Source organism: Cryptomeria japonica, chromosome 5 (genome assembly GCF_030272615.1).
Source record: "Cryptomeria japonica chromosome 5, Sugi_1.0, whole genome shotgun sequence".
In the NCBI taxonomy this organism is placed as follows: Eukaryota; Viridiplantae; Streptophyta; class Pinopsida; order Cupressales; family Cupressaceae; genus Cryptomeria; species Cryptomeria japonica.
Genome location: NC_081409.1, coordinates 328,327,516 through 328,449,411, shown reverse-complemented (window position 1 = coordinate 328,449,411; position 121,896 = coordinate 328,327,516). Strand labels below are relative to the sequence as shown.

General features: G+C 37.1%; 1 protein-coding gene across 2 annotated transcripts; it reads left to right on the top strand.

Moving 5' to 3' along the window:
- Nucleotides 1–6,099: 6,099 nt before the first annotated feature.
- LOC131062249 (uncharacterized) lies at nt 6,100–86,327 on the top strand. Of its 2 annotated transcripts, none has more exons than XM_057995888.2 (10): nt 6,100–6,959; nt 31,846–31,923; nt 79,899–79,940; nt 80,040–80,145; nt 80,357–80,421; nt 80,513–80,557; nt 80,661–80,768; nt 85,188–85,275; nt 85,514–85,560; nt 85,643–86,327. In XM_057995888.2, exons 1-10 carry the CDS (start codon nt 6,246–6,248, stop codon nt 85,832–85,834), a joined length of 1,485 nt encoding a protein of 494 aa, XP_057851871.2. In that variant the 5' UTR covers nt 6,100–6,245; the 3' UTR covers nt 85,835–86,327. The 2 variants fall into 2 exon arrangements, with proteins under 2 accessions (XP_057851871.2, XP_057851872.2); XM_057995889.2 differs by having other exon boundaries at nt 6,104–6,959; nt 85,695–86,216.
- The last annotated feature ends 35,569 nt before the right edge of the window (nt 86,328–121,896 follow it).

Sequence of the window (121,896 nt, the reverse complement as noted above, 5' to 3'; positions counted from 1 at the left end):
TTAGAAGGGACTGCTTGCATAGCATGAATCCATAGTCTACCTAGAAGAAGATTATGTGGGTAGAATCATAGGACCTACTTTAATAGGCAATGTGATTGTACCTAATGAATGTCTACCAACATTGTCAAAGCCACAAATAGAGAGCGTATTAGGTTGAATTAAAGGTATCCATTTTGAGTTGGTGTAACAAGTTAATGCTACAAGCATTAAGACCTGATCTCTTATCAACTAGGATATGTCTTAACCCAATTTTGTTGACGAGCACAATAATCACGATGGGATCAATGTTGATTTTGAACTTTCAAAGGTAGTAACTCATGTTGTGAGAACACAATATCCATCGTTGTTTCTTGCACACTATCAAATAAGGCTACTACATCATTTGGTCTGGTAGAAGGTGAGACAATTACCTTTTGTAAGGTTCCTTAGAGCATCCTGTGGTATTTATGTGAAGTTTAAATCAAATCCCAAGGGGAGATCTTAAAGCTGGAGTAGCATGAAGCTGCTCAACAAGATCATACTCCTTACCAACATGTTTTAAAAGGTTGAGAAATAGGAAGAACATTTGAATCTTGTTTATTGTTTCAAGTGGTATATGTGTGAGCAACTTCATAATAATGAACCTTGTTGTGACACTTGTTGGTTCATCCTATTTCTTTGAGTGAGTTGTTTTGTAAAGTTTAAATAATAATTGGGAGCTCTAGTTGGATTCTTAACACCTTTAACAAAAATCACATGTTTATTTTGAGGTTGAGGGGCTTCATGACAAAGAGATAATAATTTGAGGTTTCACATGACCAGAAACATGAATTGAATTGACTCAACTTCAATTGGGCTCTTTATTCTCCAAGGATTCATCTCTAGAATGAAGAGCATCAATAAAAGTGCTAATGATATCATCCTCTTGCTCCAAGGTATCCTCGTGAGTAGGAAAAAAATTGGGAGAGGGAAAGCTTCATATCTAGAAGAGATGGCATTTAGGTGCATGGAAGGTAAAAGTGACATTAAGGAGAGTGTTTATAATATCATCCCCTTGCATTAAAATATCCTCATAAGTAAGGTCAACTTTGGAAGAGGGACAAACATGGTTAATCAATGCTTCATCTTTAGAAGGGAGAGATTAATTGAGAAAGGTGATAGTGTTATCACCCGCTTGCTCCAAAAATGTCCTTATGGATAGGAGAATCTTTAGGAGAGAGATAGAGTGATATAAGGTAGGCTAGGTCACTATCACATATATGTAATGTCTTCATCATAGAACCAACTAATTGACAACACAATGCCATATTCAATGAAATATAATTGCTTTGTAAACAATAACACATGCCATATTAATGAGACATCAATGATGTAAGCTATAACAATATGCAATATTGTGATTAAATAACCAATGCAAGTATACAAACAATTTATTTTAGAAATGAATGCCTCTAAATCTAAAAATTTCATGCAAAAAATCAAATCTACAATTGAAAATGTAAGTAATGCATGCATAAAATAAGTCAAGCTCATGAAAATGTAATATTAAAAATAGGAGCCTTAGCCCAGGAATGCAAAATGATTGTGTTGTATAGGGGCTTGCCTAAGTCAAACCTCGTGTTGGTGTTCCCACCTCCACAACAACAATGACGATGTAAAGAGAGCTTACCCTTACTAGGGCAGATACTAAACTATAATAAAATGCTAAATTGACAAGCTTATACCTTATAGTTGATAGTGGTGGTGATGCAACGCTCTTTAGACAAGTCCCCCAAGTGTTGATATGATAACATGATAAATTATAGAAAAATCCATCATGAAATCATACTTTAAGCTAGGTTGTAGTAGCTTGTTGCTCTTTGTACTCAATTTTACTCTTGAATGAAGGAATTATGAATGCTTGAATTAGGATTCGTGAATGACAAATGATTGCCTTATATAGGGTTCTTAATGTAATTTTCAATTTAGGCCAACTTCTAATGGTAAAATGAAAATATCAAAATCAAATCATAAATGGCGAGGACCAACACTTGCACATTCAAATTTGGTCCCTTTTTGGAGGGACTCGGGTGGTAGGTGCCATAGTCCAATTAAAAAAAGGACAAAAACGGGCAATGATAAAGTATCAGGATCGAGGACGTAGGATCTAGTCTCAATTTTGACATATGACAGTAGTAGGATATGATGAGGCCCAAATAGGGTTGAAATGATCTCAGTGAGGACACACTAAAACAAGGGCCCAAATATAGTGTAAAATTGTAAGGGAATACAATTTACGACACTATATGTGTGTGTGTGTGTATGCATATTTGCGTATGTATATATATGTATGTATAAATGTATGTATATGTATGTATGTATGTACATATATATGTGTGTATATATACATACATACATACACATGTATATATATATGTATGTGTGTGTACACATACACATACACATACACATGTGTACACATATAGAAGATTGGTAAAGAATAATCCAGGGAAGTATTAAGTATGCACTGAAAAAATTGTGCTACAAAGAATACTTACTAATAGCTAGAGGGAAGCTAATAAAAGAGATTTTATAGAGCCCGAGAAATGATTCGTACACCATTATATACCACATTAGTTTTAGAAAACAAATCTTCTTTCGTTATGTTCCCTATTTTATTTTGCACAAAAGCTTTTAAACAACCCTATACGTGAAACATATCCTAGCTAAATAAATAAGAGACTTTTTTTTTCCTTTAATGCGTAGTCTTTTTTCCCTTCTCAGAATTGTATTCCTCTCCTAATAACATTCCCCTTTTTTAATTTCTTTTATTCTCCTCTTCTTCTACATCAAAATGACACATGCCATTATTTCCCTCTCATACTTCCGGTTCAGTGAAATTATGACTACACTAGAATTTTAGTTCCTTTGCCTCTTTGCTAGACATTGATATGGAGTGGTGGTGAATCAAAACGCATTGCAATACATATTCAATTAATAATATTGGTTACTTAAAATTGATATTTTTATGCATGTGTTTTTTTATATTTACATTGTCTCATTTATATTATTTTTATAATATCCAAACTTAATTGAGTTTTTTTTTTCATTTAAATAAAAGCCTAGACAAAAGAATGATCTCTCCTTAGAAGCTAAAAATGATTAAAATAATAGCAGTAGTGGAAAGAAACTTGTTACTTTGGTACAAATCAATAAATTCCCAATGAACCAAATCTCCCACGAGATTGAGATTAGTAGTCATGAAAAGTGTCATGTCATTTCTTGTCTAAATGATGGTGCTCTTCTTTGTCAACAATTGCATAAGAGTGGAGATAATGGTGTTTTTGGTGTGAACAAATGTGCACGAGTGAGCTTTTACTTTCTAATGCCTATAAGAGAGTGGAGACAATGATGTTTGCATTTTTCAATGCTTATGCTTGAGGGTATAATCATTGTCAACTATACAATGCCCTAGACAAGAGCTTCACTATCACATAACTTGTTGATTATGTTTATGATTAACAATGCCATTTTTTTTTGATTGGTAATAATAATTTAATTTATTATATTAAAATAAAAAATTACATAACAATTTTACAAAAAGCTTAGTAAGATTAGGCATCATCAACCAACACCCCCTTACATCTGACAAGACTTCAATATAGACTCACTAATACTTTGGCATTCTTTCAAAATTTGCCATGATTATAGTATTCGAGCAAAATATGAAAAAAAAGGAACCCCAAACATCCATTACATACCAGAAACCCATAAACCCCAAACCCCTCAAAACCGCCCCTACGGAAGACATCTTTACTTACACCTCTTACATATAACAACAAATTCACAAAAAACTATAGAGATTCAGGACTATACACATATACAAAAAACCATCAAAAAGGAAAACCACTAGAGTCGTCAACCACCACCTCGCCTTGCAGACCAGAACTAGGGCACATTTAGGGCAAAGCTGCTTGGCCCTTCACCATCATTTCGACAACCTCCACCACCCATCTCTGCACCATCACCCACACCTTCCATCTTGCCCAACTTGACCCTCCTCTTCCCCAAAAACTTCCGCTTGCCCTTCCCTTTCACTTTCAGCTTTGGAACACCACCCCTTGCAGAAGTACTCACCACAGGGCATCAAACATCTAGCTCCTTCTCTCTCAGAAAAAAGCTTGAGAGAATCCTAGGCAATAGTCGTCTCTGCCCTCTACTCATCTCTGTCCAAACCAAAAGGCCAACAAATGTAGAGGACCAATTCACGCAATTCGTGAATACCATCAACGTCCAACCCTTCCCCACCATCGAAACCAACACTCGACATTGCCATCTCCAAGAGTTCCATCAAACCACCAAGCTAATCATCCTCCACACACTGCCTCACGACTTGAACTAGAACATACTTCATCTCTCGCAATTCCAGACCCATGCCAGGACCATGGTCACCACATCGGCATTAGTCCTAGTGTACTTGTGCATGGTCTTGAGGAAACTCTCCCCCAACAACATCATCAATATCTGAATAAAAGCATCATCCCCATGTTTGAAGATACATTTCATCCACTTGTCTGAGATATCACCAACAAATACCAACTGTTGTCGAGATGTGTATAGGGCAAAGGTGGCCTCCATACTTGTCACCACCTCACAAAAACCTGCATCCAATACTGCCAAAGATGGGCCCAAGACCCTATAAATAAATGCCCATCCCATCCCCACATTCCTTCCTTACCACCAAATGAGCAGGTTTAATGATAGCCTTGTACATCTTTTGCCACATCAGCCTCTTGCAAATTTCGAAAATCTTCCGAGTGGGTTTCAAACACAACTTCAAATGATGTTGCTCATTTGGACAACACATCCGCCACTTCATTGCTAGTCCTTCTCACACGTGTGATCTTGTAATTCCTGAAATTTTTTAAATCCTTTATGATTTTAGAGATATATTTATTTAAAAACCAGGCATTTGTTTCACCTTTGATGATCGCATTAATGACGATTTGTGAATCCCCTTAAAGGTGCAAATTTTGAACTCCAATTTCAATCCCCACTGAATGGCCAATAAGGCTGCTTGGGCTTCCGCTTCATTATTTGTACCCCTCTCAAGTCTTTGAGCTCCCAACATCACAATATTCCCATGCCAATCTCTAATGACAACCCTTGCACCCGAGACACCTCGATTGCCTTTAGAGGCTCCATTGAAGTTTGCCTTATACCACCTTGTCTGCGATAATTCCCATTTATCTTTGAGTGAAGGGGAAAAATTCAGATCAACCCGAGAAGGCCCATGAACGAGCCATTAACAATGCCATATTTATTGGCATGATGGTGAACACTACTAGACTCTAAAATGAAATTAAAACACGACTTAAAGTGTTATATAAAATGGCATTATAAACACATGTAAAAGTTATTAAATTTTTTGTTGCCATGCCACAAACAAGTGTTGTTATGTTTGAATATATAGAAGTAGATTCATAACAATAATTAGAGGACGAGTCAAAATTCTATTGGTATTTGTAATGCATGACTACTGGGACCTTTTCTACAAAAATTTTGATTACCACTTTTAAATGGCCATTTAAGAATCTATGTGCTATCTAACAATTATCATTACTACCTACAAATCAAAATAACAACTTTTAACTCATATACAAAGACATATCATTTTAAAACTTTGTATGCACAAAGTTAGGATGTGTAGTTACAAGGTCCTCTCGTTTCCTCACAACGGAATATCTTGACTCCGTATCTCCTTGTGACCAATTAAGTGTGTTTTTTGCTTAAATTTGAGAAACTAGAATGTTTCTATGCAAATTTTTAATTATGAAAAAATGATAATTTGAAATCTTTTCTTATTTGCGTGGAACAACTATTATTTAGCAATTGAAAATGATAAAAAAAAAAAAGAATAAACATATTATCATGGCTCCATATATTTCTTTCCCTCCTTTTTTAACATTTATTTCTAATTTCAATTACACAAATAATTATTATTATTAATATTAATACAAATTTAAACCAAAAAAATAAAATTAATACTCATAAGACTATAGTTCCACAAATAACACCCTCCTAAAGAGTAAACTAAACAAGCACACGAGACCTTACCCTAAGCAGCTGCCTCCTTCCTGCTGTTATGTTTAATTTTGTTTCGATTTCTTTTTAAGCCTCCGACAGCTTGAGCTCCAAAATAAAACTCAAGGCTCAAAACTGCGAAATTTGTCTTTTCCATCCTTAAACCCCCCATACAAAAACCCGAGCATAGCACATCCATCTCAATGGCAAGCCTAGAGAGACTATTCCGCCAAGCAGGCAGGGCCTGCACAAAACTGCATTTGGGGACTCGAACACCGTACCTCTTTCAACACTTTCCATATTGTTCCTCATCATCTTCGTCTTTCCCCGAAGAAGATGCATCACCATCCAGTGATCCTTCATCCATTAGAGTGGTATCATACGCTCCAAAACCGAAGAATCCAAATGCAGAAAATACAAATGCAGAGGACCCAAATACCAATCAGTCCAGAACAACAGCAGCAGCAAACATAGATTTCACACCTCCCGGGCAGAGAGGAGATTCGATTTCCCGACCTTGGAGTCGTGAAGATAGCAGGTACTTGAAGGATTCCCCTTCTATTCCTATCGTTTCTTATGGGCTTAAAGTGGCTCCATTGCCCGAAGATAAGGGTGCCGTGCGGGAACAAGAAAATGTTGAAGGGGTAAAGGAGATGGGAGAAGTGATAGAGGGTACTGTGCAGGAGGAGGAAAGCAATATTGAAGAGGTAAAGGAGAAGGGAGAAGTGATAAAGGAAGCGGTTCGGGATTTGGGAGGAGGGCAAAAGGGGCAATTGGAAAGGGAGGGGAGCAGATTGCGGCAACACATGTTTGCCATGAGGCAGGAGGTTAATATTCCTTATCCTAAGCTTTTGCCTCCGGAGAAGAAGAAGCCTAAAGTTCTGTATGATTTGAATGAAGCCATAAAACAGGTCAAGGTATGCTTTTTAAGTTAAAGCACTTTATGCTTCCATGTCCATGCAGTTTTGAAGATATTGCTGTGTAGAATGAAATTATAATCGATGATTTGTGTCTCCATTGAGGTTTTTTAAAGTGGTTTTGTATTCTCCTTTATTGGGTTTGTAATGTCTGCTTTTGGTGTTAAATTAACAAACAATCACACACCCTATAAATAAATGCTCTTCTCCAGTGGGTAATTGCTTATACCCTATGCAGGTAGTTCTGGAATTTTTTAAACTGTAATTATTTTGGTACATTCCTAGTGTAAATATTTTCCTTAAACTTTTAAAATCCTATTTATTTTGGTATATTTCATTTGTGATGCCCTCTTTTTATCTCCAAATGGGAAGTGCTAGCACTAGTGCTCCTTGGGGATGCATCCCTACCCAAAATGACCCCATCCCCTATAAGGGATGCTTTGGGGACAAGGGACGGGTAGGAAATGTTCGCCACCTTGTCCCCTTTTTTGGTCAAAATTTAGGAAATATCCCAGGGATGTCAAAACAGTTGTAGAGTACGTTAGAGGACAATTAAATGTCCCTAGGACAGCCGGGGGACGTCTAGACACCCCCCATCTGTCTCGAGGACAGTTAGCTGTCCCATATCATACTGAAGGACATTTTAGTTACTTTTTAAAACACACTTACAACCTTTCAATGCTTGTTTAGTTTATGACATGTCCACCTCTTGACCTTGCCTTTTATCATGATATGGAACACACTAGAGGCACCGCCCCTCGACTCCGTTGGGGGTGTTGCCTCCAAACCCCCATCAGACTATAAGTTTAACCAAGTAATAGAGCAATGATGAATCATGATCACAAAATCTATAAAATACATAGCCCTTGTTGCAAATCTTCACAGCTTCATAATCAAAGCCACAATTAGGGATTTTGATTATCTTATTTCATACATTAGACTACTTGGTTAGTATACAAGGATTGCCATAGACAAAGTTGGCTTGCTGCAGTCATTTTATTGTTGAATACAAGTTAAGTTGTGTTTGAAACAAAGATCGGAAAATCGCCTCGGACTCGCCAAACTCGGCGAGTCCAAGTACGAGACATGCCCCCTGAGTCTGGCGAGCTTGGACTCAAACTCATCCAAGTCTAGAGGGTGAACTCGCTAGACTCGCCGAGTTGGCGAGTTTGGCACAAACTCGGCGAGTCTTGTGCTTGGGACTCGGCCGGCGGCAAGGCCCAAAAAAGGCCAAAAAAAATGCATTTTTTAAAGTTTTTTAAAAATGAATAATCTCGTCTTTGTTCACTACAACCTCCGCTTGAGAATGAGAAAAATTAGGGTTACAACATGTCAACCAATAGAAAAATAACACCTGATGCCTTTACTAATTAATAAAAGTCTTTTTGGCCTCGCGGGGTGTTGCCCCTCGACCCCGCCTTGTCAGGGAGCGCGCAAGAGGCGATGCCCCTTGACCCCACCTTGGGGGCGCTGCCCCCAAACCCCCATTGAAAAATATGGGGAGAAATTGCGTCGATAGAAGTAGGGAAAATTTAACCTCCGAGTTTGACACTGATTGGATCGACCAGGTAGATATAGAGGTTGAGGCTGTAGCCATGGCAGAGGAGGAGTAGAGAGCACGAGAAAAGACAGGAGATACTGATAGTGACATAGATGTTCCTGATGTTGGTGAGCATGGCATGGTGTCACGGGGAGCGACTATGGCTGCCGAATCATCCAAGACCTACCTTAAACGCCTTCGCAGGGGGCCAGGGTGAGAGGGTGCATGCTCCTCTGAGCCATAGGCTTGTAGTTGTATTTACCTTTGGTATTTGTGTGGAACATTTGATGATGATCATATGATGACATGGATTTTTTATTCCATGAGTTTTGTAATATTGTATACATTTGACAATATTTATATATTTATGTTTGTTATTTCCTTCAGCTACAATTTGCGTTTATGCTAATGTGATTGATGTATACTTGTGTATGTAATCAAATGAGCCGAGTTTGATGATGTTATTGTGTCTTTAAGGTGTATTCAATAAAGGGTGCATGAAACAAGTTTTAAATCTTTAAAAATCTCTAAGTTTTTCACTTTCCCGAGTTCAGCTGAGTTTGACTCCGAGTCCCGAGTTCGAGTCCGATTCGGCCTTGCCGAGACCGAGCCGAGTCCGAGTCTCGTTTCTTTGGAACTTTGAAATATACATGTTCAATACCAAAGATTGTGAAGATAAATCTCTATCCAATAAAGCAATCATAGGATGAGATACAAAGCTTGGACAACTACAACATGAAAATCTAAAACTTAAATGCAAATCTGAAAATTTAGTTGCCTTAATGTGGAAAACCATGTTTAGATCCTTCTTTTTAATGATGCCAAAAATCAGCCTACGTATCATGCTTAATAACTTATCTTATGTGAACTTATAACAACAATAAATAAAGAATATCATCATCATAAGATAGCGGCAACAAGGCACAAATCAGCAACATAAAAACACCACCTAACATAGGATTCATGTGGAGAAACCCTTGCAGGGAAAAGCTCCACCAAGAAGAGAGGTCAAGTATGTGTAATCAACAATAAATGTGACTGCAATACATTCACTTCCATTCTTCTCTTTGCCTCCAACATGACAACACCTGTGTACTTGTGAACAAATCTCCTTATGCTTCCCACCTATCCTTGTTCCTATTTGTAACTCTACATTCAACTGTTCTTCTTACTTTCTTTATCCAAAGAGCTGAATTTATAGAATGACAAAAGTTCCAAAACCACCAAACAAAGTGTCCAAATAAGACTCTTCATTCCAAACGACCATAGCCCTTGGATTGCCTCCACGAAAGTTGAAAGGACACTGGTTTTGGCTCCAATACATTCCCTCCAACCTGGGCACCCAATCTTGCAAGATAAACATTACATTAAATGCAATAAATGATGGAATATCTAGAGACACCTATTGCCTCTTCCAAGCTCCACTTGGAGAAGCCCAAAGGTTACTCATCTGTCCATTTTCTAAGTCATTAATTATCCCATTCTAGGCATCCACATGTGGGGAAAACAATATAAAATAATTGTGTTCACAACCCTCCTTTATCGCTGCTAGTGGAACCTGTCACCCCCTATGAATGTATTACAAACAATAGTGAGAATAAATATTACAAATATATTTTCCGAGTACACCCTAAGTGCCTCAAGATACTTTCCAAGGATGTTGGAACCATGTCATAAGATTTATAAGCTAGATGGTACCTCAATCCTAACAAGTTGTGGTTGGTATGAAATGCCATTTTCATAATACAAAAATGTATCAGTCAGCCTACATAGACAACTCATAGAACAATCCCATCAATTAGTATCCTTGCTAGGGTCAAATTGGAACTTAACCAATTATCTTTTCACTTAACCGTTCCTCTTTGTTAACGAGTTTGACAACAAAACATGCAGTCTTTTTAAAGGCTTCAGAAAAATTTAATAATAAATCGCTCTCTTGAATATATACACTAGTTAGGCATGTCTTTATTAACTCATGATCACTCTCTCTCTCTCTCATACACACACACACATACTTATAAAGAACAACATAATTCCTCTTCAATCACCCATGCTCACAAAGGTTCTATAATGTCTATGATGAGTGCTTTATAAATGTTATCAAATAAATATTTGAAATTTCTTTACATTTTAAATATTTACTTATTTTTAAATAGCCATCCCTTGCTGTCCCCTAAAAATTGGCCAAAAAAATCCTCGTACTGGATACACTTACAGCTGCCCCTATCCCGGAAACGTGGGGGAGCATAGGCTCACATCCAAAGAGTAAACTCTGACAGCTAATGAGTCAATGCTCATATCCAATGTGTGTATTTTCAAATTGAAATATTTTCTTAATTATTGTGATCACAATGACTTCTTTTGATCTCTAAATTGATAAACATTCACATCCAACCAATAAATGTTCACACTCATACAAGGGGCAAATGCTAAAATGAATGCATCTATTTTCATTATTTAAAATTGAATTTATTCTGGTCTATTGGGTTTGCAGTGACTTCCGATAAGTAAACTGCTAAACATTCACACTAGATAGGTAAACACTTCCATCCAATGGGCGAACACTTAAAAATTCAATGCAGGTGCTTTTTAATTTTTTTTTAGTTAGAAATTATTCTGGTCTATTGGGTTTGCAATGGCTTCTTTTGACCCCAAATTTGCCAATGGGTAGAGGGTTACACCCAATTTGATGTTTTCTTTTGATCAATCAGTTTCTAAAGATTCACACTCAATGAGGTGGATGGTTTCTCATCATCTTAAATTGATGAACGTTGGCTCTGCTTTTGATTAAGAAATTGGTATACATATACACACAATGATCAAACTGTGACATTGTTCTTTTGATTGATCGATTGGTAAACACACACACTCGATTGGATGGGTGTGTTTTTCTTTAATTTTTGATTGGTGATCTCTCACACCCAAGTGTGAGGTTGTATTTTTTGATTATTAAGTTGATGAACACACGTCCAATGGAGAATGCACTAGTCAGCTAAGGTTTCCCTTGACATCAATATCAAATGTGGAACACACTAGTAATCTTTTGGTAGCCTCTTGCTAAGAAGTCCCTTGGTATATTGATAAACGCTAACACAAAACATAGAATGCAGTATTCAAGTTAGGGTAACCTTGGGCTAAGAAACTACTAGTAAACATGTAACTGCAATGGGGAATACATCGTTAAGTTTAGGATACTCTCTGGTTAAGAAGCACTATTATAAATCAGTAAACAAGTAGCACTTGGCAAGCTTAGGATACCCTTCGATTACCCTTTTCTTAGAAAGCCCTTTGATAAATTGGTGAGCACTTATACCTAACGGGGGATTCAGAATCAAGCTTAGGGTACGCTCCTGCTAAGAAGCCACTTATTAAATTGGTAAACATATTTCATTGCAGTATCAAATTGGTAAATGTTTACATCCAATGGGTGGTGCACTATCAAGCTTAGAGTATGCTTTGGGTAAGAAGCCTTTAAATTTCACTAAAATTCATTTGAAGACTTACACAAAGGCTTGTCTGGGTCTTGGACAGCAAATGTGACCTTTCCTCAATTAGTGTCATCTCTCTTGCCACCCCCACTAGATTGTGTTCCGCTAGACTTTATTGGCTAGACATGTTCGTGGTTTGCAAATTTGCAATCAAACACGTTAATGCTAAGTGGTACTTACAAGCTTCAAAATATCCTTTGTCAAAAAAGATCCTTGAGCATCAATACTGTCAAACTTAGCCTGAGACATACACCAATGTAGACCTTTTTAGTTTATTCTCAGCTGGCTTTGAACTTGGCTCATTAACATATAATATCTTTTTCTTGGCACTAGACCATGGCCCATTAGACTTGGCTTGGAAAGTAGCTGTAGACTCTATAGTGTAATAAATATTGTTTTTTATATCTTGATTTTGAGTTTGTTTTGTTCTTCTTGCTGGATATAAGTACGAAATTCTATATTTATGTTGATTGAGAATCAAGTGCTCATGATAAAATTTTCGTGGAACCAATAACAATGGTAATAGTTTGAACCAAGTGCGTTTCACTTGATTGATCAATTTCTAGACATTTACAAAACATTGTGGGCTGCTTTGTTTTAATGATAAACTTGTGAATAGTAGTCTTCATTTGATAAATAAATTGGTAATCACTTAAGCATAATATTCAATGGTCGCAACCAATTGACTATTTTCTTTATTCCTTAGTTACCGGGAGACATTTATTGGTATTGGTATGGGAGATGGGGATGACTATTGGTATGCCATTTTTAAAAAAGGTCATAGATGGGTACTTGGAGAGGGCTATATATAGATTAAAATACTAAAATGCTATATATACCAAACAATGGATAGCTTTAAAGAATGTTAAATGCTAAATTGCTTAAAAGTAAAAATAAAGCTAACATTTTAAAGTATTGAAATAAATTTGTTATATTGATATTTGATAATTATAATTATGATAGAGAAAAAAAATTAAAACCATAATCACATGGAGATGACAGAGAAATTAGGAGGTTAATGTCACGATTTTTTAAAAGCATGGTATGGGGAAGTTTGTGTTGTGAAATATGGATCGAAGAATAATGACAGCGATTCTGGAAGACTGATTGCCGTGAGTTATTGATTGTCTCCATCATTGAATCCGGTTTAAATACAAGAGGAAAGGTTGCCTACGTAGGGACATGTCCATACGTGGCAGTTGCCATGTATGGACATGTCCCTACGGAGGCAACCGTTCATAACAATTAGTTTGTTTATATTTAATTTCCAAACTGTATGCTTTGTTAATATATCACTCTCCAGATAATAACCGATTTACCATCAGTTAGATTCACGAGGGCTATATCTTAACACTCCCTCTTAGTAGGAGTGGATCTAAGTAATTTTCTTGGGAGCATATTCTGTCATGACTTCCGACACAATTCAGGACAACATTTAATATAGTCTTGTCATGACAATAAACTCAATATCATGATATCCGGCTCAGTCTGGGACTATCACTTAACAAGTCAATCATGAGATGATCACATACTTTAGGATCAAGATATCCGGCACAGTCCGGGACAACAACTTAATGTAGTCAATCTTGACACTTGGTCAACTATTGTCAAGATCGTCACCTTGAAATAGTAACCTTAAACATAAGAAGATCGTCATCTTCTTGAACATAGTTAGAATATTGCAATATACATTTTATTTATTTATTCATGAACAAATTACACATGGTAGGAATTTCATCCTAATAATCTCAATTATAATCTAGTCATACCAAGTTTACTTCTGAAGTATTCTATCTTCAATCTTGCAAGTGGCTTGGTGAAGATATCAGCATTTTGTTCTTCAGTACTGATGTACACTAGTTTTATGACGTTTCGATCTACCATATCTCTTATGTAGTGATAAGGGATCTCAATATGTTTGGATCGATTGTGAAAAACTGGATTTACTGAGAGCTTGATACAACTCTGATTATCATAGTGAATTATTGTTGAATTCAAAGTTTTTCCAAATAATCCAAATAATAACTTTCTTAGCCATACCGCTTCACGAGCTCCCATGGAGGCTGCCATATATTTTGCTTCGGTGGAGCTTTGTGCAACTGCTGATTGTTTTCTGCTGAACCAAGATATCATAGCAGAACCAAGACTGAAGCAACACCCTGTAGTACTTTTCCGGTCAGTGGTACTTCCGGCCCAATCAGAATCAGAATATCCTTCAAGTTGAATCTCAACATTTTCATACTTTAAGCCAAGTCCGATTGTGCCTTGTAAATATCTTAGAATGTGTTTAGCAGCCATTAGATGTATCTTTTTAGGTTCACACATGAAGTGGCTTAATACATTTGTAGCATAGCAGATATCAGGACGAGTATTTACCAAATACATGAGTGAACCGACGATTTGTCTGTAGAGTGTGGGATCTGTAGGTTCTGAATCTTCTGCTTCAATTTTCAGCTTGTGCAAATTAGTTTCCATTGGTGTAGCTAATGGCTTACACTCCATCATCCCAAATCTAGTTAGAATATCTGTGGTGTACTTTCCTTGATTTAGGAAGATGTAGTTTTTCTTCTGCCATACTTCTAATCCCAGAAAATAATGTAGAAGCCCTAGATCCTTCATATCGAATTCTGCTGCCAGATCTTGCTTACATTTCTCAATGAGATTATCCTCTCCTGTTATCAAAAGATCATCCACGTAAAGGACCAATATAATCATATTGCCATTTGAAGCCTTGAAGTAGATGTTGGGATCTGCTAGGTTCTTGGAGTACCCTAGTTTGGAGAGATAGTTGTCTATCCTTGCATACCAGGCCCTAGGTGCTTGTTTTAACCCATAGAGAGCTTTCTTTAGTTTACAAACATAGCAATTTTTATCACGTATGGTGAATCCTTCTAGTTGTTCTATATATATTTCTTCTTCAATTGAACCATTTAGGAAGGCAGTCTTTACGCCCATTTGGTGAATTTTCCATCCTTTGGATGCTGCAATTGCAATTATTGTTCTTACTGATGTATACTGGGCAACTGGGGCAAATGTCTCTTCATAATCAATTCTTGCTTTTTGAGAGAATCCCCTGGCCACAAAGCGAGCTTTATGTTTTTCAATGCTGCCATCAGATGCATATTTGATCTTGAATAACCACTTGGATGAGACAACTGATTTGTCTTTTGGTCTAGGCACTATATCCCAAACATCATTCTTTAGTATAGATTGATATTCTTCAACCATAGCATTTTTCCAAGCCTGTTTTGATAAGGCTTCTCTGACATTTGTTGGTTCAGAATTTGTGAGTTCGGTTAGAAGTGCAGCATAACATTTTAGAGTTCTTGTTCTCTTATTTTCTTTGGAAATTTCATTTGGTTCTACATTATTCTCTTCAATCATTTTCCTTGCCCATAGAGGTCTTTTCTTGTTATTGAGTGTTTCAATATTTTCATCAACAAGAGGTTCAGAAGCTCTTATGATGTCCTCCCTCTCAGTGTCTGAAGGTTTGGAATTTTCTATGATATTCTCTCTCTCAATCTCAGTTATGTGATCTTCTTCTTCTTTAGTAATGTTATCATCATCAGGTTCTTTGAGTGTAGTGTTTTCTTCAAACTTTACATCTCTACTTATCTCAACAGATTTTTTCCCTGGAATGTAAATGCGATATCCTTTAGTATTTTCACTATAGCCAATGAAGAGACCTCTTTTTCCGGATGTTTCTAGTTTTGTCCTCTTTTCTTTAGGAACATGTATATATACGGGACAGCCAAATATCCTTAAATGACTTAAGTCTGGTTTGTTCCCTGTAAAAGCTTCTTCAGGAGTTATGTTTTCTAGAACTGAGTGCGGACATCTGTTTTGAATGTAGACTGCTGTATTTGAAGCTTCTGCCCAGAATGAAGTGTGTAAGTTTTGGTCATGCATCATGGCTTTTGCTGCTTCAATTATGGTTTTGTTCTTTCTTTCTGCTACTCCATTCTGTTGTGGATTATATGGTACAGTATACTCCCTCTTAATCCCAACAGAATTACAAAAGTCTTTGAAGTTGTCAGATGTATATTCTCCCCCATTGTCGGATCTTAACACCTTAATTTTCTTCCCTGACTGGTTTTCTACTAGTGCCTTGAATTCTTTGAACTTAGATAGTACTTCATTTGAGTCTTTGCACTTTAGAAAATATATCCATGTTTTTCGAGAGTAGTAGTCAACAAAGATTATGTAGTATAAGGATCCAGTTAGGGATGGTGTTGACATGGGACCGCATAGGTCTGAGTGAATTAGTTCTAAAATAACTTTTGATTTGTGCTCACTTGAGGGAAAAGAAACTTTCACATTCTTTCCCAAGGCACATCCTTTGCAAATGCCTGTGTGTTCAGATTTTAGTTGGGGCAGTCCTGAAGTAATCTTCTTTATGTTGGATAGAGCACTATATCTTAGGTGTCCTAATCTTTTGTGCCATAATTCATTATTATTTGAAACTTCAAGATTTAGTGCTTCCTTTTGATCACTGCATAGTTTGTATAGGCTACCATCTCTTGAACCTACTGTTATGGCATTTTTGATATTTGTATTTTTAGGCCAGAGTAGAACTTTATCTTCATTGAAGGTAACCCGATATCCTTGATCAGCTAGGCCTGAGATTGAGACTAGATTTCTTTTTATTCCAGGTACAAACAGAACATCCTTTAATTGTAGAGATACTCCATTTCTTAGTTTGATAGTACAGGTCCCAATTCCTTTCACAGGATATGTGGAGTTATCTCCAATAGTAACCTCTTCACTTGAGTGCCCGTTAAGTGTTTCAAACTGATTTCTGAATCCAGTTATATGCCTTGATGCTCCACTGTCTACGATCCAAGTGTTTTTATTTGTATTTATTTCGCTTGATAGGGCTAAGAAGAAAAGTGAGTTTTCTCCTTTGACTTCGGCTAGAGTAGCTTGTGTTTTCTTCCTTTCTGGACAATTCTTGTGAGTGTGCCCATATTTGTCGCATTTGTAACACTGAATTTTAGACATATCTCTTTTCTGATGTTTTTTATTTCCTCTCTTCTGTTTGGAGAACTTTTTATTTTTGTTGAAGGTATTTGTATTAAGTGCCTGGATTTCTCCTTCTTTATTTATCCCTAATCCTCTTGAGATTAGTTGAGATTCCTCTTGAATGCACTCATTCTTAAGTTGTTCAAATTTGGGTAAGGGGGGTGTTCTGCTAATACATTGAATGTAGGATTCCCATGAAATTGGTAATCCTCTTAGGGCTATGAGAGAGATTTCTTGATCATCTACCTCATTTCCAATAGTTTGTAATTGGTCTTTAACTTCAGATATCCTTGAAAAGTATGTAGATATTGTATCATCTTTATTCATCTTTATGTTTAAAAGTTGTTTCAAGGTTAACATTCTGCTCGCATTGTTAATTTCATATGTATTTTTAATGGTTTTAAATACTTCATATGCTTTAGGCAGTCTGGCTATAGATGGAAGAATATGATCTTTGACTGAGTCAATAATTATTTTCTTTGCTTTATTATTACTCCTTTTCCAGGTAGATTTCTCTGGTTCATCATTTGGCATGTCTAGATTTTCTTCTATGTAAGACTCTAATTCTAGTTCTTCAAGAATGGCAATGATTCGTATCTTCCTGGAAACGAAGTTGGAGGCTCCTTCGAGTCTATCTTCCACTCTCATATTACTTGACATTTTGAATATTTTCTTAGTCGGATATATCCTCTGCGTATATAGCCTCTGCGTTGATTTGTTATTTACTTTCGATAAATGCTTATGAGTAATATGGCTGTCTAATTTATTCTCTTAATATGCTGGCTCTGATACCATGTTGTGAAATATGGATCGAAGAATAATGACAGCGATTCTGGAAGACTGATTGCCGTGAGTTATTGATTGTCTCCATCATTGAATCCGGTTTAAATACAAGAGGAAAGGTTGCCTACATAGGGACATGTCCCTACGGAGGCAACCGTTCATAACAATTAGTTTGTTTATGTTTAATTTCCAAACTGTATGCTCTGTTAATATATCACTCTCCAGATAATAACCGATTTACCATCAGTTAGATTCACGAGGGCTATATCTTAACAGTTTGGAGGTGACTATTTTCAATCGATTGATAAAAATTCAATGCCTATAACCATCTTAACTCTTATTATTGTTTTGCTTCATATTCTTACCTCTTTGCAATTTAATAAGGAATTTTTCTGCCACATTTGTTTTTGTAAAATTTTATGAAAAAAAAATTTACAAGTCTATTAGTGTATTTGGTTCTTTTAGTTTTTGTCAACCACATAACATCATTTATTAGAAAATCTAATCTAATTTATGTGATATATTCGAAGTTTCTTCATTTACAAGGGATGCTTGTAGGAGATGTATAGGAGACGCAAAGAAATTTCATTGGAAGCCTCCTAATGTCTAGAGATATCTCCATACAGGTCTTTGAGATAGGGATGTGGTTCTAGTATGGGTGACGAGTACTAGGGCTTAGGGTACGAGTCTTCTAGTAACTATGCTTTTTATCAATGAATTAATTGGTAAATGCTCATAGTCAAGGAGGTGGGTGTGTTTTCTTTTGATAAATGAATTGGTAAACACTTAAGAGTCAATGAGCTGGTGTGTTTTTTTAAATCATAAATAGGTGGAAAATCAAACATTCCCAAAACAGATTCAACTTGTTGGTCAAGGAGCATTTGAGGTTTTAGTTTTGAATCCAAAAATAATGGGACTGTGTTTGGCTGTCCTACAAGTGACAAGTGAGGAAGCACACCTCATTGGGGTTGACTATATCAATATGACATCCAATCCATATCGATGGTAAATAGAATAGATCAAATTATACTTTATTGGCTCAAAGGTGGCAACAATCTCCTTGATAGTCCTATGTGGCATTTGATTTGGATGCATTTTCTCTTCTTTGGTAAGTATATAACCAAAATCCCAAAGTGCTATCAAGTATCAATCACCAAATCCCATACTAATAAACCATCTCCTAACACAAAAGACACTATAAGGATTTCATGGGTCTTTCTTTGAAAGGCAGTTGCGATCATTCTCCACAACTTAGGGATAGACACTCTGTTTCGCCCCAATGGCCTCTGCATCAACATATGCACTCCTCAATGCATATTATCTTGCCTTTTTCCATTGTGGGGGCTGCATATCCCAAAATCACGTGTGGAAAATCGAAGGAATGTTATCATCATCATGAGCAAATTGAGAAAAGGAAGACAAACATGATGAATGAGCAACCATCCTAGTAGCAATGGTTTCTCCAGTCTGCAAGTCCCTAATGTATATTGAATTAGGAGGAACTCAACTATTTTACCTTGTCCACTATGTGCAATTTGATAGACAAAAAGGAGATTAGATGACAAGTATGGAACCCAAAGTACATCATTAAAAGTGGCTTCTCCTATGTCAATAGAACTTTTTCCACACTCCTTCATATGTGTGTTGTTACCCATCAAAATATTAGGTGAATTACAAGGCTCAAAAGAAGAGAACATTTTCTTAGAAGATGCCATATGATGAGATGCTTTTGAATTAAGAAGCCATCTACCAATTATGGGAATTGTAGAGGCCAAGAGTGCTTTACCATTCATTTTGCCTATCCCATTTGCAACTCTTGCAGTCTTTGACTGTGTTGATGAAGCTGCTGCGGATTGAGATGCTGGAGAATAAGAAGAATAAGACACTGATAAGGGCAGCAAAATGTGATGCTTTTGAAGAAGATTGGTTAGTTCATCAATCTTCTTATCATAACACCCATGCTCATCATCTGTTGGCTTTTGGCAATATGCACATTTCAACTTCTTCCTTTTAGATGACTCCTCATTAGAAGACAGAGTGGACCAGGGGTGCTCTGCAAAGGTGAATCCTTAGCTTTGTCATTAGACTTGGAGTCCTTGTTGTTTTGCTTCTTACCTTTGTCACTTGAAGCCTTTGGATCTACTGCAAGAAGAGCATATGATTTGAAAGATTTCAATGTGCCCATGTGTGCCAACTTGGCTTGTGACCTTACAAGTTGAGTTGCAAACCCATCAAGAGAAGGCACTTTGTGTGCATTGCCTAGGGCATCCATAGTAGCATAAAATGTAGAAACAAAAATTGAATAATCAAGACTTAGCTTAGCAAGAATAGAAAATATCAATTGTTCATCCTCTTTGGTGACCCGACAATCAGACTATTGTAGTCTAAGAGAATCGAGCTTGGTCAAGAAGTCCAAAATATTATCAAAATCTAAAGGATTAAGAGTCTAAGACTCATTAGTTCATCTTCCAACTTAAATTTCCTCACCTTATTAGGCTTACCAAAGAGACTCTCTAAGGTAGTCCAAATTTCATTAAGATGTGTACAAGATGAAACATGATCTAAGATTTAGGAGAATTGGACAAAATTAGGGTGCCAATAGCTTCATCCCTTCTACCAAACCATTTTTTTTTTCTGTAGCACCTTGGGTTCTGAATTTGTGCCAAGTGTGATTCTTTGCAACTTCAATTATAACAATAAAATCCTATTTGTGATTTCCACTCATGATATTTATATGGAGATAGGAGTACAAATTTTGGCAAATCCATGATAAAATCAGAAATTACAATCCATGATAAAATCAGAAATTACAATAGAGGAACAAGAAATTACCTCTCACAATTCAAGCAATTAATCCCTTTTGGTCAAGGAAAAATGCCACTTTTTTGCAAATTTAAAACAAGATATACCAAAATATCAAACTGGTTTCAAACTGAATTTGTGGTAGCAAGTCTTTAAAAAGTGCATGAGTAAAATTAAAGTGTTCTTGAACACCTTTCTAGTGCAAATCGGGAAAAATGGAGTCTGGAGCAAATATTTGTGAGCTTGGAGGCTGAAAACCTTGACTTGATTTCAAGTTGGAAAATAGACATTAAACAACAATTTTTTTGGAAACAACCCACACCATTGGAAAATACATAGAGACAACTTTTTGGCCATATTTCATTTTCAAGAAAACCTCTGTCAGCCCAAGTTATACCAAAAAGAAAAAAAAAAGCCTATTAGGGTGTATAGGGCAAAAAATAGCTCCCGCCTTGCCCCGAGACTTGGTGTTTGACCTCTAGGTGATTGCCCATTGTTGAGTCAAGTGCCTCCGGTTAAAGGGGTGGCAAAATGGCAGTGAGTTGGCAGTGACTTAGCGTGCGTTGCTTCCGTCCACACTTGTGCTAAGTTCCCTCCCTATGCAAATAGGATCACACGAGTTTTCTCTATAGAACTAACTGCCAAACTAAACAATTGATTGACCAAAAAATTGAAATTGAAATTTTTTATAAAAAATGTTTTTTTTTTGTAAATGATTTTTCATATCACTCATAAGACAAGATGACGTGATATCGTACCACGTGCAAAGGAGGAGGCGAGTCGGTGCACGCTATGGAATATACTCCCAATGTAACTTTGTTGAATCTTGACCATTGCAAATTGTGACAATGTATGATAGAGTATGGTTCCTAGGCTCCATATTGAATAGATGCCGTTCAATTGTTCAAACATATTTTGCCAAGATTCTTGCAAACCCTAAAAAATGGCCTGAAAATTGATGTTCTCAAAGTAATTTTTTAGTGTTTCTATAAAGGTCATTCAGTTAGGATCTTTACCTTTCGTAGTTAGTTTCTTTTTAGTATGTTTCTAGTCTTGATCGTTTCCCTTGTGGAAAGATCATCTTGTAAACTCTTTATAAGGAGCCTTTTGTCTCCTTTTGTAATTAATGGAATATCAATTCTCATTTCATGGTGTTAGAGCTTAGGTTCTTTTTTGGCGAGTTTTTTAGTAAAAGAATTTCTGGGTTCATTGATTTTTTTCCACAAAAAATCATGGAAGGGTTTTGGTTGATTTTTTCCACAAAATTTAGGGAGTTTTATTTCTATTTTCTACTTGTGATGGCCACAAGCAAAGTTTTTGAACAGACTGGGGGGTTTGGTATAATTTTCTCCTAAAAAATCATGGATGGGTTTTCTCAAATTTTTCCACAAAAAATCATGGAAGAGTTTTGCTTTATTTTTTCCACAAAAATTAGGGAGTTTTATTTTTGTTTACTACTCGTGATTGTTGTTTGTAACTAGGTAAGATGGGTTCGGATTGCCTTAAGGAAACATCCGAACCCATATAGGACTGGGTCCTATCCTAAAGGGGTAACGTGCCCCAAGTTAAGCTCAGCCCCATACCTTCACGCCACCCTAAAATACAACACGCCTCAATAAATAAATTGGCGCCAAAAGGAGGAAGGCCGACTTGGATTTAATAAAGGTCAAAGACTCATACAAATAAAGTCAACTTGCAAATACAATTTGGTCATCCATGAAATCAGCAAATTAGCTCTGCAAACAAGAGGTGTGAAATCACTAAAGAAGGTTGTGCGAACTTATCCAAGGATTGTGCGAACTTGTCCAAGGATTGGGCGAACTTATTCAAGAGGATATAGGGCATTTTGGTGCAGTCTTGAAGCATGCAAAAAGGGTAGATCTGATATATAAAGATCAGATTCAGAAAAGCAAGCTTAGTATTGTATTTGTGCAATAAGAGTGAATACATAATCTGACCTGTGGGTCTTTAATGCTGGGTTTTTCCTCCTTGGAGGTTTTCCCAGGGTATTTGTGTTTGTCTCTTGATTCCTTGTTTCATTCTTGAGTTTACTTGATTATAGTTTACTAAATTACAAATCTGATTAATAAACTAGGGCATAATAAAATGTTACAAATCTGATTACTGATCTAGGGCATGAATTTAACATGGTATCAGAGATAAGGTGTCACTAATTTCAGATTTTAGTAAATCATTTATTGCATATAGTTGTTGTTTGTTTTCAGATTAAAATGTCAGGTTTGAGGGCTGAAGATAGACTTGATGGAGCCCTTGATTTTGCTACTTGGAAAGTCCGTATTCTATTGATCCTTGAAGAGGATGATCCGCTCAAGTTCGTAGAAGAAGAAAGGTTGTCCCCTCTAGAAGATGTTGAAGAGCTGAAGCAGTTCAAGAAAGACTCCCTCAAGGCTAGGAAGATTATAATTGAATCCGTCAAGAATAATCTTGTCACTGTCATATCAAAATTTGCATCTGCCAAGGAAATAATCAAACACTTGGAAGGGATGTATGAAGTCAACAACCTCAGTAGGGCTCTTGCTCTAAGGCAGTAGCTTCTTCATATGAAAATGAAAGAAGAAGACTCAATCATAGCCTACTTCATGAAGATCAATGAACTAAAGGACAAGCTAAGTACTCTTGATTGCCAAATTTCAGATAAAGATCTTGTTATGATTGCATTAAATGGTCTACCTGATGAATGGGAACCATTCATTCGTAGCATTGGTGGAAGAGCCGATCGTCCCAACTTTGAGCGTCTTCAATCTGATTGCATTGAAGAGGAATCTCGAATCGAGGTAAGAGGAAAACTCAAGAACTCTCACAAAGATAATCATGTTCTCTTAGCTAAATCTAGGAAAGGTGGACATTGGAAGAAAGAAAAGAGAAAAAAATATTTTAGATCCTCCTCCTATGATCCAAGGAAGAAGTCAAGAGATTCCTCTCACATTCGTTGCTTCAGATGCGATAAGTATGGTCACTATGCCAGAGATTGTCAGAATGATCCCAAAGAAAGGGAAGTCAATTTAAATGAAGTTGTCAAACAAAGTGAGGATTATCTTCTTATCTCTGCTCTATCCAGTAATGTCCCTATGGACAGTAATACGTGGATACTTGACAGTGGTGTATCCAGACACATCTCAGGTTTTTGTGAGCATCTTTCAGATCTGATTGAAAAAGACACCAACCTTCATGTGGTAATCGGTGATGATGCTCGATACTCGTAAAAGCATCTGGTACTACCTCTTTAAAACTAGATTCTGGTATTTCCTTACAACTCTGTGATATTTTTTTTGTACCTGGTATTAAAAGAAATCTTATTTTCATTTCTACCTTAGAAGATAAGGGTTTGCAAATAGCATTTTCTGAAGGGAAAGTACTCGCTTGGTCTAAGAAATCTAATTACAAAATTGCTCGTGTTATTGGAAATAGATGTGATAGTTTATATAAGTTTGCAGCTAATCCAATTCAAGCTCTCATCCATGAGGCCCCTGAATCATGCCAGCTATGGCATAGAAGACTTGGACATCTACACTTTCAAGCTCTTCCCACTCTCGATAAAATGGTTAAAGGTATGCCTAAACTTATTTTATCTCATGATGATGCTTGTAAAGGTTGTGCAATGGGTAAGAATGTTAAGAATCCTTTTCATAAAAATGATAGTAGGGCTAAAGAAAAGTTAGAACTTATTCATTCAGATTTATGTGGTCCTATGTCTGTAGCATCTCCTAGCGGTTTCCTGTATTATGTTATCTTGATAGATGATTTCTCTAGGAAAACATGGATTTACTTTCTTAAATCTAAAGAGTTTGAAGAAGTCCTAAATAGATTTAAAGAATTCAAAGCCTTAGTTGAAAACACTACAAGAAATTGAATTAAATGTTTAAGGTCTGACAATGGAGGTGAATACACCTCAGGTAGTTTCTATGACTTTTGTGTTAAGGCAGGAATTAAGAGGGAGTTCTATGTTCCCTACAATCCTCAGCAAAATGGAGTTGCTGAAAGAAAGAACAGGACCATTGTTGAAGCTGCAAGAGCCATGATCCATGATCAAGACCTGCAACCTTTTCTATGGGTGGAAGCATCCAAAACAACAGTGTACATTCCGAATAGATGTCTTCATCGTGCTCTAAAGGATATAACTCCTGAAGAAGCCTTTACAGGAATCAAACCTGACATCAGCCACCTAAGGATTTTCGGGAGCCCGGTGTATGTTCATGTGCCTAAAGAAAAACGAACTAAGTTGGATCCCTCTGGAAAGAAAGGCATCTTAGTGGGATACAACGAATCTTCCAAAGCCTTCAGGATCTACATTTCAGGTCAAAGGTATTTTGAGGTAAGTAGAGATTTAACTTTTGAAGAAGATATTGCTTTCAAAAGATCTAAAGGTTCATTATCTGACAATAATGGTATGGTGATTGAAAATCAAGATTCAATATTTGAGGCTAGGTATGGTGATTGAAAATCAAGATTCAATATTTGAGGCTAGGTATGGTGATTGAAAATCAAGATTCAATATTTGAGGCTAGCCCTGAGATACAGGAGGAGTACACTGACCTTCAGGATCAGGAAGTTCAGAATGACCCAACAGAACCCATGGACTCTACCGATATACCTCAGGATATTGTGGTCTGCAAGAAGAGACCACTTTGGGTTAGAAACACGATTCAAGATGCTGAAGGATTTGCTGCTCCCAGAGGAACCTTTAGAGATAGCAAGAGATCCAAAATCTTGCCAACTACATTTCTGTGATGTGTAATATCATTGAGTCTGAACCTCACAGTGTTGAAGAAGCTATGTCCCATCATGCTTGGAAATCAGCCATGGATGAAGAGTATGGGTCTATTATCAAGAATGATGTCTAGGACATTGTACCCAAACCCAAAGGTAAGTTTGTTGTTTCTTCTAAATGGTTGTTTAAAACTAAGCATAATGCTGATGGTAGTATTGAAAAATACAAAGCTAGGTTTGTAGCTCGTGGTTTTTCTCAAAAGGAAGGAATAGATTATGAAGAAACTTTTGCTCGTGTTGCTAAATATACTACTATTAGATCTATAATAGCTATTGCTGCAGCCAAAGGTTGGAAACTGCATCAAATGGATGTTAAGACAACCTTCCTCAATGGTGTTATTGAGGAGGAAGTCTATATTGAGCAACCAGAAGGTTATGTAATAAAAAAAAGAGATTCTCATGTTTGCAGGTTGAAGAAAGCCTTATATGGGCTCAAACAGGTTCCTCGTGCTTGGTATGAAAGAATTGACAAGTACTTACTAAGCTTAGGATTTCATAAGAACGATGCTGATGCTAACATTTACTTAAAGATTTATAATGATGATATGCTTATTTTGGTTCTGTATGTGGATGATTTATTTCTCACTGGTGAAAATAAACTAATCATAAGATGTAAGAAAGAATTAGTCTCAGAATTTGAAATGAAGGATTTATGACTAATGCATTACTTCCTAGGGTTAGAAGTATGGCAAAAATCCAATGAGATTTTTCTAAGTCAAGGAAAATATACTATTGATATTCTGAAAAGATTTAGAATGATGGATTGTAAACCCATGCATACTCCTATGGAATCTAACTTAAAGAAATTCAGTGTTTCTACAGCTAACTTTGATTTTGCAGATCCATCTGAGTACAAGCAGCTGATTGGATCATTGATGTATCCAATCAATACAAGGTCAGATATCTGTTATGTTGTGAATGCTCTTAGTCAGTTCATGAGCTTGCCTAAACTTGTTCACCTGGTGGCTGCCAAGCACATTCTAAGATACCTGCGTGGCACTATTGGTTATGGGATGAAGTATTCACTTAATACTTCAATCCTCTTGGAAGGCTATTCAGATTCAGATTAGGCAGGAAGTGTCAAGGATAGGAAAAGCACTTCGGGTATCTGCTTCAACTTGGGCTCTGCAGTGATCTCTTGGGCATGTAGAAAGCAATCTTCTGTAGCATTGAGCACTACAGAAGCTGAGTAGATTGTTGCATTTGTTGCATCCAGAGAAGCAGTATGGCTTCGCAAACTCCTTGTTGGATTATTTGGTCAAGCTAGTGGTCCTACCACCATTCATTGTGATAATCAAAGCTGTATAAAGATGTCAATAAATCCTGTTTTCCATGATCGATCCAAACATGTGGAAACGCACTATCACTTCATTCGGGATATGATGCAAAGAGGCGCCATTCGACTAAAGTATATTAACACAGATGAACAGGTTGTGGACATCCTAACCAAACCCTTATCTAGACTGAAGTTTGAATACTTCAGAGACAGACTTGGTATTGTGGGAAACGGAACCCTGATTGAGAGGGAGCTCCAATCTCAGTGACTCTATTTGCAACACTTTGATCATTCTTTGCTTGTGTGCAAGAATGAATTGTGTCCAATCTATGCTTGTGTGCTAGATGGAAAATTGTAATTATGTAAAGACCCACTTGTGTATTACACTTTCTATGCTTGTGTGCTAGAATCATCCTATGCTTGTGTGCTAGGTGGAAGATGTAATTCTATTTTTGTGTGCTAGATCCATTCTATGCTTGTGTGCTAGATGGAACTCTAAAGGCCCAGATTATGTATTCTCTCCTTCCCTAGTTAAGAGGGAGTGTTGTTTGTAACCAGGTAAGATGGGTTCGGATTGCCTTAAGGAAACATCCGAACCCATATAGGACTAGGTCCTATCCTAAAGGGGTAACGTGCCCCAAGTTAAGCTCAGCCCCATACCTTCATGCCACCCTAAAATACAACACGCCTCAATAAATAAATTGGCGCCAAAAGGAGGAAGGCCAACTTGGATTTAATAAAGGTCAAAGACTCATACAAATAAAGTCAACTTGCAAATACAATTTAGTCATCCATGAAATCATCGAATTAGCTCTGCAAACAAGAGGTGTGAAATCACTAAAGAAGGTTGTGCGAACTTATCCAAGGATTGTGCGAACTTGTCCAAGGATTGGGCGAACTTATTCAAGAGGATATAGGGCATTTTGGTGCAGTCTTGAAGCATGCAAAAAGGGTAGATCTGATATATTAAGATCAGATTCAGAAAAGCAAGCTAAGTATTGTATTTGTGCAATAAGAGTGAATACATAATCTGACTTGTGGGTCTTTAATGCTGGGTTTTTCCTCCTTGGAGGTTTTCCCAGGGTATTTGTGTTTGTCTCTTGATTCCTTGTTTCATTCTTGAGTTTACTTGATTATAGTTTACTAAATTACAAATCTGATTAATAAACTAGGGCATAATTAAATGTTACAAATCTGATTACTGATCTAGGGCACAAATTTAACAGTGATGGCCGCAAGTAAAGGATTTGAACAAAATGGAGGTTTTGAACGATTTTCTCCTCAAAAATCGTGGATGGGTTTCTTGATTTTTCTCCCCAAAAGATTATGGAGGGTTTTGCACGATTTTCTCTTCAAAAATCGTGGTTTCCTTGTTCGTTTTTTGCACGATGTTTTCACACAAAAATCGTGGGTTCTTTTTCTGCTGGAGGGTTTTTTGATTTTCTTCACAAAAAATCATGAAGGGTGTTGTTTTCTAGGTTTTCTGATTTTTCTCCAAAAAAAATCATGATGGGTTTTTTGTGTGAGGTTTGAGAAGCTGATCTCGGTGTCTTTGGATAAATAGAGGGATGCCTTTGTTACGCAACATCATGTTGGAAGGATTGTGGTAGATTGATTTTGGTAAACTTGGTCATATCTAGAAGTTCTATAGAACCAGGTAGGGTCTCAGCAATAGGGTCATGTTGCAGAGCATTCTGAGGAGAAGGGGGCAGCCTTCTATGCATTTTTGGCCAAATGACCTACAGATTATGTCAATTTTTTTGTAGGGTAGTTAGTAGAATGACCATCAAGGGAGGGTATTAAAGTAATTTTGTAGTGTTTCTATAATGGTCATTTAGTTAGGATCTTTCCCTTTTGTAGTTAGTTTCTTTTTAGTATGTTTCCTTTCGTGTTTCTATTGTCGATCATCTCCCTTATGGAATGATCGTCTTGTAAACTCTTTATAAGGATCCATTTGTAATTAATGGAATACCAATTATCATTTCAGATGTTGTCCAAAATCAAAGTATTTTATATGAAAATAGGGATTTTTTTGGTCTTTTGGACTCAACTGTGAGGTTAGTTTTGCCCCAAACTGCACCCAGCAAAAGCTCATACCCAATTCATTGGAGCTTGCAGCACTGGAGCTCTGATACCATGTAGGAGTTAATGGTGAATGTAATGTCCCCTTTTTAAATAGGATTTAATAATAAATAATATTAGTAAATTAAAACATAAACTAACAGAAATATAAGATAACATAATTAAAATGTAATTAAGTTAATGAAAGGTCAAAAGGCATTGATTGAAGAGTTATGACTCTCTCAAACAATGAGATATAAAAAGGAGAAAAGATCATTTGAAAAGAAAAAAGGAGGGAAGAAATGAATGGAAGTGTGTGAACCAAGGAAGGATTAATGGAAGAAGAAAGAAATGGGAAGTAGAAAGGTTGTGTTGCTTTCAAAGGGCAAAAATTGAAGGGTTTTACTATTTCGAAGGGTGGAAATTGTGAAAGGTTGTGTCTCTTGCCAAAGGGCAGGCGTGATGAAGAGATGTGACCTCTCCCTCACATGGGAAGATATAAAGGGAAGAAGGTTCATTTGAGGAAGAGATGGAAGGGAGATCAATTTGGAGAATAATGTAATATTCTCAAAGGTAGCAATGAAGGGTGGTGACTCAATTTTAGTGAAGGGTGGTGACTCAAGTCTTATGAAAGGTGGTGACCCCTTCACCAATGAAGTATAAAGGAGATCATTCCAATCATTCAAATCAAGCAAACAATCAATCAGCAAATCATTCTATCAAATCAACAATCACTTAATCATCACTCACCAATAATTCAAATCATCAAATCAAAGGAATTTATTCCTTCAATCAATCGATCATTGAATAAGATCAGAGTTGGCAATTATAAGAGATTGAACATACATCAGTTCAATTCTATAGTTTGGTTGTGATATGAGTTCCCCATAGCATAATGAATACTATTAATATCTGCATACTACTGACTGATAACATATTGCTGTTATGATTATTTAATATAGCATAATGCATGTTATTTATCTGTTCATTGCTGATTCATATTATGTTATTGCTTATGACTGTTTAATATAGGATATGTGACATAATATAGGATGCTCTCTCTCTCTCTCTCTATATATATATATATATATATATATATATATATATCTATTCTGTCTGATTGTTATAACCAGCTATGGTAGGGGAAATGAGGGATTACAAGGAAGGGAATGGCAATGGGGTACTCTTCTAAGTACGCCACCTCATGGTGGTGACTGAATTGTCTGTCGAGACCGAGGGGTACAAGGGGTACTGCCTTTGGGCTTAGAAGATGGGCTTCCGAGGCACCCTATTGTGAATATGCCTCATCCCTTTATCATGGTGAATTAAAACACCAAGAAGTCTAATCATAGGAAGTGAGAGATGAATGCCAAGATGAAGAGGGAACGGTTATAGGACACCTTACTAGGCACACCACCTCATATGGATGGTGCATGCAACATGAGGCCAAGAGGGAGGGTATATCTGCTCTTGGGCCTAGGGTAGAGGATCTCTAGGACACCCTATCGAGACACCTTATCCTAGCTCTCCTATGGTTGAGCTTCCTCAAACATATTTAAGATATCTTATGATTAAGTTGATATTTCTGCTATATGCTTCAATGATTCTTAACTAAAAGATCTGCTTTATGAATTACTGTTGTAAATGGTTTTCTAATCTGTTTTGTGGGGCCTCAACCAGGTGAAAGATATCCCTAAGCATGCTCTTGCTCACTTGGGAATTGTGATTTAGGGCTAAATTAGGGCTTTCACAAATAGGGGACATTATAGTGAACTCTCAACACCCCAAGAACATCTGCAAGACCAAAATATCTTCCACAAGAGAGAAACTGACAAGAATAGCTTGCTTGATTATGGGTGCTAGAAATATTAAAATGTACATGAGAGGCCTTGCTTATAAAGGCAAGCTGAGGAATAGAATTAGATAGGATGTTGACATGTGTCTTAATCCTATTCAATGAGACAACTAAAGTGTCAATTGCTAAATGACCTAGGTAACTAAAGTTAAATAAAAGTAAAAAAGATAAGATATGATAAGGTCTTATCTAGACAACTAAGACTTTTAGAAAGACACCTAGGACCTAAGTAAACTTTACATGTGAATAAGTTCCCACTAATGAACTAGCAAGGTACAAGAACTTATTACACCAACAAGAAACATCTTGTTTCCTCCCTGGTGGTGGTGGTGGGGTGGCACCAGGGGTACGTCCCCACAACATCTCGGGGATGTCATGATTTTGGGAGTGGACATTGACAACAACAAACTTTTAAAGACATTATCTTGGTCTCCTCAGTAGTAGCATCACGATAAAGATGCAATCAATTGCCTTGTAATCCATTTGTAATTTCACTTGACTTGTAGACCAAAATGCTTGCCTTTCCATAAAGTCATAAAGGTTCAGATCAATAATCGTAGCATAAATTCAGTAAAGGCACGTTTAATCATGATCATTTGATATTTGTTGAGATCAGGTTTGTCCTTTGGGTTTTAAATTGGATACATTATATGTTGAGACCCAAAGTCATGCCATGTCAGAAGATCACTGCATCAAAGTTATTTGAAATGGGACCTGCTAGAGGACCTGACTCCCTGAGAGATACTTGAGCAGGAACACATTAAATTTTTTAATCTTTATATTTTTGTCTTGTGTATTTTGTCAAATTCTGTGAAGTCACATCTCCCTTTCAAAAGCTGCTTTCTATGCTTCTAATACGTTGGTGAAATGCTAACTATTCAAAATTATGTATTGTTTATCCTTATACAAATGATCAAATTTATTACACATAACAAATGATTGATCTTTTTTATGTACATATTCAGTAAAGCATGTTGAAATTCAATAAGTACGCATTCGACCATCTTGAAACTGAAGTCGGTTGTATTGCATTGGTTCAAATTCTGGGCATGACTACTTGAATACAAATAGGCCTTTATTTAATCTAGCGAAGGCAAATTCTCTTAAACACACGTGAACCATGATATTGTTTTTCATTTGCTTTATTAAGTTGGCCTTAAGATAAATTAATTGCGAAATTATCATAGAAATCATGATGGAAAAGTTATTTGTTTAACAAGTGTTCTTAGTTCTTGTTGATTGAGTTTGACAATTGTTGACTTCTTTTGCAGGCTAATGTCAAATGTAAGTTTGATGAGACTGTTGAAGCGCATGTTCTTTTGTCTGTAAATGCAAAAAGAAGTGATCAGGTTCAGCACTTTTTTCTTTATCTGTTGTATTACTTTCCTGTTCAACGTAGATTGGTGTTCAAATTTTATAATTTCAAGAGTAGAGTGCCATCCCATTGAAAGGGAAAATAATTTACATTGGTTTCTTGTTAGGACGTTGTGTGTAAAGAATGTTGTTATAGTATCAAAAATAAAAAAATCCTAATTTATCCTCATTTAATATCATGAATGGGATCTTCAATATAGCAAAGAGATTAGGCCTCATATGAGAAGTAAAATAGGAGGAGCCTTCCATGTGTCTGTTGAGAGCAATTTTAAATCCAATTGTTGAAAAAACAGAGGAATCCAGGCTTGTGGTTGAAGACCAATTGGTTTGTGTGCTCCATTACACAGGGAGTCCTAAGTTCAATTCCCAAGTCCAACTCTTGGGATTCAATTTCATAAATTTGGACCGAGATTTCTTAGAAATTTCATTTTTTTTGAGAAGAGAGGTCTCCTTAAATGTGAGCCCATTTAAATCCCACAATAGAATTGCAAATCTTTGAGATAAAGTGGTCAAGTTACTTTCGAGAGACTTTAAAACACCTAAGGTTGCAGTGTCAATCTTTCTGCAAGAACATTGACTTCCTGTATTTGCAAGTTCATCAGGGGCAGATTCATGTTTCAACTTACACCAAAATATTTAGATTCTTTGCTTGATTTTTCTAATAAGTGATGGTTGTGACCTTATTTTGACTCTATATTTATTTTTGATGTCGAAATTTTGATTGTTGCACTCTATGGTTTGTTATTAACTAAAATATTTATTATTGAGTACTTTATCTAACCAATCCTATTTGGGACATTTAATGTTGAACACATTTAATGGATGACTTAGGAGCTAACCAATCCCACTTAGGATGGTTGATTATACGAAGCCAACTAATCCCAGTTAGGCTGATTGATGATGCCTACATTCAGTATATAATTAATGAGCTGAGCGTACTTGTCAATTGATTTGTTATGCAACTGGAAAGACAATTTCAAGATGAATCAGTGATGAGGAGTTGAACACAAAACCTTACATACTTACCACAGAAAATAAACATTTGGAGAAATGTTGGGCTCAAGGCCAAGTTTAAATAAAATGACGTTCCAAACAAGGATATTATTATTTGAAAGAAATACTTCGAGTGAAGCATTTGAGGATTGATGTTCACTTCAAGCAAAGGAGAATCCAAAAAAATGAGAGATCCAAATTTGTTTGTTAAGAATGATAGGTCCGTTCATATAGATTGTGGCAATAAATATGGGTGAATTAATTTAAAACTGAAACAATTTAAGCTTTAAAATAAAATTGGTTTGGACATTTGATGATAGATCTCGGCCATTTAAAATAAATTTTGGAGACTGAAGCATGACAAATGAAAGGCAGCATTTTTAGATGTAAGTTCTATGGCACAAGTTACTTGTACTGCCCCAAGCCACACGCCTTGGACATTAGCCAAGTGAACATTTTTTTTAAATGACACAAGAATGGCATCATCATTCATGATATGACATTGACATGTCGCCTACATGCTAGTGCACATACAAGTGTCCACAAGGACACTAACACTAATGACCTCACGACTACTTCAAAAAAGGTGACACAAATGGAAGACTTACCAATTGTGGAACGAAACTACCATGAGGAACCTATGAGAGAATGGGATGACACCACAACAATGATCTAGTCCTAACTCACAATCATGTTCTCTCACAAAGATTACATAAGTGTCGGATGAGGGAACCATCTATACTCTTAATCCAACCTACAACGCCAAGGAAAATCTAAGCAAGAGGCGGAGTCAATAGCAGTTACCATACCTTGACTAGTTGGAACAACCATTATTTCCCTAGAGTCCTAGACACAAGGCACACTTACCAAAGCAAAAGAGGAAAATTCCCAAGGACACCAAATACATAGGCCAAACCTTCACAAGAGGTTACACCATTAGGAGGTACAAGCCCTCCAATAAATGGAACAACAATGAGTCACTTTTGTGCAAGACACACTTCCCAATGCAAAATTTGACATTATTTCCAGATTATACCACTTATTGTTGAAGTGACAACATGGAAAGACACACAAGGCCAAGGGGAATAATTTTTGTATGCAATATTTCCTTGAAAAATGCCTAGAAATACTTGCTATCTGATGAAACAAAGGACTAAAGTGTGCCAAAAAGAACACTAGCATGCTAGGAGGACATGAGCACCCAGAAAGGACACTAATGTGCTCATATTCAGGAGGCTTGAAAAAGCACTAGAGTCTAGAAATTGCATTGGAGTCCAAAAATTGTTCTAGAGTCAAAAACTATGATGTAGTCCTAGCCAAAGATTGAAAGGAGAATCCTTTTTAGGTCTCATACCCAATACTCACAAAAACAAGATTACAACATCAAATGGACTCAAACGATGACAACAACTAGGAGACCAAGGCAAACAACCACACCCTATCGCCAACAAAAGAAAATGAAGGAGATGCTTTCCGAGGACTGGGATTGGGAGGGCTGCAAGGGACTCCAAAACAAGTCCAAGGACATGAGGGATGAAGTGGAATGTTCCCAACACATTCCACTTGCTTTCCAACAACAAGGAGAACCAAAAAGACAGCTCATTGAGGTGGTTCTTAGACTTGAACGCAAGACTAGAAAAATGAATATAACTAGAATTTAATGCTACTATAATTTAATGTTTTTCCATCACATTACATTCATTTAAAGCCTAAATTCAAATATGCTCTATGTTTATATTAGCCAACATAGCAATAATGATGAAAAGCATGTAAAATGTCATGTGCCTTGACACCAATGTTGAAACATGGTAAATCAATAATCACAAATTCACAATGACATGAGAGGACTCAAATGTGTAGATTTATACATTTACAACATAATACAATAATGAGAAAATTAAAGGCAAGGAATAGAAGAATATAATGTCCTCTTTTGGAATTGCCCTAAATCTTGCTCTAAAATGACAAATTTCATTCAAATAAGAAATGTAATATAGTTAGAGGTATAACTTTACCATTTAAAATGCCTTTTAATAAGATAAACTCTGATTTAAGTCTGGCAACCATATTAAACTCTCTCTCTCTCCCTCTCTTTCTCTCTCTCTATATATATTATATATATATAATTTCCATTAGGGTTAGTAATCACTTATATAACATATAATAATCATAATTCATTAGTTAGGTCTAATCACAATAGAGTTTGAATGAAGGAGCATGATAAGATTGGCTTGAAGCAATCTTCACACTAAGCCCAAGAGTAAACACTCACCCTCTTTGCTCCAAGTGGTAGGCACATTGGACATCCAACATGGAGTGATCTACTATATATATATATATATCAAATACAAGTGTTTCACTAGGTAGACCACTCCATGTTGGATGTTCGGGTTAATGATCTCCGAGACTTAAAAGGGTCCTACATATCGTGGTTCTAGTTTGGAAGACATTCCAAATTTTATGGTACTCTTGTTAGGTCTTACCCGTAGAAGCACTTTCTGTTGGTGTTGGAAATAAGCCACACTCGGACCGACGATGGACTGGTCCAAGAGGGGCCAGTAGCTCAGTGGTAGAGCACTCCAGCAGCGTATGGAAGGTCCTAGGTTCGAGTCCTAGCTGGTCCATGTCTCAACATGGTATCATAGCCAGGTCCAGGCTAGGAGCCCCAAGCACACGAGAGGTGTGGCTGAAGGGGGGGTGTTGGTGTTGGAAATAAGCCACACCCGTACCGACGATGGATTGGTCCAAGAGGGGCCAGTAGCTCAGTGGTAGAGCACTCCAGCAGCGTATGGAAGGTCCTAGGTTCAAGTCCTAGCTGGTCCATGTCTCAACATGGTATCAGAGCCAGGTCCAGGCTAGGAGCCCCAAGCACACGAGAGGTGTGGCTTAAGGGGGGGTGTTGGTGTTGGAAATAAGCCACACTTGGACCGACGATGGACTGGCCCAAGAGGGGCCAGTAGCTCAATGGTAGAGCACTCTAGCAGCGTATGGAAGGTCCTAGGTTCGAGTCCTAGCTGGTCCATGTCTCCCACCACAAACTGTCTGGGAGTACGCTTTGCATCTGCATAGCTTTTCTGCCGATCGTTAGCTTTTGCTAACCTTTTTCTGATCAGCCTTACTTGCTTCTCCTTTTCTAAGAGCATTTCTGGACCGAGGGTTATCCTATCTTCTAGCTTATCCTAGTTGATAGGAGTTCTACACCTCCTTCCATATAGTGCTTTGAAGGGTGCCATCTTAATGGATGATTGGTAGGAAATGTTGTAGGCAAATTCAACCAAGGGAAGATAATTCTTCCCATTTGTACAGTTGATCCATGTAGTACATTCTTAAAAGGTCCTCTAAAACCTGATTGACTCTTTCTGTCTAGTCATCTGTTTCAGGGTGATATGCAGAGCTAATGTTCAACTGAGTTTCGAAGGTTGCAAATAGAGTTTGCCAAAATTTGGATGTCATTCTGGCATCCTTATCTGAGATTATTTTCTTTGGTACTCCATGTAATTGAAATATTTCTTGCACAAATTTATAGGCTATGATAGGTGCTCCATCCGTTAGATTGCCTGGGATAAAGTGAGCTACTTTGGTTAATCTGTCAACCACTACCAGAATGGCATTATGCTTGTTCTTGGACATAAGCAATCTTTGGACAAAGTCCATGGTGATTATTTGCCATTTCCATTCAGGTATTGCATTGGGTTGTAACAACCCTGCTGGGTGTTGATGTTCAACCTTAACTTGTTGACATTCAAAACAACTGACCATAAACCTTACGACATCCTTTTTCATCCCTTTCTAGAAATATAAAGGTTTGACGTCAGCTAGAAGTTTAGTAACTCTCGAATATCCAAAGTAGGGTGTAGAGTGTACTTTCCACACTAAATTTCTTAATTTGGTTGACTCAGGTATATACATCCTACCTTGGTATCTTAGAAGTCCACCAGTTTCAATCCGGAAACCTTCATACCTTGGTTCGTGGGTATCAAGTCGTAGGGCTTCTTTTACCTACTGGTAATATCTATCGCCTCCTAACAACTGTAGGACATGGTTTTTGAAGGCAGTATGTACTGCAGTAATGGCACTGATATGGTGCTGACGACTCAATGCGTTTGCCACTCGGTTTTCTTACCCTTTATTTCAAATTAAGTGCCTAGTTATTCTCTTATCTAAGAGTCACTATCATAACCAGTGGTAGGTTCTTCCTGATCATCGAACCAGAAGGATTGAAATAGTATCCCCAAGTGCGAAGTTGAAGGTTTTTCTGACCGTCTGTCTCTTTTCTTCCTTGTTCACTTAGTTGAGGTTTTGGTTGACTTGATTAAGGTGTGCTTCCAACTGTTTTCTAGTTGATGGGACCATCTGCGCCTCTCTTCTGAAGTCATCGGTTAGCTACTACTAGGGTCTCAGTATCAAGTGGAAAAGAATAAAAGTAATCATACATGGTTCTAATCGTCCATAGTCAATTGATAGTCAGTTCATAGCCCCCCTTTTAAAGATTTGATTTCTTATCCAAGATTCTCAAAGTGCTTGGTTTCACAAATTCTATTCTTAGAAGAAAATAGATTACGATCTGCATTAATATAAAACTTGAGCATTTTGAATAAAACATAACTACTTCAATCGAAGTTGCAATCTGATCTACTACTCTTCAGCCTATTAGGAATCTAGCTGATTCATCTGAAGGGAAGTTAATTCTTTATGATCAATGCATGGAACATATAGCATTTTTGCTAATTACTATATATTAAAAAATTCAAGTGGAAACTTCCATTTTCAAGAAACAGTAAAGGTTTAGAGATTTAAAATCATCAAGCTTCCCAATTGGAGATTTTCTGTATCAAGCCTCGACATAGTCTAAAAGAGGAAGAGCTTTATCAAGGCTTTTCCTTCTTGCCTTAGACTTGGCAGTCTCCTGTGCCCCCTTCCTACTAGAAGTGGTCTAACTTTGCACGAGGGTGCAAACTGGGGATGAGACTTAGTCGCCATCATTGTCATCTGAGCCTGGTGTTTAGGACTTACACAAACTAGTCGGTCATGCACTATGGGTACCTCCCAACTAGTATAACCTAAGTTGCCGGTTCGGGTTCAGGCACTGGTTCGGGTTCGAAGAATCGGTACGCCGATACGGCAAAATTTTGAAAAGGGGTTTGGGTTCGTTAGTACAAAAACAATAGAAAAATTATATATTATATAATATATAATAATATAATATAATATATATTATATATATATTATTATATATATATATATTATATATATATTATTATATATATAATAATATAATATAATATATATTTTATATATATTATATTATATTATATAACATATTATATATATTATTATATATATTATATTATATTATATAACATATATTATATAATATATTATAATATATTATATTATATTATATAACATATTATATATATTGTTATATATATTATATTATATTATATAACATATTATATAATATAATATAATATATATAATAATATATATATATATATATAATATGTTATATAATATAATATATTATAATATGTTTATATAATATAATATAATATAATATATTATTACAATATGTTATATAATATAATATAATATATTATATAATATAATATAATATATTATAATATTTATTATTATATAATATAATATATTATAATATATTATATAATAACATATATTATTAATATGTCTATAAATAAATACGAAAGCCAAACGAAACCCAAACGAAATTGCATAGAAACAAAATAATATATACGCAGGATCCTTATTAATATGTGTATAAATAAATTGAAAGCCAAAGAATTATAAAAGGCTCACTGTTTGTAGCCCTTCCTTCAACAATTGATGCATGTATCCCTCCCTTCATGGAAGACAACTGTATCCCTCCCTCCATCGACATCAATTGCAAATGGGTGTTTTCATCGACGACAACCTGCAAACAAGTGTTTTCATCGACAGTAATTGCAATGGGTGTTTTGACTTTACTGATTGGTGTTCGAATCGAACTAGACGCGAACCGAACTCGAACCAGGACCTAAGTCGAACCAGGACCAGTATTTGGGGCTTTGAATGCCGAACCTGGTAACTTAGAGTATAACCCTTCTGACTAGTGGTGTATTTGGTTCTAGTGATCTGACGATCGCTTGCATTATGTAGCACCACCTTGGCCAAGGTTTTAACATTGTAAGCACATTAAACACGCTGTCAATAATCACCACCCTTGTTCAACTTGTACATATTGGAGTTTAACTGACTCACACAACATTTGGATATAGTTGACCTACTGGCCCTTATTCCATTTAATTATAAATTTTCTTATGTCTACTGACATTAGCAGTCAGCCTACTGTTGTCTACTAATTCTTAACAAACTCAACTACCTCAAGGTTACCATTAGCTAAGTTATTCATTACACTTTAATTTGTTGATTGAGAAAATACAATCCCAATTGTAAGAAGGTTGATTTAGTTTTCTATCTCAAAGTGTCCGGTGGCGAGCTTGAGGTTCAGTGTCGAACCTGATGCTCTGATACCATATGTAACATGCAACAACATATGCAAATTTGAAATAACAACTTTTACATCTTTGTAGTAGAAAAGAAGGGAAAAACTTGCAACTTTTTTCTTTTTGTTAATAACATTGAACTAAACTTGAATTTAAAATTGAAAACTTGAATTGTTCACAGATCTACGCTATGCGCAATATTAGAAGATACAACTGAAAACTTAACATTTCAAAGTAAAGAGAGGTTTAGAAGATACATTTGTCTAGATGCCAATAATCTGAACTCTCATAACTTTACCATCAGACCAGTGAGGAGGGACGGACTTACTAGTCCCCCGTGCCATATCCGATTGGATTGGCCCGACCCTTGTTTTGGAAGGAGAAAAATACGATAGTATACACAATGCTCCTCCTTTTCCTTTTGCAGACCAAACCCCCATCGGTAACCAAGAAGAATATCCCCCAAAATAATACCTATAAACTCCACGAAAGGAATGGTTTTCTCCCCATTTTGCCCTCCTTTCCTTTGCATTTCCCCCAAGCCTATTTCATTTCTAGGTATTCATGCCAAAAGACTCTTGTGTCCACACAAAAATCACGTGAAATTCATTCCCCACTCATCACGCCCATTTTGTGCCTATTTCTTCACGGAGAAGCTTGATTGGTCATGCCAAAAACCTTGGGTTTTCTTTTTGCTTCTAGAAGAATCGATTTTCTTTTTATTTTGCATTTCGACTTCTTGACTAGTTCAATTGCTCGATAGTTTTCATGAAAAGCTAATAATATGAGGCGATAAAATATTTTACATAACGTTTAAAAGTTATAGAGTTTATATTATAACCAAGCCATTCGATTCATGGCTTGAACTTATATTATAACCAAGCCATTCGATACATAGCTTAATGCCAAAATAAGATTAAGTGGGCCCCATGGATGATTAAAATAATCCATTACAAATATCAAAGCCCCTCCTCAACTTAGCTTTTATATCAAAGCTATAATAATATCATCGGCTTAGGAATTAAAATAAATAAACCTTCATTGCTAACAATTAGCATTAAAACACGTGAATATATTAATATGAATTTATATATACCATGTATACATATTGATGCGAGCACGTATACGGATGTATTCATCTTGATCTTGTTTACGTACATATACGTGTTCACATACGATATATATAGACAAGAGGGTGCCAATTGCAAAATTATTTTTTAATTATTATATATTATAGAGAGGAAGTAAAATAATGATTATAATAATAATATTAATAAGTGAATTAATAATAGCTTAGCTTGAAAAACCTATTTCAAGACTTAAGATGCAAAACCCTAGATGCCTATTCAGACCAAAATAGGGTTACCTGTTACAACAGGTTGACGAAAACATGGTCAAAGAAAGGCAGCTTGACTCAACTTACGGTCAAGGTTTTTCAGATGGCATAAGTTCTCTTTCATTACCTCCAACCTGATGATACTTCCCCTCCCTTCTCAGAAGATGACGAACTCCTGCACACACTTGGCCAGTTCAAACAATTGGCTTGAAATCTTGGTCATAACTCTGACATTTCAAAATAATTATCAACAGAAGTAAACATCTTAAATATCTTCATGCTAAATATCAAAACATCATTTTAATAGTTGTAAGTCATCATTTCACTGTACTGAACACAAATACCATTTGGGGCATCATCACTCAGTTATAACATCAACATATAAGGCATCATCACTCAATTATAACATGAAACACCTAGGGCACGATTAACAACGCATAAATATCACAATAAACAATTAGGGTACAAACAACATGGTGTAAAGTAGCACAAAAACAACTAGGGCATAAATGGGATGTAACATGCATTGTAGTATAATTCCATAAAGAGGGTCCTCTATTAACTTCAAATTTTTGGTTTTGAGTCTTGTAACCCCACCCACTGAACTTGAACTTGGTGCCATTTTGATATTTTTACTATTATAAGAAATTAAACATTTTAAAATTAGAAAAAAATATAAAAATGCATGATTACACAATACAAAAAAGCTAATGAAAGTATGAAAAAGCTTTATAAAAAAGAGTAGAACTTGTTTATCTTTTTCCATGAAAAAAAACAAAACTTGAAAAAATTCATTAAAAGACCAAAGAATAGGGTTAAATACTTACTTTAGATTCTTGAATCTCCTTTGTGCAAGCTCTCCTTCCTCAAGCACTCCAAGAATGATCTTCAAAAATAATCACATGCCCTTCAAAATACCAAAATTGAAAACAAGAGAGAATGAACGAGCAAACGAGCATATTTTTGGTTGAAATGATGTTATATGTTAAGTTTTAGTGATCAGATTAAGTAGAGATAATTCAAACACAAATGCACAGAATTTACCCTGGGAAAACCTTCCTCTTGAAGGTGAAAAACCCAGCAAAGAAGTTCCTTTATATATTTATTGATATACATGATGTCTTTACAATGAATCTGCTCCACTCGTTGAAGCTATATGATGGTATAGATTTGTCCTAGACTGCTGTATACAATTCGCACTGCTGTAGGAATGCTGTAAGATGATCTATCTAGATCAATCTGATTTCTATATCAATTTATATGTCTTGAAGATGAGAACACGCTGCTGAACAAGGAGTCGATCTGTTAGAGGAAGAACATGAACTGCTGAAAGAGAGATATTGATCTGCTGAAGGATGATAATACGATCTGCTGCTTGTGTGTATGATTCGATGTCTTGGAAATGAGAAGGGAACCAAACTATATACCCATATCAAGCAACACGACTTATCCAAAGTCAGCTCTTCTCAATTATCACGTCTTTCCAAGGATTAACTCAATGCTAACTAACACGTGTTATCATCAAGGTGGCAAGTTAGGTAATTAGTTATGCTTTATCAATAAACTGCTTCATGAAATCGCCATTGTAAATTAAGGGTCCGCAATATAGGAATCGAACTATATTAAATGTGTAAGGCCGATAGGCCATTCACACATTTGATGGCTAAGTCGGCCCTGTAGAATCCACTTGAAGCTATACATCAACACTCCCTCTTAGCTAGGGAGGAATCCTTCTTGATATCTGAGTCATATAGTGACATCCACCATGGCTACTCCCAAAGGGTGGGTCCATCATGGCTACTCCCATGTATGGAAATGTAAGTGAACACAAGTGCTCATCACGGAGTCACTCAACGTGATGTCGTCATCTCAACATGACGTTCACCATGGCTACTTCCAGAGTTTGAATAAACACAAGTGCCCAGTCATGGAGTCTCTCACATGACGTCCACCATACCTACTCGCAGAGGGTGGATCCACCATGCCTACTCGCAGAGGGTGGGACAAGGGCTTACACCTCAAACTTCTCTCACAGAGAAGAATGCATTAACAAGGGCTTGCACCTCAAACTTCTCTCTCACAGAGAAGAATGCATTATAACACATATCAAGTAATCAATGATGCTGAGACTCCCTCTCAGCAAGGGCTTCATTCTCCACAACTCCAAGCTTGTCTCGAAAATGCACAAACTTCGCTTTGGCAAGAGGCTTGGTGAGAATGTTAGCCGTTTGCTCCTCAGTACAAATGTATCTCAATTGAACAACATTCCTCTGTACCATATCTCTAATATAGTGGTATTGAATCTCAACATGCTTTGTTCTGTCATGGAACACTGGATTGACTGAAAGCTTCACACAACTTTGGTTATCACAATGAATGGTAGTAGGCTCCAATGATTGTCCAAACAATCCTGGGAGAAGCTTCCAAAGCCACACTGCTTCGCGAGTTGCCACACATGCTGCAATGTATTCTGCCTCTGCTGTGCTTAGTGCCACTGAAGACTGCTTCCTGCTACACCAGGAAATCATAGCAGATCCCAAACTGAAACAACAACTAGAGGTGCTCTTCCGATCAGTAACACTCCCTGCCCAATCATAATCAGAATAACCTTCTAAATTCAGGTCCACACTGGAAGAGTATTTCAAGCCATATCCAATTGTGCCACGCAAGTATCTCAGGATATGCTTGGCTGCAACTAGATGTATCTGTCTTGGTTCACACATGAACTGACTCAGTGTACTCACTGCATAACAAATATATGGTCTAGTGTTGATAAGATACATCAAGGATCCAATCAATTGTCTGTACATAGCAAGATCCACAAGATTTGAACTAGCTGCAGCTTCCTTCAATTTCTTCAAGTTGGTTTCCATTGGTGTGGACATAGATTTGCAATCTATAATTCCAAATCTCTTCAAGATATCAATGGTGTATTTCCCTTGACTTAGGATAATCTCATTGGGCCTCTGCCATACTTCCAAACCTAGAAAGAAGTGCATGAGTCCTAAGTCCTTCATCTCGAATTTTGAAGTCAACTCCTTGCATCTATGGATGAGACGATCTTCCCCGGTGACAAATAGGTCATCAACATAAAGTACCAAGATCAACATTTCACCATTGAATACCTTGAAGTAAAGATTCGGATCAATCTCATTCTTGTAGAAACCCAAGCCCACTAAGTATCTGTCAATTCTCTCATACCAAGCACGAGGTGCCTGCTTAAGACCATATAAAGCTTTCTTCAATTTACATACATGAGACTCTTTCCCATGAATCGTGAACCCCTCAGGTTGCTCAATGTAGACCTCTTCCTCAATCACAAAGCTGTCTTCACATCCATCTGATGTAACTTCCATCCCTTAGCTGCTGCGATGGCAATGATGGTCTTGATGGAAGTATAGCAAGCAACATGAGCAAATGTTTCTTCATAGTCTATTCCCTCTTTCTGAGAGAAACCACGAGCCACAAATCTAGTCTTGTACTTTTCAATGCTTCCATCAGCTGCATGCTTAATCTTGTACAACCACTTGGAAGATACAACAAACTTCCCTTTAGGTCTAGGAACAATATCCCACACATCATTCTTGATAATGGATTGATACTCTTCATCCATTGCATCTTTCCAAACTTGTTGTTTTGAGGCTTCCTCAACACTGGAAGGTTCAGTCTCAATAAGATTACACATCAATGCAACATAGCTAGAGAATCTCTGTGGTCTTTTAGTTTCTCTAAATGTGCCTCTAGGAGCTGCAAACTGTTCTACCTCCTGCATAGTGTTTCTTGCCCAAAGAGGTCTCTTTCGAGTCACAACAATATCTCTAGGCCCATCAGTAGGATCCAAAGGTTCAATTGGATCATCATTCACTCCAGGTTCTATAGACTCCCTCTGAATCTCAGGAGCATGATCAACATCCATGTGTTGAGGAGTCTCATGATTTTCATCATCTATCTCTATGGAAGAACCCTTTGATTTTCAGAATTCAACATCTTCCTCAAATGTGACATCCCTGCTTACTTCTATTTGCTTCTGACCAGGAATGTAAATACGGTAGGCTTTGGAGGTTTCACTGTAGCTCACAAATATCCCTCTCTTGCCAGAGGGTTCCAACTTGGTCCTCTTGTCCTTGGGAATATGAACATACACAGGACAACCAAAGATTCTCAGGTGACTAATATTAGGCTTAATCCCCGAAAAGGCTTCTTCAGGAGTCATATTTTGCAATATCCGGTGAGGACATCTGTTCTGAACATATACTACTGTTCTAGAGGCTTTTGCCCATAGAAAAGTTTGAAGGTCTTGATCATGAATCATAGCTTTTGCAGCTTCAACAATGGATCTGTTCTTTCTTTCTGCAACCCCATTTTGTTGAGGGTTGTAAGGGACACAAAACTCCCTCTTGATCCCTGCCTCAATACAGAAATCATGAAAGCTACCCAAGGTGTACCCACCTCCATTATCAGACCTTAAAACTTTAATTTTCTTTCCAGATAAATTTTCTATTTGAGCTTTAAACTCTTTAAACCTACTTAGGACTTCATCAGACTCTTTAGACTTGAATAAATAAATCCAAGTCATCCTAGAGTAGTCATCTATGAAAGTTACATAATACAAAAATCCACTTAGGGATGGAATTGACATTGGACCACATAAATTTGAATGTACAAGATCTAGAATTTCTTTAGACCCACTTTCACTACTATGGAAAGGACTCTTAATATTTTTACCCATAGCACAACCTTTACAAGTACCATCATGTACATGATTAAGTTTAGGAATACCTTTCACCATCTTTTCCAGAGATGGAAGAGCCCTGAAATGAGGATGCCTAAGTCTTCTACGCCAAAGTTCGCTGGAATTGGAAGAATCATGAAGAAGAGCTTGGACTGGAAGAGTGGAGAGCTTATACAAACTCTCATGTCGATTTCCGATCACACGAGCAGTCTTGATGCTAGAGTTCTTTGGCCATGCTAGAACTCTTCCTTCAGAAAAAGCAATTTGATAGCCCTTATCCTCCAAGGCTGAAATAGACACAAGGTTTCTCTTGATCCTCGGCACGAACAAAACATCACTTAGGTGAAGTGAGACTCCAGATTCTAGGTTTAGAGATGTAGCACCAAATCCTCTTATTGAATAGCATGCATCATCTCCAATGATCACTTGAAGATTAGACTCCACCAAATCTGAAAGGTGCTCTCGATAGCTCGTGATGTGTCTAGAGGCTCCACTATCAATCAACCAGGTATCATTGTCCGTAGGAACATTGCTCGATAACGCTGATATGAAAAGAAAACCATTGGAGTTATCTTCTGCCTCCTTCTGAGATGGAACTTCATTGATGTTAGCCCCTTGATGCTTAGGTCTTGTCAAACAATCTCTTGCATAGTGACCAAACTTGTCACATCTAAAGCACTGGATGCGAGAGAGATCTTTCTTCTTCTTCTTTGAATCAGGTGCGGAATCTGATTTCTGATCTCTATTCCTTTTGAAGTTGCCCTTCTTCCAATTCTTTCCTTTCTTGGTAGATTGAGTGGCAAGAACATGAGTATCTTTGCTTTGAGAACTTTTGATAATTCCCCTAGCTGCCAATCTTGATTCTTCTTGAATGCAATCCGTACGAAGTCGATCAAACTTGGGTAATTTGGATCTTCCACTTATGCTTTGGATAAATGGCTCCCATGAATGAGGAAGGCCATTCAAAGCCAACATGACAAGGTCTTTATCAATCACTTGATCTCCAATTGCACTTAGTTGATCTCTCAATTCTGAAATTTTCATGAAGAATGACATAACTGATTCTCCTTTTGCCATCTTTACTTGGTGGAGTTGTTACCTCAAAGCAAGAGCCCTACTTGTGTTGTTAATCTCATAGAAACCTTCCAAGGTCTTGAACATGTCTCTCGTGGTTGTCATCTTAGAGATGAGAGGCACCAAGTGATCCCTCACGGAGTCGATTAATATCTTATTTGCTTTGATGGCATTTTTCTTAAATTGAAGCTTCTCCTCATGATCTTTAGGTTCGGATAAATCCTTATCCTCCACAAATTGAAGAAGATCATTTTCTTCAAGTGCAATGAGCACTCTAAACTTCCATGAGGTGAAGTTAGATGCGCCTTCAAGCCTATCCTCAACTTTAAGACCGTTCACCATTTTTAAGGCTTAGTAGATAATTCTTGAAGGAGAGAGAGAGGAGAGAACACTTAGAAGTTGTAGAAAATCTGATCACGATCTTTCTTTCACCGTGGCTTTGATTCCATGTTAAGTTTTAGTGATCAGATTAATTAGAGATAATTCAAACACAAATGCACAGAATTTACCCTAGGAAAACCTTCCTCTTGAAGGTGAAAAACCCAGCAAAGAAGTTCCTTTATATATTTATTGATATACAAGATGTCTTTACAATGAATCTGCTCCACTCGTTGAAGCTATATGATGGTATAGATTCTCCTAGACTGCTGTATACAATTCACACTGCTGTAGGAATGCTGTAAGATGATCTATCTAGATCAATCTGATTTCTATATCAATTTATATGTCTTGAAGATGAGCACACGCTGCTGAACAAGGAGTCGATCTGTTAGAGGAAGAACACAAACTGCTGAAAGAGAGATATCTATCGGCTGAAGGATGATAATACGATCTGCTGCTTGTGTGTATGATTCGATGTCTTGGAAGTGAGAAGGGAACTGAACTATATACCCATATCAAGCAACACGACTTCTGCAAAGTCGGCTCTTATCAATCATCACGTCTTTCCAAGGATTAACTCAATGCTAACTAACACGTCTTATCATCAAGGTGGCGAGTTAGGTAATTAGTTATGCTTTATCAATAAACCGCTTCATGAAATCGCCATTATCAATTAAGGGTCCACAATATAGGAATCAAACTATATTAAATGTGTAAGGCCGATAGGCCCATTCACACATTTGATGGCTAAGTCGGCCCTGTAGGATCTGACCAAAGCTATACATCAACATTATAGGGGGGCAGATTAGGGTTTTATTTAAAAAAAAGGCAAAAAAGGCAAAAAAAGGGTGTTTTTATGTTTTTAAGTCACTTTTAAGTGACTTGCCTGCAGCACTCTTGGGTTCACCCACTTGCACACCAAGGGCCCCAAGTTCTCTGTGGGTCCGCATACACAGACCCACTGAGAACCTGGGGCCCCTAGGGTGCACCTGAGCTGCACTCGGTGCGTACCCAGGTGCACAGCAGAACCCGTGCAGACTCGGTCCAAGCATGGGGCAGAGGAGGGCTGAACCTGGTAACTTAGGTTTCAATCAAAGGCTTCCCCTACCAACCAATCCACACTATGGAATCCCTCGGAGAATCATATAAGATGCTAGTAGCCTGTCCTTTCCAATCAAGTCCAACAGCAAGGAATGAGCACCCAGTCATTCAGCTGCCTGGTCCCACCACGGGGTTTGACGTACTTGATGGGGGTGTCATTGCTGCTACCCTTCTATCGTGTATTTCTTCCTTCACCCCATAATGGGATGGTTGGTTGGATCAAGTATTAAATGAATCATTACTAACTAATTATGCATGTATTAAGGATATTAGCAAGAATGATAATATACATAAGAAGCATTATACTAATTACTTTTTATTTCCGAAAATTATTAAATTGTAGACATGCTAGTTGGATCAGCAAGAAAGTATTATGTAATATACATCATACCAAATACTTGTAACTATATAAGTCTGCTGACTATTCTTATTAATTTTGAAATTGATTGTATCTTGAATCTTCCTTGATCGTCTGTCTTCTTTCTCTGCTTCTATTGTCTTGCCTTCTGTATTAGATCAGAACTTCTTTCTTCCGCTCCTTTAAATCACCGTCTTTTCTGGACTTTACTCAGATCTCAGAATTCTTATTCGTGGTCTTATTTCTACTCAATTTATTAATTCTTATATGCTCAGATTTCTTTCTTTTATTTCTTATCTTCCTATTCGATGTCCTCCCATTCCACTCCATAATTCCCTTTTATATTGTCATGCCTTTTTTCATAAGCCTTAATCTCTGCTTTTGACGCTTATGATAACTGCTGCTTATTTATTAAGACCAATCTTAACACCCTCCTTGTCCTAACACCAGCGCTATATTGTGTGCCATCAACTGGGGCGTTAATATTGAAGTCAGCTTGATGGGCCAGCAGTGAAGTTGGCCTTATATTAATTTGTCTATATTTTATTTATTCTGAACCTCTTAATAGGCGATTACCCCAATAAGTCAGCCCTTCTTATTTATTGTTTATTTGAGTTGGCCCTGCTCTAGAAAATTGCTGTTTGGTTTTAGCTATAAAAATTCATTTTTTAGACGTGGCTTGGTTAATATAGTTCACATTTTCTTATGGGGGAGCATGACAGTCTGCCCTTCCCAAGATTGCTTGTCCTCAAGCAATGACTATTTAACCAATTCGTTTCAATGCGAGGGTCCCTAAACTAACCCCTTTGGAGATTTGAAATTTTTAGATCCTTCTTGTAATATAATTAGCTTTGACTAGGTTGTCCCAACGTTTGTATAGTATCATAGATATCTCTTAACATTAAAGCAAGAACTTATATATATTAAGGTGAGGATTAGAAGCATAACACATGGAGTAGACGTGCCAAAATGGAGCATACACGTAAAAAACATGAAGCTTACGCATAAATTCATGCAGACATGAAGCATACACACAAAGACACGTATTGTCATTTTCAACAATCTTTCATATTGTCTTGCCATTGTTATTTAGTCATTGTCATATTCTTGGACTGAGTTAATAGATTCCTTCTCATTGACTAGAATACCTCCATTGATTTGTCTTTACCCTGCAGGCTGGCGGGATCAATGCTCTGATACCAATTGTAATGCCTCCTTTGGGATTGCCCTAAATCTTGCCCTAAAATCACAAATTCCATTCAAATAAGAAATGTAAGATCGGTAGAGGTGTAACTTTACCATTTAAAATGTTTTTTAACAAGATAAACCCTGATTTAAGTCCTGCAACCATATTAACAATACTGGATGTATATATTTATAATATATATAATTCATAAATCTCAATTATTACCATTAGGGTTTCATTGCATGTATGATGAGAAACTATTACTTTAGACAAGTAAGAAGCACTCACACACCATAATTCTCATAACACACAAAACTAAATAATAAATGCAGAATTGAGAACACTATAATATTTAATTGAATACAAGTAATAACAATTAAAGTTTAAACAATGCCAGTTGTCAAATCATAAATCAAAATGTAATGCTTTGAATATCAATGATCATAGTAGCTGAAAATTACAATTCATTACAAATAGCCAACTTGAATCAGCAGAAAAGAAGTACAGTTAACTCAGAAAACTATAGTACCTGAAAATCGCAATCCATTACAAATAGCCAACTTGAAATAGCAGAAAATAAGTACAGTTAACTCAGAAAACTATAATCAATAATCAGCATAATCTAATTAGAGTAATTACCCAGATGTCTAGACTCTATAACCTGCTCCAGGTATACAGTCAAAACACTTTGACTCTCACAAGATTCAGAAAACACAATATATAGAAACTTAATTGTTTAACAGAAAAGAGCTTATGACACAAATAATCAGTGGTTAACTGGCTTTGGCTGTGTACAGCCACCAACTCAGAGTTCTAGACGCCAATGAGGACTGGCAATCCTGCAACAATTTCTTCAAAATGGATATATTGGTAACAACTCAGAAAATTGTGTAGCATTTCCATATTGATTCTATTCCATTTCCAATGATAATCTTACTGTCTAATGTCTAATAGGTGAAACCCCATGATGCAATCTGATATTGCAGTCTTTTATTTTTATTTTCTTACTGCCTTCCATTCAGCTCACATCATACCATACGAGTAATAGCTATGAGATAAAAATGCCAGCAGCAGCTGCCAGACAGGAAGGAAACAAACACAACTGCTAGGAGTAGGTTTTGTGGAATACTCATTGAACAATATATTAGTATTATTCTTTGTTTAACCACCACCCACCACCCTGCGGCCAGAAACCTTGACTGAAAATAGATTCATTTGACTAGTGTTATGCTAGGTAAGGAATTGCGACTATGCAGTCGATAGTTTCAAATGTGCCAGCAGCAGTCCAACTGAGGTATGGCATGCAGATTTAAGGAAGATAAGTCTGTGGGTCCCACTGAATCTAGTTAGCAGTCAAAAACAGAGTCAGCCACTAGAGGCTTTGGTGGGTTCCAATTTTCAAAGCATTTTCTTTAATTTCCTTTTCTTGATCCCCACAGAGTCATGTAATTGAATGGGGACCACACAAGATCAACACAGAGGAAAATTGCCTGCAGCACATTAAAACAGAAAATAAAGCAAACAAAACTAACTAAAAATATGTTTTTGAAGGTGAAAGATTGCATGAGCCCAGAAACACTCCAGCATCAGACACTTTCAGTAGGTGAAAATTTTCCATGAGCTGAAACTCATGTCATTTGAAGAATTTTGGAACCGATATTCCTCACTTGGCAACCTGTTGTGACCATTTCACACATCGCCCCATTAAAATGGGGACCCCCTCTTTTTTGCTCGTTTTGCTCGTTCTTCTCTCTGTTTGTCAGTTGTCTGGACTAGGGTCAAGCCTTAGGGTTTCCGTATTATGTGATTTCAGGCCAGAGTCCAGTCCACCTTGAGAGCTTTTGAGCTTCCTCCCATAGGATGCAATTTTGGAAATAGGGTGAATTCGCCAGAGGTCAAGTGAGTTGGTCTAGGTTCAGTCGGAATTTTGATGCAGAAACCAATTTTTGTCTAAGTGTTGATGATGAGATTTTGATTTTTGTCCGATTGAGTGATTTTGACCAAATTTTGAGATTTTTGATAATTGATCCCGGACATTGGAAATGACTTGTTTTTGCCTTGTGAAGTGATTGAAGTCCTGAAATCTGGATATTTTGACCTGTGGAAGCAAAATCGCTCCTGTCCCTCACTGAAGGACCGGAGCTTGTTTTTCAAAATTTTACTGTCTTTGCAGGATCAAGACGAATTTCGGATTGGAAGTGATAAAGGGAGGCATGTTCTTTCCGTTGAATATAATTTGAAGAATTTCACAAGCATGGAAATGTGCCAGGAGCAAAAATCGCTCCTGTCCCTCACTGAAGGACTGGAGCTTAAAATCCAACATTGCCTTGTCCTTGCAAGATTTCAACAATTTCGCGATTTGAGGAGAACCAAGGAAGTGCATTTTATCAGTTGAATATAATTTGAAAGCGCAAACATGAGGAAAATTAGACCTAGAAGCTAAATCGCTCCTGTCCCTCAGCCAGGGACCAGGGCGAAATTTAATGGTAGCTCCCGTCCCTCTCCCAGGGACCAGAGCGAATTTCCTTATAAGGCAAAATGTGGGCAAGGATCAAGTAAGTTTTGAGTTTGAGGCAAATAAAGGTGGCGTAACGGACCCATTGAAGATAATTTGAAGATTGCCAAATGCTAGGTGAACTCCATATTGTCCTAGGCGCTCCTGTCCCTCAGTCAGGGACCAGAGCGATTTCTTACTAAGGAGAATTTCTCACTAGGTTCAAGCGAATTTCATGCCAAGGATGAATGAAAGGATGCACAACGAGTCCATTGAAGACAAATTTGGGAGTTAGCAAAACATAATTGAGCTTGTAAATGAAAGTTCGCTCCTGTCCCTCAGCCAGGGACCAGGGCGAAATGTTAGTTATATTGCCTTTCTTTCAAGTTTAAGGTCACTCCAAGTCAGGATACAAGGAAGCAATAACGTTTAAGGTGTCTCGACAAAGAATGAAGTTACAAAGATCGCCAAAGATGAAGGATTTGCACTAAATGCCCAAGTTCGCTCCTGTCCCTCTCCAAGGGACCAGAGCGAAATGTTCAAATGTGTCCAAATTTAAGTTGCCACTCACATTTCAAGTGTTTGAAAGGGAGTAAAGAACATCATTTTGCGCCTCAAAGACAATTGCAAGTCAATATAATGAAGGATTTACACGATATGCCCTAATTCGCTCCTGTCCCTCAGTCAGGGACCAGAGCGAAATCTCTATGGGGGTTCAAGTTTTGGATATTAATCACATTTCATACGTTCAAGAAGGATCAAAGGACCTTATTTTTCATTGTGAAGGCGATGGCGAGTTGATAGGAACAAGAACGAGCCCAGGACACCAAGGATCGCTCCTGTCCTTCAGGCAAGAACCAGGGCGATATTCACTATATTGGCATTTCTTTCGAAACTACGTCAAGCCAAGGTCGTACAAGGTTGCAAAAGGTTAAAGTGTCCTTGAGAAGATGATATGCAAAGAAACCAAATGTCAAAAGGTGATCAACTTGAACAAGGAGGCAAATTCGCTCCTGTCCTTCAGTCAAGGACCAGAGCGATTTTCACTAAATCACTCATTTTCCTTCAAAAATCACGTCAAAGCAAGATTATACAAGGTTGAAAATATCATTTGGAAGATGATGAACGAGAAGTTAAGGTTAAGAAATGACGAGTTTTGGCTAGAACATAGAGTTTGCTCCTGTCCCTCACCAAGGGACCAGGGCGAAAATCTTTCAAACATCAAAGTGCCTTGTTAAGGACGAATAAAGTAAGCGTGGAATGGAGGGATGACGTTGTTACTTGCCTCATGATGAAGATTGGTGATTGAAGAGACAAAGGTCAAGGAGAAAATGCAAGTTCGCTCCTGTCCCTCACCAAGGGACCAGGGCGATATTGACCTTAAGAGGCATTTATCCACAAAGTTGAATCAATCAAGCTCGAGAAACCCAACGAAGGTACTAGTTTGCACGTGGAGAAGATAGTTTTGAACGCAAAAGGACGTGAAAATCAAGAGCAAAATGAAGTTCGCTCCTGTCCCTCTCCCAGGGACCAGAGCGATATGGTTTGTATTTTTCATCTCCCAAATTTTGGCGCTAATGACTTTTTTCAAAATTATATTAAATGCTAAGATCGATGAAAATTGAAATATTTAATTAAAATTGGCATTTAAAATTGTGCATGAACATTTAATTAATTATTTTTTTGCCTTTAAAAAATCGAATTAATTAATTGCAAGGGCATTAAATGAATTAATTATTATTTTAAATAAAAAATTGGGGCGCTTGGATTTTATTTGCTTTATTTTATAAAGTCGGCCCTTAATTTTATTTAAAATTTGTTTTTAATTACCTTATTTTACCAAGTCGGCCTATGGGGATTGATGAGGTAAGCGCCTATAAAGGGGAGAGGTGATATTGCATTTCAAATCACCATTTTATCATCTTTTCATATGCGATTTTGGAGAATAAAGGAGAAGTGCGAAACATCATCAAGGGGAGTGCGAGTTTGATTGAAGTTGAGCGAACTTGCCAAGATCACGTCAAAGACCCCCCAAAGGTGGCGAAGTTGCTAAGGGGAACATTCGTTTGAAAAGAATCACGTTGAAATCTTCCAACCTTCGATTTTTGCCTAAGCGAATCCCTTTATTTTGCATTTTTAGAGTTAGCTCTCAAGTAAGGTATGGCGATGTAATTCCTTGTCTTGAATTTTGAATTTTGATCGTCATAGCCTTAAATTTTGAATTTCAGTAGCTCGATCATATTTAGGAAATGATAACTCAAAGACTTATCATGAAGTTTCCTAAATTTAATCTCTAATCTATATTTATACCTTGCAAAATCTAGTTGCTTATTGTGAAACGTTGTGTAGGTGTGACAATGGCGACCCCGAAGGCGGGAGCATCCACCAGTCGTCCAGCTCTTATGAAGGAAGATCAAAAGACCGAAGAACTGGAGACCAAGATCGTGTCTAAGTGGAGCAACATTGGAGATACCAACTTGGGCAACTTCAGTACGAAGAAGTTTCGAGAGGTCCCTTATATTGGCAAGCCATCACCTGTCGCCAGGAGGATAATTGAAAGTGGCATCATTAAGGCGGCCGGCTTCCCTCCAGCAGTCCAGTGCCATGAGTTGATGATCGAGTGTGCTCGCCATTATGATCCTCAGTCCAGAACGATCGTGTCCAAGGAAGGAGACACTTTTGCTTATCTTTCAGAGGAGGCTATAAGTGAAGCTTTTCACTTACCAGAACACAAAGATATGATTTATAAAAGCTTAGAAGGAGCCAAGTCCATGTACGAAGATGATCCAGATGCTTGCCTAAGCATCATCAACAAGAATTGGTTACTTAAGAGTCGTCCTCGCCTGAGCAAGATCTCGAACACACCACATAGGATCGATTTCCAGGAGGAGTACAGAGATTTGATAACAATGCTCAACCGAGTCACGGGAGCCCCTCAAGCCTTCTATTTCGAGAAGTGGATGTTCTACTTCATCCAAGTGATAGTTCAGGGAAAAGGAACAATTCATTGGGCTAGAATGATTAGCCATTGCTTGGACGTACAGTTAAGGAGATTGAAGGCTACCAAATCCTTCCACATGAGTTCATACGTCATATATGCCTTGATCCGGAGCTTTGAGTACGCAGGACTACCTCACAGAGGAGTGATTGGAAGGGGACCCGGTGAGGTCAGAGTTTGTGATTCCTATGTTCACTTGCATCATCCACCAGGAAGTAACTACAAGTTAGTTAATGATACCTTCACGATGAACATCACAAGGACGTTGCAAGGTGGGATTCACAATCGTCTATCTCAGGACGCACAGGAGCTAGTAAAGAGGTACGGTGCTTGGTTTATCCAATTTCCGAAATTTACTTATATTAGAGTTCATGGATGTCCTTCACCTCCATACATGTTGCCGAGGTATCCGACAGACAGAATAGTGTTACTTGAGGTAACTAGACAGTTGGCAGCTTATGCGAAGGCATTCAGACACAGACATGGAAATGGAGTTCCTGTACCTATCATATTAGGAAATTCAGTTGAGGTATGTCCTAATGCTTTAGCCATGGATGACGCAGAGAAGGAGTTAGCTTTGTATTCATTTTCATTCTTTGCCTTGAGAGAGAGCTTTGATCCACATGGATATATAGAAGAGACAGTCGGTAGGAAATATAAGCATGAGTTTCAAATAGAAGATTTTATGATGAATCTCTTAGATGATCTTGAAGTGAAAAGGAAGATGCATTCTAGATTGCCTTTGGATTTCATCAGGAAATGCAAGATTTACAGAGTGGCCGACCAAGCTCAGGACAGTGGCAGACATCTCCAATCATCCTATGATCGAGATAGCAAAACATTGAGGTTAGATTGGAATGAGCCCGAGGTTGTGGATCTAGATGCTTTGATGGCTCCAGTCTTGTCTTGTACTCGCAGATGGGTTGATGTGCAGCATCAAAAGTTGAGAGAGCAAGGCATAGCTATGACTTTCACCTTGGAGGAGAGACCAGTTGAAGGTGGGGCAAGTGTAAGCGAAGGTAATCCTAATCCCAGAAATACAAGTGAAGGCAACATTCGAAGCGCAAGTGAGGGCAATCTCCATCCTAGGGGCTCGAAGAGGAAAGAAAGACCCGAGAAAAGGGAATCCTCCAAGAAGAAGCAAGAGGCCAACCGAGATCGTTCATCCGGCACATCTTCTCGACAGGAGAAGAGGACATCTGAGATAGAGGAATCCATGGAATCAATGGTACAGAACGATAAAGAAGGACAAGCACCTCGAAGGCCACCAGGAGGATCTCTCCAAGATAACGAGTTGCATGAAGATAGGGAAGATAACGAAGTGACATCTCCTCCCAGAAAAGAAGAATTGCTCAAGGAAATACAGGTTAAAGAGACAAGATCCGCCATCCCAGATTGGTTGAAGGAAAGATTAACGAAGGTAATTGTGATCGAGGACGAGGACAATGTGATTGATTTGGAGAGCCTTGTTGGACATTCCCAGGAAGTGACAGAGAAGAGAAAAGCTACCAAGATGTCCAAGATGATTAGAGATGAGACTGGATCCAGAATATTGCAGATAGCTACACCGGCCGTGGACAAGTATGAAGGTGAGATCCTTGCAGAAGAATATGATGTAGAGACATTTGAGCTTGGTCCACTCACAGCCGAGCAGACACTAGATGATGCCACCGATTCATTTGAGGCATTGAAAGATAAGCTTAGGGAAGAAATGGAGAAAAATAGAAAGCTTGAGAGAGAGGTCGGTGCATGGAGAACATACTTCAGCCATCTCAATCAACCTTTGGGACGTCAGGATCCAACAAGATCACCCGTACAGGCACTTCCCCTTCAATCAATTGGTGAGGCAGAGAGATTCAGGAGTTTGGTCCAGCATATGAGCACTTGGATGGATAAATCCCATACAGTTGCCGTAGAATTTGCAACAAGGATGATGAAGACTATTCATAGGGCTATCCAGGTTCTTGAGATCATCCATAACTTGATGATAACAGTGGCCGCTTTTGCTCATACCAAAGATGTTATCATTCCTGTCTTGCAAGTAATCAGACAAACGTCAAGGAAGGTCTTAGCACAGGAAAAGATCATGGATGGAGGACCTCACAGTTTACTTCAGTGGTCAACCTTACTCCAGATGAAGGAAGTTCTCTTTGAGGACATCAGTACTAGGTGCAATCAGGTTGAGGAGGTTATCCACCCGATCCAGGACAGAGTATTTGAGGTACTGCGTACCATTCTTGGCAGGAGGATCGAAGTTGAGACAGATGTAGATTTGCAGGAATTGGAGGATAGAATTAAGATCATCTTTTGCAAGGACGCTAATGTTATCACAGATGAGCAACGGGACCAGATGTTTGCTACCATGCTCTTGATTGAGAAGACTAAGGAACTTGAACCTGGTTGGGACGCTGCTCTTCTCCAGGCATTTGATCAGGTCATCCACTTGGAAGAGAGAATGAAGAATCTTCCCGAGATTCCAATTGCTGAGATCGAAGGAATCGTGTCTAGATTCATTGCATATGCTAAAAAGGAGCATTGGAAAGGGAATAAGATTCTAGATGAGAGGTTGTTATAGATGACATGGCACCTTAATTGTCATTGGTCTATGTCTCCTAGATTTTCGTGCCAAATTTAATAATTGGCTATGCATTTAATGTTGTGCAATAAAAGGGGAGACTTTTGTAATAAAACCCTAATTAGGGTTTAGGTGTCATAATCTTGGCCATTGATCTTCTTTCGATCTGGACCGTTCGTTGTAATTGAGGATGCTATATATACCCTCATTTCTTTTCATTTTAAAGATAATTAGAAACTAGAACTAGAAAATTTAGAGATTAAGGAGAAATTAGAGTGATTAGAAGCAAGTTGTTTTTGTAGCAAGATTGAGCTTTGAGAAAGGAATTCAAACAATTGTTGTACATGATGGCTTTGAGATCAATGAAATATTGAAGTTATGGTGTTTTGTTGCAATTCTCTTGGTTACCTTCATGGTTGTTCATTATTCTTGAATCATTCTCAATCAAAGTAGTGTGTTAATTCGTAGGACAAAGTGTTGGACTTGATCTTTGGTAGGATTCGCTTTCCAAACCACTAGCTTCTTGCTGATTGTAGGAACGCCTTGCGTGGTCGACTGGAGATACTTGAATCACTTAAACCTTCAATCGTTGTTGTATCTTGGATATGTACCTTCGTGGTAGTGTCCTTGATCTTTGATGTATTGAAAAATCATTTATTACCTTTAGAAGATCGCATCAATTTCAATTGAGTTGTTAATTTATGGCAATATTGAAGTTGGTAGAATCTCACCAAGCCTTGTCCACATTAAGTCATTCTTAGGGTTAGATTAGATTAGACCTCTCGCAAACCCTGCTCTTTTGGCATTTTTAAAAGCTTGTTTAGTTTAGAAAAAATCTTCGGCAACGTAAGGCCCCTTGATGACACAGCAATCACAACGACCACTGGTGCTTATCCACATGTAGATACCCTACTAAAAAGAACATTGGAGTCATCCTAACTGATCCTTCTTGCGATATCTTCAGCAGTTAGTGACTTTATTCAAGAGAGGATAAGATGCCTTTGGGTATTTTATTCTGTGTATGATTGTGTACAAAATACACGTCAACACAACCTCAGATGTGTGCATCCAAGTTGCCTCTTCAATTGCCTTATATCTTCATTTACCAAATATTCCTTGTACTCTTTCCCTCTTGTCTTCTTAGCTATTCAGGAATCAATGATAGCTTCATTTTCATCTCTTTCTTTGTCAGGAAGTTGGTGTACCCACTCTTCCCTTTACTATCAGGATCTGTACCTTCTTCATAATTCAGTTCTTCATAATAATGGTAAATATCACCAACACTGAAAATAGGTGAAATGTCATACCTTCAGGAAGCTCAATCTCTTAGACACCTCGTGGTCCAATTGTTTTCTATTTCAGCTTGTTGTAGATTCCTTGGAGAAACCTTTCCTTTCTCAAATTAGCTCACACAATATCTAAATCTGAAATTCTTGTTTCCTTCTCTTAAGACCAGCAACAACACTCTTTCTGCCCAAATTAGTAGTGTTTCTCAAAGTATCTACCCACAATCTGGAAATGGGTTTTGGGTATACTTCTGTTTATTGAATTATCATAAGCAAATTCAGCTTGTGCTAAAACCAAATCCCATTGAGTGGGCTTCTTTCCAACTAAGCATCATAGAAGATCACCCAAACTCCTATTAACAACCTTTATTTGCCCATCCATCTAATGATAATGAGTTGAACTGAAACTCAGTTTGGAGTCAAATTTCTTCTACAATGTATGCCAAAAGTGGCCCACAAATTTTGTGTCCCTATTCGAGACTATGCTTGTTGTAATTCACGGAGCCTTTCTACTTCCTTAAAGAATAGGCTGGCAACATGAGTGGATTTTAAAAAATCTATTTACAGTTACATAAATCTAATCATCATCTCTTTGTGCCCTTGGCTGCATGAAATCCATACTTATATCCTTCCATTGCCTTTCAGGACTAGGTAATGACTGATATAATCTAGTGGTTTGGCTTCTTTGTTTACCATGTTGGCAAATTCTCCAATGCCGCACGATATATTTTACATCCTTATCCATTTTGGGCCAATAATATTTCTCACTAAGTTGTGCCAATTTGTTATCTGCTCCAAAATGACCAAACAAGCCTCCATTGTGCTTTTCTGTAATAACCACCCCTAATTTTTCTAAAAAAATTGCCAATGGAAAGAACATAACATGAACAACGCAAATAAGTTTCTTGCTGTTACACATTTCTGAATTTGATATTTCAATGTGCTAATCACAGGTGTTCAAGTTTTTTGACAATAAGAGACAATAACATAAATTTGCATATAAGGACTCTAACACTGTTACAAAATCTGACATAAGAAACTGAAAAACTCATTCGTATATTGTTGTTCACCAATTTTTCGAATTCAAATACCCCATAAGGTTGACAGTGCATGATTATTGACATTAAAACAATGCCCACATGAAAGTACCTCAGCTATGGCTATAAAATGGAGTGTTGCAGGTCTGAAAGCATGATATAGAGGGCTGCAGCAATGTAGTTACCCCTGTAGCAGGTCACAACAGCATGAATACACTTCCAAGACACCCTCCAACCTCATCAAGGACATCCTAAAGGACCCCAAGTCAACCTTGAAACCACCCAGCACTACTGCACAGCCACACAATGACAGGAAAAGGCAAGTTCCAGGTCTGCAATGCGATTCTGAGCAAGCTTCCCAAAGCTGGAATCCAGACTTAGTGGACTGAAAGCTGAAGGAACATTCATTAAACACCTCCAATAACCATTAATATTGCTGTTCTGAAAGTAGATAGGTCTGATAAAGATTTCTTAGCATGTGGCAGAACTGGAATGGACGTATGACATGCTGTTACAAGCTGAACAGCAGGGGAAATCATCCTGCACGCTTTCCAACTTACAACCAAAACACCCCTAAATGAACATGCTCCTGAATTTTGTCACATCTGCACAATACTCATTCAAAACTCACTGGAAAGAGTGATATTAGACAACAATCACTTTCAGACTGATAACATGAAGTTCTGTGCACTGGTACAGTTAGTACAGCCCTTCACAAATCACCTGCAATCATCATGAAACCCACATATTCCAATGCCAAGCTGCTGGAAATATCAGCAAGGTCTAGGCAACCATTTTGGAGGAAGAAAGAACCCCTAAGACTCAGCACTTCACTTGGAAAACCTCATGGCATGCATAACCCTGCCTTGTATGGCCTGCTGTTTCTGTAAGACCTCCTTAGGAAATTATATCTGTTGGTTATTACTTGGAAAAATGTTTTAAACAGCTCGCCCAGCATTTAGGAATCATTTGCATAAGGTTTTAAAACCAAAGACCTCAACCTCACCGCCATATACTCACAAGAATGGAATCCCAGCTAGGGCATCACTAGGAAAAAATAACAGCACTATGGCCTGCAATGGAAAGCACCAAAAAAAACGCTGAAAAACATAACAATAAACTTTGCAACAATCACCAAATACAACTCCCAAAATCTGCAATAAAAAACTTTGAATATCTTCATTTTCCTGAATCCCTTGTCCAAAAATCTGTGAATAACAATGGTGACCCTTGTGTGGAATCACTCTGACTAGCTAGGGACGTCTTTCAGATCCAAAACTGGCAACCAAAAGAGGGTTCATCCTCAATTGATTTTGGAAGGACTTTTCGGTTCAATTCGACTGTAACCTGTTATGTGTACTCTTTTGCTTAATAGAAATGAAAGCCCAGGACCTCCCTTTTATAGAGATGGAGGGAAAATATTCCAATTTGAAATTTAAAATAAAACATTTCCTGCACAAAGTTCAATCACCTTTTTGAAATATTAAAATGCCTTAAATGTTAGCCCCCTTCCCTAGGCATCCACTTTAGGGGGACATAGCGTGACTTTATAAAATTAAAACACTAAAGTAATATAATACAACATTAGCCTTATAAATTTAGTGCTTGATATAAATATTCCCAACCAAGTTGTGGAAAGCACCGCCAAGGTACCCAAAGCCAAAACTAACCATGCCAAGAAGAAATTGAAGTCGAGGGAAGATGACAGGGGCCAAAACGAGAACTTACTAAAAGTAGGCGTTCTTTCCAAGAAGTGTGGAGAACAGCTCAAGAGGCCAAAAATGCTTTGAAAAGCGTCACTGCAATCCAAATCATCAATTAAGCTCAATGCCATCATTAGATGCCAAGAAATCCAACTCTAGCTCTCCAAGATCTTTGGATTTCTCCCCAACGCACCCAAAGGCTTATGGGAAAACCTGGAAACTGGCCAAATGATCATGGAACAACATTGTGTGAAAATGGTGACATTACATTTTTCCTCATTAAATTCTCTCTCTTGGACCTTTGTGCTATGAACTTTTCCCTTTGGATAATCCTCTTGGATGAAAAAATCTAGCCATGGTGTTCTATTTTGGTCCAGTGGGATTTTACATGCACTCCGTGCTGCCTTAAAATTGGTGTCATACTTGTACAATTCTCTTATTGCTTCAAAACCAGTGACTTCAACTCTCGTTTCAGTCAACAATACACATCTCCTACTTATGCATCTGCTACACTATTAGATATACCACTCCTCTGGTTTAAAACAAATGAATAACTTTGCAAAAATTCAACCCATTTCATATGCCTTTGATTAATTTTACCTTGGTTGTTTATGTACTGTAGTGCATGATGATCCATGTATAAGACAACCTCCTTTGGTAGGAGGTAATTGTTGCCGGGAATAATCATTATGTCATGTTGTCGTATAATGTTTATGTTGTCGTCGGTAATAATGAGTTACGACAGTCAGTTAGTTAGTCGTCCCGAAGGGCAGTTGGACGCGACGGTTGGTCGCACCCCTTCGGGTATTATATATTGCATACCGTTCCTTCTTAGTATCATCATGATAGTCATGTCTGATGTAATGTTATAAGCACTTGATGTACATGGACTGTTGAATGAATACAAAAACTCGTTCTTTAATATATGTCAATTATGTTTTGTGCATTTACTTTCGGCATTTAATCGTTTACGGTTGAACTGCGTTGGGCGTGAGGAAGGAGGAACATACGGTGTGGACGGTTGGTCATGTTGTCTGTACGGTGTGATCCGTACGAGGGAGGGGTGACCGTACAGTAAGGAGGGTGTTGACCGCACGGGAAGGTGGCTGTACGATTGGAGGTGTCAGTGCTGTTGTTGACCATACGGGGAGTGCACCTGGGGCGCTGCCCCTCGACCCCGTTGGGGGCACTGCCCCCAGACCCCCAGTTTATTTTTGAGCGTCAAAACACTTTTTGGAGTTGGGTGAAGGGCATCCGAGAAGTCATGGTAAGTGTTGGGGTTGTTTTGTACTGTGAGAAGGAAGCCATAAGCCGTAGAGGGAGACGGATTTGGAGGTTGCGAACAAACAGAGTTTGAAGGAAGGCATTGCAAGAACGCGAAGTCGTACGGCATCAGGGAGTTATTCAGTTCAGTTATTAGCCTTTGGGGAGTGTGATGGAGGATTTGAGGCGTCTCCTAGCCTTTGTGCCAGAAGGTTGTGGCCACTTCCAGGCATGAATGGTACGCTTTGAGGCACTCGGAGTATGTCTTGACTGGACGTGAGGTTGCCTTGGTGGATGCACAGAGGGCTCGGGAGGAGCTGACCACCAGGTTGGAGGCAGTAGTAGCGTGAGACTTAGCTCAACGTACCCAGGAGTTGGATGCCGAGAGGGCAGCGCGGGTGGCTATCGAGGACAAATTGGCTAGGGAGACAGTATCATTTGAGTAGCAGTTGGTGGAGGCTGAGATTGAAAAGCGTGTTTTGCAGACAAGTTTGGTTTAGGCACAGGATGACTGTGATGTCAAAGGAAGCTCTAGTGGTGAAATCCGCACTTGAGCATCAGATGGTAGCAGAAAAGGGTTTTCAAGCGAGGACGCAGCAGGTGTATGAGTTCCACGCTCGATTGGTGTTAGCAGTTCCTGCAGTTCTCTACCTTGGTTCTGTTTAATGTTATCTCTATTTTGTATTAAGTCGTCTGGAGACAACTTCTTTTCTTGGGGGGGATGATGTTGCCGGGAATAATCATTATGTCATGTTGACGTATAATGTTTATGTTGTCGTCGGTAATAATGAGTTACGACAGTCAGTTAGTTAGTCGTCCTGAAGGGCAGTTGGACGCAACGGTTGGTCTCACCCCTTCAGGTATTATATATTGCATACCGTTCCTTCTTAGTATCATCATGATAGTCGCGTCTGATGTAATGTTATAAGCACTTGATGTACATGGACTGTTGAATGAATACAGAAACTCGTTCTTTAATATATGTCAATTATGTTCTGTGCATTTACTTTCGGCATTTAATTGTTTACCGTATGGGGCAAACAGTAATGCATCCACTTCTTAAGTGCTTGGATGATAGTATAAACTCTTGATCCTAGACAAAGTACTTTCTTTCATATTTATTTAACTTTTCATAGAAGTAGGTTATAGGTTTAACTTATTTATCTGATCTTAATATTATCCTTTGATTGTTGTTCCACTTGCATCACAATCCACCTGAAGCACTTCGCTAAAATCAGGTAATGCCAAGATAGTTTGAGTTATTACCTTTTCCTTAAGGAGAAAACTCCTTTTTGCTGCTGCTGTCCACTGAAAATCGGACCTATTTCTCTTCACGATCTTTGTGATTGGTGCCCATATATCACTGAAATTTCTAATAAACCTCTTGTAGAAGTTTTCTAGGCCATGCCAACATTTTGCCTCAAATGTGCTCTTCAGTGATGGCCCATCTACAATGGCTTTTACTTTTTCAAGATCCATATTTAGCTCTTCCTATGAAATAACAAAGCCTAGGTAGAGTAATTCCTCAATGAAACTAATTCAAATTTATCAGCAATTTTTAGTTTTTCAATTTTTGCACAACTAGTCTTAAATGCTCCAAATGATCTTCTTTGTCTTGTTGAAATCAGAATATCATGTAAATAAACAATTACAAACTTACCAAGATAAGGCTTAAGTACCTCATTCATCGACTTCATGAAAGGATTGAGTGCATTTTTCAATCTGAATGGCATGATGAGCCATTCATACAACTCATCCTTGGTTTTGAAAGTAGTTTTCCATTCATTTCCTGATCTAATCTAAATTTGGTGGTATGCACCTAAGTCAGCAGGTTCGGCCGAATTTCATCCTTGAAGTTCAAAATTCGCTGAACTTCAAAAAAAAAAAAAAATTCGTTGAAATTCGTTGAACTTCAATTTTTTTTTTTTTTTTTTAATAAATTTCTGGCCTTCTTCTTCTGTTAATATTTTTTAAACACATCTTCATTTCTTTGATTAAAACCCATTAACCCGTTCTTTCTTCAGGATATTTATGTCTGTTAGAACCCTCAATTAGGATGAGAAAAAAAATGCTGAAGATGATAATTGATTACCCAATCAGTGAGGTATTCCAGTATTTGGTGATTCTGTTATTCTCATAAGATGAGATAAAGATGTTACTTACAATAAACCTTATTAGCAATTCATATGGAACCATCCCCCATATGAAAGATTGGTTGTTTTATAGAATATATCTGGCATATTTATACATATGGCGAACTCAATTCGAATTTTATACATTTCGAATTTTTCCCTCATTGAACTTCATTCGAATTTCAAAGTTGTCGAACTTCGAATTGGAATTCGAACCTGGTGACTTAGGTATGCACTCTTCAAGGCAATCCTCGTGAAATACTTAGCTCCACTCAAGCAATCCATCAATTCATCCTTTTGAGGTAATGAAAGTTGATACTTTATTTTAATCTTATTGATGGCTTGATAATTTGTGTACAATCACAAATCTCTGTCCTTTTAAGGTGCTAGTACCGTTAGTACAAGAGAAGGACTCAAGCTCTCTTTGATCAAACAACTCTTGGATTTGCCTTTAACACTTCATTCCCCACTGATGTCATCCTATATGCTGCCTTGTTTGGTAGGCTTGCTTTGGGGATCAAATCCTTGTGATGACTTATGCTTCTAATAGGTGGTTACACTTCTAGCAACATTTGAAACAAAATATCAACATATTCTTCAAGCAGTTTCTAGCATCCCATTGCATTTGAAAGTCGGAAGCTCATCGAGACTAAAAAACTACTCAATTTATGATAAGGATATGCTAGCTATCATGCACGCCTTAGCCTAGTTTTGACAATATTTGGTTTGTGGGAAATTCTATGTTAAGACTAATCACAATAGCTTGAGGTTCTTTATGAATCAGGAGGACCTAAATGATAGACAACAAAAGTGGGTAAGCAAAATGCAAGCTTATGATTTTGATATTGTTTACGTAAAAGGGACCAATAATGTTGCAGTAGATGTTTTATCAAGACGACCCTATTTGAATACCTTAACAAGCATAACTATGGATTGGAAGAATGATATCATTGCAGAATATATCAAAGACCCACAATATAATAGTATCCTTAAAGAAAATTTACCCAATGAAGAGTACAAAGTAGTAGAAGAGCTTTTCCGATATAAAAGTAGGATATTCCTTGTGCCCAACTCAAAAATGAAGGAAAAAATCCTTGAGGAATACCACGACAACCCCTTAGCGGGCCACCAAGGGTACTATAAAAAATACAAATAGGTATGGGAGAAATACTTGTGGAGAGTCCTCAAAAAAGATGCCTTGAAACATGTACAAGAATGCATGACTTGTTAGAAAAACAAAGCTGAGCAAATCCATTCAGTGGGCCTTCTACAACCCTTGCCCATTCCAAACCAAAAATGGGAAAGCATCTTGATGGATTTCATAACAGAGTTACCCAAGGTTCAAGGGAAAGATTGGATTTATGTAGTGGTGGATTGACTCACTAAGTACGCACATTTCATAGCAATATCCACTGAGTATGGAGCTCCTCAAATAGCGAAAGTGTTCTTTAAGGAGATCTTCAGATTGCATGGTCTCTTAAGGAACATAGTCATCGACTGAGATAGTTGATTCTTTAGCCTAGTTTGGCAAGAGCTCTTCCGATTGGCAGGGACCGATCTTACACCCAACACAAGTTATCATCCTCATACAGACATGCAAATTGAAATTGTTAACAAATGCATAGAAGGATACTTAAGGAATTGTATCAGTGGCCAGCAGAATTCGTGGATACAATGGTTACATTTGGGTGGATATTGCTACAACACCACTCATCACATGTCAATCAAGATGAGTCCATTTAAGGCATTGTATGGTTGTGACCCAAACTCTTTTGGAAGTTTGGTCTCATGAGAAAGCCAAGTGCTAGGGGCGAAAGATTTCGTACAACAAAGTATGTGTTGAAGATGGTAACTACAGCAGACATCATACCTGCCATAGTTATGGTATCCTCGGGCTCCTATTTGTATTCAGTTTGCTGGAAATGTTTCGACTTTATATTACTTCTGTCAGTGATCTTATTTCATGAACCGAAGTCTTTGGTAGCTGTCACCGACTTTATTTTAGCTGGCAATACGTTTTCTTTCTTTCGCTGTCTTCATCGACTCTTGGGTATGTCGGCATATAACTGACATCTTTTGGTATTCCGTCTTCTTTATGAGCTTCATCGGGTTGTATGATGAGCTATTTAGTCAGTTGCCGTGAGTTAGTTCAGGAGGTATCAATATTCTTCGAAGGATTTTTGCTGCGGTTTTATCTGCTCTTATTTTCTGAGATGTTCATTTTAGCTTGACAGTGAACTTTGTTGTGGGGAAGACTCTCTCTATTGACGTCGTCTTCAAGTATCTTGTAAGCAGTTTTCTGAGAGTCATATTCTATTTTATCATTATCAATCATTGTTAAAATGATTGCCTTCAAGGTGTGAGTGTTATGTAATTATTCTGAGCCTTCAATAAAATCTATTTTTTTGGTGTGGCTGGGTTTTTCACCCTTAGGAGGAGGGTTTTCCCAGGATAATTTGGTGTCTTTCTGTTCTCTTTCTGTCTTAGATTCTTTTATGTGAGTTTATAGCTTTCTGATTTTATTTAACAGTATGGACATCATGAATACCCTCAAAGACAATTTACATCAAGCAAAGAATCAACAAAAGGTTATGCTGATCAAAACCGCATAGAAAGAACTTTTGAGGTGGGAGACTTAGTCTTCTTATGGCTACAACCATACAAACAATAATCAATCAAGGTAAGCAAGGTAGAGAAACTATAACCCTGATGTTATGGACCATGCAAGATCCTAAGGAAGATCAGTGAAGTGGCATATGAATTGGAGTTGCCTGAGAATAGCCGCATTCATAACATCTTTCATTTATCTCGACTCAAGAAAGTGTTCAACAACAAGTCACCCCATGTGTAGAGTTGCCCCCGCTTGACAATGAGGGTAAACTCATCTTGGAACCTGAAGCAATTCTCAATATGAGGGAGGAAAAGTTAAGGAATAAGACCATTCCTGAATTCTTGATCAAATGGAAGGGCCTACCTGAAGAGGATGCAACATGGGAAGGGCGCACTGTAATGCCCCCTATAGTGATCACATTATTTGATAGTCCCTCGTGACAACCTAATCAGCAAATGGAGTTTCATTGAACATTGCTTTGTCTACCTTCAGGGATGGGAACTTACAAGACAATATTTGAGAGTAGTGTCTGATCGATAATATTGTGCAAGTGCCTAAATGTGTGATTGATAATCATATCCAATTTGATGAGATAGCATTGGTTAGCATTAGTTAAGGATGGATTAGTTATGGTGAAAGGATGCATTGAACCAAGGGTCATTACCATTTCTAACAGGTACCACATGGAAAAGACACCACTGTCCTCCACCAATGAAGAAGTATTAAGGGACATTTCCAAGCAAGGCAAGAAGGACATCAAAGTATCTGCATTTTCAGCAAGGGAAACAATCACGTACCCTTCATACAGAGATATACAAATCATTTTATCAGCAATCTGAGTATTCATATCAATTTTGGTGGTATGATCTACATTATGAGTAAATATACATTTATGTGTAAAATAGTCTTCATATGATCTTAATAATGTCATCTCTGCTGTATTAAGTGACAAGTCTGATTATAAATTTCTAAATTTGTATATTTACGTAATAAGATAGAATGAATAAATCCTTTAGAACCCCAACCAATCAGGCTTTCTATTGTGGAGGGGAGATACAGTACATATAAGGAGGGCAAGTAGCCAAAGGTCCATTTGGGTTAAGCAAGAGGTCAAATGATGTATGTGCTTCCGTACCCCTGAACTCCAAAGAGTTAAGCAGGAGTTAGTAAGATGGTTGTACTTCCATGCCTCCTGATCCTGTTGGATTGGCTAAAAGGCGCCTTGTATGATCTCCCATGGTACTTCACAATAACAATGGATTGATTGGATGGAGCTCCGAAGGCATTAATTGAATATCTTGAGCATGGAAATTATGTGTACATTTTTAAATATTATGTTTATTTTGTGTTACTAATCTGATTGCAGGCTCAAGATTAAGGAACTAATACAACAATCTTAGTTTTGAACATCATTCCATACTCTACTTAGGGCAAATTAGGGCAATTTGAGGAAGGTTCCTGCTGGGGACATTACAAATGTCAGCCTATAAACTAAGTATATAAAGTTCCAAAAAATCAAATGTAGCCAATGACTCTTGCTACTACAAATAGATCTATGCTAGAGGGCTGCAGGTCTTGATGATGAAGCTCCTAGTTCAGAGCCTCTCTAGGTTGTCCAAGCTCATTACTATCCAAGATGGCCTCCAGAATCTCAAAATCCTTAGGCTCAAGAAAGTTATTAAAAAGACAGTTTTTCTTTGCTGAGCAGACATCATAAATTACAACACAGCAATCAACTGTTTCATATTTGAGATTTAATAGTACTTGCAATTTCTAGAACAATGTGAAAGAGAACAATATTAAGAGTGTGAAAGGGAAATTATATGACAAAAGAAGCAATTACAATTTTCATCTTGATAGGTTTTGTATCAAATACCTTAGGATAGAGTAATAGTAAATTCTTATGAAACAAAATCTTACATTTTGAAAGACCATAAATGATATTGAAATGTTCTCATTGATAACTATTTTAGCAGATTTGTAAAACAGTAAAGGGAGTGTTGAATATTTTTTGATTGGATAATAAAGACCTGCTAGAATAAAATAAGAGATCAACTATTCGAGCCACAATTTTTGTTATTCAAATAAGTTTCCCTTGATTTTGCGTATAAGTGAATGGAGTTAAAAACACTGATGGACTTTGAGTTGAGAATTTGAGAGATTATAGGTACAAGTTTCAATGAAAAATTAAAGCACAAGGAACATTCCCTTTCAATGGGACAGTTGCTGCTGAAATCTATCTAGATTATTAAAGAGAAAATATATGAGGCCTGCTTTGAGAGGGATTAAGATAAACCCACAAGAATAGGGCATGAATTCTCTCAAGGCATGTATTAGTTTGTCTGATGCCTATTTAACATGCATGGAATGCTACGCTATATGTCTAAAAAATTCATGTACTTTTATTGTACTCCTTGCAGGCCTTCTGAACCTCCATGTATATGACGAGCCTAAATGGAATGTAGTTTGCTAACAATTTCAGGGCATGCATTTAAGCAATGAGTTTCTCTAGTTAACAAAGCATTAAACCTATAGAATATATAGGAAATTTAAATATAACCAAAACAATCCTTCATTTTGATATAAAATATTGCTATATTTCATATTTTTTAGCACTACGAGCTGTTTTTTATCTTTCTGGTAGGAACCATTCTACTTCCAATTCCACAATGTCTATATACTATTACTTATATACTTTTTCTTCCCACTTTATTATACAATTATCACTACTGTACTTGTCATTAAAACTTGATGGCCAATGTCAAATCAAAGATCCAAATTATCACACTTTGTTAGCATCTGAAAAGGAAATTTGTCCCAACCTAACCTTGATAATCTAAACAGCCACCTTGGTATTATTGTTGACAGTAATATGTTAAAATTCTTTTGATTAGTGAGGATCATAAGAGTTTCAAGAAAACAAACCTCTTTAGGTTGATATCAAGCCAATAGAGTTTCGTTTCAGTTTAGTTGGTCTATCTATATTTACTTATGGCAAGTACTCATATATGGTTCAGATATGTTAAAAAAATCGGATAGAAACCTTTCTTAGTATTTATAATATTGTCTACATTTTCCCACTAAATTGTGTCTTTGGATTTATATACATAGAAAGCATTACTACAAGCCTAAGGCAAATGACAGTATTGAGAAAAAAACAGCTCATCTCTTAACCATTCCGTGTTAATGTCCTTAACATCAAACATAGTAGCATACCAAAGAATGTGTCACTCTATTAATGTCCTTAACATCTATTAGAAATATGTGTCCATTCAAGTTTGCCTACCCGTGATTTGCATCAACAACCTGATGCGATTTGGTTAATCTTTCATGGTGAAGCATGTCCCAGCAGCTAGGGCTCAGTTTTATGCCAAATATTAACAAAAAACCCCAATTAAATAGTGATTTTGTGTTGCGACAGGTTGGTGGATAGTAAATGCATTTCTTGGGCGTTTTTTTTGGCAATCTAAACCTTCAAAAATTGTTGAAAATTGCAGCTGATTTAATTGGGATTTTTGGGTAAAAAATCGTTTCGACCAAAGGATTTTTTAAAATCACAAAATTGGGATTTTTGATGATTTATGCTTCTCTGGTATGGTCTAGTGTGTGGGATTTTTTTCAGCTTTAACTCAAACATTTCACTGGACACCAGGTTATTTGTGCTGCCATTGTTAATCAGAACTTTGCAACACTTACCCTTGGACTTGTAAATAGTCCAAAAGGATTCTTTATTTGAGCTATATCATCTTCTTCCTTAGTTTGAGCAATACCCTCTTCATCATAAGGGTGCTACATATTCTTCATTAACTTTAGCAGTATGATTTCTTCCACGATCATGTTGTTAATTTTAGCAATCAGATTAATCAATAAATAACAGAAAATCGGAATGCAATGAAGAACAAACACATAACACACAGATACCCTGGGAAAACCTCCCTCTTGGAGGAAAAACCCAGCATCAAAAGGTCTCAGATCTGATTGTATTAGGGCAGAAATAAACAATTACAAATTTTCCCAGCTAGGGCACAATAGGAGCGAACTTATCTGAATCTTAGTTCTGCTTTGAACTTAATTAGTTTCCAGAATGATGATGTGCAGACCCTAGAACCAGTTATCTGATTGTTGGAGCAATCAGATTAATCAATAAATAACAGAAAATCGGAATGCAATGAAGAACAAACACATAACACACAGATACCCTGGGAAAACCTCTCTCTTGGAGGAAAAACCCAGCATCAAAAGGTCTCAGATCTGATTGTATTAGGGCAGAAATAAACAATTACAAATTTGCCCAGCTAGGGCACAATAGGAGCGAAGTTATCTGAATCTTAGTTCTGATCTGAACTTAATTAGTTTCCAGAATGATGATGTGCAGACCCTAGAACCAGTTCTCTGATTGTCGGAGCAGATATCTTCAGTCTAACTAAGTTCGGCCAGCAATAGAAGTAATTCACATAACATGGAAGAGCTTCGCTTGGATATAACCCTTATGAATTGCATGAAATCAGATTCGCCATATATAAGACTGAGTTAGCTGGGCTAGATAGTGAATTCGCTGTCTTCTAGACCAAGTTCGCTGACTTTGTGTGTCGCAGATCTGAATTTGCATAAGGTAGAAGATGATCGCTTGACTTGAATTGTATATTTGTGACCTCAAGTCACTCTTCTTATATATGCTCTTAACACTTTATTTCTAGGTCGCCTTGGCGCCAAAATACAAACTTGAATTACAAGTTACATATTAAATAGGTCCTTGCCTAATGAAGTGTGCACGCCTAGATTAGGCTGGCCCCATTTACAAGTTACATTATATTTGGGCCCAGCCAAATTACATAATTGATCGCACAAGTTATCACAATTAATTTAAATTTTAATTGCCAAAGGCAACATTAAAATTTAACCAAGTAGAATCCGATTCTAGCTACATAATTTCAACACTCCCTCTTAGCTAGGGAGGATTCTAAATAACCAAGTCATATTGTGATAACAAAACATCATGAACCTTTCCATGACATCCATCTTGCATTGCTTGCAGAGGGTGGAGGAGGTCTTTCACCTCAACCTTCTCCCTGAGAAGGATTCAGTGTCACCTTGCATTACCCGCAGAGGGTGACTTCACCTTACATTGCCCATAGGGGGTGGAAGATGCAACTTAGTGCATCACTGGGTCTGAATCTCCCTCTCAGTCAAAGTTGTGTTCTCAACAACTCCAAGTCTCTCTCTGAAGTATTCAAACTTCACTCGAGTAAGAGGCTTGGTGAGAACATCTGCAATTTGCTCATCAGTGCTGACATATTTCAGGTGAATGGCACCTCCTCTCTGTACCATATCACGAACATAGTGATAATGAGTTTCCACATGTTTTGACTTGTCATGAAACACATGATTAACAAACATCTTAATACAACTCAGATTGTCACAATGAATGACTGTGGGTTCCCAAGGTTGTCCAAACAACCTCGCAAGAAACTTGCAAAGCCATACTGCTTCTCTTGACGCCACACTTGACGCAATGTACTCAGCTTCTGCAGTACTCAAAGCAACTGAGGACTGCTTCTTGCTGGTCTAGGAGATCACGACAAAACCCAAATTGAAGCAAATCCCTGAAGTGCTCTTCCTATCAGTTACACTTCCCGCCCAATCAAAATCAAAGTAGCCTTCCATCATGATGACAGTGCTGATTGGATACTTCAGCCCGTAGCCAACTGTGCCTCGCAAATATCTCACGATATGCTTGGCTGCAACAAGATGAACATGCTTCGGTTTGTTCATGAACTTGCTGAGGGCACTCACTGCATAACAAATATCCGGTCTAATGTTAACTAGATACATCAAGGATCCAATCAACTGCCTGTACTCCGATGGATCTGCAAAATCAGAGTTAGCTTCAGATAAACTCAATTTCTTCAAGTTAGTTTCCATAGGAGTAGACATAGGTTTGCAATCCATCATTCCAAATCTTTTCAATATATCAATAGTATATTTTCCTTGACTAAGGATAATTTCATTAGATCTTTGCCATACTTCTAAACCTAGAAAGTAATGCATTAGGCCTAGATCCTTCATTTCAAATTTAGTGGCCAATTCTTTCTTACATCTAATGATAAGACTATTTTCACCAGTTAGAAATAAATCATCCACATATAAAACCAGAATTAACATTTCACCATCAAATACTTTAAAGTAAATGTTAGAATCAACATCATTCTTACAAAATCCTAAACTAACCAAATACTTATCAATTCTGTCATACCAAGCTCGAGGGGCTTGCTTGAGGCCGTAAAGAGCTTTCTTCAATCTGCACACGTGAGATTCTCTATCATGAATCTCATATCCTTCTAGTTGTTCAATATAGACTTCTTCCTCAATGACACCATTAAGAAAAACAGTGTTTACATCCATCTGATGTAATTTCCAGCCCTTAGCTGCAACAATAGCTATAATGGTTCTAATAGAAGTATATCTAGCAACAGGAGCAAATGTTTTCTCATAATCTATGCCTTCCTTTTGAGAAAAACCACGAGCTACAAATCTAGCTTTATATTTCTCAATACTTCCATCAGCCGTATGTTTAATTTTAAACAACCATTTAGAGGATACAACAGACTTACCTTTAGGTCTAGGCACAATATCCCAAACATCATTCGTGATGATGGATTGATATTCTTCATCCGTGGCTAACTTCCACGCTTGCTGGTTCATAGCTTCTTCTACATTTGATGGTTCAGTCTCAATAATGTTGCACATCATTGTAACATAGTTGGAGAACTTCTGAGGTCTCCTGCTTTCTCTAAATTGTGTTCCTAACCCAAAGTGGTCTCTTCTTGCTAACTGCAATATATTTGGGTCTAGAGGCTCAAAAGGATCACCATGCTCAATAGGTTCAGGAAGCTCAATAGACCCCCTTTGAATCTTAGGGTTAGTATCAACATCCATATCTTGATTACCATTAACTTCTTTATCATTATTAGTAAGGGAACCTTTAGATTTCTTGAAAACAACATTTTCCTAAAAAGTAACATCTCTACTCACCTCAATATACCTTTGCCCAAGAATGTAGACTCGGAATGCTTTGGAAGACTCACTGTATCCAACAAGAATACCTTTCTTCCCGAATGGCTCTAGCTTAGTTCTCTTTTCCTTTGGCACATGAACATAGACAGGAATTCCAAAAATCCTTAGGTGACTGATGTCAGGTTTGACTCCAGTGAAGGCTTCTTCAGGAGTCATGTTCTTCAACACTCGATGAGGGCATCTATTCTGAATATATACTGCAATCTTAGATGCTTCAGCCCACAAGAAGGTTTGCAGATGCTGATCATGAATCATTGCTTTAGCTGTTTCAACAATGGATCTATTCTTCCTTTTAGTCACCCCATTTTGCTGAGGATTGTAGGGAATACAAAACTCCCTCTTAATTCTTGTCTCTACACAAAAGTCATGAAAACTACTTGAGGTGTATTCACCTCCATTATCAGATCTTAACACTTTAATTCTTTTTCCAGATAGTTTTTCAACTAAAGCCTTAAATTCTTTGAATCTACTTAATACTTCATCAAATTCTTTAGTTTTCAGAAAGTAAATCCAAGTCTTTCTAGAGAAATCATCTATGAAGATTGCATAATATAAGAATCCACTAGGTGAGCAATAGACATAGGTCCACATAAATCAGAATGAACAAGTGCTAACTTTTCTTTAGCTCTACTTTCACTTTTATGAAATGGACTTTTAGTATTCTTACCTAAAGCACAACCTTTTCAAGTATCATCATGAAGGTGACTAAGTTTAGGCATACCTTTGATCATCTTCTCAAGTGAGGGAAGTGCTTGGAAGTGTAGATGACCAAGCCTTCTGTGCCATAGTTCGTTGGACTTAGGAGCCTCATGAATGAGGGCTTGAACTAGGCAAGCTGGAAGCTTATATAAACTATCATATCTATTACCAATGATGCAAGTAGATTTAAAACTAGCTTTCTTATGCCATGCAAGTACTCTACCCTCAAAAAATGCTACTTGATAACCCTTATCTTCTAATGCAGAAATGGAGAAGAGATTCCTTTTAATTCCAGGTACAAATAAGATATCATTGAGATGTATAGAAAAGCCATAATTTAAATTTAAAGAAGTGTTACCGAAACTTCTTATCGAATACCAAGCATCATCACCAATTACCACATGAAGGTTAGACTCTTTCTCTATCAAATCTGAGAGGTGTTCCCAGTATCCTGTGATGTGCCTAGATGCGCCACTATCTATTAACCAAGTGTTGATGTCAGTAGGCACATTGCTTGATAAGGCAGAAATGAAGAGGAAGTCTTCATGATCCTTTGGTTCTGCAACTTCATTCAGGTTTGCTCCTCCTTGCTTAGGCTGATTTTGACATTCCTTCGCATAGTGACCAAACTTGTCATATCTGAAGCAACGAATACGTGAGAGATCTCTTGGCTTCTTTCTTGAATCATGACTTGCTGAAGGTCTGAAATCTCTATTCCTCTTGAAGTTGCCCTTCTTCCAATTACCACCTTTCTTCTTGACTGATTGGGCTGTAAGCATGTGATGATCTCCTCCATGAGAGCTTCTAATTGCTCCCTTGGCAGCCAGTTGAGATTCTTCTTGGATGCAATCTCGCCTCAATCGTTCAAACTTGGGAAGCTCGATCCTAGCAATGATTCCTTGAATGAATGGTTCCCAAGCTAGAGGAAGACCATTTAGGGCAGTCAAGGTAAGATCGCTGTCTTCAACTTCTTTCTCAACTGCTGAGAGTTGATCCTTTAGATCAGTCATCCTCATGAAGTAGGAGGTGATGGATTCCCCTCTCTCCAATCGGATGTGAGTGAGCTGATTCCTCAAGGCAAGAATGCGGCTAGTGTTGTTGACTTTGTACATCTTCTCCAATGTGCTGAACATCTCTCTAGTGGACTTCATCTTGGAGATAGATGACACAATATGATCTTTGACGGAATCAATGATCAACCTTCAAGCTTGAAAGTCCTTTTGCCATTCTTCCTTTTCCTTTTCATCGGTAGGTTCTTTAGCATCCTTGCTGACATACTCAGCAAGATCATTTAATGCCATCATCATACGAACCTACCAAGAGGTGTAATTCGCAGAACCTTCCAACCTGTCTTCAGCCCTAAGAGAAGAAGCCAAGTAGTCTAAACTTTGAACAGTAGGTTAGACTGAAAGACAATAAAAGATTGACAAATCTGATCACAACTATTTACGAACCAAGCTCCGATACCATGTTAATTTCAGCAATCAGATTAATCAATAAATAACAGAAAACCAGAATGCAATGAAGAACAAACACATAACACAGATATCCTAGGAAAACCTCCCTCTTGGAGGAAAAACCCAGCATCAAAAGGTCTCAGATCTGATTGTATTAGGGCAGAAATAAACAATTACAAATTTGCCCAGCTAGGGCACAATAGGAGCGAAGTTATCTGAATCTTAGTTCTGATCTGAACTTAATTAGTTTCCAGAATGATGATGTGTAGACCCTAGAACCAGTTCTCTGATTGTCGGAGCAGATATCTTCAGTCTAACTGAGTTCGCCCAGCAATAGAAGTAATTCGCATAACATAGAAGAGCTTCGCTTGGCTAGAACCCTTGTGAATTGCACGAAATCAGATTTGCCATATATAAGACTGAGTTAGCTGGGCTAGATAGTGAATTCGCTGTCTTCTAGACCAAGTTTGCTGACTTTGTGTGTTGCAGATCTGAATTTGCATAAGGCAGAAGATGATCGCTTGACGAGAATTGTATATTTGTGACCTCAAGTCACTCTTCTTATATATGCTCTTAACACTTTGTTTCTAGGTCGGCCTTGGTGCCAAAATACAAACTTGAATTATAAGTTACATTTTAAATCGGTCCTTGCCTTATGAAGTCTGCACGCCCAGATTAGGTTGGCCCCATTTACAAGTTACATTATATTTGGGCCCAGCCCAATTACATAAGTGATCGCACAAGTTATCACAATTAATTTAAATTTTAATTGCCAAAGTCAACATTAAAATTTAACCAAGTAGAATCCGATTCTAGCTACATAATTTCAACACATGTGGTGCTTGTGGACACTCAAATGCCCTATGGCCAACTTCACTACACCGCTAGCAAGTGAAACTTCTACCTCTTCCTTTGGAGAAATTTCCTCTTACCATAGCATCTTGATACTAAGTGCCCTTACGAATAGTGCTAGAATCCCCTTCCCTATTTTGCTATCTTTTGTCCTCCTCGATTGTCCTTTCCCTATTTTGCTATCTTTTGTCCTCCTCGATTGTCCTTTTCCTCTGGAATTGTTTTATCATTTGTTAGCTAGCTTTTCCATTGTTCTCAAAGCACATTAGTAGGGTTCTTCTATTGATCTCATTCAGATCATATTAAACTCAGCTTGGACAGCCAAGCGAAGTCCATTAATGTACCTTGCAACTTTTTCCTCATCATCTTCAATATGTTCAGCTTGAACTTTGAGCTGGTAAAGCTCTTCAGTCATTGCTTAAGCAGATTTTGCAGGTAATCTTCAGGTAGAAATTTTGATGTTAGATTTGCCACCATTTGATCTAATGATCTAATCTTTTCTTTTCTCCTCCTTTGTTGATCTAAATGTACATGATCACCACCAAAGGAATGCATGTCCCTTCAACTTGGTACTAGCGAGCTTCACCATCATTATGTCTTCTACAGATTTAAATTTCGAAGTACTCTTCAATCTTTGCAATCCAATCCACAAGCTCCTCAACATTAAAACATCAATTGTAGCTCAGAGTCTCTAACAATTGTCAATTTCCAATATGAGACATAGCTCCCCCTCATGAAAGGATCATTCATATATTCTCCTTATTGTCAGTTGGTATTGCTGCTTCTTCTTCCTCATCGTCACTTACATTCTCAATAGGTACACCTCTCCTTTTATGTTTCCAATGCTTCTAACCCTGCTCCTATTGCCCTCAACATCTCCATCATTTCAGCATTACCATGAGCACTCATTTCTTCTCAATCCTTTGTAGTTAAAGGATCCACACACCTACAGCATACTTTTTGAGGGCCTTCAAGATCGACAACACAACAATCCCACGAGCTTATCCTTACTCTGATACCACTCAATGGAGTCAGTGGTTTCAAATCTGCCAGCAGGTGCCCCAATACGGTATGACACTCAAATTTGAGGAAGATAGCTGTGTGCGTCCCACTTAATTTAGCTAGCAGACATGAACAAAGACTAAGCCACTAGAGGATTTGGTGGGTCTCAATTTTTTAAAGGATTTTCTATTTGATTTCCTTTTCTCAATTATCACATAGTCATGCAATTCAATGGGGTTCACACAAGACCAACACAAAGGAAAACTACGTGCAACACAACAAAACATAAAATAAAGCAAACAAAATTTGGTAGAAATATGTTTTTCAGGGTGCAGGATTGCATGAGCCCCGGAATGCTCCTGTGTCACAAGGTGTGAATATTAAATCTGGCAGTTTTAAGCATGGAGGAATGTGAAGCAAAATCTGTAGGCACAACTTAAACTTGGAGGAAGACAAAACATGTGCACAATTTTCATTTGCTTGGGTCTGGAGGGCCTTTTGAGATGTTGCATGTGAGTTGGACATGCTCTTGATATATTTCATCTATATTAACTTTATTTATCTTATTTGTTTTCTGCAAGATATATGAAACACATCAATGTAGAATGTATAAACCCCTCCTTGCATATAGCAATGCCCAATTTCTTGAGTAGTTTTTAATTGTGACTATGATGAAGATTTGACAAGTTTTCCTTTTTGCTTATCTATCTGATGCAAAGACTGCCACTGAATTGGGAATGGTTATATGCTAAATTTTAACTGTCATTTGAACCTTCTCCATCCTATTACAAATCAATCTTGTGGAATGATGGATTGGATATTTCTTCCTCATTGTTAGTTGTAAGGTGTTTGGCTTTCCTCTATTTTTCTTTTTCTAAATTTTGTAATGGTAGAGCTGTCTGCACTAAGTCTCTCTATGCTTCCTATCTGTGTTGCTGAAGCTTAATTGAACTCATAGAAGCACGCTTTGCCAACTTTTGTTATCATCATACTTCCACAGTTGCCCTTTTCTCTAAGTGTCCATTAATGTATTTATCTTTTCCGAGTGTGAAACTCTCCATTCTTGTTATCTCTTCTGACATCAGATTCGGTTCATATTCTAGATGGTTCGGGGTGGAATTGCTCTTCCACATGGCATTGGCAAGGTATCCTTCACATGTGGTGTATTTTTAATGTTTGTGTTCAATTAAATTCAAATATTATATGTACATATTAGAGAAAGCTAACAAGCTTTGCATCCGCAGACTGTTAGAGTGGCAGTATTTGCAGATGGTGCAGCTGCAAACGAAGCAAGAGCTGCTGGAGCTGATGTTGTTGGAGGTGATGAACTCATCAATGAGATTAAGGAAGGTAAATAGTTGATCTTTCAGTTTAAAAGGGCAAAGTTAAGTTTGCATCTTCACTTGCATTGTGTGTAAAGGTAGATTTGTATCGTTTTGTAGACTAGGATTTATCACTGCCACATCAAATAGTTCCACAAAAAAGAATTTTCAATATTTGCAAATGATATTTTTCTAGATTGCACTATGTTCAGTTGTTGACTGTGGGTCTAATTCTGTAGTTGGCCTCAAGGGAAATTTTGATAAGTGCATTGCAACTCCAGCATTTATGCCACGATTAGGAAAGGTTTTCCTTCTAACTTCCTGAATATGTTTAACTTCATTAAATGAAGTCTTATGTATAATTCTCACTGTTTTTGTATGCTAAAATTTATCAGATAGGAAAGGTTCTAGGCCCTCGAGGGTTGATGCCGAATCCCAAAGTAAGTGTCTTTCACTCTATCCATAAAGAGATTTTGAGCTATAAAGTAGTTTCATGTAATAATTAAAATGATTGAGATTGTCTTTTACTTGGGAGGAATGTAGGCTGGCACTGTGACAAATGATGTTGCAGAGGCAATAAGGGAAGCAAAGAAAGGTCGAGTTGACTTCAAGATGGACAAGACTGCTATTGTGCATGTTGGACTTGGGAAGGTGTGCTAAGTGTTCTCAATAAGCTCTAGAATAATGAATATGGATTGCATAACCTCTTTTTCTCTTGTCAGTGCATTCTTTGGAAAGTAGGGATTATATGTATTTATAGTTCATCATTTTTATTGCTGGATTAAATTGTCATTCTCCTCATCTTCAGCTACAGATTTCTCTGATTAGGTGGTATATTTTGCATATTTTGCATATTTTGTCTGGCAAAAATTCTGCAAGGCACATTTGAACTTATAGCTCGAGAATTTTCTGCAACTCAAATAAAAGCAGATACTTATACAATGGATCATTGTATAGAACAGTTTCTATGTTTATGTAATTGCTGTTAGACATGCAAGTGTGCAGTAATACATCAATATATGTCACAATGTATGTTCATGGCCAGAAACATTGCCATTTGAAACAATGTTTTTCATGGGGACATGTTGCCCCTTGAAAACCCCAATTTTTGAGGGTGGGGATGTCCACAGGATGGGGGATCGGGCATGAGATGCCTCTGGGTTTCCCCTAACCACCATTTCCTGGTTTGGCTGGCCCTAGAATAGCCCACCAGCATGGGCCGAGTCCCAGTTTAAAAGGATCAGTTCTGAGTTTCAAATTGCTGTAAGGTTCTATAATTTCTTTCAGAAGTTTATACCTGAAATCTGGAGGATTTTTCAAGGACAGGAGATGCCTCTGGGTTTCCCCTAACCACCATTTCCTGGTTTGGCTGGCCCTAGAATAGCCCACCAGCATGGGCCAAGTCCCAGTTTAAAAGGATCAGTTCTGAGTTTCAAATTGCTGTAAGGTTCTATAATTTCTTTCAGAAGTTTATACCTGAAATCTGGAGGATTTTTCAAGGACAGAATACTCAGTCTTTATTAAATCATGAATCCAGACAGGCTATAAAAGATCCAGTTCATGTGGGAAAAGTGCTGCTAATCTTTCGGTCAACGCGTAATAGAATGCTAAGTATCCTATCCTCTCTTGAATAAGGAAATCCCTAATGCTATTCTGAATGATCAAAGGGACAACCTCAAGGTTCTAACTATCAGGTCTTGACGACTTAGGATAACTCAGCGGTGATATGTGTTGCTGGTAAACACGAGGGGACTTACGAATGCAGCAAGCTGGTCTACATCTAACGATGCCTTGATTCTCGAACTGGGGAAATAAAAGCAAAAGGATAGGGTATCCTAAGGACAATGATAGTAATGATTGATGCTGTGGGTAAACAGATTTCGAATAAACTAACCTTTGCTTAGCCAGAGGTATACTCAACTCCATAGGAATAGTGTAAGTTTCTAGGAAATAAAGGATTTTTAGACTGTGGTCATTCATTTAGACACCCAATTCTGCGTAGCTAGATACAAACACCCACAGTTGAACTAAGAACAATATTAGGTTCAGACTATCCATCCGCGAGGACCTACAATCAGCAAGCTTCCAATGGTATGAACCTGAAATTAAATTAGATACCCTCACATTTCACCATTAAAACCATTGAACTCTAATTAACTAGATGAAGAGAAACCATGCAAACAAATTAGGACAAAACAACAAAACGCCATGCTTCAATGTTCCATTAATTTGTTCCAACTGCCCTTACAACATTTTCTTTCCAACAGTTCTAATCTACTTCTACTCATAATTTGCTAGCTGTCTAAGTGTTCTAACTCCTAAAAATCTAACTATCTAACCCGTTACAAAGAGAGAGGCACTGGCCTTTTATAGATTTTACATTTCAAATTAAAGGCCAGGATTGAATCCATCCAATGGCTATGATCTGCCTTCTAGAAGTTTTGACAGCTTTAACCCATACCTAGTAATTCTCATAACTTCCCAGCTGCCCCTTCTCAACCTCATCTTTAGTTACCTGCAACTGTTTTACATTGATCTTACTAGAAGACAAAGCTTCACTGTGTTTGAGGTAAATTAGGTAGCTGAGAAATGACTGACTTGTGTCCCCTTTTGAATTTATATTGAACTAGGTCCACAAGTAGTCATTTTACAATAAAGCCACTGTTTTACAAACATATCCAATTTGCTGTCAATTCCAGTTGTGCACTTCTGATTCTGCATGTCCTGTAGCTTTCTGAGTGTTTTGCTGACTTTCAACTTGTTGCCAATGGTGGTGGTTTCGCCTTCCCGATCTTTGGGACATGTTCTTCGTTGGCGCTAAAAGCTGCTGAGATGTCCTCCTTTTCAACCATCCCATGCCTCAAACCTGAAAAGATAAAGAACACTCCTTATCATCATTGTGAGTTGGTCTTAAACACATAAATGATTGCCGACAAACCTTCATGTCTAGAAAATGAATGCTAATAAATTATTCTTTCATCCTCCTTAATCTGGAAATGCTCCTATCACCTCGTATATAAATTTGATGTTGGCTCTCGACTTCTGATCACCTCACCAACAGCCTTATCGAAAACATTCTTACTTCAAAATGCCGAACTCTAAAGGTTTACGTTTTTCTTTTTTCTCTTTTAAAATGCCACTAAATTTGATATTTTGTTCGGTCTTTATAGATGAGTGATATCAATCAACTCAAAAGAAAGTGTCAAATTATCTCTTGCTTCGACTTTCGATGTTTCATCGCCTCCACAAAGAAGACCCGAACTTGACTTTATTTGACCCCCTTTTTATCATTTCATTGGCATACTCTGGGTTTTCCTCGGTCTTTTTATTGGCGAATAGAAGATGTTTTGGCCACTTTTGGCGGGGTGAGATCTTTTGAAGGCGAAATAACAAAGCACTAAATATAAAAAGCACAAACTCTTGTTTTGCTTTATTTTTAGACTCTCTGTTAATGAATGTGTTTGGAAACTATTTTCGGTCTATTCTTTGGCCTTACATCGGTGTTTGACAAAAACACTTTTTTTTCTTTTTTTCTTTTTTTAAATATTCGCACTTTATTTGTGCTTCCCTCTTAGACCTTACACCTTTTTGGTATTTTGTTCGGTGTTTGAAGGGGATCACAAGACCTTTAAAAAAAATGTTCAGACCATTAAAACTAAAGAGTTCAAACCTATATTTGTTTTGGCACTTTAAACCCTAGCAATTATGGTGCTTTTCTTTTCGGTATTTGTTTCAGCACTTTAGGAGGCTCGAAACAAACATAATTTGTATTTTGCTCATATGCTTTGAAAAGTCAAAACTTCATTATTTTCCAGTTTCGATTTTGACATAGTATTTCTTTGGCCCCCTTTTTGGTGTTATTTTCGGCTTGGATGGAGACGATAGCAAACAATTCATTCTTTCTTTTAAAAAAAAAAAGAACACCCGAGCTCGGTGTCGTTTTAAGGGGAAATAAGGGCGAACATCCAAAAAGGAACGCAACCAAACCTACTCTCACGTCGTTTTGGTTTTCACAGCTAGCATTTCCGGGGTTTTGTTGGCCTTTAACAGGTGAGATGGGGATAGCAATTGTCCCCAAAATAGCCTGAACTTAGCTATGTTTTGGTTTCGATCCTTCAAAACGCACAATACCACATTCGATGTTTGCTCTTGGGATTATTTCTGGCCTTTATTTTAAAATTTATCTGCCTTGGATGGTTTGAAAAGCCTTATCTCATTTTGTTTGATCTTTTGAATGTCCTCTCTCGGCATTCTTTTCGGTCAAAACACACACGACTCCCCACCCCTCTCCCTTACGCGGGCAGGCTGGATGGGGTTATTTTTGGCATTTCTATCGGGCTTGAAAGGGATCTGAAACAAACACCTTCTTAATTGAACAGACCGAACATATCTGCAGGGCAATTAGGAGAGGGGGGTCCCTGTCACAGAGACAGGGATGTATGTGTATCGCACAACAGATCCCTGTCAAGACCAACAATGTTTTTTTTCACGGGGACACATCCCCTCTCCCCCCCTCCACCACGGAAAACCTAGTTTTAGGGGTGGGGATATTTTAAGGACATAAGTTTCAGTCTATATCATATCATGAATCCAGACAGACTGTAAAAGATCCCTGTCAAGGCCAACAATGTTCTTCACAGTGACATGTCCTCCCCTGAAAACCTCAAATTTTGGGGTGGTTATGTCCACAGGATGGGGGATGGGGATGAGAGTTAAGACATCCCCTAACCACCACTTCCTGCTTTGGCTGGCCCTAGAATTGTCCACCAGTATGGGGTGAGTCCCACTTTAAACAAATCAGTTCCGAGTTTCAAATTGCTGGAAGTCTCTAATTTTTTTTCAGAAGTATATCCACCCTCTCTGATCAAGCTGTGATTTTTCTGAGCTACTATGCACAGTAGTCCATTGCTGTAGCATAAATTTTGATTCTGATGTTAATGATATTATGCATGGAAAGGAAACGGTTATATTGATTAGATTATTGAACATGTTTAACATCATCTTATGCCAACTAAATCAGTGGATTTGGGAAGTTCTATTGACTGAGGTTAATATGATGTTATATAACAGGCTAGCTTTAAAGAGGAAGCATTGCGTGAAAATATAGTGGCATTTTTGAATGCTCTTCTTGCTGCAAAGCCAGTAGGCCTGAAAAAAAGTAAGCTAATTATCTTGCCATTTCTTATTATAATCACACTTGTCTGTTTTTATGCTTTTTCCTTTGGATATTTGGAAGTTAATATGTATTCTTATTCTACATTTTTAAGATCCACCTTTTGTATATGCTTCTGTAGATTTTGCATTGTAGTTTTCTTGTTCTATGATTTCAGCTTGTTCAGAACATTTTATGGTTTCTCTCGTCACAATTTTGTAATTTTATGCAACTTTGGGTGCAGCCTCCAGATATGCAGGTTATCTCAAGACTTTTACATTAACCAGCACTGTAAGCTTTTTAAATTCTTGATTTATGTTTTGTGTCATTCAATTCATATATAGTCTGTGTAGTTATATTTTCACAATTGTAGAGAATTCTGGTGGAAGGATGGAGTTTGATATTGGGCTTGGCGTTGGGTGCAGATGGGGCCAGGTTTTCGTGTTTCAGTTCAATCCTTATCAAATGTTACCGATCAATATATGAAGTTGAGAGTGTAGATAGGACAATTTTTGATGGAAGGTTTTTAATATTTAATCGCATTAATTTCTCTTTGGTATATTGATATTCTTTTATTTATCAAGGATTCTGCTATTACAATTTGGGAAGTGAGTTTTGTAAGGTACCACATAGTAGAGTTGTGTTGCAAGTTTGATTTTTAAGTGCTAGTGGATAAATTTGTGGAGTGCTATGTTCTTGGTTTGAACCCGATTTACTTTTTTATTAGTACTGTTTGGCATTCCACCTAACCAAACAGATTTGTGCTCTCCCATTAGAATCTATATTCTACTGATTTCATTCCATCATGAATCAGGACTCCTGAATTGTGGTCATATTGTGTCTTGGTGATCAACAATAAACATAATACGCATACACTTGTGACATCAATAGTTGTGTGATAATTTCAGTTGCTAAGATGCATATGATCTCCTGTATTAAGGATTCAATTACTTATTGCAGAGTCACAGGTGTTTCTGCTAGATACTGACTAACAAAGATGTGGCATCAGAAGTGAGGGCACTCTGTCTTAGTTATTTTTAGACCATTTCAGTTCCATATATGCACTTGTATCATTATCTTGAAATGCCACTGCTTGGAATGTCAAGAAATTCCTTCAGAAATCCCTTTTCAATTAAGATGCTTTTGATTATTGAGAAGACATCTTGGATAAGAGATTGAAATGGTCCTTTTTCCAAAATATATAGCGTTGTGAACTCTTCATTTACCTTTGAAGTATCTCTTTTGTGGCACATATCCTAAATTTTTAAATAATTGTGAGTTGCCTAGAAATACTAAAACAATTCATTTGACAAAATATCAGATGAAAAACTAAAAGAAATTTGTATTGCACGTTCTGCGATTCTTATGGCATATACCATCAATTGATGTTTTCCACAACGTATTATTATCCACCCTAAAATTTTCCACATTTGAGTGGTTTATTTTTGCAAGTATTTTTTGTGCAATTTGCTGATTGAAAGTTTATGTTCGAAACAATTAATTTAACTGTTGATTTGTCTTCAAGAAGTTGTACTGTCTAAAATTAAGTCACACGATCATGTACATCATGTGATTTGGTTTTGTTTATATGTGGGAGAAGCTTATGTCAATCATGGCTGGCCTTTTGTTAGGAGGATTTTTAATCAAGAGGAACACATTTGCTTGTTTGTCTTGGATATCTACCTTTACCCAGGGCATGGCTTGTTTATGATAATAATATTCTAATTTGTTCATACGAATTTAGTGCATATTTTATTGGATATGGGTTGTATTCTCGGCACGTTTTACCCTAAGAAATATTTTTGGGTCCTAATGTGATTTTTTGCCCATGCTCTAATATCCATTGTATTGTGACATTGTTGAGCAATTTTCTGGATTGATATTTCCATAAATAGTTGCACATTGACTAGGGCTCAGCTCCAACACGAAATGCCTTGTTATATTGCAAATATTTAGTTAGTACTCTAGTTGAGTGTTGTTTTTATCATTTTTTTTTTTCTCGAAAGGGCTTTCTAGGTAAAATTTTGTGTGCTATGGATGTGCCATTATTTCTCTTTTTTTAAAAATTTTAATAACATGAGGGTGGGTGCGCATCGAGTAGCCAAGGTTTTTAATTGTAGTAACATAAATATAGGCTATTGGGGTTGGACTACCATATTTACTCACTTTAGGGTAATAAATAACACGAGATTTAAATTGTACTTTTTTCAATTGTTAGACTTGATGAACCCAGTAGTGTTATTTATTGTGTCTATGTGACCATGTTAGAACTAGGAAATTTGTGCACTTGCTACCTTTTTTAGGATGTGATATTTGTTTCTCAATCTCCCTCTTTGGAATTGAACCCCAATTCTTCATTGCCTATCACCACCATGGTAGGCTTCTATCTTACAATTGAAATTTATTAGGGTAGAAATTTGACACAATTTGTTCTATTGTTGATTTATATTGAATCATTGGGGTAGTAGGGGAGGTTGCATCCACATTTTACATAATAAATGCATCCCTTACAAGAGTTTGAGATTTGGTGCACATATCAACTATAGAATAACTATGGTTATGCAATTAGTAAGGTATTTGTGAAGTCGAAAAGTGCATGCATTGCACCTTTCCTATTTTGTTTTACATGCAATATAGCGTTCATAACTAATAGACATGACTTGGACATATTTTGATTGTTTTCAATGTTGAGACATCCCAAAACACCTCATCAAAGCATAATTCCTTTTGTTTGTGACACCTTGTCCTACCTTGCCTACAACCTTGAATCACATTAGACACCAATGCTCTTGGACTAGTGACCATTGAAATTTGGAAATTGGTTTTTCCCAAACAAAGGTCCTCCTCATTGCCAAACATTCCAATGGTCATGTGGGCCCAAGCATGTTTATTTATGAAAACTTTTGATATTTGGAAGGGCCCCTGTCGTTTGTTCTTCCCATCTTGTATTTGCACAATATTTTTAGAAAGCCATCATTAAAATGACACATTGCCATTGTTGCAAATCCACATAGGATCACACAATGAAACTTACATAATAGGCTATAGCATACAAAAGCAAGGGCTTGATTGAAGCAATCTCCTAAATTTGCCTTACATACAAATATATATGGTACCTTTCTTCCGCAGTCTGCTCTCCCTTACCTTTTCTCCGCAGTCCGCTCCACCTACGAAGCCTATTAAGAATTCATGTTAACACAAGGGATAGTTTATGAACTGAAACTATTATGCAAATGTATGGCTTGGTTGACTAAAACTCAACCAAGAAGAGAAGGATTTGGTCAATTCCCCTTGAGGACTTGGATGATGGAGGCATCACCCAAGACAAGGAAAGGCAAGGGTCTTCCTTGGCTGGCTTGGGTATAAGAGGTTATACCCAATACAAGACTCAAAGGTCGGGCCGATCCCCTCTGAGGATGTGGATGATGAAGGCATCACCCAAGGCAAGGAATAGACAAGGGTCTTCCTTGGATGGCTTGGGTGTAAGAGGTTACACCCAAGACAGGATTCGAACTCATCTTCGATTTCCTAGAGGGCTTGGGACCAAGGGGTTCCCAGAAGGCGGGCCTCACAGTCGCCTAAGGACATACTTACATATGACATTGTATCCTTTTTATTAGATGAAAATTATGATTATGTTAATTAAGCATTGAAGTTATATATATATATATATATATATATATATATATATATATATATATATATATATGTTTGTTATGTTCTAACAATTTGTTTTGCAGGTTAATGATCTCTAAATAGTAGGGACATTACAAATTGAGAAAAGGTAAGGGAGAAGGGGAGAAACTATTCTTTAAGACATTACAATAAGAACTCAATGTTTGGTGTTAGAAACTATTATTTACAATAGACACAAGTGCTCCCATTAGACACTACCATCCCATAGATGCCATCAATGCTCGACAAAGGTCATCATTTTCCCAGAGATCAATAATGCCCTAGAAAGGTCGTCAATGTGGGAATCTAGACACTATTGTCTAGACTTTGTGCATATCCAAGATTTTATTCGACATTGTTGTATCCTTATTCATTTATTGTTAGTCATTTGCAATTGTTTCAAAACACTTTCTTAAACTCTCTCTCTTTCAACATTAGCTTCTTATGCCACCTCAACTCTAGTTGCCTATTTTGCTTTAGCTAGATTTGAAGTAAAATTATTATTTTTAGTGGTAATTGTTCATTTTTCATAAACAATACCATATAAGAAACTATATCTAATTGAACAAGTCGTGTAATTTCAGTATATAAAATGGTTTTTTAATAAGTAACAAATCAAGGTGCTAATTGACATGTAACGAGTTTGGGGCTTTTCATGCTTATCTAATCAAAACAAACTAGGGTGTTTACAATAAAGACCCCAAGGGTTGTGAAACTTAGGTTATAACAATTCACTTATAGCACAAAAGCAAAAATTTAAACATATCACATCAAGAATAGGTTAAACTTACACCCACAATGTGAGTATGAGTTTGGGAAGAGGAAGAAGGAAGGCCTTTGTCGATTAATAATAGTTTGAGTAATATTCATCCAAAATTCCAATACAAGGGGAAGTAAGAGTGAAAACCTCCACATAGGGCCTATTAGCACATGAAGAGGGTGCAACATAGTGATGAGCGAAAGTTTAGATCAAAATTAGTAGGCATGACATAAGTTGTAATTGTACCAATAGAACTTGTGGTTGCACTAGAGGCCGAAAGCATACTCGCAACAAACAACACATTAGCTATAGAAGACTCGATAGGAAACACAACACTAGAGGAATGAGGAGGTTTCAAAAGCAACTCAATTTGCATAGGAGGGGCAAGAGGTTCTGTTGGGGCTTCAAATTTCCAAATAATTTCAAGCACCCTACTATTAAAAATGTCACTTCATGGAAATGACACATAATGGATGATTAATGATTTGAACAACTAGAGTAAAGAAGGATATGAATAAATTAATTCCAATGGACCCCATGAAAGACTAGTGTTTTTGATCCGTAGAAAAAATGATATGAACAGAGAATTAAAATGAATGAAACATGAAAATATAAGAAATACCCATTTCAGAAAATCAAGTTTCCAAGCTCCAGTAAAAATATTAGGTCTGTACAATGTGTTTTTGGCTGTAGACCATACAGAAGACTGTAAGAAGGCTGAAAAGCTTGTTATTTCGACCTGCATAAAAGAAGATGTCGACTTAGAATGAAAATGTATGCAAATATCAAATCTGAGGAAGACCCATTTTAGAAGTGGATATTTCCTACCATCACAAAATTTTTCAGATTCATATATAAAGTTTAAGGCAACCGACCAAACAAAAACCCGAAAGATAGCTTAAAGCAAGGTTATTGACTAACTAGTTTGCATATTAATTTCAAAGGGTTTTGTTAATTTTAATGTAAAATGGTGACTTTTCACCCCAAAAGGGGTATGGTGCCCATTCAACCACATATATAAGTGGTTAAAAAATGTAGATATGGAGGGGAGAGTCATAAGAACAACATAATGCTGTAAGGATTGAATATCATTTTGTATTAGAGAAGTCTATAGGAAGAAGAACTATCATTTTGTGCAAGCAATATGTAATGAAGTATTTACAAGTGCAACTTATGTATGCAATTATTTCTTGAAGATTAATATACAAGGTTCACTGTCTCTTTTTCCAAATATTGTGTACACTTTTGTGTTGATGAGTTATCTTTGTCCTCTTGATAAATCTCTTTATATATTTGGTATGATGTGAATCACATGCTATTGCATTAAGTGAAAGATTGAGTTCTTATTGTTTGTGTAACACATACTGAACCTTCATAGTTGATGAGAAATTGTCTCTTGAGTTGATAAGATATTCTGTCCACAAAGTGTCATATATATCCCTGGATAGAGGCACTGGTCTTTTATTGATTTTTCAAGGTTTTGATCTGTATGCATTCAAGGTCCTTGACAGAGAAACATTCTTCCCAAATCCTATATGAACTGATCTATGCATATTTCTTTTAGGTCGTGAAAGCAATCTCATTTTCAATATACATTCACAATCATTTCTTTTCAAAGGCATTTATTAAAAGCACATAATAAAGCATAATTGCAGACAACAATTTGCTAGTTTGTAATTTGCTAAAAGGCTTAAATCCACTTTAAATAATCTCTTTTGTGTTTGAGAGTATGAGGTATACCCGCTTAGGTTTAGTGGAGCCTAAAGTGCAGAGGGATTTAGTCTTTGACTATCCCTGTTCGTTGGTCAAGGTTGATCGGACTGCTTGAGGATTTGGCAAGTCTTTGGGTTTTCCAATTTGTGGTTTTGGGCACCAATAGGTTCCACAAAAGAGATGAAAGGCGTAATAATTGCACCAAAGGAAAGAGACACATCATCATCCTTAGAGGAGTCACTTGATGAATTAGAAGTATAGAAAGTTAAATGGTCATTAAAAACATCCTTCCATCACTTAGCAGAGCCCTTGCAAGAGGGAGTTTCAAGAGTCTAACCCACACCGTGTGTACATTTTGTGGCTTAGTAAGAGGATTAAAGGAGGTTGACCACGACTTTAGAGATGGAGTGTTTCCTCAAGCCTACAACTTGCCCAACCCCAAATCTCTATTCTTAGACGACGCAAATGAGGAAATGAAAAAAGCCTTTAGTGCATGGGAAGAGTTCAATCTTACCAACGACAAGAGGCCTCTAAGAATATAGCACCCATTTGTGTAGATCGGGAAGAGAGGGCCACAAATTGGAGAATCTACATACTAAACCCCTATGTTGGTAAAAGTCCTCATTTTCCACCACATCTTGGCCACAAAAAAGAGGACACGATGTCTTCCTCAAAGGGTGAGCAACATCCAAACCAACAACTTGAGCAAAGCTATGAACAACATCAAATGACAACGTAGAATGTGTAACAACAACAAGAAATGTCACACTAGTAATGACAAGAATTCATGGCTACATTAGAGACATAGACCAATAGCATACATAACTAAGCACAACACAATAACATACCTAACAATAGGAAGTGTGCCCATGAAAGACGAAACCCCAATAGTAGATTAGAATGAGCCAATCGACGAACCAATGACAAACATAGATGAACCAAGGAAACTTGTAACAACAAAACCCGTGGGAACACTAAAGATGAGAAACACATTCATGGAAGACAATGCATTGACAAGAGGTTCGCCCATGGTGGACGAAACAACAGTAGTAGAAGAACCAGTACCAAATGGGACAACAACAAATGAAGAGGAACCATGGCCAAACAACACACCAAAAATAAACGTAGGGGAACCATGGGTCCCTGTGATAGACATCACACAAACATGAGTAGGAGTAAGGGAGCCCATTTAAAAAATCACCATTTTTCACAATATAAAATAGTTCGTACTTGGAAAGGATTAATATTTGAGATAAGCACATGGCTCTTGATATGATTGTCTAGGTTGTTGTAATCCTCCTATAGGTACAAACACACTACTTACATTGGAGATTGAAAAAGAGCATTGGTTTGGCCTTGTGATTAAACAACCATTAACTATACCAAGAGCTTGAGAGAGTACGATGGTGTGAAAAATTGAGCAATTGATGTTTCTCATATGCTTTAGGCTAATGAAAGAGGAAGACAACAAGGGAAGTTCCTTGTATAATGTATATGTTAAATAAGCATTTTTTACCTTCATTTAATGATTCTCTATAAGGTAACATATTATTCTTGTAGATACACCCTTATGGAAAATATATCATTTAATGGGGAAACATCAATATCGTTTGGAACATGATAGGGAGCTTTGGTGATGTGCACATGGGAAGAACATCTTTTATAGAACCCATTACTTGACTTCCCAAAGCTATTTCTACTTACAATGGATAGGTTTGGAAGGAATGCATCATGCACACGACCACCTTTATTATAAGGTTGCTTGAGAACATCAATTTCTTAGGCAAGCTCCTTATTGATTGAGAGTGGTACATGCTGCATAGACAAGCTTGTCTTAACTAGCCTAAACACAACTTCAAGACAATACAACATTTTGAGGAAAATAATAAAAGCTAGAGCTAAAGGGTTGGGATGTGTTTGACTAAAGGGTTTCATATGTTTCCTTATGGACCTTGAGGTTGTAGTAGTATAGGACAAATGTGCCATGCATAAGTAAAAACTTAATGTAGGCTAAAATGTGATATTCATAAGGAGCTTCATGTTACACCTCATCTTACACCCATTTCTCATAATAAATGGGTTTGGCCAAGTGAGTTGTGCACACTACCACCTTAATCTAAGGTCATTAAAGGCTCCATATGCAGTTTGAGTGGCATGCATAAAATAGACCAACCCTTCTCAATTGACATGAATACTTCACCTCAACACAAAGCAACATTATAGGGGATAAACTAAGAGGGTGGAGCAAAAAAGTAGCAGAGTTCAATTTACAAGATGCTACACTTTGATGTGTTGCCTAGGTTATCATTTTCCATGACAAAAACAATCCTCCAGGGGAATAGATCCATTAAGGGTGGAGTGTGATGGTAAGGAACATTAGTTAACAATAACTCGGGAAGAATATCACATATGAGACCCTTTGCCCATGATGGGTAGGCTTGGATAGAGTATGGTGTGCATGTGATCACCTCCATCATAGGGTCAATAAGGACATTTATATTTGTAATCTAACCCCATACACACTTGGAGTGACGCACACCACATATACAAGTATGTCTAACGAACATATACACAACCACAAGGCATAATAAGATTCTCAAGGATGAAGAGGAAATGTTAAAGCTAAGTATTAGTGGGGTTTTGTTAAAAGAACATTGTGTATGTAGCCATTTATCTCATATGTTATAAGTTTCTTGCTCACAATCAACTAGTTGAATGGATAGTTACCACCTTAATTATAAGGTCATCCTAGAACTTTCTCGCCCAAGAAAATCTCCTCTATGCTTTTGTAAGGCACAAAGAAGCTTGACTTGTTGAACTCAACCTATGGAGAGAAGCAATACCCTAAGCTCTTATAGGTAAGTGACAAACCCTAGTTGACCCTTTAGAGCATTAATTTTTGGGAATAGTCTTTAGAGCATCTCTTTGAAATTTGGGTGATTGTACAACATGAACTTCATCATGTCTAGGCAATAAACAATCCAATAAAGTCAATTTGGAGCATTAAAATCATAGCTTAAATGGATGTGCAAATAAGCTTCAAGGCAACCTGTACAGGACATCAACATGCCTTGAGAAGAATACTTGCAAGGTAGATGAAAGTTGTAGCAAATTTAAAGGGTGTGGATTCACTATCTAGTTAAGAATTGAAATGTGAAAGACATGCGCATTGAGCTTGCCTCTCCAACAAGATAATCTTGTGACCAATGTTGGCATTCACAATATTATTGTGCAACTTTATGCACTTCCATGGGTTGTCGCTTTAAGCACTACCAAAACATTCAATTGGATTAAAGGGATGTGGTGATGAAGGTATGTTAGATGATAAAGTGGGTTACGAAAAAGCGGTAGATGGATTAATGATATTATGGAGGCATGAATAAATGTCATGAGACCAAGGGAAGTTACAACCAAGAATTTCACACACCATGTTATGTTATGTTATGAAAATGGATATTTTGTCGATTTGACAACGATTTTTGGATATTTGAATTTTTGGTTTTGTTGACTTAGGGAATTTAAATTTTTGAATTCTTCGATGTTGGGACTTTGGATTTTGGATTGGATATTGTATTTCTAGATTTTAAAACCAAATGTATAATGTGTTTCATCTTGGATTTCTTAGGTATTTGGATTGTTGGGATTTAGGATTTTCTAAAATTTGGCGTCCAAATAGATTTGAAAGTCTTAGAAATTTGGGAGTGTGGACCATTGACTTTTGGCTTGAGATTCACTGATTTCTACTTTTGAGTCCCTTGAAATTTGAAAGCTAGAATCTAGAATATAAATAACTTTGGATGATAGGATTTATGGATATTAGAATTTCGGACTTTGATTTTGAATGATAGTATTAGGAATGTTGGAACTTTGAATCTAGATAAATTCTCTGGACTTCGGGCTTTCGATTACTTGGTATTTCTACTTTTGTGTGAAAGGATTGTAGGTGTTTGGACACGTTTTTGGGAATATGCAGATGCATTTGTCTTTTTCAAATCCCATTTTATGATCTCTAGGAAATATTGTCTTAGAGTCCCATAAATATTGTGATAGCTTCATCATTGTGAAATATGTTGAGTGATGCATGATTTTGTTGGTCTTTGTTGATGGATTGAACATGTGGGTGGTTATGGTTGGTGAGAGGAATGGTTGGGATGAAGAAAGGGTTGCTGATGGGGATGACAAAATGGATGAAGTCATTAGTAGTGGGGATGACAAGGTTGATGAAAGGGTTGGTGGGAAGAAGCTATTTGTAGGAATAATGAGGGGATTATTTTGATGTCGAGAGAAGTTACCTTGTAACTTGTTAGATTATAATTAATATTGTTACCTTTCTTATCATGAGATTCATTCTTGATGGTTTGACATCAAAACTCTTGGTGTCTCCTTTTAGTGCACATAAACTCATCAATATCCCCTCTCGTCATTTAGTTAGGTGTGCACAAATACCACTAAAATTATTAAATGTTTTGGTAGAAACTTGCTAGACCATGATATCTTTTCTAGTTTTGATTGGTGCTAGCTTCTTCATTCTTATTTCGGTCTTCATTTATACCTCCATAGGATCTTTTTCTAGTCCTCCCACCATGACCTATTCCTCTTTTCTTTCTTCTAAATCTTTTATTCATCTTGTCCTCAACCTTCAAATAAAATTGATAGGCATATTCAATGGTTGTCATTCTAACCAAACTTAGCTCCTCTTGAATACTTGGCTTCAACCCATTTATATAACAAGTTACCTTCTCCTTGTTGGCATCTGAATGGCTTGTTCTAATGATGATCTTGTAGAACTCTTTGTGTACTCTTTGATAAAATTACATGCTTGCTTCAAACCTTGCATCATCTTCAACAACTCTAACTCGTAATCAATAGGTATGAACTTTCTTTAACTTTTCCATCATCTCATCCTATCTTTTTATTTTATATTTTCCTCTTCCATTTCTTTTTAGCTATACTTCCATCCACCATATATTAATGTGACCTTTCATCTTTTTATTTGTGAATTTGACCCTCTCAAGATCTTGCACCTCTTTGTACTCAAAGTACTCTTGCATATCATTTATCCAATTGATCAACTCTTTTTAATTAATATTTTCATAAAATATAGAAACTTCAACTTTTGACCTTTTTCCAATCTTGGAGAAAGCCTTCAACAGTCTTTCTCATAATCTTTTACTGCCTATTTTTCATTTTCTTCAACTCCATCTTCACTTTCATCTCTTATTCTTCGCTCAAATCCTCTATGTAGCTTCTCTTGAAGTACACATGTTAATGTGAGGACCCGGTTAACGTTGAGAGGGGGAGGGGGGGGGGGGTGTGAATCAGTGATAACAATAAACTGCAAACTTTCACCAATTTGAACAATACTTCACCAAACAGTTCATAACCAGTACCGGTAGTTGATCTAACAATCACTTAATGCAGATTTACCAAAACATTACTGGTAACAACTAAAAGTGTTCATCAATAAGTAAAGACATCAAATGCATAATCCATCCACAACATGAACACAAAGATTTTTCACGTGGAAACCCAAATGGGAAAAACCATGGTGGGAATTGGTACCCACAAAATATTGCACTCTTTCGGAATGCGCCCTGTTAGGAGCCTAGCTTGGTTAGGAGATTTACAACAATGCCCGGTTAAGAGAAGACCCTGTTAGGAATCACCTGGTCAAGGTATTTTACACCTTAGCTCTGTTAGGAGCTTTACCCTATTAGGAGTAACCTCGTTGGAGGATTTAAACTCAAGTTGTTGAGCTACCTGGTTAAGGGATTTATCCAATCAAGCCTGTTAGGACCTACCCGGTTAAGGGATTTTAATGCTGCTACAACTGTTAGGAAACAACAGATAAAATGATTTGGACTCAGCACTTCATAGCTTGCTATAACAGATCCTTGTTAGCTCCAATCTGCTTCTCTCATGCATATATCTCAATCTGGTTTGACACACACACACACACACACACACACTTTTCAGATTACCAACACACTTAACCTTCTCAAACTTGACCTAAATACATTTTACAATTAGGTTGGTTGCAAAACCCTAACCTATAATGAATCTACATCATAGATTATATCAGATCATTACATATCATCATACAGATCATTACAACAAATTACAAGACAATTATAGCCGTTGAATGATCATAACTCATCACCACACATCGATCAAACCCTTATCACATTCTGCTAAGCACTTCGATGCTTTCCAACAAATTTGATCCTTATATGCGCTAAAACAACATCTTATCTTTTCACATGGATTTTGACACGTCATTATCAACTTATGAACATGAAAAGAATCACTGCCAAACCGTAAATCATCACCGGTGAAAGATCTTGATACCGGTTCTCAAACCCTAGCTGTTTATACAACAATCAATAACAAACATGACTTCTGATTCTCCAAACATGATGCGGTTCAAGTCATAGACTCCTTATGATGTCATAAGCATGTATTCCAAACCACAACATTTGACTCAACACAGATCACTACCGCAATCATCTCCTTCTTTGTTCCTGCTTACCTGTTCACTGTCACTTGATAGTTTTGCTTTCCAACTCAATCCAATTCAATCCATTACCGGTTAGACTTAACCAGTAGACTTAGATGACATACCAAGCATAAATAAACATGGACAAATATGGTTGCCATCAATGACAACACAAATATGTGATCATCATATTATAGTTATATCATCACCAACAGTCCATCAATATATCATCACCAACAATCCTTTAATATATCATCACCAATAGTCCTTCAATATATCATCACCAATAGTCCTTTACCGGTACATCATCATCTCCATTAGTTATGCCAACATGCCAACAATCTCCCCCTTTGGCATTGATGGCAACACCAAAAACTATAACACTAAAATCTCATCATGAAACCTGTTATATCACTGTCCGGTCATCAGTTCTTCTCCTTTGCTATTTATTGCTTCTCCCCATGACTGTTACATTTCTTCTCCCCCTTTGACAACAATGCCAAAGGTGCAAAGGCATCTTCTGTCATCATCTCAGTTGCTCCCCCTGAGGAGTAGCCCACTTCTCATGAATCCACAGTGAAAGATATTCAATGAGTCCACTGGATTGATGCTTCACCAACATCCTATTTGATCTTGGGTAGGGGTATAACCCCTAACTTACCTTTGATATATTCAAAGGTAGCCTTAGGCAATGGCTTAGTGAATATATCTGCCAACTGCTCTTTACTAGACACATGCTCCAATATCACTTTATTTTCTTGTACTCTTTCTCTTAGAAAGTGATACTTTAATTCAATATGTTTAGTCCTTGCATGCAGTACCAGGTTCTTAGAAATGTTTATAGCACTAGTGTTATCACAACGTATAATCACCGGTTCTGTCATATCTTTCTTGATTCCTTCCAAGACATGTCTCATCCATATAGCTTGTGTGCAATTCATGGATGCAACCACATATTCCGCTTCAGCTGTAGACTGAGATATGCAAGTTTGTTTCTTACTGGTCTAGGATACTAGTCTGCCACCTAGAAAGAATGCACCACCGGTTGTGCTCTTCCGGTCATCTACATTCCTTGCCCAATCAACATTAGTAAATACCTACAAAGAAAAAATGCCTTTGTATGGATACCATAATCCATAATCAACTGTCCCTCTTAGATATCTGAATATCCTTTTCACTGCTGTCGTATGTGTCTCCTTAGGGCTATTCTGAAATCTTGCTATTAAACCAACTGCATGGGCAATATCTGGTCTACTATGAACAACATAGTGCAATTTTCCAATCATGGACCTGTATTCCTTCTCATCCACATAGAGTGACTCATCCTCTTTTGACAATATGCAACTGGTAACCATAGGTGTTCCAACTGGTTTATAGTCTTCCATTCCAAAGGTCTTCAACACTCCCTTCACATACTTGGACTGACAGATAAAAATTCCACCTTTCAGCTATTGGACCTGCAATCCAATGAATTTTTTTATCTCACCTATAAGAGACATATCAAATTCTTTCTTTATCTCATTTGCATACTTCATACTCATATCATCATTTCCACCAAATATAATGTCATCAACAAATACTTGTGCAATCAACATCTTGTCTCCTTCAGTCTTCAAATAAATATTGTTGTCCTCACTGGTTGTCTGGAATCCTATCTTAATAAGATGTGCATGAAGTCTTTCAAACCATGCCATTGGTGCTTGCTTCAATCCATATAATGCCTTATGCAGTTTGCATACCATATCCTTATCTTCGGTCAATGCAAACCCATCTGGTTGTTCTATATACACCTTTTCTTCAAAAATACCATTAAAAAATGCTAACTTAACATCCACTTGATAGACTTTAAATCCTTTAAAAGCTGCAAATGCAAGTAGCATTCTAACTCCTTCAAGCCTAGAAACCAGTGCAAAGGTCTCTCCATAATCTTCACCTTCTTCTTGTGCATACTTTGCATACTAGTCTTGCTTTGTTTCTAACAACTTCACTATCCTCATTCAACTTGTTTCTAAATACTCATTTTGTACCAATCACATTTTTATCATCATGTCTAGGAACAAGTGACCAAGTATTGTTTTTCTCAACCTATTCAAGTTCTTTATTCATTGCATTTAACCAGTCATCATCCTTAAGAGCTTCTCTAACTGTCTTCGGTTCAATTGTAGAAATCAGACGAGCTTTCTCTATTTTTCCTTCTAGTCTGCACTCCAACATTCTTGTCACCTATGATCTAGTCTTCAGATTGATTTAATCTTACATATCTAGGAATTACCCGTTCTGGTTCAACAACCTCTTCTTGTTCTTCATCTTCTTCATATACTTGTTGAGCATCTTCATCTGCATTGTTCTTCTCAACATCTTTCTGCACATCTGGTTCAATAAAGACAAGTTTTTTTTCATCATCTGTTGGATCAGATTTGCTGGTATCATCAGATTCATCAGGAAATTAATCAACCTTTACATTCACACTCTCCACAATCTTCTTTGTCCTTTTGTTGTAACACTTGAAAGATTTTCTCTTAGTGGAGTAGCCAAGAAATATTCCTTCATCACTTTTAGCATAAAATTTACCAGTATAATCATCTCTTTTTATAAAACATCTACTGCCAAAAACTTTGAAGTAACTAACACTAGGAGTTCTTCCATACCATAACTCATAAGGTGTCTTGTCATTACCTTTCTGCACCAGTACCCGATTCAATGTGTAAATAGCAGTACTTACTGCTTCTCTCCAAAACATCTTAGGTACATCTCCCTGTATCAACATAGTTCTTGTAGCTTCAACAATGGTCTGTTTTCTCCTTTCTGCAATTCCCTTCTGTTGTGGTGTCCTTGGAGCAGATAACTGCTTCTTAATTCCATTTTCATCACAATATCTCATAAAATCATCAGATATAAATTCTCCACCCCGGTCATATCTCAAGCACTTAAGATTCTTACCAGTTTCCTTTTCTACTAAGGCCTCTAATGCCTTGAACTTGCTGAAAGCATTCGACTTTTCCTTCAAAAAATTAACCCACATCATTCTAGAAAAATCATCAGTAAATATCATGAAATACTTGTCACCATAAAAACTTCTAGTCCTCATAGGACCACATAAGTCAGTGTGCACCAAATCTAGAATATGCTCAGAAGAAAAATATTTTCTCTTAAAAGAAGATGTAGTCATTTTACCCAACTAACATTCTTTACACAACACATTCTCTAGTTTTACAAGCTGTGGCATACCTCTTACCATACTAGATTTACTGACCTTAACCACATTATCAAAGTTCACTTGACAAAAGCTTCTATGCCATAACCAACTATATTCAACCTTAGCAACCAAACAACTATTCACATTAGAATTCAGATGGAATAAGTTACCTTTAGTTTGCTTACCAGTAGCAATCAGTTCTCCTTTGCATCCTAAGATCCTGCAAACTCCACTCTTAAAACTCAAGATGATAACCTTTGTCATTCAACTGACCAACACTCAACAAGTTATGTTTTAAACCTTCAACCCAAAATACATCATCAACATTACTTGTACCATTCAAAGAGATAGAACCTTTACCATACAAGGTGATTTGTTTCCAAATCTTACTACACGGCCATCAAATTCGTTAAGAGAAATAAACTTGTTCTTATCACCGGTCATGTGGTGTTAGCAACCACTATCAATAATCCATTCATCACTGTTGTCAATGCGAGATACTAAAGTCTTCTTATCAGACAAATCTTCTTTAACAACAACAAAGACAATCTCCTCATTGTCTTCATCCTCATCTTCCTCATCAATAGCACCTTCATCAACTGCAACATAACGATGTTTCTTTCCTTTTCCCTTGTATTTTCCAAACTTTTCTTTTTGATTGTTATTAGGACGGTGTGCAACAATATGTCCTATCGTGTTACAAGAGAAATATTTGAGAGGCAACTTACCTTTGTACTTACCAGTGCCTCTAGGAAGTCTTTTAGCCAATAGAGCTTCAAACTCCATCAGATTACCTTCATCATCCATATCAGCTTTACTACCACCAAGATGACTTGACCTGCATTCATGACTTTGACAAACATCTTTTCCTTTTGTCATTGGTACACTAGATATAGATGCTTTAAAAGAAGATTCTGTCTTAGGTACACTGTTTTCAAAACTATTTAACTCAAAAGCAGTGATCTTACCAATCAAAGAATCAACAATAACCTTATCCTTAGTAACTGACCTCAACTCTTGAATAGCAGACACTCTGATTGCATAGGTAGGCAATAGAGCTCTAAGCATCTTACTCACAACAGTGTCTTCTTCTATAGTACCATCGACGCTTTTTATTCCACCGACAATTTCTTTAATCCCGTGTCCATACTGAGTAATATTTTCTCCTTCCAACATTCTCATATCATCAAACTTTCCTTCGTCGCTTCTCTAGCTTAGTGCATCCTTGAGTAGCTCAAGAGATCTAATGATTCAGAAATTAAGATACAAAAATAGTCAAAACTTCATGCTAGAATGTAAACAAATCATAATTCAGAAAATCATCCATCACGTGTGTGTTAAAGTTGTAGTTGGATAATGGTCTTGTTTTCTAGCTTGATGAGCAGTTGTTGACATTAGTTCTCTAGTATGCTACGATCCTTGTTTGTTGTTGTTGGAATGCTAAAGTGAGAGGAATGATGCCCCTAGTCATAGATTTTATTGATATGGATATATGCGTTGATCACCAAGCCATGGTGGGATATGATATGGATAACTGGTTTTTGAATAATCAAGGACAATGACTACGCTAAGCATGTCTAGGATAATCCTACGTGTATAAGTGTTTGGTGATGAATTATTAGCTGAGAATAGATGAATCAAACGATATGAGTACTGATAGATAGAGGAGTTTTTCTCTCACAAATAGCATCTGCTGCCAGGTTTTCACTACTTGTTTTTATTGCAATTTTTTTTTTTTTTTTTTTTTGTATTTTTCTGATTTTTTGCTTTTTCCGTGCATTGGATGACTCAAGTATATAATTTCTTTAGATGGATACTGTTGGTTGGTTCATTGAGCACGTCCCCTTCTGAAGTTGATAACTAATATGCTCCTAATCCATAGGCTGATATGATGACAAAGGGGCCCAACCAGATAGGCTCAAACTTCCCCTTCTTTTCTCAATCTTGCTGATTTCTGGGATTTTCCTTTAGTATGAGATCACCGATTTTGAAAGCCCTTGGGATGACTTTGTGATTATAGCTTCTGCATATTCGCTACTGATATGCCTTGAGATGGTCATAGGCATGTTGTCATTTTTCATCAAGAAGCTCTAGTTCATGCAACCTGTTTACTAGATATTCCTCATCTAGTATGAGGCCCTTCAAAGATACTCGGAGAGATGGGATTTCTACCTCAAGAGGTAGAATTGCTTCTGAACCATACACCAATGAATATTGTGTAGCCCCTGTAGGTGTCCAGATACTAGTCCTGTATGCCCAAAGTGTCGGATTGAGTTGTACATGCCAATCCTTGCCAACATCATTTACTGTTTTCTTGAGGATTTTTAGGATTGTTTTATTTGATGCCTCTGCTTGACCATTTCCTTGTGGGTAAAATGGTGTGGAGAAGCGATGTTGGATTTTGAATTGTTCACATAGCTCTCGCACATCTTGATTCTTGAAAGGATGCCCATTGTCTGTGATAATGGAATTGGGAATGCCATATCTGCAAATGAGATAATTGATAATGAATGATGAGATCTGTTTTCCAGTTATAGTGGTTATCAGGACTACTTCAATCCACTTGGTGAAATACTCTATTGCAGTGATAATGAACTTATGTTCATTTGAAGAAGAAGGATAAATTTTCCCTACTAAATCAAGTCCCCATTGACAGAAAGGCCAAGATGTGGTGAATGACTGCAGCCCCTGTGCTGGTTTATGGATAAGATTGCCGTGAATTTGACATTTAGGATATTTCTTAACAAAATGATATGACTCTCTCTCCATTGTTGGCTAGTAATATCCCATTCTCAAAAGTTTCTTGGCGAGAGTAGGACCACTTGAATGCATACCACAAATACCCTCATGAAGCTCATGTAAGGCAGAGTCAAATTCGTTACGATCGAGGCATCGAAGAAGAGTACCATCTAGACCTCGAAGGTAAAGTGTGTCAGCGGTTAAGGTATAGCGAGCGGCTTACTGGATGATGCTGTGTTTTTGGTTGCGAGATAGGTCAGGTGGGAGGGTATTGTTTTTAAGATAATCATAGATTGTCCTGTATAGAGGTGAATCCAAACCGGTTAGGGCATAGATGACTTGGGATGCAGAATTGTCATAGGCTGGGGAAAAAAAAGCTCTACTAGGAACTCGTAACGACTCTGTTTATGTGGAATTTGCAGTAGTAAAGCAATAGTGGCCATTGCATCGACAACTCTTTTGTCCAATCTTGGTATTTGCTCAAAGGTGATGTGTATAAAGTACTATTTGAAATCATCCACCATTCTCTTGTAAGGCATGAGCTTATCATCCTTTGTCTGATAGTCATCATTGATCTGATTGATAAATAATTGAGAATCCCCATAGACTCTCAATTCTGTGATTCTCCATTCCACAACCATTTTTATTCCTATTACCAGAACTTTACTCAACAATATTTTTGGTGCATGGAAATATCAGTCTATAAGATCTTGGAATTGTGTGCCCCTCTAGAGTGATGAACAAGATGCCGACCCCTGATCCATGTTGTGTATAGGATCCATCAAAGTACAAGGTCCATTGCTTGGGTGTGACAGTGAGTACATCCATATCTGGAAATTCCACCTACAATGGTTGTTGGTTTGGTAGTGGTGCTTCTGCCAGTTGATCTGCAATTACCTATCCTTTGATATCCCGATGTTCTATGTACTAGATATCAAACTCACTGAGAATCATGATCCACTTAGCCAATCATCCTGTAAGAGCTGCCTTGCTGAGTAAATACTTGAGAGGATCAATTTTTGCTACCAACTTGATTGTATGGGGTAGCATATAATGGCATAACTTTTGAGAAGTGAACACCACTACTAAGCAATACTTCTCAATGCATGTATAATTTAGCTCATATCCATTCAAAGTTGTAGTAATGTAATAAATAGCTCGTTCCTTGCCTTCCAGATCTTCTTGCGCTAGCAGTGCCCCCAATGACACTTCTGTTGTTGATATAGAGAGAATGAGTGGCTTGCCTTCTATCGATGGTACCAAAATTGGCAGATTCATCAGATATTGTTTGAGCTGGTGAAATGATTCCACACGCTTGTCTTCCCATCTGAAAGGTATATTTTTTTGAAGTAGATGATTGAATGGGAGACATTTATCTGCCAACTGAGCTATAAATCGCTTGATGGATTGCAACTGTCCATGCAGAGATCTGACTTGGCTAATGTTCTTGGGAGGTGGAATTTCCATGATAGCCTGTACCTTTGTTGGATCTACTTCAATGCCCTTTTCTGACATAATCTTGCCTAACAGTTTGCCTGATGTGACCCTGAAGACACACTTCTTAGGGTTTAGTTTGACCTTGAATTGCTCCAATCTTTGAAAGATTTTATCTAATATGCCCAAATGTTCTGCTTGGGTGAATGATTTAGCCAACAAATCATCCACATAGTCCTCCATGAAGGTATGCATCATATCGTGGAAGATTGTTGTCATGGCTCTTTGATAAGTTCCCAAACATTTTTCAAGCCGAAAGGCATGACATTCCAACAATATGTTCCCCATGGACAGGTGAACGTAGTTTTATCTTGATCCTCTGGGGTTATCCTGATTTGATTATAGCTAGAGAAACCGTCCATTAACGATAACATTGCATGGCCTGCTGTTAGATCCATAATTATGTCAATGCTTGGTAAAGGAAAGTCATCCTTTGGACATGCTTTGTTGACATCTCTAAAATCTATGTATATTCTGATGCTTCTGTCAGGTTTTGAAATTGGTGCAATGTTTGAGATCCATTCAACATAATCTATAGGTCGGATGAATCCGACATCTAATAACTTTTTCAGTTCTTCTTTGACCAATAATGCCACATGTGGATTCATCTTTCTTAATTTCTACTTGACCGACTTAGCTCCTGGAGCGATGGATAAGTGATGCATGATCAGGTTCGGATCTATTCTAGGCATATCAACATAAGACCAAGCAAAATTGATTTGCTTTTCCTTGAAGAATTTGATAAACTCTAGTTGTTCCTCTTCTGTGAGTGACTCTTCTAGATGTATAGTTTTAAATGCTGCTTCAGTACCGATGTTTATTGATTGAGTTGTCTCAATCAATATAGGTGACCTTTCTTGATAATGTTTAGGAAGAGTGTCAAGTCTCCCATCTTTAAGTGCCTCAAAAAGGTTTTCACTTGCAGACGTGTCCTTTATTTTTACTTTTTTGTGATCTAATACTGCCATTGACTGGTTTTCACCATTAGATCCTTTGTTTATTTCATTTTTGCAACTAAGAGACTTGGCACTCCCTTGATTGCAGATATCGTTATTTTGTTCACCGGTAGAGCACATTTCTGGGTTGACTGAACATAGATACTGGACAATAGATTCATCATCTGGGAATATTGGTATATCATGGTGTTCAGGTTCTTCCCAATCTATGAGATCAAGATATATGAGTGGTAAGGAGTCATTTGGTGGGTTAAGATCAGTTGTGGTAAGTGTCATGATAGAGTCATCATTATAGTTGTTTGGGATACTGGTGAGGTCTATGATATTGTCAAGGTCTTCAATGGTATTATCTTTGATGTTGGCTTGTTCATATTATCACTACTCGTTCTCAATAGCCTCATAGATATATCGTGGTCCAAATTCAAGTGGTTGAGATTATGAGCTCTGAGCTTTGTCCCTCCTGAGAAAGGGATGTGTATGGGTGGATGGTATCTACCTCAATGTCTTTAGTAACATATGAACAACTACCCCACTCATATTCATTAGAATCGGTTTCAGAATTACTGCCCCTGATTATCTCGCTGCTTCTAACAGGTATGTTTTATGGTGCAAAAAGATCTCTAACAATTGACACCATTTTTGTAGGCTTTTCTGATTCGGAATAGGATCTTGCTTGTACTCTTTGAATTTGTTCATACATTGTTTCCCTTCAGTGAGTAGTAATTTCTTCAGGTGGTGGCTCCACCTTGGTTTGATAAGGTTTTTTCACATGATGCACTTTCTTATAAAAAGGCTTCCTCCCTTTCAATGGCCAGTTTTTCTTGTCGTTTCTCGTTTTCTTGATGTTCTTGCTCTTTCCTTGTCATTTCTACTGCTTGGTGTAGTGCTTCTTGCCACGAGTTTTTATTATATTTTTATTTGCTCTCCACTGAGGTTTTTGATGGTTATTTGTTTCTGCATAGGTGACACATGTTGTCCATACTCGTCCTGTTTTGTCTCTTGCAAATTGTGAAGGAGGTTGCAGGGGTTTTATAATGCCTTCTTGGTGCTTGCCAATAGATCCTTTTCCATTGTATCCCATTCATTGCATGATTCGAAACCCATTTCCATATTGTTTTGTTGGTACAACCACTTCCATGGTAGCAGATCTGACTTCTTCTTCATCCCTGTATAGCCAACTAAGGAAGTCTTTCTCTTCTGATTCATTGGCCAGTGTGCCCAGCTGGATAAATTTACCATCAAACTTGGTGATGGGTTGTGTTGCCTGATGTGTTGATGCAGAAGGTTGTCCATAAGATTTTGGTGACGTTGGCAATTTTGATAGACATAGAGGTTCAAAAGAGTATTCTCCCATGCCTTGGTCCTTGAATTTTATTTTTTCCTTAAAGTCCATGGATAGAGACTTGAGTTCTTCTTCATGATGATTGGATGTTGTGGAAGCTTGGGCCTCCATGTTCTGTGGAACCAGGCTGTCTTGAGCTTTCCCCATAGCATTGTAATGCTGAAAAGGGTTATTATCTGCAGATATGGAAATTTCCTGTCCAGTGTATGAGAACTTGATACATTGATGGTATGTGGAAGGCACCAATTGCATTTCATGGATTCATGGATGAACCAATAGTATATTGTATGCCAAGTCTATGTCCAAGACTTGGCACATGGTGTCTTTTTGTACAGGACCTACCTGAATAGGCAGTATTACTGTTCCTTTGGATGACCTCTCTTCATCATCATGGGCTTTGATGGTGATCTTCTTGTTCGGATCAATAGACTTCTTAGAGAAGCCCAATTCATAGACAAGTTTTAAGGTACAGATATTGAGACCAGCTCCTTCATCTATTAATACTCTTTTTACTCGATGTTTATAGATTAAGACTTTGATATGGAGTAGGGTGTTATGCAGATGTTTCAAGGAGACATTATCATGTTCGGAAAAGGAAATGTTATGCAACCATGTCATATGAGCCACCATGGCTTGGAATTGATCAATGTCTAGATCATTTGGAACGTTTGTTTCAGTAAGTGCTTGTTCCAAGATATCTTTGTTTTTTGGCGAGAGTTTGAGTAACTCAAGTATGGATGTCTAAGCAAAATTTCTCTGTAGTTGATCAACTAAATTATATTGAGTCTTGGGGAGGGTTGTGGATGTTGATGTGTTCCCTTTCAAGACGTATTTTTGCGCTCTGGTTGTCAGATTTATCGACACATGTTCTTGCTTGTCCTTGATTTTTATGACATTTACTTGATTGTCATATGTCGATATGTGATTGATGGTGTTCTCGTATAGGTGATTAATACGAGCTCCCTTGGTATTGTTTGATGTTGAAGTTCCTCCTTTGTCATAATTTGGAAGAGGATTTTTGAAGGCTTCATGGTCACCATTCGTTTTGTGACCATCAAATGTTAAATCGCCCCTATCGATCATGTCCTGAACTATATTCTTTAGCCTCATGCAATCATTTGTGTTATGTCCTTTGTTTCGATGAAAATTACAATAATGTGAGTCATTCCACCAAGGTGGCTTGACCTAGGGTTCAAAGTTGTTTGTGGCTGGCAATGTGATGATCTTATTCGCCAATAGTTCTCGAAACACTGAATCTAAGGTTTGTCCTAATGGCATGTAGATGCGTCGATATGGGAAAGTATTGGTGTTGCCTCTCTGGTTTGTGTTGTTCTCTTGGTTAGTGGTGTTGCCTTGATGATTTTTGTTGGTGTTTTATGTTGAAGTTCCTTGATTGGTATTTTGTGGATAAGTGTTAGTGCCTTGATTAACACTTTTTTTGATCTTTATTGGATGGTGGGTTACCTGATAAAGCCAACACTGGTTTTTTAGACTTCACATTATTGGCATCAACTACCCCATCATTAACAATGCTTTTGTTCCTTGTCCAAAATATGGATTTGTCTAAAGTGTTTTTATTGTTTTGATTGTTAAAGGTGTTAGTGATAAATGAATTAACACCTTCCTTAAAGAACTTCAATGTTCCTTTCTTGATGCAAGATTCCTCCACTTGGATTCTGTTTTCTATCAATTTGGCAAAAGATGGTATGCATTGGAGCTTGAGTTGATAACTCATCTCACTATTTAGATTATCAATGAATATTTCCATCTTTTTTTTCTCATGCATGTCTTGAGGATATCTTGAAACCATGCATCTCCACCGTTGAAGAAACACCATGAATGTTTCATTTCTCTTTTGTTTTGTGTTACACACATCTAGCATGGTGATTGCGTGTTGAATGTTATAGGAGTATTGTGTCATGAAATTATTTACCAACTCATCAAATGATCTGATGGGAGGTGTAAGTTTAGACAACCACTCCATTGTTTGCCCTCCCAAACTTCTTGGGAATAATCTCATTAAGTAAATGTCATCGTGAGAAAACTCTAGGCTCATGGTACAAAATTCCCGAACGTGATCACGTGGATCAGTTTTACCATTGCAACATACTTTGGTATATCTGAATTTGGGGGAAAAGGTAACATGTTCAATCTCCTATCAAAAGGATAAGGACATATTTCATCCAAGGAGTATCGTACTGTAGTTCCTTGTTGCAAGTCCTGCATTTGTCTTTGTAGTGTTTGGAGTTGTTGTGCAAGAGAAACCATGGGCGCATTTGTCCTCCGAGGGAGAGCTTCCCCTTGTTCATTAAGATTGTCCCGATTGTGGGAATGGTCCTTCTCGTGGGTGTTGTCTTGTTCGTGGGTGCGATCTTGGTTGTGTATGTTTTCTAGATCATGTGTCTCTTCTTCTCTTCATTGTTCTTGATAGGCATAATTTCTTGACCTTGTTCTTGAAATTCTCTCATCTATATTCCTTAAGTTTTCTGTATCAAAATCCTCAAGAATGTTGACTCCTTTTCTAGTTAGCATGTGTAGATATTTTTCCTTGTCTGCTTCTATAAGTCTTTCCATGAGTTTTTGGAAAGATGCTTTTTCTTGACATTCTTGGAGAAGTTCTTCAATGATCTTTGTTTCTCCCATATTGGCATACTCATCAAAAGGATTGGACAGTCTACGATGCATACTTGATTCTAGTTGTGATTCCTTCTGTTTGTTTTTCTGAGATTGAGTGACAATGGGCATTAATATATTTCTACCGTGATGAATTCTTATTCTTCTATTGGAGTTCTTGGTGGTGTTGGCAGCTCAGGTCGAGATTCGTTATAAGTGATAATGAACTTTGGGAACAAAGCGAGGTTAATCCTTCCTCCACGATTTAAGCGTTGGTTGAATGCCGCTTTCTAAATGCAAGCCCTACTTCTTAAAGGCTCCTTGTTAAACTCGTTTGTTTTTCCTTCGATATACAATCGCATATGACACAAGAATGCACGATTTGATGCAAAGAGTTGACGATTGATATAGATAAATTTATTCCTTTTAAGAAGTGTCTCAAAACTAGGTTGTCTCTTCTTCAACTTAGTTTTTTGATGAAGACTCGTTCTTCTCAAACTATGAGGAGTGGTCATACATGAATGATCAAAGGTTGATGTTGGATACTTTGTTTGAAAACTCAAGTTTACTTTATCAAGTAGAGGTTTAGTTCGATTCGCCTCCACGACAAAGTGTGTCAAATGATATGGATAAAATCTCCCGATATGGAAACTTGATTTGACAACTTAAGGACCAAACTAGGTATTTGTTTTGATAGGATCCACTGGATGGTGAAACTTTGATCACTATTCTGATACTCCTTAATTTTGTTGGATGAAGTCTGATCTCAAGCTAGTTTAATTATTTGAAAAAATCGTTCTAAGAGTGCCTTGTTTGATTTGGAAATTTTCTCACTGATGATCGGAATTGAAGTTTTGTTGCTGGATTTTCTAAAGGACCTGAAAGGGTATTTGAAACTATTGATAACATTTTCCCAAAGTGACTGATTTGCTCTCTGTCTTTCCCTAATATTGATCATGTGCTAAAATAGAGACCCTATGTGCTAAAGATAGTTCCTGAAGCACTACAAAATGTTCACAATGCACTATGTTGCCTTCCCTACATGCTACTTTAGACTGTTTGATAATGACTTGGTTGGATAGGTTATGCGCTAATATGTCCTGATTACGCGATAATGTTTGATATGAAAGCGCTATAATATACCTTGAATGCACTAGGCTTATGTTTGAATGCGCTACAATGATGCTGATAAGCACTACCTAAAATTTTCCCAGTATGATATTGATTATGCGCTAGGTTGAGTGATGAAAGCGCTAATTTTTTGTGAAAATGCGCTATTGAATGCTTGTGAAGCGCTAGGATGTTGCTCCTATGCGCCAACTGTCTTGATTTATTTGTTTGATGCTTTTGCTGTTATGTTGAAAAGTAACACTTGTGATTTTGATGGAGGATTTTCTAAAAAATGACTTGAAAACATGACACATAGAAGAGATAACAATTTTGTTTATGCTAAACAAGTAGTGTGTGTTCTTTTGAGGATGTTTTCAAATCCCCGATGTTTTTACTGGTTTGGATTACAAAAAGACAGATAAAAAGACTCTGTATTCAAGGGTCATCAATAATATCATAGCCCACTAGTCTCGATACTCCGTTAGCTCAAACAACCTTGTCACCCCCTAGAGGGGCACCATTTTTTTACCTTTTGCCAGAAATTAATCCAAAGTGAATTGCTTCACAATTGAGTAGTTATCTTGGGAGATATATGGTGAGTGATCTTGGGGGCAGATTCTTCCCCACCCTTGCACTATGATATTGCCAATGTTTGGTGACTGACTCGGTTCAAAGTTTCTAATGCTAAGGTTTTTAATTAGGCTTTCATTTGGTCTTCAGCAATAAACTCCCTCGGGAGGCTTCCCAACCTTTAGAACAAAGACTTTATGTATCTTAAAGATACTAGGGGAAGACTAATCACTGAGAAAAACCATTGAAAGGGAATTTCGTCAGCCTCCACATTTGATTATAGTGGGTTGGAACACTTGGAGATAAAGTCATTTCCCACTTAGGTTGTTCCCCTCTCACCGACCATTAATGACGCCTTAAAGGCAACTCAGGAGGGCAGGCCTTCTAAATGATTTAAATTCGTGAAGTAAAAGAAATCATAAGAGTGGTTTGGCTTTTTGGTCACCCAATTAAGGGGAGTGCATATACCTTCCACTTTCAAGACAAGGCAAACAATATTCTTTTTAACCTTCAAGACAATGATTTGCTAAAGTCTATTTGGAGATGTTGCTCCAACAAGCATGGTGTTCTTTTTAACTTTTCATAGAAAATGTGTGAAAATAATAAAATTTTGAACTTTTGAAAGTAAATCCTTGTCAACCAAATGAATCACCAATGTAACAACACCAATCTTAATTCTGAAAGCTTCTAAAAAGGGAAATGTGAAGATTCTTTATAAGGTTTCCAAAACAAAGGTAAAGTTCATTTTAATAAGCACCAAAGGAATGTGATGTTCAATTTTAACTTTGTGCAAAAATTGGAAAGTTGTACTTGTTCTTTTTAAATCCTAAAGAAAATGTTATCTTAACTTGCATAAAAAGGATTTGAGTTTGTTGTTCTTTCTATCCATGCAAGAAACAAAATCTTGATTCTTGTTTTAAGGACCAAAAGAAAAGCATGAAGTTTATTTTAAAACTCCAAAAGAAAATGTGAGATCCATTTTAAACCTTTGCAAGAAAAAAAAATTGAGTTTTTTTTACTAACTTTGAAAGAAAGTAAAGAAAACTAAATTAATTCCTTCTGTTCTTGCACAAAAATGTTAGAACCTGCACATAGTTTGTTGGCAAAAAATAATCAAATCAAGATGGTGGGCTTCATAAGCCTAAATTATGATCCTGGTTACAAATTATCTTTCCTCTCTGTCAGAACTATGTGCTGGACCTCTGCATGGATGCACTATAGAAAGTTACAAAAGTGCTAAAGGATGACTCCTACACGCTATGCTGATTACCTAATGTGCTACACTACTATCCCGACACGCAAGAAAGAAACCGAAAGGGGTAGGCGCTAACAATAAGCTCCAAAGCGCCACAAAAAGGTTCTTATGCGCTAAACAATGAGATGAACGTGCTACTGTTTGCCACAAATGCGCTAAAGAAAGTTTCCAATGCACTAAAAGGGTATTCCAGCGTGCTTGTAATCCTTGTCTTGCACAAAAAACAATGTTATTTATGGGGATGAGCCCCACGGTGGGCGCCATAAATGTGTGCGGGGAAATGTGGTGACGAAAATGAATAGCTCAAATCCAGAATATCCATGAACCAATGAGACTCTTGGTGCAAGTATATGAACTGATTCAATCAATTCAACTTCCCAAGGGGTGTCCCATTGTTCTCTATCTCACAAGATCCCTAAAGTCAATGTTTTTCTCTCAGATCATTGAGCAAAGTGACTTAGGAATGACAACTCCAAGAATGAGTGATGTTTGATTTATATGCATGAATGCATTCTAAGATGTATGATATTGAAACTATGATGATTAAGCTAGCATAAAGATGATGATAAGATTAGCAAATTATCCTAGCAATGATATACTAGTCTAACATGAATATTCTGTGATATATTAAAATGCTTCTAAATGCTATTATGATGATTTAACAAAGAGAGACTAAATGTTTAGTAATTTAGGCTATAATGTAAATTCATGAAAACTTGGAGATTATGAAAATGAGTAATGAGAGCTCTATTTATAGGAAAATAGGGAATTGATGGTCAAGATGGGATAATCTTAACAAGGGCTAGGATTGAAAGTTAATCAATCCACGTTTACAATTCTCACCAATGAAATGGTGACAATTGTCAAAAAAAGGTTGCTTGAGAGGAGATGTAAGAAGCATTAAATGCTTGAGAAGACATGAAGGTTACCTTAGGAGGTAAGGGTTAAGGTTAGGTTAGGATTATCCATTGGATAAAGCTTTTACCCAAGGGGTAAACTCTTGTGTAAGGGTTAATAGGATAACCAAGGTTAAAGCCATGAATGCTTGATGAGACCCTTGGGTTAGAAGGATGGTTAAGTTAGAGGAAAGCCTCTAACCAAATGTCAAAGACGAGCTAACCATAAATGGTTATGTAAGAGCCTTTAATGGTTTGGAAGAATTTAGAGGTTAACCATTTGAAGACACAAAACCTTTAATGGTTATTGAAGACTTTGGAGGCTTTGAGAAGTGACTTCTCTTTGCTTAGGAATGTGACAATAATTATGAGATGAATTAGGCTAAATTGGAAGGGATTAGAAGAATCTAGAAGGGGTTTAGGAGGCAAGTGGGAGATGTAGGAAAATGCAAGTGGATGGGGGAGGATTTTAATTAAAATAAAATTACTTTATTTAAACAAAATAGATGCAACTTGCATAAATACAAGTGGGGGGATTTAATAAATAAATAAAATTTATTTATTTGCACAGATTAATTTAATTAAATGTAAATTTAATTAAAAATGGAGAAAGGGGAATTAATTAAATAAAGTGATTTATTTTAATTAAAGGCTAGAAAAGGTTTCAGTGAACTTAATTAAATAAATTGAGTAATTCATTTAATCAAATAGATGAATATGAAGAAATTAATTAAATAGAGGGGAATGGGGTTTAAATAAATATTAAATATTCATTTAGGAAAGTGGTCAGATTTATACGTCTATACTTACTATAGCTTCCAGTGCTTGAATTTTTTTTTGCTGCTCCTTCAACTGATCTGTAGTCAGAGGACCGATAGGAGGTACATACTGAGTAATAACATGCTACCAAAATTGAGCACCCATACCTTTGGTATATATCTTCATTCTATCACTCCATATTCGGTAGTTGTCCTTAGTGAATTTGGGACCTCCTTCTTCATCATCTTCCTTGGATTTTTTCTTCAAGCGGTTAAGCTTTTGCGCAAAGAGGGCCTAATGCTCTGATACCAATTGTTAATGTGAGGATCCAATTAACACTGAGAGGGGGGAGTGAATTAGTGATAACAATAAATTGCAAACTTTCACCAATCTGAACAATACTTCACAAAATAGTTCATAACCAGTATCGGTAGCTGATCTAACAATCACTTAATGCAGATTTACCAAAACATTACCAGTAATAACTAAAAGTGTTCATCAATAAGTAAAGGCATCAAATGCATGATCCATCCACAACATGAACACAAGGATTTTTCACATGGAAACCCAAATGGGAAAAACCACGGTGGGAATTGGTACCCACAAAATATTGCACTCTTTCGAAATGTGCCTTGTTAGGAGCCTAGCCTGATTAGGAGCTTTATAGCAATTCCCAGTTAAGAGAAGACCTTTTTAGGAGTCACCCGGTCAAGGGATTGTACACCTTAGCTCTGTTAGGAGATTTACCCTATTAGGAGTAACCTCGTTCAAGGATTTAAACTCAAGTTGTTGAGCTACCCGGTTAAGGGATTTATACAATCAGGCCTATTAGGACCTACCCGGTTAAGGGACTTTAATGCTATTGCAACTGTTAGGCAACAATAGATAAAATGATCTGGACTTAGCACTTCATAGCTTGCTATAACAGATCCTTTTCATCTCCAATCCGCTTCTCTCATGTAGACATCTCAATCTGGTTCGACACACACACACTTCTCTAATTACCGACAAACTTAACCTTCTCAAACTTGACCTAAATACATTTTACAATTAGGTCAGTTATAAAACCCTAACCTACAATGAATCTACATCATAGATCATATCAGATCATTATAAATCATTACAGATCATTACAACAAGTACAAGACAATTACAATTGTTGAATGATCATAACTCATCATTGCACATTGATCAAACCCTTATCACATTCTGCTAAGTACTTCGCTGCTTTCCAAGAAATTCGATCCTTATACGGGCTAAAACAACATCTTATCTTTTCACATGGATTTTGATATGTCATTATCAACTTATGAACATGAAAAGAATCACCGCCAACCCATAAATCATCACCAGACAAATATCTTGATACTGGTTCTCAAACCCTAGTTGTTTATACAATAGTCAATAACAAACATGACTTTTGGTTCTCCAAACATGATGCAGTTAAAGTCATAGACTCCTTATGACGTCATAAGAACACATTCCAAATCGCAACACCTGAATCAACACTAATCACTACCGCAATCATCTCCTTCTTTGTTCCTGCTTACCGGTTCACTGTCACTTGACAATTTTGCTTTCCAACTCAATCCAATTCAATCCATTACTGGTTAGACTTAACCAATAGACTTAGATGACATATCAAGCATAAATAAACATGGACAAATATGGTTGCCATCAATGACAACACAAATAACTGATCATCATATCATAGTATATCATCACCAACAATCCATCAATATATCATCACTAACAGTCCTTTAATATATCATCACCAATAATCCTTCATTATATCATCACCAACAGTCCTTTACCGGTACATCATCATCTCCATTAGTTATGCCAACATGCCAATAACATAAATGTAGTGTCCCTCCTTGATTTATCTTTTCCTTTTGTGCTTCGATAGACTATTTTGTCATAGCATAGACTATTTTGTGATAATTGGATTAGACTATTGTGGATTTTCATATGGTTTAGATGCTTCATCATGGATTTTGGACATATTATAATGCATTTGATACTATAATTTCACATGGATGGTGACATTATAGATTGTTATATGGGTTATTATCTTGATAAGTTCTTATTTGATGAATTATATGTATCTCTTTCTATGTGTTGTCTATACTCTTTTATACTCTTTTACGATGATTTGAGGATTTTTTTTGATGTACTAACCCTAATTCATGATGTGAGATCGATTATGATACTGCTTGATTGTTTGTGAGTGTCTTCTACTGTCTTCGTGATAGGGAAAATGTCACATCACTCATTGCGAGCGAGATGTGCCATTGCAATTCTCTATCACTTGCCTGTATTATATATTGTATATGTTGCATTGTGGCTTTGTGGATGCAGGATTTGCAAGTACCAGACATTGACTCCACTTGGCTTCACAGGTTAAATGATTTTATAGTCATTGGATGCTTATTATTTATTATTTATGGGCTTTTGGTATTATTATTATTATTGCTTTGTAATAAATAAGGCTTTGATGTTTAATTATATAAATATAGCCTTTGATTATCTTTTTTGGCTCTAATATGTTAATAGCCCATGGTTTATTATATTTAATTATTTGTGGGGCTTTATAGTTAATTGTGCCCATGAGCATTATTTTATTGATTGATTTATTATTTACCTTCTTGGTTTGATTAAATCTTATTCTACCTACCCCTTCGTGTGATTGGTTGAGTTATTGGGTAAGTATTAACTATTATTTTATTTATATTTACCTCGGTTTTTGATATGGGTTGGTAAGAAATATTACTTTTTGCTATTATTTTGATTGGCCGACATATTCTATGGTTTTGGCTTGGTTTTCTATTTATTTGCCTTCCTGTGAACCCATGGGGTTGGCTTTTCGAATGCATTTTTTCTAGAGTTGGATTTTGGATCTTTGAAGGAATTTGGATTGCTTGGCTTGTGGATTTTCTTCATCAAATTCTTGTTTCTGCATATTAGCAGGTTGGAGGTTCTTACTTCATCATTTTCAATTTGGAAAAGATTGTCTTCTTTGTGTATTTTGGGGAATATGGGGAAATAAAATTTATCATTTAGTTTTATATAGTTTCTGAAGTAAATATTAATGTGGAAAACTTTATACCATATGGGTTTTGATATAGTTTTATTGAAATATTATTACTATGGGAACTATTGTTGTCGTGAGCGCATTTCTCTGTGAAGGCTTGTCTGAGATTTCTCTGTGCTTGTCTTCTTGCTTGATGCTGGTGTTTGTGATTTGGATTATGTTGGTTTTGAGAGCCTCATTGTATTTTAGAGGAATGCCTTTTTGTATTTCACTTTCTATGTAGTTTTTGGTTGGAAGCTATGAGGCTTTGTTGTGTGAGATTTTTCACTATGATTTATGTTTAATCGATTTGATTATGCCTTTCTTTTGGCATTGGATGGGTGTCACTTTTCATTCTGATTTCGGGACTTAGATCTTTTTCCCTGATTTTTAATTTGAAGTCGTAACTTAGCCTTTCTGAGTAATTTTTGAAATTTGTGTCATATGTGCTAATGATTTAATCATATGCGCTACTTATTTTGTCATATGCACCAAACTGTTTTCTATATGCGCTAGACTGTCGATCATATGTGCTAAAACAATTATTAAATGTGACAAAACAATAATAGTATGTGCTGAAGCATCAATCATATGCGCCGCAGAAATATTTAAAAGTGCTATTTTGTGTTGCTTGGATTATTTTGGTCTTCTGGAGTTTCAGTTTGATCTTTTTGGATTTTTAGTTTGTTTGGGGGTCTACCCAAATGCTGTGTTGTGTTCTTGAGTGCTCTTGGATGTTCGGAGTAGAGATATGATACATTATTTGATCATTTGAATTGTTGTAAGATGTATTATACCTCGTTATAATGATGGTTCTTTACTTTATGATTTGTATGGTTTATGTAACCTATATGGATTACGTTATTGGTTCATGTGCATTTATGATGTTCTATCTTGGTTAGCCAAATAGTGTTTTGAGAGTTTCCTTGTTTGATTTCATGTGTTGTTGAGACCTAGGAGCATGGTTAGGGGGAGTGGGCTTCCGTGAGTTTGCCGAGACTACTAGGATTCTTGAGTAATAGAGCCGAGGTCTAGACCATTTGGATAGCTCATTGTAGGTTTTCCATTGTCATTTGACAAGTGATAACATAATAATTATTATTAGGTGGGCTAGGTAGAGTAACTCATCTAAGCAAGATAATAAATGTGTTTTGTAACACCCATCTTATGGAACGGAGTCCAGAGTGAGGTGGTAGATATGGCAACCGGGTAAACCAAACTCCCTTGATTTCCTCATAGGTTGAGATGGTTCCGCATGTGTATCCTATGTGGTATCATGTGATGACACTCTTTCCCTATATGTTGGTCCTAGTTCCTTATGTTGAGTCACCTCTGGGGGTTCCTTGGTTATTTGGTATGTCTTCCTTGGTTGTGTTAGAGTTGTTTTCCTCTTTGGTTGATTGGTGTCAGCTTAGATCTAGAGTGTGTGTGGGATCTTGTGTCATCTCCTAGCATGGGGGTGGTTCATTAGGTTCCACATGGTAAGGTGGTTGGTGCCTTTCTTCCATTGGGATGTTTTTTAGTGGATGCTTTTCTTGGATGCTTTGTGTGGATGTGGATTTCTTATCTCTTCAGTCTGTGGATGGATATTCGTAGCAGATTATTGTACTTGATTCATTTGACATGTATATGTAATTGTATTTGAGTACTAGCTCATTGTTGTAAAGATATAGTATTCATGTATCTAGTAGATGTTTTTAGGGAAAGATGATGTATCATGTGTATCTTGAGAATAATTCATTAATTGAAAATAATGGACATTGAATCTATGGATGTGTACTTTGTATTTAGATGTTGTAATTAGTTCATATTGCTATAATTTAATAAGGTGATAATTAGTATTTAATTGGTTATTTGATGTTGAAAGAAATAAAAGGATGGGATTAGGAACCTTTCGTATTGGTGCTTTAAAATGAACTTAATGGGAAGGTTAGAATAAACATAAATGCATGTAATCATTCTAGGATAAAGTAATGAATCCATGTAGGGTTGTGTGAAAGGAATTAATGATAGTAAGTAAGATTGCATTTGGATTATGGAAGTAAATATGTTATCATGTTTAGGAATGGATAAGTGGTTAGTTTAAGTAATGGCGTTGAGATACCCTAGGGAAGAAAGATGATTATTGTATTTTATTTCCGCTCGCGTATCATGATTTGTGATTATGTCTATGACGGTTAATTGTATGTCATGTTAATGAATGTTGATGCATAAGTAGTCGAATATAGATGTTGTATTAGCTTATGTGACGTATATAAAAAAAAATTGTTATCTCTATTTTGTGTGTTAGTTAGTGTATTTCTCTAGGGTATTTTGGCAGGCATTACAATAAATTTATCTCATAGAGGCATTTTGATAACTTTTCTCACAAACCCACAATCACATGTCCTAGTGTAATCTACTTCACATTCAATGATCTATATAGAAACTCAGGAACTCTTTCTTTGATACCACTTGATGAAGGGGAAAATCATATAAAACACAACAACACGAATTTATCACACAAAAGAGGAACACTATTTTATTTATTCAAACATATGTTACGTTACATAATTGAGAAAACAAATTACATGATGAAATCCTCATAGGTTGCAATACATTTCTTCTTCCCATTAATGTCTAGAACCTTCTGCCTCTTCAAATTTGTTTCTATTTTCTATCTTCCCCCTTTTCTCATGACTTACCACCTTCCTTTCCTTCTCCAATACTTCAAAAATTCTCGATAAATGGTCATAAATATCTCCTTGGCACCTTGAAGCAAAATTTTGAAATATATAACTCTTGCCCAAAAATAGTCCAACTTCTAGGAGCCATAAATTTTGATCTGGAATTTGTTTGAGCCCATTTTTTTTATAACCTTTTCAATTTTCCCAATTTCCGGGTCCCCAAAACATCATTTGAAGCCTCAAAACTCAATTTATAAGATTTTTCAAAAACAAAACTTGACTATTTAATATCTTCTCACACAAAATTGATCTTGGATTGAAACCACCTAGAATGTATAAAATCTAATTTTGAAGCTTTGAGAAAAAATTCAAGTCTCTATGTGTTCAAATGCAAACTTAAAATAGAGGCCTTGGTAAATTTAAATCATTTTGAAAATTTGAAAGCTCTAAACCATTCTTCAAGACTTTCAAAATGAAATGAGCTTCATAGATACCAAACCAAACAAAAATTAAAATAAACTATTTTTTGGGTGATGCAAGATTGCCCTTACACCCTAGATGCTCCTGCATCACATGAGGATGTGATGGATTGTTTACTTTTAGAGGAGTTGAGACAAAAATCTTTGGATTCCGTAAAAAAATATTTGTTAGGGGTAGATGAATGGACAAGGACAAGAAAAGATAAATTATATAAGATCCAAATCTTGAGGGAGATTTTAATCTTCTAATAGATCTAAGGTTAGAATTCAAACTCTGACAAATTTAGTTACATAAAAATGGATTGCAAGGAAATGAAGTGGGTAATGTAGATTCTAATGATAAATTTGACTCAACAATTTATCAAAATACAATTGGTGATGCATTTTTTGCAAATCACACTATGTGTGCATGTGAGGATGAATGAATAATTGAATTTGAAGATTCTTTCCACATGACTCCTCACATGTAGTGGTTCCTAGATTGTGAAAGCACTGATAATGAAAATGTTTACTTTGGTGATACTACATTTGTCGATATTGTTGGAAATAAGTGTGATTGTGAGGGAGAAGTACATAAGTGTGGAATTGCAAGCATTGATGAAAATGGAACATTCATTCCTCTTGTGAATGTGTAGGGGAGTGTCATGCTCAACTGCTAAGTAAATATTCCAAGAATTTGTGCTTCTTGCCTTATACAAATAGAAATGGATATTTAATGAATCACAAATTCTTGGAATGGAGTCAATATGTCTTCTGTCCTACGTAGATCCTAGGTGGCTCGTATTTAATTACCCAAAATTATCAAAACTTTAGACGTTTTTGATTACGAAAGCAA

Bases quoted from the DNA above. Each gene is read 5' to 3' on its own strand.
- LOC131062249 (XM_057995888.2), top strand. From the start codon at position 6,246: ATGGCAAGCCTAGAGAGACTATTCCGCCAAGCAGGCAGGGCCTGCACA. The intron at 80,769-85,187 runs GTGTGCTAAGTG...GTTATATAACAG, and splicing joins TGCATGTTGGACTTGGGAAG to GCTAGCTTTAAAGAGGAAGC. The intron at 85,276-85,513 runs GTAAGCTAATTA...CTTTGGGTGCAG, and splicing joins GCCAGTAGGCCTGAAAAAAA to CCTCCAGATATGCAGGTTAT.